The sequence below is a fragment of the Muscardinus avellanarius genome (genome assembly GCF_963383645.1).
Source record: "Muscardinus avellanarius genome assembly, chromosome: 3".
NCBI classification, from domain to species: Eukaryota; Metazoa; Chordata; class Mammalia; order Rodentia; family Gliridae; genus Muscardinus; species Muscardinus avellanarius.
In genome coordinates, this window is record NC_137788.1 from 34,289,554 (window position 1) to 34,433,732 (window position 144,179).

The 144,179-nt window shown below is 39.6% G+C and overlaps 1 protein-coding gene across 5 annotated transcripts; it reads right to left on the minus strand.

The window, feature by feature from the left end:
• Positions 1-6,643: 6,643 nt before the first annotated feature.
• On the minus strand, positions 6,644-100,884 carry SCMH1 (Scm polycomb group protein homolog 1; the record flags this gene model as incomplete). 5 transcript variants are annotated; one of them, XM_080690777.1, is made up of 13 exons in its annotated part: positions 6,644-6,847; positions 7,836-7,978; positions 11,525-11,590; positions 15,642-15,836; positions 23,967-24,158; positions 26,187-26,387; positions 37,932-38,058; positions 42,246-42,478; positions 72,612-72,855; positions 78,084-78,172; positions 89,140-89,374; positions 99,919-99,989; positions 100,809-100,884. In XM_080690777.1, the coding sequence occupies 13 exons, from the start codon at positions 100,882-100,884 to the stop codon at positions 6,722-6,724; spliced, it is 1,998 nt and encodes a 665-aa protein (XP_080546903.1). In that variant the 3' UTR covers positions 6,644-6,721. The 5 variants fall into 5 exon arrangements, with proteins under 5 accessions (XP_080546903.1, XP_080546904.1, XP_080546905.1 ...); XM_080690778.1 differs by lacking the exon at positions 11,525-11,590; XM_080690779.1 differs by lacking the exons at positions 99,919-99,989; positions 100,809-100,884 and having other exon boundaries at positions 89,136-89,244.
• Positions 100,885-144,179: the final 43,295 nt, after the last annotated feature.

Here is a 144,179-nt window from a genome sequence, read left to right on the forward strand (position 1 = left end):
ACTCTCAAAACTTCCAAATTCCAGCGTTGGTTGTAAGGCAGAGCCAGTCACCTTTGGGTTCTTCTGGGGGGGGGGAGTTGTGGCCTCCAGTGTGAGGACAGTGTGCCCATGTGGTCTACCCATGCCATGTCTTAGAGAGAAATCTTGGCGTTCCCCCAAGATGCCACTGAGAGTGCTGTGGACACCTGCTCAGGACTAATGGTCTGGATGATGGAGTTATGTGAAGAACACGTGGACCATCCGGCCAGTGGGCAGGAGCAGCCACAGATGGGGAGAGTGAAGAAGGTTCCAGAAAATGCTCAGTCCTTCCCTGACCAGCACTTAGTAGAGCCTCGGTGCTTCTGTTTTTTGCAGTGCTGGGGGTCAAGCCCAAGGCTTCGTGCATAATAGCCTGGCGCTTCCCTATCTGCTAAAGGATGTGGGGTTTTCCTCTGGATCTTCTCAGAAGTGAGTCAATGGCCTCTCGCTAGCACATGGTGGCGGCATGTGAAGTTGGTGTGGCCTCTATTTCCAGTCCTGATTTCCCTCCTGCGTGGGCCACTGCAGCGCTGGGGGTCCATGGGTGGCCGCATGTGCACTGCAGCAGGAGTGCATGGGGCCTGCCTGGGCCAGTCCCGCTGCTTTGCAGGACTTGGTCACTAGCAGGCCTGGCTTTCTCAAACAGTTTCACAAGTTGAGGGATTGTTTTTGTGTTTGTTCATTTTCAACCAGGACCTCAAAAGTCAGGGTAAGGTTAGAGCAAGTCCCTTCCCTTTCTGCATACTTGCTGTTTGATCACCTTTTTTGTTCTATTCTTCCATAAACCAGATATAAATGGAGTGTCAACTATTTTGAAGCACTGTTGCTTGTGGTAACAAGGCCCCCTCATTGTATGTCATCTGGATTTGGAGTCCCATGGTTGAGCCAGGGCTTCTGGAGTTCGGGGCCCCCAGGAGGCATGGCCCACACAGGGCCGCTGGAGGCTGTGCCCATCCCGTTGTCCAGAGATTCTGTCCCCCTGGTGCATGAGGCGTCTAAGCCACGGCGGCTACACTGCTCTCTCATGCCACATTCCCTCATTCCTGAATGCAGCAGCCAAGAACTGCCCCTCGTGACTATGGCCACGGCAAGTACTGGCCCCGCCGCTGGCCTGATCCTGCCTTTGTTGCCGTGCCCGTCTGACAGACTTCAAAGTGAAGGCCACACCTGGCCTCACCCTCAGGAGTCTGAACTGTTCCTTGGCTCTACGGCACAGGCCCCCTGGTGAGAGTGGCAGGCAGTGTGTACTGTACTGGGGCAAGTAAAATACTTGATTTCTCTAAGCTTTAGTTACACTTGTAAGATGGGAGAAATGTAGTAGTTATTCTATAAGGTCGTTGTGAGGTAATGAGATCATGTACACAACCCAGCACAATAAGCCCTCCAAATCCTGTTCATGAGTAAGTCACATACTCCTGGTGACAGGAGGGGAGGTGGGGATGCCGTCGTGCTCCACGAGGCCCAGCTTCACAGCTCGTGTTCTGCCCACACACACCGGCATTAGCTTCAGTACCTGGGACTCTTGGGTAGTAAGGATCACATTCAGATGTCTGGCTAGGGTTCAGCCAGGCCAGGAGTCTGTGTTAAATGGGGCTTTGGTAGCCTTGACCTTGACTGCTTCACCGTGACTGGTCAAGTGGGAAGGATATTACCAGTTGGTCATGCCACCAGAAACAGTCACTGGTGAGGGCTGCGAGGCCTACAGGAGTCCCATCCAAGGCCTGGTGGCCATGTGGAACCATCAAAAGCCCCGTGGTAAACAGGTAGGCCGGTGTGAGAACGTCAGCCTTGGGTCAGGGGACCCGGCTTCCACCCTGCTGTGGCACTTCTTGCCTGTGTGCCCTAAGCTGGCTTCCTCACCTCTAAAATGGGTGTTGTGAAGATGCAGTAAAAGAGTTCCAGGACTTCCGGGAAGATGGCGACCGAGAAAAGCGGGGCTTAAGAGCCCCGCTAACAACCAATCTCCATTACCACAAAACCAGCGCCTTTCATAGCCAGAAAACACCATCACCAGAAAAACAAAAAAAACCACCAGGCTCCAGAGAGAAAGCGGACTGAGAACAGAGCTCAGGGCCACAGAGGAGACACACGCGCCCGAGGACGCGGCAGCAGCGCCATACTGCCGGCGGCAGCGGCGAACTCAACGGACGGCTACAGCAAGCCGAGGTGAGCCACTGCGGAACAGCCAGGCGGGATTTCTCCACGCCGAGAGCGTCTAAAGCTCCCAGTGGCCGAGCTCAGCACACGCTGCAGGGATTCAGAGTGGAAATCAAAACCAGAGAAGAAAAAATACGCCAGCCTCACGGCCGAGGGCGTGGCAGAGGCGCCATATTGCCACCGGCGGCGGCAGCAGCAGTGAATTCACAGAGTCCAGTACAGCTACATCTGCGTACTCAAGAACAGTGAGTCAAATTGCAGGCCACAGAGGAGAAATCCCAGTACTTTACCTCCTGGGACTTGACCCAGTGAGGGAGTGGTGGTGGCAGAGATATCACACCATAGGAGAACGTGCAACCTGGCACCCCCCATAGTTTAAAGCAGCCTCTATCGACTCCCTGGGTCGGAGACTCTGTGATACAACCCAGTAAAGGAGTAGTGGGGTCTGAGATAATACAGACTCGAGATCCAGAGCACCTTAAGTGAAGTCATAGTGACCTAAGGGAAGAACCCAGAGAAGGCACAAACCTCCGAAATCATGGGAAAGAGGAATAACACTGGAGTAATGAATGCGCACAACCCCACAACATCAGAACCCAATAAAACAGAAAATCAGAGATCTCTAGAAGATCAAATCAGGAAAATAACTGTAGAAATAATAGAGGTGCTTCGAAAAGAACTCAGAGAGAGCCAAAAAGAGATAAAGGATGCAATTAATGAAGTAAAGGCCTCAATTCAAAGCACAAACAACCGATTAGACCACATGGAGAACAGAATCTCGCTCTTAGAAGATGAGCAATCCAAAAATGAATGCATAGTTTCTAATCTAGAAAAAAATATCCAACAGCAGGAATCTGACATGGAAGAAATATGGGCCCATCTGAAGAGAGCTAACCTAAGAATTATTGGAATAGAGGAGGGAAAAGAAAGTGAAACCAAAGGGATCAACAATCTCTTCAAGGAAGTAATAGCAGAAAATTTTCCAAATATAGAGCAAGAGGTTGATACACAGATCCAGGAAACTTATAGAACTCCCTTTAGACAGGATCGGAGAAGAGGATCCCCACGCCACATAATTGTCAAAATGACCAATGTGGAAGCCAAGCAGAGAATCTTAAAGGCAACAAAAACAAAGGGCCAAGTGACATTCAGAGGCAAACCAATTAGAATCACTCCAGACTTCCCAAACCAAGTCATGAGAGCCAGAAGGGCTTGGAGTAACATATTCCAAACTCTGAAAGAAAACAACTTCCAGCCAAAAATTTCCTATCCAGCAAAACTTTCTATCAAATTAGATGGAGAAATAAGAAGCTTCCATGACAAACAGAAACTGAAGGAATTTATGTCTTCAAAACCAGCGCTAGAGAAAATACTCAAAGAGATTAACTACAAAGAAGAAATAGGTAACACTCACCAGAACTAGAGAGACAAGATTTTCCATCCAACAGACAACTAAGATTGGTTATCTGTGGAGATTCATTATTTTTGTTAGTCTTTACCTATCTCTAAATTGTATTGTTTGCCTTTATTGTTGTTAATTTTTAGGATTTCTAGTTGGAATATTAATATACCTTCAGATATAGCATTTGGAAATATTTTATCCAGTTCTATTAGTAACTTTTAACTCTGTTTACATTGTCTTTGGATATACAATATTTTTTTTTATTTTTTAGGGAGTTTGTATATTCTTCTGTTGCCTGTGCCATTGAAATCATAACCAAGAAATCACTGCCAATTTCAATGTTGTGAGGTTTTATGACCCAGATTTTCTTCTAAAAGTTTATAGTCTTAAGATTTATATTTAGGTCTTTTATCTATTTTGAGTTAATACTTGTATGTGGGATTAGGTAAGGGTCCAATTTTATTCTTTTCCATGTAATTATTATTTTTCAACAATATTTAGTTAAAAGATTATTATTTCCACCACCAAATGTTCATGGAAACCTTGTCAAAAATAACTTGACAATATAGGGAAGAATTTAGCTCTGGGCTTGTATTTAACTCCAATGGTTTATATATCTGCCTTTAGAACAGTATTACACTGTTTCAATTATTGTAGCTTTATATGGTTTGAAATCAGAAAATATATATCTGCTAGCTTTGTTCTTTTTCAAGATTGTTTTGGGTATCTAGAATTCATATTCCATATTAGGATAGATTTTTTTCTGAAAAATAAATATATGAATATATGATGGTTTCACCTAAAAAAACAGAAAAAAATATGCTCTGGTAAGAAAGAAAGCAAAAAGAAATATTGAAATGTTATCTTTAAGTTATCAAAAGCTTGGTATCAGACAAATGAAACTGTTATGTGAGATTAACATTTTTAATTTTGGATAAATTGCTATAATACTAGATGTCAACCACTAAGCCAAGCATAGGAGGGAGGGATGGGGAGAGAATGGGGTGGGGATTGGGTGGGGGCTGACTGGGCGATGTGTGCATGTATGTCTACAAAAGTTTGTATCCCACTATGATGTATGAATACAGTGCACCAATAAAATAAAATTTAAAAAATAAATAAATAAATAAATAAATAAAGCTAAAAAAAAGATGCAGTAAAAATTCTAATTCATGTAGAACAGTTTGTGGGGCAGAGTGAAGTGATATGAAAGCGTTATTGTCACAATCAGTGTGTTATTCAGCTTTCTGTCATCACTGAGACAAAAACTCTGAGAAAACAGCTTAGAGAAGGGAAGATGTAGTTGGGCTCACAGAGTCAGAGGTTTCAGTTTATGGCCAGCTGGCTCCATCGCTCTGGGCCCAGATGAGGCAGAGCACCATAGTAGAAGGCGTGGCAGACAGGGCAAGGGCTGAGGCAAGATGGCATCCGAGGGCATGCCCACAGGCCTCCCTCCCTCCCACTAGTGCTACTTCCTGCAGCTTCTACCACTTCCCAATAGCCCATCAGCTTTAGTCGCTTGACAGACTAGTCCACTGATGAGGCCAGAGCCCAAGACCGCCCACTTCCCCAGACCGCCGCCTCTGAACACTGCTGCGCGGGGCCAGGCTTCAACACGAGTCTCTGGGGGCACTCCAGATCCAGCTGTAACGGTCAGGTCACATGTGCTGCACAGCTGCTCCCTGCTCCTTTTCCAGCTCCTGAGAATCCTCTGCCATTATAAACGGGGATATACAGCCGTAGGCTAGAGTCCTGGGCCCCTGGCCAGTGTGCTGGGTACCATGCAGGTCTGACCTGTACCTCTCCTCGCCCCATGAGGCTGAGCAGGAACCCAGCCCTAGTCTCCACGGAGTTGCTGACCCTCCTGGTGCTCCCCCCTGCCTGGTTGCACCAGAACAAAGCCCTTGGAGGATGGAGACGGGCTTCCCAGGCTGTCTTTCCAGGGGGCTGTGTGCCACTGGGCCCTAGGGGGCATGTTAGCCTGTTCTTCAGGATTGCTGAAATTAGAAGATCTCTGAAGAACCATTCCATCCAAGCTCCTCATTTTATATATGAGAAAATCAGGACCAAGAGAAGGGGGTGATCTGCTCATGGAATACAGTGATTTGGCTCTCAAGTGATTAAAAAGACACTGGAATCTGTATTGATTTTTATTTATAAACAAATTGACATAAAATAAGTCCAGACGATAGCAGGAACAACTGTGCTGCTGACCTGCTTACAAAGAAGCACGAGGGCAGTGGAGGGCATAGGACATTCCAGCCTGGAGACCCTTCCCTCCCCCAACTTAGGGCCTTTCTGGCCTAAAATTAGTAGGCCCAATCTTCTTCTGCAGCAATTCTGGTGAGGGCAAGGAGCTGTGGTAGGGACCATGTGGGAGAGCCCCCATTCCACTGACAGGGCTGGGGGCTACAAGGGGCCCAGTGAGGGAACAGAGGAAGAGATGACAGGACCTCTCCTCCTCACAGGGAGCACGTGAGTCTGTCCATTCCAAGCAGAAAGTGCCCAGGACAGTGTTCTCTGAAAAGGAGCCATGCCCATAGGGGTAGCCTCTCTGGGACCAGGGAAAGGTGGCCTCCCTCCTCCTGAAACTCAGTGTCTGGTGCAAAATAAGCATTACCCAGAGGTTTTGCCCAAGACCAGAGAATAAATTAGCAATAAGAAAAGATGACTTGTTTAAAAAAGGTAAAGGTCTGCACCATGAGTTTGGAGTCTGGGGATGTGGTGGGAAGGCAGCGGCCGTGCGGCAGTGAGATATTATACCAAGCCTGGCAGCTGGTGAGGGGGCTGCATGCCAGGGTCTCCTGAGGCCCTAGGGTTGGCCTCTTCCTCTGTCACTTGGAAGGTCTCAGTCTGAACTCCTGGTGAGAAGCCACTGGGCTTGAGAAATAAATAGAGGGGACCTCAGAGACACGGCAGGGCTGGGTGAAGAGCAGTGCCAGCCCTGGGCCCACACTCCCCTCCTCGGTCCTTCATGGAAGGACACACCATGGCAGGGAAGGGGTAGCAGTGGTGGTTCTACACAGCCTCTTGGAGTCCTGAGTGCCCAGAACCCACGAGGTGCCGGGAGCAGGCTGGCGGCCCTCCTTCCGAGGAGAATGCCCCATCTGCCTGGCCACTCAGTTGTCTCGCTGGGCCTCCTGCTCAGAACTTGCCCTGCTTCAGCCGGTCAATGTGGAAGGAGAGCTTGAGTGCGGGCCCCAGCTTCAGACCCATGTACTTCATCATCATATCACTGCGCAGCAGGAGCAGCGCCTTGCCGTCGATCTCCTGGTGGGCGGCAGGGCAGAGTGGGGAGGCACTGTCAGAGGCCTGTTTAGTCTGACCTAGGTTCTGGGTACAGGCCTCCAGGGGAGGCCAACCACATCAAGTGTGGTCACCTGCTGTGACACTGGCGCCTGCTGTCCTCCTTCCCGTCTCACGCATCCTTCCTCCCCAGCCAGGTAGGCCCTCACACAGGCTTGCACATGCGCCTCTCCCTGCTGTCTGAGAGGCAGTTTCCCTACCTCCAAGCCTCTGATACCCAGTTCAACTTCATCTCTTCCAGGAAGCCTTCCCAGCCGGTGTCCCTGTACCACCTGTTTATATTGACCCTGAGTTGCTATTCTGTGACTCATCGCCTCTCCTGAGCAGCAGTGAGACCTTCAGGCTGTTCTAGAGCCCTGCAAACCCACCCGATGTGAAAGACCTAAAGGCTCAGTGACAGGTGGCAGACCTGCTGAGAGCCAGGAGGAAGAGCCGCACCAAGCAGTAGCAGCTGTGGGATGCAGGTTTGAGCCCCTAATCAGGAGTACGGTCAGAGCAGGGATCAGGAGCAGTGCCTGGCCGTGAGCCAAGTGCTCACTGGAAGATGGTGAAGGCTCCAAGGAGCGAGTGGATGATGAGGGGCTGATGAGGTGGGGACTAAGGGCCGCTTGCTAGGGATTCCTTAATTTGGGCCAGGGCCCTGATTCTCATGCCCAGGCAGGTAGGAATGGGGAAGCAAGTACTCCTGGAAAGAGATGAGGTCTCCGTGCCTAGAACTGAAACCCAGGCCACAAACCAAGTAGGAATGTGGCTGAATCACCCTACATTGATAGAATAAGGTGAATGCAGTGCTCAGTGGTCTGTTTAAGACCCCAGATTCTCTTTGTAGGTTTTCATGGCATCTTCTGCATTCTGTTTCAAGGGATGGAGAACAAATACAGCCCTTAAGGGCCTACAGGCTGCAGCAACAAAACTCCTAGTGAATATGAGAGAGGTCAGGAGTAGCACCTACGTGTTTGCGAAAGAGGTCAGCGTGGGGTCCAAGCTGAGGATCAGCTTCCCGGACAAACTGCATCACATCCTCAACTGTCCACGAGGAGGGGTCCCGGCCACTGGATCGAGAGGCATCCCGACTCTCCAGGTATCGGTCTGACCCTGCAGGATAGGAGGCACCTACTGTAATGGGCAGGGACTGGCTGGAACATCCCCAGCACTCACCAGGCACAAACGGTGTGATGCTCTTGACAGCGCCTGAGCAAGGCCAGAGGCTGAGGGAGCCTAGGGAGCCAAGAGCTTTTATGCAGAGGGAAAGTCAAGTCTTTGCTCTATAGGTGTAGAGTCTGATGTCTGGAAATCCTTGAGGATTGGGGAGAAAAACAGGGGTAGGTAATACTCTAGGTGACCTCACTAAAGCCCAATATACTCAGATAGAAAACAGTTTTTATCTTGGCTTCCAGGAGTCTCAGTATTAATCTAGTGAATCTTGGCTCAAACATAGCTGCTATGGCCCTTGTGGGGTCTGGCATCTCTGCATTTTGACCATCCCCTGCCACAGAACCCTTCTGTGTCTTATCCCCTTTGCCAGGAATGTGCCTGCTTCTCTTCATTCTGTTCTTTACTTTGGGCAAGCTCTAACTTTGCTAAACAGAACTTGGCTTGGAGGACCAGCTCCTACATGAAACATTTTGTTTTAATAGCTCATTCTGTACATAGTTTTCTCATCCCACTGCCTAGTAATCTACTCTCTATAAAGCAGCCACAGGAACTTTTAAAAAGTAGCTTTTAAAAAAGTCGATCCCCTGGACCACACTGAAACTGATCAGCATGCTGACTGGGCGGAGGCAGCCTCATCTGTCCTTCTTCCTGTGGCCTCCTTTGTCTCGCACCGCACAGCTGTCTCCAGCCCCAGGCTCCAGAGCACTAGCTTTCTTTCTGTTTCTCGAGTGGGCTGTACTTTTGCCCTCTGACCTGTTTGGAATGCCCTGTCTGACTCAGCATTTATGTCTCATCTCAAGCACTGATTACTCAAAGAAGCCTTTCCCGACTTCCTAGCTAAAGGACTCAATTCCAGTCACTCTCAAATCAATTGCCTCATTTTTTCTTCCCATAGCACATATCACCACCCAGAATTATTTTACACATTCATTTATTTTATGCCTATTACCTGTCTCCTCTGTATGCTCTATCTTGTTGCTGCCCTGTCACCAACATAAAAACATGCTTGGTCTGCACACTGGCTGTCCAAGCGTGTCTGTTACATGAATGAATGCGGCAGTTACTTGTGCATTCTTGTCTCCCCCCCGACAATGGCTCTACTGCGGCAGGTACTGGCTTTGCTCATGTCTGCATCCTCAATATTGGAGATACCCTGCCATACAACTACTAAATGTAAGAGCTAAAATGTGCTTGTGAGAGTAGAAAGGCTGAATCTTTAACTATCTCCTGAAAAGGCTAAGAATCTCCTCCCATTTTCCTTCATTCTGGGTCCTGGTTCAAAAAGTCAAAGCACATTTAGCTCGGCTGGCCCAACCCCTCCTTTCTGAGGAAGAGATTCTAGCAAATTTTCTTTCAAGCTATGGTTGAGCATTGAACAGACCAGGGGACTAGAGTTACAGATATCTCAACAACTTTTAAGGAGTATAAGTTGGCAGAGTTAGAGGGGGCTCTGTGAGCTACTTACTTTTCCCTGCTCTTATATCCATTATGAAGCTGGATGCAATGTCCCATGCCTGTCTGTTATCCCAATACTTGGGAGGCTGAGACAAGAAGATCACAGGTTTGAGAGCTGCCTCAGCAACATAGTGAAACTCAACAACCTAGTGAGATCCTGTTTAAAAATAAGAAAATAAAATAAAATAAAAAGGGCTGGGGGTATAGCTCAGACATAGAATGTCCCTGGGTTCAATCCCCAGTCTGTCTCTGCCTGCCGGCCTATCTATCTATCTATCTATCTATCTATCTATCTATCTATCTATCTATCTATCTGTGTTCCTCTAAAATTCATATATTGAAATTCTACCTCCACCAAGGTGATAGTATAAGGAGGTAGGACTTTGGGTAGAATTTTCATGAGATTAATACTCTTTTTTTTTTTTTTGTACTAGGGATTGAACTCGGGGGCATCCTACCTCTAAGCTACACCCAGCCCAATTTTATTTTTTATTTTGAAAAAGGTCTAAGTTATTGAGTTTGGCCTCAAACCTGTGATCTTTCTATCTCAGCCTCTTAAGTATTGGAATTCCAGGCATGTGCTACCATGCCTAGCAAATTTGTCCTTTTTTAAAAAAAAATAAAAGAGGACTGAGAGCCATTCCTCTCCCTTAGGCTATGTGAGGTTATAGCAAAAAAGGCCTCTGTTAACCAGGAAGAGGGTCCTCATCAAACACTGGGTCTGCTGGCACTTTGATCTTATACTTCCAGCCTCTAGAACTAGGAGAAAGAAGTTTCTGTTGTTTATCAAAATGGGTTTACAGCATCTTGTTATAGCAGCCCAAATGGACTAAGATAATTCACATATACAATGCTGTTATTTATTTGCTTGTTGGTCAGCGTACTTCTGTGAGGTTATACACTCCATGTGAGCAGGTGGGAGTGAGCTGTAACTCTTGCAATGGTCAAGAGTGATGTCTCTAAGATGGTGACATATGAGCAAAGCCCTGCAGCAGAAGAGTGACTGGCATGTTCAAGGTAAGCAGGAAGGTCAGAGTGCTGGAGGGGAGGATGAGGGAGACAGTGGCATGGAATAATGTCTGTGTGTGCTGGAGAGGGACATTTAGGTATTAACAGACAATGGAGGGCTTTGTAAGCCACTGGAAACCACTGGCTTCTCTCAGTGACAGGTAGGTTTTGAGCATAGGAGTGGCACACACTAACTTATATTGAAAAGGATCACTCTCATGGCCTGTGTGGATGACAGACTTTAGATGGGGGAGGGGTAAAAGGATAGAAGCAAGAAAGAACAGTTGAAAAGGAAGCTAGCTATTTAATAATCCAGGGAAGAGAGAACAATGGCCTGCACCAAGTGATAGTGGAGAAAGTGGTCCACTATGTGAACGCTGTTATATAAATCATAAACAAGCCCCGCCACTGTCAGCGCATGTGACCTTTAAAACAGTCCTGGAAGGAAGGAGGTATCATCACCATCTTTAGAGAGGAGGTAACCGAGGCCCAGAGTAATGAAGAGACTTGCCCAAGACCACACAGCTAGGAAGGAGAAAAGTTAGTGCCCCTTCTCTAGCTTCTCCTATTCCTGTTTCTGCAGATAGCCTAGTTCAGCACCTCCCCCACCACCCTGCCATTGTGTGCAACTGGCAGCTGCCCTGCAAAGAAGGCTGATTGTCTCAGTGTGGGAATGACTGCAGCAGGTGAGGCACAGCCACAGGAGGATGTGCCAGATGAACACTCATGCCTAATCTCTCGGATTAATGAAATAAGTCAGGGGATGGACTCAACATCTAAATTCTTAGAGACACGTTATTCTAAGGCCAACAGAAGCCTCTAGCCTTATGAAGCTCTCAGGGTCAAAAGAAGTTCAGATTATAACCTGGCAGACAGACTCACAATGTGTTCCAAAGGAAGAGTGGAGTTCCTGGGAGAGCACAGTGCCATCTGAGGCCAGTGTAACTAGAGGTAGCCTATCACAAAGCTCCCCTAGCAGAAAAAGGCCCGGGGAAACAACAGTCATAGTGAAACTCCACATACCTGGGGAATGATTTAGTTTCCAAAATGATTCCACATCCCTTCTTTCTTTTGATCCTTTTAACACTCCTGTGGAAAGAGCAGGGTGGTATCAGCAGATCCAGTTTCCATGTGTGGAATGTTCTGCATACAGGACGACCTGAGAGGTGAGACAGCTTACCCAGGTTACAGGCAGGGAGGGGAGTGACACTAGAATCAGCTTTCAGCTCGACCTTACTTAAGGTCTCTTTCTAGCCCATTTTGCAACCTGGCCAGGGTGGTGGGAACACCACGGGTTTCTTCCTCATCTCACTTTTCACGAAAGCTCTCCCTCCTTCTCCTGAGGTCACCTGTCATTGCTCATCTTGCTGATGGAGTCTTTTTATTCCTTCGCATCTTACACATCCCTGGGGGGGGGGCAGACTGGGGTGTGGAGATGGCATCTTCCTGGCTTCCCACTGCTGCCTCTAGACCATCCTCTTATGAAAGCTCATGGTCGCCAGACCACATATGTACCCAACCATCTGCTCTTCCTGGTCACTGTTGTGTCTAGATCTCTGGGTTACTGCCCCTTATTAAACGAAGACTTTTTGGTACTTAGCTTGCCACTTACTGTTCTACCCCAATTCCTGCCATTATTCTTAGAGGCAATCCATTCAATCACCATGCCTCTAGCAACTTCTACCCTACTTTACTATGGATACCTACTGCCAAGGTGACTCAACTGCCTGTTTCTTGCCATCATTTTGAACAAGTGTACTTCAAAATTTTAAATATCTCATTTGCTGACCCCAAGCCAGCTTCTCCTTTTTCTAACTCTTGAGACTTATGCCCACTGCAGTCATCACTGCACACTTTTTCCCAACCCAAACCTCACAGCTCATGATCCTCACTGTCCAGGCCCCACGGATTTCCTCACATGTTCATCTGCTCCTTTCTACTCTTCTCAAATTGTCTTTTCTCATCTATATCTAGTTTGCTAAAAAACACAGAAAAAAACCATAGCTCTTGAAACTAGTTCTCCAAGCATACCTGGGTTCCTGATCTATCCCTCCCTCCCTCCCTCCCTCCCTTTCTTTCTTTCTTTCTTTCTTTCTTTCTTTCTTTCTTTCTTTCTTTCTTTCTTTCTTTCTTTCTTTCTTTCTTTCTTTCTTTTTGTGGTATTGAGGACTGAACCCAGGGTCATTGTACCTCCACGCTATGCCTCTAGCCCTTGTTATTTTTATTTTTGTTTTACTGGGATCTTGAACCCAGAGGCATTCTACCTCTGAGGTATACCTCCAGGCCTATTTTATTTTGAAACAGGGTCTAAGTTGTAGAGAGCCTCATTAAGTTACTGAGGCTGGACTCGAACCTGTGATTCTCCTTTCTTAGCCTCCCAAATACTGGGATCATAGGCGTCTATCACTATGCCCAGCTTTTGTTTTTTGTTTTCAAACAGGGTCTTGTTAGGTTATTGAGAGTCTCCCTAGTTTGGTGAGGCTGGTCTTGAACCTGTGATCCTCTTATCTCAGCTTCTCAAGTACTAGGATTACAGGTGTATGCCTGACCATCATGTTCTTCGTGAGCCACTTTCTCCTGTCTTCTTGATGACTGGTCCAATATTTCAACATTTCTAAGCTCTTTCTCTGTTCTCTGATGGACACAATCTTGCCTCCCACCCTGAGAAGGTATATTTCCTCTGGCCTAAGATGCATTCATCTATCTATTCCCTTGATCTTTCTTCCTTCCCACCAACCCCGGGCTTTCTTTTCTTTCCTATATTTTTAACTTCTTGAAAAGCTCAAGTTGTCTACTGTCAAACATGCTCAAGTGTTCCCACTCTAAAAGACCTTCTTTTATTCTACAGGCCCTCTCACTACCCTCTTTATTTATTCTTAAAATGCCCTTGATATATCCCCATCCACTACAATCTGCCTTTGTCACCCTCCCCCAGCACTGAGGCCACTCTTGCTGATTATGCCCAAATGCCCACAAACTGCTAGACCCAGCAGACATCTTCCAGGCCCTGTGTACTGCAGCACACTCAGCTGTGATCTCCTGAGGACACCTCTCCTGGCCAGTATACTACTAACTTCTCACTGACCTCGCTCTGAATGTTATTTTGCCTTCTTGGTGGGATCCTTTTTTTGTCTCCATCTCCTGAAATTTGTCGGTTCTCAGGACTCCATTTTTGGTCATCTCTTCTCCCATTCTCCTCATGCTTTCTGGGAAGGCATTCACTTCGCTGTTTCAACTATTATCTACATGTTGGTTATTCCTAAATACTTAACTTCAGCTCAGTATTGCTCTCACGAATCGGACCCGCACAGTGGATGCCTGATGGGCATCTCCTAGATGAACCCTGGGACCCTTCTTGGGAACGGCACCACTATCTACCCTGCCACCACATATAGATAAGTGTCTAAATCTGGGAGATACTGCCACTCCCTCCTTCTTCACAATCCTCAAATTCAGGCCTTAATCATTTCTTGTAAACTCTAAACTGGTCTTCCTAGTATTATCCCTCCTCAAATCCATGCTCAACTGAGCAGATAGTGGTCTATTCAAAACACAAACCTTTCGCCGGGCGTGGTGGCGCACGCTTGTAATCCCCGCGTTTGGGAGGCAGAGACAGGAGGATCGCGCAGGTTCGAAGCCAGCCGCGCGCGCTGGCTTAGGAGACCCTGTTTCCAAATAAAAAATGTAAAAATAGGTCTGGGAGTGTAGCCCGGAGGTAGAAGGGCTTCCAGGAACCCCAGTACCACCAAAAAAAAAACAAAAAACAAAAAACAACAACAACAACAACAAAAACACAAACCTTTTATGCCTTGCCTCTAATTAAAAGCCTCTGTTAGTCCCACATTGTCTTCAAGATCAACTAACTCGGTCGGGCATGGTAGTGAACGCTTGTAATCCCAGCATTCGGGAGGCTGAGACAGGAGGATTGCAGTTTGTGGCCAGCCTCAGCTACTTACTGAGGCTTTTTGCAACTCAGTGAGACCCTGTTTCAAAATAAAGAATAAAAAATCAGGCAGGGGGTGTAGCTTGGAGGCAGAATGGCCTTGGGTTCCATCCTCGATACTGTATACACACACACAAAAGAAGATCAACTAACTCTTTAGCATGGCACTTAAGGTTTTTAGTGATAAAAGCCCTGACCTTTCCAGGTTTTCTTGGTGATGTCCAGGTATTACACTTTATGTTTTAGCAATATAAACTATACATAGGCCTGGCATCATCTGTGTTACTTCCTATCCCTTTGCTGTTGCTCATGCTGTCCCCTCTTCCTGGAAACATCTCCCACCCTGCCTTGGACTTTCGTACAGTCTTAGACAAGGTGCCACTTTCTCAAGGAAGAATCCCTTACATGCCAAGTGTGATTCGGTGTCCCTTCTTGCAGTTTTCATAGTATCTACAGCATACCTCTGTCACTGCATTCAAAATTTTATAATTATTATTTTTTTGTGGTATTGGGATGTGAACCCAGGGGCATTCTACCTCTGAGCCACACCTCCAGCCTTGTTTTTAAAGTTAATTAATTAACTAATTAATTAATTTATAAACAGGGTCTTGCTAGGTTGCTAAAGCTGGTTTTGAACCTGTGATCCTACTGTCTCAGCCTCCCAAGTAGTGGGATTATAGATATGTGCCACCATGCCTGGCTTACAATTTCCTTATTAAGTATTTGTCTCCCCCACAAGACCTTAGGGATAAAACACAAACTTTTACATGTCCATGGTAAACACAGATGGTGTTCAGGTAAGTGGCTAATGAATGAAAAAATGAATCTTCTCCATTCCTTTTGGCTCTAGGTCTTTGGCTTTTAGTTTCTATTATTCTCAAATCAATCCTAGAGCTTCAGTTACCTCCCTGGAGCCTGATATAACCCCAGTCTGACCATCTTTTTTTTTTATTTTATTTGGAAAAAGGGTCTCACTAAGTTGCTGAGAGCCTCACTAAGTAGCTGAGGCTGGCTTTGAACCTGTGCGATCCTCCTGTCTCAGCCTCCCAAGCGTGGGGATTACAAGCGTGCGCCATCACGCCCAGAAGTCTGACCACCTTGCAGAGGTGACAGAACTAGGTTCTCCCTGGCTTCCCAGAGCACAGGAGGAAGGGCAGGAAGGAGGAAGCAGGAGGGCCAGAACTCTGGTCAGCTTACCTCTGGAGCACAGCCTGCGCACAGCTGAGGCAGTGCCCGGTGGGAGGCCACAGGAAGGAAGCAAGGGCCGGTACCCAGGAGCGCGAAGATTTTGGGAGGTGCTGACAAAATTGGTGGGATTCAAAGCAGAGTCCATGGAGTCTGGGTGTGTAACTAAGGACCGGGCCAGACTATTCCCCAGGACAAATTTTTCACCTAGAAAACAATAAAATCAGGGTTGGAGTGGGGTCAGCTTGGAAGGAATGCCAGAGTGCTGGATTCCAATTGCCTGCGGAGAGGAGCAAGAACCAGCAGGACAGGAGGCCCTGGCCATGGCTTTGGCTCTCAGTAGGATATGTATCCTGGGCCAAACTCAGTGCCACCTTCTGGACTTTGGTCTCCTCAGAGACTCTTCCTTTTAGACTTGATAGTCTTTGAGGTACTTTCTCATCTAAATGTCATAGGCTTTTTATGGATAAGGAGAACTTTGGGAAAACGGAGGTATTCCAGGATAGAAGAGATTTCCTTAGTGGGAAGGTGCCAGAGCAGGGAATAGGGGTGGTGGAGAGGGATGCTTTGGTTCAGATGAGGATCCTCTAGAGGCTGACACTTCTCAACTGGCAGGACATCTCAGAAATGCTTCTGAATGCCTGGTTAAAGGCCTGTCTGCAGAGGCCTACTCCTTCATCTGTTCCCTCCTTTTTTATTTATCCCATTCCACAAAACCATTCCAAGGAAGCAGTTTGTACACTGGGGAGAAACTGGGCATGACGACGCAGGGCAGGTTTAGAATGTGGTTCTGCCACTCAGCAGACTGCTTCTCTGAAAACCTCAGTCTCCTCACCAATACCACGCAAAGCTGGTGGGAAGCTCATCTGCCCCATGGGAAGCTTTCTGAGGGCATGAGGACAGAGGACATCAGAAGTGAATGGCTATGACGCTTCTGGAAAGAAATCTCTCCCTGATGTAGCTATACCCAACCCACGGCTGAACAACAGGCAGCGGCGCCTAGCCATGGCACTGCAGAACCTGAAGCTGACTTTCTCGTGCCCAGATCTACTCAGACCAAGCCAGTTCCTCAGCCCTGTCCGCAGCAAATCTGTGCGGGAGGGGATCTTGGTTACCAGACCATATCACTGTCCTGTGCATTCTCCTTAGGGATCAGGTGTTTAGATAATGCTTAGGATTCACTCAGGGCCTCTGATGAATACTAAATTCATTATCTGGCATACAAGAAGACCTCAGTGGCAGTAAGGTTTAGGATTTTAGGACTATTTTCCAATACCTAAAATTGCTCATTAATCATGAGCTCAAAGCCAAATCTAGCAATTATTCACTCTACAGGGAGGTTAACTCTGTTGATGCCCTTTCCTAGAAATAGTTTTGAAAGAGAAGTCTCTGAGACTTCAGGTTACCTAAATCATGTCCCAGTTTCTTTCTGCAGATGAAGTTTCTGATTCCTATTTTTCAGAAGGGGTTCTACTTTGAAACATGAATAGAAACCCAATCCACAAAGCAGGATACCTGGGTTCTAACACCTGCCTTCTGCTTTTCACTAGATATGTGATCCTAGGCAAGTAGCATGTCTTCTCTGAGTTTCCTTATATGTAAAACAGGGAAGGGAGAACATTTAATGAGAAAATGGAATATCAACATGTGAGGAATTTTTATTTCGCTATCACTCATAGTTAAAGCAGCAAACTTAAGCTCTCTACCATACTCTGAAAAAAACGGTTGTAGTTTCTGCATTTGTCAGCAGTTTCATCACCTTTCTAGCCCTTGTTTTACTCAGCTGGGGTTGGTGCCACCTTCCTCACAGAAGCTAAGAGATGTGATGAATAATCCTGATGACAGTGCCAGGGCTCACAAGATGCGATGCGCACCAGTGGGAGTCTCTTCCTCTCAGCAGTGCAAAGTACGTTAACCGCAATCTGGAATCTGAGTTGAGGGATCTGAAAATCTAGACTGATGGTAGCTGGACTAGGTAAGGTCATTAAGTTCTTTTCTTAAGAGATGTACTAGAAAAATAGAAGCCTCATGCCCAAAGCTCTAGGAGGTCTAGTTCTCTTAAGGGCTGTTGCAGGGCCCTGGCTGCCATCAGTAGGACAAAGTCTAGGTAGAAGACCACAACACTTTCCAACTGTGCTCATAGAGTTGGGGGAGGAATATGCACAAGGTTCTGGGTCTCATTCCAGCTTCTGCTGAAACAACTCTGGATTTACACACTAGAGGTTCATATAATTTTACCTTTGCAAAAAAAATGTTCTAAAATAACAAAAAATCTCACTGGCTTGGGAATCTGAAGTTGGGGCTAGGAGATGCGCTCTATTTTTGGCATGGTCATTTGTCAATAATCAATGTCTTTTTTTGGGACTTGGTTTGCTCATCTATAGGATGTAGACGAAAAATCTTCAACCATTTAGGGTCAGTGTAAGTTAGATTTATGGTTGATGTACTGGAGACACGACAGCAATCATCACTCAGGAGCAGCTGTTGAGAGCTCTGAGTGCAGCTGCTCTGCGAGGCATGGGGTACAGATGGCCCTTGTCCTGTGCAAGAAGCAGACTTTCTCAGAGTATCCCACTGCAAAGCTGACCTGCCCAGCTTGCATTCCCAATGGAGGATGGCCAGCATGATGCTGAGGGGCCTTCAGATCATGGCAAAAGTAGAGTCTGGAGAGCCTGGGGAAGAAGAGTTTGGAGAAAAGTCATAGGAGACAAATATTCTAGGGGTACCATGGGAAAGGAAAAGGGCTGGAGGCAGATTTGTTCTTCTGGAATGCAGAAAATAGAAAAGGGGGTAGTTGTTATAAAAAGTTATTTTCAATTAGAAAAAGGGGAACTTAGCCAGGCGTGGTGGAGCACGCTTGTAATCTCCGTGCTTGGGAGGCTGAGACAGGAGGATCAAAACCAGCCTCAGCTACTTAGTGAGGCTCTCAGCAATGTTATTGAGACCCTGTTTCCAAATAAAATATAAAATAGGTCTGGGAGTATAGCCCGGAGGTAGAAAGCCTCTGGGTTCAACCCCAAGTACCACCAAAAAAAAAAAAAAAAAAAAAAAAAAAGGGGGAACTTTAGTCATGAGAACTGCCCCAAAATAAAATTTCCCAAAACCCAAAGAGAGAAACCTGTCATTGAGAGTACTTAAGCAAAAGTCAGGTGACCACTCCATTACCTCCAGGGCAGGCTCAAGGATTCCATGCTCATACCCACGCTTGCCCTGCAGGATGAACCGAGTGAGCACAGAACTAGAACTGTGGACAGAGATCCTCACACCAGCACAACCCTTACGCATGCTGAAGGCACACCCATGTTAGAAGACAACCCTCTCTGAAGATGTCCTTTCTGTTAAATACTCACCATGTGACAGGGCGATGGATACTGAGAATGTTAAACAAACAAACAAAAAACTAAACTGCCCCTCTCCTCAGAAAATATTTAGTCTAGTGAGAAGAATGACAAAACTTAGGTAGATTAAAAGTTAAAAGCTATTGTAATTATTACAAAGGAAAGGAACAGGGTATTTAAATGAACAACAATGGAGGATCTCTTAAATAAAATGACTCTGGGAGGTCTTGACAACTTGATGTTTAAACTGCTCTGCAGCAGAGTCTGGCAACCTGGATAGTAGATGTGTGCCAGACAATTAACCACGACCATGTGTGTCCCTTGAAAACTGACAGTTCTATGAGGTGATGAGAGTTCCACAGGGTGAAGAGGAAACCCCACGCTACTTCACGGTTTTCATTCTATTTTCCCAGTATGTCTCTGTGAGTCTAGGAATGTGGGCAGGAGAACTACTTTATAACCAACACTAGAGATCCCGGTGGCAACTACAAAGAAAGGTGCGAGGAACTCATTGTTCTGGGACAAACAACCTCCCTCCTCTGGCAGAGAGGAACCTGGGAAACCTATACTGGGTGGATTTCAGTTATAGCTAAAATTAAGCCAGTGGGACCAGTAAATCAAACAGTATCTGTCTATCGTTCTCAGCTCTCAGGGGTCCAAAGGAGCCTCTCTCACTGTTTTCCACACCCCTCACCTTGACCCAGCATGTGTGTGGTTCTGCAGGGCCTCTGCCCTGACCCTGGCTATCCAGGAATGCACCCTCACTTCCTTCACCCCGTCCTTGCTTGTCATGAGTAGCTGGGCCAGAATACCTCTGCTCCATTCTCAGTCACACATGCCCACACAGTTCCCTTTCTCAGCGCTTTGGGCGCAGGATTTGAGTTTGTTTTATCTGTTTCCCCAGAGTCCATTATAGAATCTGACACAAAGTACTTAATGCTTTTTTTTAGGAGGCACTGCAGATTGAACTCAAGGGCATTCTACCTCTGAGCTCTACCCCCAGCCCTAATAATAATAATTTATTATTAATTTAATGATCAATTATTAGATTATTTATTAAATTATTTAATAATTAATAATAATAATAATAATAGTTGTTGTTGTTGTTGTTATTTTAAAATTTTGAAACAGAGTGTCCCTAAGTTGCTGAGGCTGGTCTTCAGCCTGTGATCCTCCTGTCTCAGCCTCCTAAGTAATGGGATTACAGATGCATGCCTGGCTGTGTTCTTGTTTTTGTCTGTAATCAGATGTTATGAGGTTGTGTTTCCCCCGCCCTCGGTACTGGGGATGAAACCCAGGGCTGTTCTACCTCTGAGTTACACCTCCAGACCTATTTTTTATTCTTTATTTTGAAATAGGGTCTCACTAAGTTGTGGAGAAGTTCACTAAATAGCTGAGGCTGGCTGTGACCTGTGATCTTCCTGTCTTGGCCTCCAGGTACTGGGATTACAAGCGTGCACTACCACGTCTGGCATGAGATGGTGTTTCAAACAAGTATTTGATAACCTAAACCAAAACAACTGGTCTTGTTCTTTCAAATGCCAATGTCTTATCATGGAAGCTAGAAAGAAACTAGAGAACTGGTCTCTATAAAGAAGATAGCAAAACAAAATCTTGTATTGGACTCTGGACTAGGAAAAATACAGCTATAAAGAACATTAATGGCCGGGCGAACGCTGGTAATCCCCACGCTTGGGAGGTGGAAACAGGAGGATCGCGCAGGTTTGAAGCCAGCCATGCTGGCTTAAGAGATCCTGTTTCCAAAAAAAAAAGTATAAAATAAGTCTGGGAGTATAGCCCGGAGGTAGAAGGGTTTCCAGAAACTCCAGTACCACCACCAAAAAAAAAAAAAAGATATAAATATATATATACATATTTGCAATTTTTCTGTAGGTTTTAGAGTTTTCAAAATAAAACAGTGAAAAAGTAACAGTCTGGACTTAGGCAAGGAAGTATAATGGGATAGGAACTGTCTTGAGCTTTTGGTGGCTATCTACCATATTAGACGTCATGGTCAAGCCAGGCATGGTGGTGCAAGCTTGTTATCTCAGGATTTGGGAGGCTGAGACTGGATCGCGGTTTGCAGACAGTCTCAGCTACTTATGCCCTCCACAACTTAGTGAGACCCTGTTTCAAAATAAAGAATAAAAAATAGGGCAGGGGGAATGCCCCCAGGTTCCATCCTCAGAGCCCCCAAAAAAAGAACTCATGGTCAGCCAAGTGTGGTGGCAAACGCTTGTAATACCAGCATCCCAGCATTTGGGAGGCTGAGATAGGAAGGATTGTGGTTCACAGACAGCTTCAGCTACTACTTAGTGAGGCTCTTTTCAACTCAGTGAGACTGTTTTAAAATAAAGAATACAAAGTAGGGCTGGGGTGTTGCTTGGAGGTAGAATACCCCTGGGTTCCATCCCCAATACTGAAGAAAAAAAAAAAAAAAAAAAAAAGAAGGAGGGAAGTGCATGGTCAGTTAAAGGGTAGGGTAGTATGGAGCCAAAAAGGAAGGAGCAGGCTCCTTTAAGCACTCAGACAACAGACGCAGTATCTACACATGTCAAACTAGTAGAAGTGTGTAGGGGGAAGCAAGAGACAGTTACAGAGCTCTTCAGCAGAGCATTGAGAAATGATCAGAAAAACACACAAACTGATAAAGGATCAGAAGAGAACAAAGGGTCGGCAAGACAGGCATGCATGCACGCAGGCATGCAGGCAGGCAAGACTATCTACCAAGTCCAGAGGAGTTGGGAGTCCAGGCAAGGCCCTGGCTTGTTGAGGCACCTTAAAATGCGCATTCAGGAACGCAGCTAGAGACAGGGTGGAAGCACACAACCTGCTGAATACCCACTGTGAGCAAATGAGCTTAGAGATTAGAGGATGGTGGTGAGAGTTGGCTCAATCTGCCTGAAAGCTGGGAAGTGAGATGGGGGGGCAATGGTGGAAAGTGATACCTGTGTTCTTTGTCTTTTTCTTAGCTGGTAGGGCAAGAAGGAAGAGTCTGGCTAAAGTTTGCTCTTCTTATCTGGTAGTTAAATCAGCGAGATGTAAACTGGAACAGAATTCCCAGGATAGGTCATGCCCCAGGCTCAAACCACCTTCATGACATAAATACATCCCAGCCAGTCTCTGAATGCAGCTGCTAGTATACTTTCCTCAGTTCCTTTGTTCCTTCCTTTCTCTCGCCTGCCTGCCTGCCTGCCTGCCTGCCTGCCTGCCTGCCTGCCTGCCTGCCTTCCTTCCTTCCTTCCTTCCTTCCTTCCTTCCTTCCTTCCTTCCTTCCTTCTTTTGGTGGTACTGGGGTTCCTGGAAACCCTTCTACCTCCGGGCTACACTCCCAGACCTATTTTATACTTTTTATTTGGAAACAGGGTCTCTTAAGCCAGCCGAGGCTGGCTTCGAACCTGCACGATCCTCCTGTCTCTGCCTCCCAAGTGCGGGGATTACGAGCATGCACCACCTTGCCCGGCTCGCTCTGTTTTCTTTTCTTTTTTTTTTTTGGTAGTACTTGGGATGGAACCCAAGGTATTTTACTACAGGACTATAACCCCAGCCTTTTAAAAATTTGAGACAGTGTCTCACTAAGTGGCCAAGGCTGGCTTTGAACTTGCAATCCTTTTGCCTCACCCCCTGAATAACCTTTTCTTGGTTCTTTGAGAAATATTTCTTTAGACTAGTATCTACATTCATGGAAATGCTACCTCCTTTCCTTTAGCTCTGTTTTTAAAATTTCATTACTTCATTACTGAGCTATGGCTCAGAGGTCCAAAACGCCAATATCTGGGGATATTTAACAACTTGCCTTTGTCTGTACCAATTTCAGCAATGTGCCATACAACATTCTGATGCAGGTAAGAAAACCTTTTCCTGTTCTCAGAGTCTGATGCTGAAAGAAAGCAATCTAGAGCAGGTTGGGTGAAAAGTTCCCTCTGACAAAAAGAACCAGGCAGGTGGCACAGATATGGCTGAGGTGCCAGATGATCCCCACAGGAGTATCTGGAAGTCAGGTATCTTTTGCTCTACCTCCAATCACATAAGCAATGCTCCTTTGAATGCACAAGTGTACATGGGGCAGAGAAGAAGGGGACAGGGCGAGGAGACACTTCTCCAGAAGTGGCACTTAAATAGGAAGTTATCCACCAAGACTACAATGAAAGACAATATGGAAGGCAGCCTAGGATCTAGACTTCTGCAGAAAAAGGTCCGAGGGGCACCTTTCAGATGCATGCTCTCCCGTGGGTAGACAGCACAGCATGGCACCTTGCCTCTGTCCCTTTGCTCAGGACACAGCCCAGTCTTTCCTCCCTCTCAACAGTACCCTACCTTGCTATGATTAAGTCGTGTTTCCTTCCCTCCTCGGTTCTGTGTCCTGCACTCCAGAATGCAGATGCAACTTCCATTTGCTCTTCAACCTCTCCCCGAAGTGCTTAGTCACTGACCCAGCCACGTGGCATCCGCTTTCCCATTGTGGGTCTGGTATGTTAACTAAAAAAGTTATTTTCCAATCTAGTTGGAAATAACAGAAACTTGAATTGACTTGCTAGACTGGCAGTGCTGGAAGAGTTAGGCCATGTGCCAAAGGAAAGAACAGACGGCCAATCACCAGGGAGCAAGTTTCTCAATCTCTAGCTTGAGACTAAACCTTCCTGCCGGCAAGAGGGCTATATTAGGCCTTTGCTGCCAGGTTCATACTAGGAGACCTGCTGTGACTTTACAGTGGTTCCATACACTGTTTGGAGCTCAGAAGGGAAATTATGAGCCAACCTTTACTAAGAATAAGGGTCCAGAAGAAACAAGGGTAATTCTAGAAACAGAAAATAAAATCCTGAAAACAGCAAAGGTAACAGGAAACCAAGAAGTCTCAGATGTGTCCCAGGTGAGGAACAGAAAAGCAGATCTCTGGAAGTAGGTGCCAGTCTAGCAGGTCTGAGGGCCAGCCCCGGGCCTTGCAGGTGCTGCTGCCAGCTCTGCCCACCCTCAGCCCAGGTCCCATCCCAACTCCTACCTGGTAGGTACCTGTCGTGGCTGTGGCTGTACTCTGTGGCAGTAAGTGATAAGTGAGTCTGAATAAAGGGCTGGTTGCCAAACAGATTGTCACTTCGAAGGTTGTGGCAGAGCTTCTCCAGGAATCGAAGGACGTAGGTGACGCTGTTGACTGCTGGGAGGTTGAGGGTATGCTGTTCCCGGTCAAACACGGCTGTGGAGTTAACAGAGCCACGCATGCACGTCAGCCAGGCAGAGCAGTGCTGTGCAGGCAGGAGCCCAGCTTCCTGCCTGTCTCAAGCTTACCTGGTTACACAAAGGCAATCAGTGCCCAAGTTGCCTCCCTCCCTCCCTTTCCCTCCCTCCCTTCAGGGCTTTGATTTTGCCTCCGACTCCAAAGGGCATGCAATACTGGGAGTGGCCAGGCCAGGTCTGCTGCACCCCCAGGGCTCTGGAATGATTTCACTCAACCTGTGAAAACAACTACGAACATAATTCTATCTGCTTCATCACTTGGCTGGGCCTCTTCCAGGAAATCTGTACATTTAGGGTGCTATTTTCATAAGAACGGCCCAAGAACAGAGAAGCTGGGCAGAAGAGGAGAATACAGCCATTGCCAGCAATGGTTTTGGTACATAATTTCCCATCTATATGAGGGCACTAGAATTTTGGCAATATTTGGAACTGTTTCATGCTTGGTTTTGTTCTACTCCTTATTTCTATTTAAAATATCAGCTTAGCTTTTGAAAAGCAAAAGGCCTGTATATATGTCTCTGAGGGTACTGAGGAAATAGGAAATTTGGAGATAGGTCACTCTCAGGAACCAGTTTGGGGGCAGAGGAAGAACCCTAGTAGGAGCAGAGGTGAGAGCAGATAAGAGGAAGTAAAGGCCAGTCCCTACAGGCTGCTGTAGAGAAGCAAAGGGGAGGCCACAGAGAGGCCTTCCAGCCTTCTGCAGTCATTCTTTTCCTATCTGCTCCCATCCTCCACGCAGCCAGTTCCTCCTGGTCTGAGTTCCTGCACACCTCACAGCTAGCTATTTAGGTTCTCTTTCTCACCTGTGCAGACCTGAGCCTGTCATCTTCTTTCCCTTTTCTAGTCAGTATCTGGCAGTAACTTCTGACATATGGTAAGAGCTCAATAAATGTTCATTAAAAGAATAGTCTGGTGATTTATGGTGTCTTCCACATCAGCTGGGTTTTCTAAAGCTGGTATGGTAACTCATTAGGGAGGGACAGGTGATAATGGGATGGCATTACAGTTAAGACTAAAAGGCTATAGGCTAAGCCTTCATAGGGTTGGTGGGTAAAAAATAGGATTTTGGATTTAGAAGAAAATAGAAGGGGAACAGCAGTAGAAAAAGTGAGATCAATATATACTGTGCTATGGAATCAAACTGTCACAGCAGGAAAGAAAGTGAACGATGCTTTCTTCTCTGTCCTGAGATTCAGCTCTCTTGTATAGGGCCTGGCTTAGGAGTCAAGGAAGGAGAGAGCTGGGTGTGGTTGCACAAACTTGTAATCCCAGTATTTAGGAGGCTGAGACACGAGGATCAAAAGTTTGATGTCAGCCTCAGCTACTTAGTGAGGCCCTCTGCAACTTAGTGAGACACTACTTCAAAATAAAGGAAAAAAAAAAAAAAAGACTGGGAGTGTAGCTTGAAGGTAGAATGCCCCTGGGTTCCATCCCCAGTACTGTAAAAAATAAAAATAAGGTAAAATAAAATAAAGGAAGGAGAGAGGTCAGGTGTTCCCTGTCCCCTAATGCCAGTGGAGCGGCCTGGCAGTCTAGAGAAGCTCTCTTGTTGCCACAACACATCCCCTCGCATTCCTCCTGGAATGCCTGCAAAGCTACACGCCCATATACTTTCTACATAAAGTAAGCAAGGAGAGAGGAGAGAGACCTATCCAGAGGCTCAGGCAGAGTCTGCTCTGGTATTCTTGGCAGAGGTATGCAGAAGGCTCAGAGGAGCCTGGGAACTGGAAATGAGGACTCTTTGAGGAACAGGATACTTTCAAATTTCTCCAGAGCCTATAGCTATGAAGTAGGAAGCTGGATGTCAGGAATCAGCCAGTTGGCCAGGAGTGGTGGCACATGCCTGTAATCCCAGGACTTGGGAGGGTCAGAGGTTCGAGGCCAGCCTTAGTAACTTAGAGAGACTCTGTTACAAAACAAAATTAAACAAAACATGAGTAGGCCCGCTCCTCTGGCCAGGAGGCCACACCCACTTAAGGGTGCTTACCTGAGATGACCTCACCACCATGGCCCTGCTTGAGGAAGCTGAAGACAGTCTTCTGGTGATAAGCACAATCAATGCAGGCCTGGACAGCCTGCTGAAGCACCACAGAGGCGCGGGCTGGCCCAAAATGGTCAGGAAGTTGCTGGACCTTCTTCTTATCTAAGTGGGGGCCTGTGCTGCCATTCTTGTTCAAGTAGATACAAACTATAGGAGACAAAGAATCCAAGAACTCTACTGAGTATCTGGCAGAGAAGTGAGAGGATGTGTTCTCTTGTATTTATTACATGCCAGGCTCTGGTCCCCATTAGGATTTCCAGCAGCTCAGCTGCCGAAACACTGCAGGGAATAGAAAGTGGAGGGTCAAGAAAAGTCAGTGCACCGTTGCCACCAGACTGAACCGCATGATCTGGGAATGCATCCTGCTGGGAGAACAGCCCAGACCCCAAACCAAGGCACAGAATTTGCACTGTATCTTCTGTGTGCTAAAAAGAAAATCTGAACAAGTTCCCAGGTTATGTACTTTCATTTTCTGGACTTGGTTGGCTCATATATTTTTGCACGCTCACCTTGTATGTGTAAGAAACTGTGGGGCCAGAGCGATAACAGCAAGTGTGCTGGTGTGGGTATTGGACTCAGAACTGTCACACCACTGATCACTTGCCTTGCTTTCTGTCCTAGTCTTTAGAGGTCCTTTGTTATCTTCTACAGCAACACTCTGGCCCAGAGAGAATAATACAAATAAAAAAAAAAGTAAAAAAATTAAAAGGGTTGGGCATGATGGTGCACGCTTGTAATACTAGCATTTGGGAGGCTGAGACAGGAGGATCAGGGTTTGTGGCCAGCCTTAGCTACAACTTAGTGAGGCCCTTTGCAACTCAATGAGACCTGTTTCAAAATAAAGAATAAAATATAGGGCTGGGTGTGTAGCTTGGAGGTAGAATGCCCCTGGGTTCCATCCCCAGTACCGCAAAATAAAATAAAAAGGGCCTATAAGGACCATCTATGTATTCATGTGTATCACGGTTACCCTGTCAAGACAGCTGGCCACTCTCCTGGTTGCTGTCCTGACATGGCCTTGTGTTGGGGAAGGGGCACAAGAGATAGAGAACATCCTAAACAGAATTTTTTCCTTGGGCTCTGAGGAGGACTCACAGCTGCCTTGTCAGCAATGGATCCTCTTTCCTGATATCCTTTCAGGTTCTCAATGAGTAGGGCTACTTTCTTTTTTTACACTAATCAAGAGGATAAGAGGGCAAAAGTCTACTTTTGTATTAAAGACAAAAAGGATCGCTCTGTATCTGTGGAGCTATGGGTGTACTGCTCTCTACCTTGGGTCTCAGGTTCACCATCTGTAAAGATGAGAGGACTGAGCTAGGTGCCCTCTGAGGAGTCTCCACCTTCCCTGATCTAATCTAAGGAGAAGCAATATGGAGAGAAAATGGAAAACAGAAGGCAGATGGGGAAAGGAGAGAAAAAAGAAAGGAAAAACTCATAAATGAGATGAATTGAATGTAGATATTTAACTCAATTCTTTCTGAAAGATCATTAAGATGAGACAAATAATGAGAGGAGACAACAACGACATTTTGGAAGCTGGAAAGCAGGCTGAAAAGTAGTAACAAGAACCTGGGGAGGTGAGGCAGAGGGACCACTTGAGCCTAGGGATCTGTGACCAGCCTGGGCTACACAGAGAGACTCCATCTCAGAAACAAAAACAAATGGAGGAGGCGGGGGTGGGGGGAGAAGGGGGTATATGGCTTAGCACACCCAAGAAAGCTGAATCCCTAAAGCAGGAATGGGGAATGATGAGAATCAAGCTATCTCACCTCCTAATTTTCAGAAGGCTTATGTGGTGGCAGAATATGTGCCTCTGGAGGTGGATATGGAGGTAGATCAAATAGAAGAATCAGTTGAGGTCTGTTAAGGAACAGGGAGGATTCCTATGTCTGGTAATATGATTCTTCTACTGAAACCACCTAAAGATTCAGAAACTCAGAATAAAAAGAGTAGTAAAATAACTAACAGCCGGGCGTGGTGGCGCAGGCTTATAATCCCTGCGCTTGGGAGGTGGAGACAGGAGGATCGTGTAGGTTCGAAGACAGCTGCACGCGCTGGCTTAGGAGACTCTTTCCAAATAAAAAAATGTAAAAATAGGTCTGGGAGCATAGCCCTGAGGTAGAAGGGCTTCCGGGAACCCCAGTACCACCACCACCAAAAAAAAAAAAAAAAAAAAAAAAGCCATCAACAAAGAAACAGATATACAAATTGTGGTATATTTTGTTTCATGGAATACCACTTGGCAGTAAATGAAGAATAAAAAAACTACATGGGTGCTTCTCAAAAACATCATTTGGAGGGAAAGAAACAAGATACAAGAGTAAATACAGTTTGATTTAGGGGCCAGGCGTGGTGGTGCACGCTTGTAATCCCAGCATTCAGGAGGCAGAGATTCAGGAGGATTGTGGTTCACAGACAGCCTCAGCTATGTAGCAAAGCCCTGTGCAACTCAGTGAGACCCTATTTATTTCAAAAATAAAAAGACTAGCTGGGCGTGGTGGTGCACGTTTGTAATCCCCACACTTGGGAGGCCGAGACAGGAGGATCCTGCAGGTTCGAAGCCAGCCTCTCTGGCTTAAGAGACCCTGTTTCCATATAAAATATAAAATACGTCTAGAAGTGTAGCCCGGAGGTAGGAGGGTTTCATCCCCAGTACCACCAAAATAAATAAATATATAAATAAAAATTTAAAAAATAAAAAATAAAAAGACTAAAAACTAGGGCTGAGGGTATAGCTCAGAGGTTCAATGCCCCTGGGTTTAATCCCCAGTACTGTAAAAAGAAAAAAAAAAAAAAAAAGAAAAGAAAAAAATTCACATTTTACCAATGTAAAACTTCCCTCAATTAAAATACACAGAAAGGAAAAATATAACTAGCCTGGTATTAATTTAAAAAATAAATCTGAAAGCCAGGCATGGTGGTACATGCTTGTAATCCCAACATTTGGGAGGCTGAGACAGGAGGATCACAGTTTGTGGATGGCCTCAGCTATTTAGTGAGGCCCTTTGCAACTCTGTGAGATCCTGTTTCAAAATAAAGAATAAAAAATAGGGCTGAGAGTTTAGCTAGGAAATAGAATAGCCCTGGGTTCCATTATCAGTACAGGGGGAAAAAAAATCGACATGAATTAAATGGTTAAATATAAAAGGAAAAACTATATAATCTTTAGAAGACTTATATGGTCCTAAAAAAAAATTAACCCCCCCTATTGATTTTTGTCACACCTGACCCACAGATTATGGTGGACTGACACTCTGCTTGTTTCTGGACCCATGGGATTAATAGACCAGAAGCTTGTACTTTCTGTTTCTGAGGACATTTAATCTTGAATCCCAACTACCACGTGTGAGGAAACAATGCACTCTACTGAGAAGTCCCTGTGGAGAAAAGCCAACAGCCAGAACCAGCAGTCGCCATGTGGGGAAGGTGGATCCTCCAGCCCCCAGCTGACCCATATGCAATAGAGACAAACTTCTCTACTCAGACCTTCCCTTGTTATTGTGGTGGTGGAAGGGATTAAACCCAGGGTTGTTCCACCTCCAAGCTATACCCCCAGCCCTATTTTACTTTTTAGTTGGAATTAGGGTCTCACTAAGTTGCTGAGACTGGCTTTGAACCTGTGATCCTCCTGTCTCCGCCTCCTGAGAACTGGGATGATAACAGGTATGCACCACCATGCCCGACTCTCTTGTTGTTTTAAGTCATGTAGTTTTATGGTGGTTTATTAAAAAGCAAATGATTATCAGAACAGATTCTGATAAAAGACATAAGATGCTACTGTGACAAAAAGAAGCACAAAAGGAGTGTCAGTGAAAACCCAAGGAGCAAGCGGAGTTTCAGGAAGTCTACAGGTTCTCCGGGAGGCTGCCAGTGAGCGTTTAAAGAAAGTGAGGAAAATCTTATTGGAGAATGGAGAAAAGGAGGTGACTGAAAGTTTGTTAAGACTGCTGCCTATTGTGACATGAAAACAGGAAATATACCCGATGAACTAAAAAAAATAGGTAAGGTTTCCAAATACAGTAATAAAATGCTACTTGGCTTCAGGCTGCTTCTGATAAAATGTAAGATGAGAGAGGAGCCACCCCAAAAGGTACACATTCATATCCAGAATTTATAGAGTTTACAAACACAATTGTTTATTTCCAGACTTTGCAGAAGGCAAACAACTGTAAATTAGAAAAGGGCCAAAGATCAACTCCAGAATAATAATGATAAAGTCCTGTGTCAGAAAGAGCTAAGAATATTTTTCTTATGACTCTTTCAGACCAAAAGTCTCTCTTTCTCTCTCTTTTTGGTGGTACTGGGGATGGAACCCAGGGGCCTTCTACCTCCGGGCTATACTCCCAGACCTATTTTATATTTTTTTATTTGGAAACAGGGTTTCTTAAGCCAGTGGAGGCTGGCTTCGAATCTGTGTGATCCTCCTGTCTCAGCCTCCCAAGCGCGGGAATTACAAGTGTGTGCTACTACGCCCGGCTGGACCAAAAGTCTCTTTAGGATTGTTAAGGATAAGCCTTGAGATTTTTCCCCTTAAATAACAGTATTTTTAAGAATCCTAAAGGCACGGGCCCATAGCTGCAGCTGCATGGGAGGCCCAAAGACAAGAAGGGTTTATCATAGAGGATGTGGCTTTTGTCTTAAGAAATGAACCAGGACAGTATGTAGAGAAATACCCCAAATTTATGAGAAAATTCTTCTGGCAGAGGCATTGCCAGGGTGGCCAGAAGGTTTAAGAGATGGTGCCTAATATCCTCTCATTCTCTGGACTTTATATACAAGAAAGCCATTTTGGTTTGCTCATTGCAAGGTTGATTCAGAAGACAAAACAAAGAGCCATGGAAAAAACATCTAGGGAGTAAGATTAGACTAATTAAGGAGGTGGCACCATGTGCCCAGCTGGATTCCAGGATTTCTATAGACCAGCAACTGTGCATGTCTTCCCTTTTTTCTCCCTTTTGAATGAGGAGAAGTTATTGTATGTCCATTGTTTCTGTTGGGTATGTGGTGAGCAGATGACCCGTTTCTTTAGTTCCCAGACATTCAGATGGAGAGGAGCTACACTCAAGGTGTACCCGGGAACTTCACTTCAGTGGTCTCAGTGCACCTGCACTTGATTTAAGATGATCAGATCCTGGACAATGTGCTTGATGCTATAGTAATAAAAGGGTGAGAATATTGTAAAGAATCTTGTGAGGAGGAGGATAAATTTTTCAAGTAGAAAAAAATGTAAATAATTTATGGTCATAAAGAGTAGACTGAAATGGCTTTAAAATATGGCCTGTAATTCTTTGATCCTCCTTCCATTGAGAGGGATGTCCATTTCTCTCTTGAATCTGGTGGACTAATATATAGAATCTATAGAATATGGGGGAAATGATACTATGCTAAGTTTGGGGCTCAGGCATTAAAAGAAAGAAGCCTCTACATTCTGTTTTTTGAGACACTTATTCTTGGAACCTGGAGAGGTCTGGGTAGAAAAGAACTGGGAGCCAGCTCTAGTTTTGCTGTTTATGTGGATGAGCCATCCTCAGCCCTAGTGGAGCCATCCCAGTTGATCCTACCATAGAGCCAGGATGAGCTGTCATAATTTTAATATAGAATATATTAATCTCTTATGTTATACTTTGTGCTTATTGTCTCATTTTGGAAATATTACCATATAGATATCCTCATAAGGATATTTTTGTATAATGTCATGTTTTGGTTTTCTGTTGCATTCATGAAATTAGAATTGGAAGCTTTTAAAAAAAATCAGAGAAGTATCAGCCACATAAGGAGCTTGGAAGTTAACACTCTATCCTAATAAGTAAAAGGCTAAACATACTGAACCCAACAATCTTTCTTAGATCAGAGAAGTGAGATCATAGGGCATATCACTGTCCCCCAATTTTGGAGAAACAGATGGTTGAGTACAAAGAGTCACAAACTACAGGAACAGAAACCCATGAGCAACAATCTCTGTGGAAACCAGTGCCAGGAAAGGAAAACCTTAACTACTCCAAAGAACATAGGAAGCCAGCGTTAATAAGTCTAAGAGTTAAAAATTCATGGACGGGCCCAGTCACAGAGTGCAGGTGACCACACACTGGTGAGTTTTACCTCCAGGAGCTCAGCTAAGTTTTCATAATATCAGAGAAAAATCGTCTCATCTTCCTGCAGGAGACAAGAAGAGGAACCATTTTGAAAAATATCAAAGCACTTCTGTTCTTCTTGAGAAAGTCTTCCTCAGGGGAAGCCATTTTGCCAGAATCTAAACTTGGAATTTTTCAGATCCTAATTGACCTGGAGGAAGAGAAGTACCAACTCTAGTCCACACTAGCCTCCTATGTAGAAGGGAAATACCCCACTCCAGGCTACTCTAGCCACCCTGTTTCACCTGAGCGTGAGAGGTGATTATTAAGTTCATAGCTTGGGGACACAATTTCACCAAATGATGGAGACCTAATTATAGAAGCACAGAAAAGACTCCTCTCTTCCATACCTTATCACAACACATCACAAAAGGCCTTGTTACCACAGCTCCTCTCATCTAATACATGTACGATTATCAAGAAAAAAATTTAATGTGTAATTATACTCAAAGACAAAAAACAAGTTGGAAGAAACAGAGTAGGTATTAGAAGCAGATTGAGATATGGCAGGAATGCTAGAATTAACAGACTGGGAATTTAAAACAACTGATGAATATGCTAAGGCTTCTAATGGATGAAGTAGAAATCATACGAGAAAAGACAGGCAATGTAAGAAGGGAGATGAAAATTACAAGAAAAAGAAATAAAAAAGGACACACACACTAGAGATCAAAAAACACTAACAGAGCCGGGTGTGGTGGCGCACCCTTGTAATCCCCACGCTTGGGAGGCGGAGACAGGAGGATTGTGCAGGTTTGAAGCCAGCCGCGCTGGCTTAAGAGATCCTGTTTCCAAATAAAAAATATAAAATAGGTCTGGGAGTGTAGCCTGGAGGTAGAAGGGCTTCCAGGAACCCCAGTACCCCCCCCCCAACCAACAAAAAAACACAAAACACTAACAGAAATAAAGAATGCCTTTGACCAGCTTATTAGTCCACTGGACATGGCTGAGGAAAGACCTACTGGGATGAGGATACCTCAATAGAAACCTCCAAAATTCAAAGCAGAGAAAAAGACTAAAAAACAAAAACATAAACAAAAAGTCCAACAGAAGTCCCAAGAACTGTGGGGCAACTATAGAAACACGTATAATGGAAGAAGAAAGAGAATAGAACTGAAGCAATAATGACTAAGAATTTCCTTAATTAATGTCAGACACCAAACCACAGACCAAGAAAGCTCAGAGCATACCAGGCAGGAAAACGAGCGCGCGTGCACAAACACACACCCAAAAAAGCTGCCGAGGCATATAATTTTCAAACTACAGAAAATCAAAGATAAAGAAAAAAATCATGAAAAAAGAAGGGAAAACACCTTACCCATATAGAAGTAAAGTAAGAATTACAACCAACACCTCAGGAACCACGCAGGCAAAGAGAGGAGAGTGAACTATTTAGTGTTGAGAGGAACAACCCACCAAACAAAATTCTGTACCCTGTGAAATTATCCTTCAAATGTGAGGAAGAAATAAAGACACAGAGGAAGAAATAAAAACACAGAGATTATAGCCAGTAGATATGTCTTTTCTTTAGCAAAAAGTAAAGTGATATAGGATAAAGCCTGGATTCTGAAGAAAGGAAGAGCTTGGGGTGTACCTCAGTGGTACAGCATTTGTCTGGCATGTGCAAGGCCCTAGGTTTGATCCCTAGTGCTAAAAAATTAAAAATAAAAAATAAATAAAATGAAAGAAAGGAAAGACGGAAGAGTATAGATGAAAAAACAAGTGAAGATAAAATAAAAACTTTTACTCTTATTTTAAATTGATCTATTAAAAGTTTATTCAAAATAATACTAAACAATATATTTGGCTGTGTACTTATGTGTATCTAGAGATATATGAATATGATTATGTATAAGTAATATAATTAGTAACAGTAATTCAAGGTATGAAAGAGAAATTAGGTTTATAAGTTACTCTTACTACCTGTGAAACCATATAGTGCTACTTGAAAGTGGACTTGAAATAGTTGTAAATATATATTGCAAACTCTGGGGTAACCACTAAAAAAAATAACTATTATGCTAAGAAATGAGAAAGAAATGAATCATATAAATTGCTCAACAAAAATTACAAAACGTAGAAAAAAGGTAGAAGAAAAATACAGGAACAAGGAAAAAGGCTATGGTAGGCACTGATCCATCTTTATCCATAATCACTTTAAATAGCAATGGTCTAAATACACCAATTAAATCAGAATCCTAGATTGGATTGAAAAACAAGATTTAAATGTCTGTAAAGAAACCCACTATAAGTATACACATATAGATTAAAAATCAAGGATAGAGAAAGACAGTATCATGTTAATGTTACTCAAAAGAACACAGGAGTGATTATATTAATTTTAAACAGAACTGATTTTGAGGCAAGCAACTTTTTCAGAGCAAGAAAAAGTATCAGGGGAGGAGAGGGGTATGACATAATGATAAGAAGTTCAGTTTTGCAAGAGGACATACCGATCCTCCATATGCACGTACCTGACAACAGCGCCAACATACATGAGGCAGACCCTTAAAGGGAGAAATAAGTGAGTCTACTATTGCAGCTGGAGATTTAGATACCCCTCCAGCAGAAATGGATACATCCAGAGCCCGGCATGTGGCGCACACTTGTAATCTCAGCTTTCGGGAGGCTGAGACAGAAGGATCATGGTTTGTGGACAGCCTCAGCTACTTAGTGAGGCCCTTTGCAACTCAATGAGACTCTGTTTCAAAATAAAGAATAAAAAATAGGACTGAGGGTATAGCTCAGAGGAAGAATGCTCCTGGGTTCCATCCCCAGTACCTAAAAAAAAAAAAAGGATACATCCTACATCCTGCAGGCTGAAGATGAGGAGAGGCATAAATGAACTCAACAGTACTATTAATCAACTGGCTGAAATCGACATCTGTCAACTACTTCATCCAATAGCACAGTACACATGCTTCTCACATCGAACATTCATTCATCAAGACAGACCACATTATGGGCCATAAAACACACCTGGAAAAATGTAAAAGAACAGATCATACAACATCCTTTTCTGAAGACACAAGAGAATTAAGCTAGAAATTAGTAATAGAAAGATAAGTGGAAAATCCCAAAATATGTGAAGATTAAACAACATACTTTTTTTTTTATTGTGGTACTGAGGATGGAACCCAGGGGCCTTCTACCTCTAGGCTATACTCCCAGACCTATTTTATATTTTATTTGGAAACAAGGTCTCTTAAGCCAGCTCAGGCTGGCTTCCAACCTGCACGATCCTCCTGTCTTGGCCTCCCAAGCGCGGAGGTTACAAGCGTGCGCCACCACGCCCGGCAAACAACATACTTCTAAATAACACATGGCTCTAGGGAATATCCTGAGAAATTAAAAAATTTATCCTAAAAATTAAAAAGTAATTTGAACTAAATGAAAATGAGAATAAAGCATCAATATTTGTGGAACACAACAGAAGCAGCACTTTGAGAGAAATGTACAACAATGTACACTGTGTATTGGAATGCAAACTGAGGCTCACACAGAAGTGAGGTCAAGGTTAGAGTGAGCCAAGGCCCAGTCAAGAGAGGTGACCCTGCACTCTGTAAAGGCAGCCTGGCACGAGGCCACACCGGCACACGTGGTAGATTTCTACTCATCCTGGGCCTTGAGATTATGGCCAAGGGAGAGATGCCAACCCAAGAAGAGATGCAAGAGAGATGGTTTTCATCACATTTCAGGATTACTGAAGCCGGGAATGATGGTGCATGCTTGTAATCCCCGTGCTTGGGAGGCAGAGACAGGAGGGTCACACAGGTTCGAAGCCAGCCATGCTGGTTTAAGAGACCCTGTTTCAAAAAAAAAAAAAAAAAAAAAAAAAAAATATATATATATATATATATATATATATATATATATATATATATATATATATATATAAAATAGGTCTGGGAGTGTAGCCCGGAGAAGGGTTTCCAGGAATCCCAGTACCAAAAAAAAAAAAAAAAAAAAAAGGAATAATGAGGGTCTTCTAGATATTACTGAAAAGACATCTTGACTACTAGGTAGTTTCTAAAATGACAGAAGCTAAATCAAGCAGCTATAAAAGTATCTAGGTGAGCATATTGTGAAGTTGGAAAATGTCCTTACTTTCTAATCCATGGAGTTCAGGGGAAAAGCTACTATTGATGAATCTGACACTCTATGACTTAAGAAAACCCAAATACTGGCTGGAGCTAGAATTCTGCAGATGACATATTTGGAGAAATCATGTGATAGGATGCTGATTAGAGTTGGACATACACATTTTGGCAGGTTATGCAATCTTTTACAGGTTATTTGGAAGGAAAACTATGGCTGGGCCTTCTATTCTAGCTCTAACATTTTAGGATTTGGGCAGAGACATACTCTACTCCTTCTAAGAGAAAGACCACCCTAACTTATATAGGGATCATTCTAATTGCTTAGATATTCCTGAAAAAGGTAAAGTATCCATAGAGTAACTGAGCAAAGTTTCACACATGTATCTTTTTTTTTCTTTTGGTACTAGGGATGGAACCCAGGGGCATTCAACCTCCGAGCTACACCGCCCCAGTCCTATTTTTTAAATTCTTTTTGTTTTTTGAAACAGGGTCTCACTGAGTTGCAAAGGGCTTTGCTAAGTAGCTGGGGCTATCTGCAAACCACGCTCCTCCAGTCTCAGTCTCCATAATGCTGGGATTACAAGCATGTGCCACCATGCCCGGCTCACACATGCATCTTAGTTTACACATAAAAATGAGTATTGCTCTTTATAGTTACCCACTGGGATGCTGTGTATTGATTTTAAAGGTAAAGTTCTTTTAGTTATATTCATAGACTATTCATATATAAGATGGGAGCGCATATGTATAACTCTTAGTTTATGAAACAGGATCTCTCTCTCTCTCTCTCTCTCTCTCTCTCTCTCTCTCTCTCTCTCTCTCTCTCTCCCCCTCCCTCCCTCCCTCCCTCCCTCCCTCCCTCTCCACGTTGATTACCCACCCCTTTTAGACACCAGATTTTGCCCTGAAAAACTGCTCTGAAATAATTTATTATCTGTTCTCCAAAATCAAGCTCACTCTCATTGTAATAAAGTTGAACCCCATCAATGATCATTTTCAAAGAAATAGAAGTTTCCTACAAATCTGAGTGGTGGCAGCATGACTGGAATGCTAGAATGCTGGAAGATGAAAAGATCACTAAGAAGGGAGCGTGCCTAACTATGGAGGATGAGTATTACTCTGAACAGGGCCAGGGAGCTCTGGTGCCTCCTGCTATCCCCCCTAAGTGGCCCCAGCTACCCAACAGTGAGTTAATAGAACACTTACCCAAGTTTCTTTGATTATTTGACAGAATGAAAGTTTCTTGGAGGCTATTTCAAATGCCAAAGATGAAATATTTAAAAAGATTCTACCTAAGTTTACAAGTAGATAGGGGATAGTTACTGGTATAAAACAAAGGCAGTGCAGATGCATGGGAAAGCCATCATGAAAACCCTCCTCAGAAATGGACATCTGCTCCTATTTTCTGATATTACTAAAGGTAAAGGGCCTGTGGCAGCTAGTCCCATTTCTGCTCTTACCTGTGGGGGCCTGCATGGCTGAGCTGGGGATGGTGGCACCATCTTGGGGAACAGTGCTGGTATCCGGCTCAGGGGTGCTGGTTGTTGGTGAGGTGGGTGGAGGGCTCAGCAAAGTCCGAGGTTTCCTCTGTCAAAATGGATGGGGAAAAGTTTGCTACCCATAAAAGGTAACTTGTCTTCTCATTCCTCTATTCCTAGCACTTAATTCACCCATAAAACAAAAATATATTTGCAGATGGTACTATATTTTATCTTTGTTTTTCACTCACTATCTGGCCCAAAGATATACATATCACAGATGCTTAGTAAACATTTTCTGAATCTATGTCCAAGATTTTGATCTTCAGAGCTAAAGCTTAATGTATTTTTTTGTGTGTGGGTTTGAGGATGAAACTCAGGGGCATTCGACCTCAAAGCTATACCCCCTGCCTTGTTTTTTATTCATTATTTTGAAACAGAGTCTCACTAAGTTACGGAGGGCCTCACTAAGTAGCTGAGGCTGTCTGCAAACCGTGATCCTCCGGTCTCAGCCTCCCGAATGCTGGGATTACAAGTGTGCGCCGCCACGCCCAGCAAGCTTAGTGTACTTTTATATCAGATTCAGCATTACACAAAATTCCAGATCCCTTATAAACTAGTCAGTTTAAAGCAAAAAATATACATATATATGCTATGGCATAAGTCTTCATTGACGTGACTTGTATTTCCCTTTTTCTTTTGATACTGGGAATTGAACCCAGGAGCATTCTATCTCTGAGCTACACCCCGAGCCCTTTAATTTTTAATTTTTAAAATAGGGTCTTGCTAAATTTCTAAGGCTGACCTTGAACCTGTGATTCTCCTATCTACTCTGTACTTTCTCCTTATAAAAATGGAAATGACCCTTCTAATTCTACAAACTTCTTTCCTTTCCTGCCTCCTCTTCAGGTTACTACCTGTCATTTCTTATACATTCCACTCTAGTAATCTCAAAATATATCACTTCTCTAAAAATCCTGTAATTGTACTCGGTCCATACCTTTCAATATTAAGCTGCCCCTTCTGCCTAAAAATGACCTTTCTTCTTTTGTTTTCATATTTCTGCTCATCTGGGAATCTTTCCTCTAATTACTGTATCTTTCATGGTATCTAATGATGTCATTATGTCTGTATACTGGTACCCCCATTAGCCTGGAGCTCCTTGAGCTCCTTGGCGTTTCATTTTGAGTACCATTCCTGGCATGACACATGGTATGTAATTATGTTTTTCATGAAGCATACAGTGTAGATCACCAATAATGAGGGAATAATAAAGAGAATTTGAGAGAAATCTATCTTGCTGTTCAAGAAGATCTCAGATGGTTCCAAGAAAGTTTTCTAAAATCCTTTTCATTGCAAGGGAAACACAAACATCATAGAGATCCAGAAGTTCCCTTTTAATAATTGTCCAATGTAGGGTCCACTGCTGTGAGTTATGTCTAAAGGTGCTAGCAGGCAAACGTAAGATGGCCTTGCCTGGGAAAGCCATCATGAAAACCCTCCTCAGAAATGGACATCTGCTCATATTTTCTGATATTACTAAAGGTAAAAATACAAATAAGTAATGCACCAGAAAAGAAGGAAAGTACTAGCTAAACCTTAATAAGTTGGTTACAGGATTTTGTGGGGTTCCTGAAGGAACAATCCTGGTGAGTTAGGTACCTGAATACTGTAGAAGAAAGCAGAAAGATGGAAGGTATGTTTCAAAATAACATTTGAACTGGCTTCAAAGCTTTTTTAAAAAAAATTTTGCTTAAAAAAGGAATATAAGGCTCATGGGTGAAATGGAAGGCATATACTTTAATAGGAGCAGGCAAAAGAATAGGAAGAGGCATAAAGGAGTCAAATATTATGACATAAAATACAGGATATTACACACTATAAAAATGATGGCTTTCAAGACGGATGGAAAGAAAGTGGACTTTGTCTACTATGTTCAAGACTTCTTAAGAAGCTGGGCGTGGTGGCACATGCTTGTAATCCCAGCATGTAGGAGGCTGAGACAGGAGGATTTGGGTTCGTGGCCAGCCTCAGCTAGTTAGTCAGGCCCTCTGCAACTCAGTGAGACCCTGTTTCAAAATAAATAATAAAAAGTGGGTCTAGGGGTATAGTTCAGAGGTAGATTGCCCCTGAGTTCCATCCCCAGTACTGCAAAACAAAACAATCCCCCCCCCCAAAAAAAAACAACAACAACAACAAAAAAAAAGACTTCTTAAGAGAGTAGAATAGAGGTAAGCATCATAGTTTTTGGGTCTTGAAGATTATTTTTCCCCAGTACTGGTGATTGAACCTAGAAATGTTCTACCACAGAGATATGTCCTAGCCCTTTATTTTTATTATGAGACAGATATCACCAAGTTGGTAAGGCTGACCTCAAACTGTGATCCTCCTGCCTCAGTCTCCTGAGTGGCTAGGATTATAGGCGTATGTCATCATGCCCAGCTTGAAGGATCTTAAATGCCACTTAATCCAACCATCTATCCAATATTTTGACCTTCTTCTCCCTGAAAACATCTCTCCTATAGAGTTACCTAGTCCTTTATAAAATATCTCTACTGCCAGGAGCTCATTATTTTCATTTTTGAGACAGAATTAACTATTTATTTTATTTTGAGACAAAGACCTTCTGTTTGAGTTTCTGCTTATTGATTCTGGTTTTGTCTTTAGAGTCTTCCAGATAGTTTTATCCCTCCTTTTCCTATTCTCAAGATGTGTCCATATTGTCATAAGCATGGCTTCTCTGGCTTTGACACTCTTAGGGTCTTCAGAAAAGAATGAGAGGAGTATAATAAAGATAAAAATGAATTAGGACCCAGGTTAGAAGTTAGTGGCTAATAGGTCAGGAACAGCATTATATGTTACACAGAAAGATTAGGAGGGGACATTAAAAATTCAAAGCCAGCTGGGAGTGGTGGCGCACGCTTGTAATCCCCACACTTGGAAGGCTGAGACAGGAGGATCGCACGGGTTCGAAGCCAGCCTCAGCTACTTAGTGAGGCTTTCAGCAACTTAGTGAGACCCTGTTTCCAAATAAAATATAAAAAAGGTCTGGGAGTATAGCCCGGAGGTAGAAAGCCTCTGAGTTTCACCCCCAGTACCAAAAAAAAAAAAAAAAAAAAAAAAAAAAAAAAAAAAGAATTCAAAGCCAGTAAATAAAAGACAACTGAATTTGGCAACATCATCACTAAAATCATCCATCCATCCACCCACCCATTTTGCATATAATGAATACTTCCCAAGAGATAGAAATACAAGGTACTGCAGGAGAAAAAGAAAAGATTAGATTATTGACCTTGAAGGAACTTCTGTTCTATAAGGATTAAAGTCAGCTAGAGTTACTAAACAAACAAAACAAAAAGACCAACAAACCAATCCTAGGTAGGAATATGAGATGAAATGTACTTCTCAGGGAGGATTGGGCATCATTTCCACATGTGAACTCAAGTATTCCAGCTTAGGAAGGAGATTCTGAAAAATTCCCTGGAAAGGAGTGAAGGAGGTGATGCTAAAAGGGGCCCCAGAGAAGCTGCTGAGGGACCCTCTTTTCACATCAGTGTTTTCCCTATGGAAGCTAGATACCCATGAAAACCTGGCACACTGCAGAGGTAGTAGTTTCAGTAACAGTGTTCAGAGGAGCTTGATTCAGGAAGCCCTTTCCAACTTGAGATGTAAGTATTATGTCCCTTAGGAAATGGAAAGAATAAATATGTGGTAGGGCAGCTGTGACCTTGAAATTGAAGATCTGGAACCAGTCAATGCAGCCTTTGCCATTTACTAGCTATGTGAAAATCATTTCACATGTATGTCAATTTACTACTAATAAAATAACATTGACATTACCTTCCAGGGTTTTGTGACGACCATACATATGTAATGGCATCTAATAGAGTGAGACACTAAACAAGTATTCAATTTTTTTCCCTAAAGAAGGGGTAGGGATAGCAAAAGAAATACATTTATAGAATCATTTTGTTCTTTCTGTTTACATGTTGGGCATCCACTCTGGAGAAGTTAACAAATGGCTGAGCCTTCTAGCTAAAGACATTAGAATAGGATACCCTCAAATGTGAGTAACTTTCAAAGTAAAAAATTGTTTTCCTATGTCCACCATCCTATCTAATATTACCAGCTCCCACCTAAGCAGACAACAAGAGATGACAATCTAGGCTATTCCTTTTAAAGTCATACATAGATGGAGAAAAAGGCTAGATAGCTCTTTTTGCAGATGAATGGATATGGATGAATATTCTTTTATAGCCTGTTATCCCTTTCTTGGAAACCCACATTTTTACCTACCTTACTGCCAGGTTTAGGACCCCTCTTCTTTGGAAATTTCAAAGGTTCAGCTGACTTGGATGGGGTAGAGATAGGATGGGGAATAAGGGTCTTGGGTGTTCGGCCCCGCTTCTTTCCTGGTTTACGTCCCCTCTGCCCTGGTTGTTGTTCCAAGACAGTTTTGGTGCTGCTGTGGTTGCTGGGCTTCTCAGTGTTCACATCAGATGCAGGGTAGGGATTCTTTGGAATCACAACTGCAAGAAAAAGACTCATTCTATCATGTCATTCCTGGTGTTCCCGTCCCTGACAGGAAAAAAAGGGTTTACCTCAGGAAGTTAGTTTCCTTGTATTTGACCTAAATGTTTAGAAAATCCCAAAAGAAAATTTAATTTAGATTGGATGGAATTGATTTTAAATTATTTCTAGCAGATGTAGAAAAAATATTAAAAACTTCTCGCCAAGGTATCTTAGAGAAGTATTGCGACCTAAGTCTAATTTGAAAAGCATGATCAGAACAATAGGTTCTGGGTTGGAACCACTCTTAGAAATCCACAATCTTCTCTTCCTGAGAATGAAGATGTTCGGCTCAGAAGAGAAAATGATGCCTTCTCCAGTTTATGCCATGGCTGAGATAAAGACTTCTGTTTAGAAACTAAGCCCTAAGAACTAAGTTGATATCAAGCTACCTGGAATTTTAGCATGATTAAGTAGTAGTGAAACACATGGAAATATAAATATGATAGCATGTCTCCCTACCTTAAAACCTTTGTTGCCAATTACCTTTAAGTCTAAATTCTTCATTCTAGTTTCCAAAGGCTTTTGTGCCTTTGCCCTGCCTTGCCCTGCAGTTCTATCTGATGTCATTTTTGGTTACCTACCCTCATGTTCTATCTCATAGCCCCATACACTGAGCTATCTATTGTTGTTGGTGAGATATGTATCAAGTCAGTTTTCAACACTCCATCCAGAGCTACCCCCTATTGAAGACATCTATGACCATGCCCCATTCAGTTAGTGCCCTCCCCTCCCAAGGATTCTGTTAGAATTTTTTTGTTAGAATTTTTCTTCATTTTATTCCAATCATTCATCTTCTTCTTATATTCAGATATTTTTTTGAGATAGAGGATATCTAATTCATTCCACAAGTAGTTATGGAGCACTTACTAAAGTTTATGCACTGTTCTAAGCCCTGGTGATGGACTAGTGAAAAAAAAATCATATAGTTTCTACTGTCATGAAGCTTACCTCCTAGTTGGATAGAAAACAAACAAAAAAAGCCCCAAACAAATATGCAGTGTAATGTCAAGTACTGATAAGTGCAGAGTGACGAGACTGAGGAGGCCTTTAATTTTTTTTTCATGTAGTAAAGGGTATCTTTATTGTTATTAGTGATAGAAAGTGGCAAAGGCCAGTGATGAGGGCTGCCATAACAAATACCAACTGAGTGGCTTAAACAACAGAAATATATTTTCTCATATTTCCAGAGGCTGGAAGTTCAAAATTGTGGTGTGGGCAGGTCTGGTTTGGAAAGTCCTCTTTGAGAAGACATTTAAGCTGGGCGTGGTGGCGCATGCTTGTAATCCCAGTGCTTAGGAGACTGAGACAGGAGGATGGCACAGGTTCAAAGCCAGCCCCAGGTACTTAGTGAGGCTCTCAACAACTTAGTGAGATCCTGTTTCCAAATAAAGTATAAAATAGGTCTGGGAGTATAGCCCGGAGGTAGAAAGACCCTTGTACCACAAAAAAAAAGAAAGGAAGACAGAGGAAGAAGAAGAAGAAGAAGAAGAAGGAGGAGGAGGAGGAGAAGGAGGAGGAGGAGGAGGAGGAGCAAGAAGAAGAAGAAGGAAGAAGAAGAAAGAAGAAGGAAGAAGAAGAAGAAGAAGAAGAAGAAGAAGAAGAAGAAGAAGAAGAAGAAGACGACGACGACGACGACGACATTTACCCAGAGCTCTGAAATGAGGCAAAGGCACAGCCTATAAAAATTTAAGGGAAAACATTCCAATTAAGAGAGTATAGATGGGTGTGGAGGCACACACCTGTAATCCCAATACTTTAGATCAAAGGTCAAAGCCAGCCTCAGCAACTTAGTGAGGTTTTTCTATTCAACCCCCCCAAAAAAAGGTCTGGGGGTGTAGTTTGGAGGTAGAATGCCACTGGGCCACTGGGTTCAATCCTCAGCAAAACACACACATAAACTTCTCCTCTGTGTGTGTGTGTGTGTGTGTGTGTGTGTGTGTGTGTGTGAGAGAGAGAGAGAGAGAGAGAGAGAGAGAGAGAGAGAGAGAGAGAGAGAGAGAGGAGAGAGCTGAGCGTGGTGGCTTATGCTTGTAATTCCAGTAGCTGGGAGGCTGAGTTAGGAGGATCACAGGTTCCTGGCCAGCCTCAGCAAATTAGTGAGGTCTGCTGCAACTTGTGAAATCCTGTTTCAAAATAATAGAATAATGCTGGGTGTGGTGGCGCACACTTGTAATCCCTGCTCTTGGGAGGTGGAGACAGGAGAAGCGTGCAGGTTCCCAGCCATGCTGGCTTAAGAGACCCTGTTTCCAAATAAAAATATAAAATAGTTCTGGGAGTATAGCTCGGAAGTAGAAGGGTTTTCAGGAACCCCAGTACCACAAGAAAGAAAGAAAGAAAGAAAGAAAGAAAGAAAGAAAGAAAGAAAGAAAGAAAGAAAATAATACAATAATAATGGGCTGTAGCTGTAGCTCAGAGGTAGAATTCCCCTGAGTTCAATCCCCAGTAGCACAAAGGGAAAAAAAAAAAAAAAAGATTCTGAAATGGGAACATCTTAAGTGTGTCTGAGGAATGAGAAAAGAGGCCAGTACAGCCGGAATTGAGACCAAGGATATTAGAGGGAATATTAAGTTAGAGGAGGAGCAGTAGTAAGACTGTATGATTCTACAGACTGAAAATGAACTGAACATATTCTATGTATAAAGGGAAGCCACTGAGCAGGGGAGTGACAAAATGTAACAAAATGACCACTCTACTTCTCTATGAGGGAGGTTCAAATAGAACTAAGGAGACCAGTTAATAAACTACACAGAGGACAGATAGAAGATGCTGAATATGTTCTCTACTACAGTGAAATTTTCATAGACATCTATAACAATTGTGTTGAGCCTTTCCATATAAAAAACAATGAGACACGAATCCGACTTCACACTAGATATAAAAATTCTTACATAAGCCAAAAACATCAGCTAGAAAAAAAAAGAGAGGAATATCTTCAAAACTTGAGTTAGGCAAAGACTTATTAAATAATACATAAAAGCACAAATTATAAAAGAATACATTAACATATAGCTTCATTAAAAGAAAAATTTCTGGCCTAGGGATATAGCCCAGTGGTAGAGCACTTGCCTAGCATGCACAAAACCCTTGGTATGATCCTTGGTATCACACACACACACGGAAAAATTTGTTCCTCAAAAGACAACATTAAGATAATCTACAAAGAAGCTGAGCGTAGTAGTGTACTCTTATAATCTTAGTACTTGGGAGGCTAAGATAGGAAGATCATAGGTTCCAAGCCAGCTTCAGCAATTTAGTGTGGCCTTTAGCAATATAGTGAGACTCTATTTCAAAATAAAAAATAAAATACGGCTAGGGGGTGTATATCAGAGGTAAGATGCCTCTGGTTCAATCCCAGTACCACAAGAAGAGTAAATAAATAAATAAATTTTTAAAAATCCAGAGAGATGAAACACAAATGTCAGAAAAATAATATCTACAGTCTATAAAAAGGGCTAAAATTATAATAATAAGGTTGACAATCTAATTTTATTTTATTTTTTACAGAACTGGGGGTTGAACACAGGGGCATTCTACCTCTGAACTGTGGCTCCAGCCCTATCTTTATCTTGAAACAGGGTCTCACTAAGTTGTAAAGGGCCTCACTAAGTAGCAGAGGCTGGCTGCAAACCTGTGATTCTCCTGTCTCAGCTTCGCAAGTACTGGGATTACAAGCATGTACCACTACACTCAGCTGACAACCTAATTTTGAAACTGGATAAGCCGGGCGTGGTGGTGCACGCTTGTAATCCCCGCGCTTGGGAGGCAGAGACAGGAGGATCTCGCAGATTCGAAGCCAGCCAGCTGGCATAAGAGACCCTGTTTCCAAAAATAAAATAGGTCTGGGAGTGTAGCCCAGAGGTAGAAGGGCTTCCAGGAACCCCAGTACCACCAAAAAAAAAAAACCAAAAAAACAACAACAACAACAACAACAACAAAAAAAAAACAAAAAACTGGATAAGACTTCAAAAGGCACTTCACACAAGGATGGATGCACAAATGGCCAAAAGGCATATGAAAATGTGAAACAACTAGAATTCGACATTGTTGGTGGGGATCTAAATCTCTCTGAAAAACTGCTTAGTTGTACATCCTATCAGCTAACAGTTCTAACACTTAGGCATACACCCAAGAAAGACAAGTGATATGACCACTAAAAAAACGCACTATAATATTTATCACAGCACTTTTCATAAAGAAGCAAACTGGAAACAACTTAATTGCCCAACAGAAAAATGGACTCTAAAAACACTGTATATAGCCAGGCATAGTGATACACACTTGTAATCCCAGTACTTGGGAGGCTGAGATAAGACGATCACAGGTTTACAGCCAGCTTCAGCTACTTAGTGAGGCCTTCCACAACTTAGCGAGACCCTCTTTCAAAGTAGAGAATAAAAAACAGGGAGGCAGAATGCCCCCTGTTCAATCCCTAATATATAAAAAAACCCCCAAACAAACAAACAAAAAATGTGGCATTCATACAGGGGAATACTAAGCAGAAACAAAAAATAAGTTCAGTTATGTGCAACAGCATTGCTAAATCTCAAAGAAAAAATGGTAGACAAAGGAAGCCAGAGTATCTATTATGATTACTTTTACATGGTGTTTGAAAACAGAAAAACTAACCCACAGAAATAGAATAGTAAGATATCTTTGAAAGGATTGGGTAGCTAGGGTTTTGATTAAGAGGAACCAAGCGCTGGAAATGAACTTAACAATATAAAAAAAAAAAAAAAACAGAAGAAAACTGAAAAGATAATGGTAAACTGGAATTTTAGAATGAGGCAGTGCTACTGAAATAGATGAGAAGAAGTTGGATTCAGGACACACTTAGAAGGAAGAGCTGATATAACTGAATGTCAGTGAATCAGGATACAGAAGTGTAAGATCATACTAAACAGATTCAGTGAAAATCCTATTTAATGAAAGTCAGGAGTCACTGATGGTCCACTGTTACTGGCTTGAGCAGCTGGTAGAATAATAATGCTATTTACTAGTTGGAAAACACTGAAGAAGGAAATCTAGAATTTGGTTTCTAAAAATGTTGCTTATGATAAACCTATTAGATCAAAATATGGAAATGCTAGCCAGTCAGTTTTATGTTTGATTCTAGAATTCAAGGGAGAGGCTAGGACTAGAGATAAAAATTTAAGAATCATCAGTATATAATATAACTGGTATGTAAAGCCATGAGATTGGATGTGATCTTGTAGGATGTGAATACGTGGTCAAGGGAGAAAATGACTGTTTCTGAGATACTATGATATTTAGAAACTGAGGAGTAGAAGAGGAGCCAGCAAAGGACACTAAAGCATGGCCTATGAATCCAGAAGAAAATGGGGAGTCTCAGAAGTCAAGAGAAAAATGTTCTAAGAAGGAGAGAAAGGGCTAGGTGTGGTGGCACATACTTATAATCCCAGTACGTGGGAGGCTGAGACAAGAGGGTTCCAGGTTCAAGCCCAATATCAGCAATTTAGTGAGACTCTCAGCAACTTAGCAAGACTCTGTCTTAAAATATAAAATAAGCCAGATATGGTGGCATAATCCTATAATCCCAGTAATTGGGATGCTGAGATAGGAGGGCTGCAGGTTCAAGGACAGCAAGTAGTGAAACTCTCATCAACCTAGCAGGACCCTATTTCAAAATAAAAATAAAACAGGGCTGGGGTGTAGCTTGGAGGTAAAATGTCTCTGGGTTCAATTCCCAGTACAAAAAAAAAAAAAAAAAAAGAAAGAAAAAAATTGGGGGTCTAATGCTTCTGGGTTCAAAAACCAAACCAAACCAAAACAACCAATAAAAACCCAAACCCCTCAAAACACAACAACCACCAAAAACAAAATAAACAAAAACAAAACAGCATCTCCAGCCAGTGATCAAAGTTAACATCACCCCAAATGGGACACAATGACATTATGTGTCTACTAATATGAGGACAATCAAGATACCATATACATGCTATTTCTGCCCCAAATCAGTACTCCTGAATCAGAGAAACCAAAATTGACATATGCTTGACAAAACAACTGGCCTGTCAATATCAAGAGAGAGAGAGAGAGAGAGAGAGAGAGAGAGAGAGAGAGAGAGAGAGAGAGAGAGAATGAGAATAGTAGAATAACTGACAAAATTTGCAAACTGACTATCTAGTAGGTAATATTTGATGCCAACTGTGGCCTGTTCGAAAGACTTCCTTGGAAGGCACTGCATGTATTATCTAAGCAGTGTGAAGATGGATATACCCTATGATTCAGCAATTCCAATCTGAGGTGTAAACTCCTGAGAAATTTTTGCCCAGGTACAATAGCACACGTGTAAAATAATGCTCAGACCAGTATTATTTGTAATAACTGAAAACTTGAAATAATCCAAATGTCCACTATTGATGATGAAATAAATTTAGGCTGTGGTGTAACACAGAGGTAGAACACATGCTTAGCATGAGTGAGGTCATGGGTTCAATCCGCAGGAAAGGAGGGCACACACACACAGTATTTAAAAAATGTTACAGCTAGGAGTTCTCAGAACTCAATAACATCACTGATTGTCCAGAGGCAGGCTGTGTGTGTGTGTGTGTGTGTGTGTGTGTGTGTGTGCACGCATGTGCACACACTTTGCTGGGGATTAAATCCAGGGGTATTCTACCTCTGAGCTATACTACCAATCCCATTTTTCATGCTTTATTTTTTAATTAATTAATTAATTAATTAATTATTGTGGGTTTGGAGATGGAACTCAGGGGTATTTGACCTCTGAGCTACACCCCCTGCCCTATTTCTTTTTTTTTTTTTTGAAACTGGGTCTCACTAGGTTGTGGAGGGCCTCACTAAGTAGCTGAGGCTGCCCGCGAATCGCAATCCTCCAGTCTCAGCCTCCCGAATGCTGAGATTACAAGCATGTGCTACCATGCCCGGCTTCAGGCTTTATTTTGAAACAGGGTCTCACCAAGTTGCAGAGGGCCTCACTAAGTAGCTGAGGCTGGCCACGAACCTGTGATCCTCCTGTCTCAGCCTCCCAAGTACTGGGATTAAAAGTGTATGCCAGTACTAGAGTGTAAAGTACTAGAAAACTTACACTAAACTTACACTAGAGTGTAAGTACTAGATTAAAAGTGTATTTCCAGTACTAGAGATGAAACCCAGGGGCATTCTACCTCTGAGCTACACCCCAGGCCTATTTTTTATTCTATATTTTGAAAGAGGGTCTCACCAAGTTGCAGAGGGCCTCACTAAGTAGCTGAGGCTGGCCACGAACCTGTGATCCTCATGTCTCAGCCTCCCAAGTACTGGAATTAAAAGCGTGTGCCACCACGCCTGACTCTAATTTACTTTTTTTTTTGCAGTATTGGGGATGAAACCCAGGGGTATTCTACCTCTGAGCTACACCCCCAGCCCTATTTTTTATTCTATATTTTGAAACAGGGTCTCACTGAATTGCAAAAGGCTTCACTAAGTAGTTGAGGCTGTCCGTGAACCTGGATCCTCCTGTCTGAGCCTCCCAAATGCTGGGATTACAAGCATGTGCCACCATGCCCAGCTTCTAATTTACTTTTGAGAAAAGTTTCCCTGGATACTCTGTGAAGAATGGATTCTAGAAATGCAAGAAAAAAACAGAGACATCAGGAGAAGTTTGTAGAAGCCCATATAAGAGATGATGGTGGTAAAATTAAAGTGATACACGAGGGTACAAAGAAGTGGATAAATACAAGGTATAGCAGAGCAGATATCCCTGCAAAATCAAATGAGCAGCAGGAGAGAAGGAACAATTCAGGATGAATTTTCAGTCATTTACCAAGATGAAGAAAACTAAGGAGAAGTAGATTTGGGAGATATCAGTTTGGGAATCAAGAATCTTTTGACTATTTTATGCTCGAAATGACTTTTAGATCTCTAGAGATGATCAACAAACATGAAGTTCACAGGAAGGCAACAAAAGAGATATAATTTTGGTAGTTATTAGCATATAGACAGTATATAAAGACATAAAATCACTTAGAGAATATGTAGAACAGAACTGAGCCCTGAAGCACTCTAACCACCAGAGCTGGGAGGTGGAGAGCGCCAGCCAAGGGCAAGAGAGGAAGCCAAGGCACTGACAAAGGTACTAAAGACGGGGAGTGTGAGGTCCCAGAAGTGAAGCAACAGTGGTGTTTCCTGGAGGAGGGAGTGATCAACTGTGCTGAAAATTTCTAAGAGGCTGTGCATGGGGAGCACAAAGAAGGCTTTGTTGAGAGGAAGGTGGATGTGTTCTTGGTAAGAGCAGCTTCACTGGACCAATGGGGATGAAGGGCAATTAGAGAAGGCTAAGGAGAGAATAGAATGGAAGACAGCAATAGAAATAGCGACTATAGGTCACTATTTTTAAGACACTTTTTCTTTTTTTGCAGTACTGGAAATAGAACCCAGGGGCATTCTACCTCCAAGCTACAATCTTAAGTACATTGTGTGCTTTAGAGAATTTCCTTCTTCCCCCCTCCCATCCCCTCATTTAGGTTGTCTTGTTTGCTCCTCTATAGGATTTCCTTTTTCATCTAACATTCCTCCTATGACCCATTTCTCCTTAGCTTTCACATATTAGAAAAAGCATCCGATTTATTATTTTTTGACTAACCTCGCTTAGCATGTCCTCCAGTTCCATCATTTCCCTGAAAATGATGTAATTGTGGTTTTTCTAATGGCTGAGTAAAATTCCATTGTGTACATATCCCAGTTTTGTAATCCATTCATCTGTTGATGGACATCTTGGTTGGTTCCATAGTTTGGCTATGGTGAATTTTGCAACTATGAACATAGATACACATGCATTAATTTGGTAGTTTGGTTTCCTTTCTTTTGTGTAGATACCAGAAGAGGTATTGCTGGATTGAATGGTAGAATTGTTCTTCTGAGGAGTCTCCATACTGTTTTCCAAAGTGGTTGCACTAATTTGCAATCCCACCAACAATGTTTTAGAGTTCCCACTCATCCGCATCCTTGCCAGCATTTGTTGTTTGTGTTTTGAATGATTGCCATTCTAGTTGGGGTTGGGTGAAATCTCAGGGTAGTTTTGATTTGCATCTCTCTGATTGCCAATGATGTTGAGCATGTGCTCATGCATTTATTGGCCATTTGAATTTCTTCTTTCGTGAAGTGTCTATTTAGTTCGCTTGCCCATTTTGTTATTGGATGCTTTGTTTTCTCAGTGTTGAGTGTCTTTGAGTTCTCTGTATATTCTAGATATTAGTCCTCTATTGGAGGTGTATGTTGCAAATATCCTCTCCTATTGTGTTGGCTCTCAATTGAGGTTTTTGACAGTTTCCTTTGCTGAACGGAAGCTCTTCAGTTTCATGCAATCCCATGTATTGATTGGCCTTTTAGTTTCTTGTGCCTTTGGGGTCTTGTTGAGAAAGTTTTTATTTGTGCCTATGTGTTGCACTGTTGGACCTATGCCCTCTACAGTGAGCCTCAAGGTGGTCTCTGTTCTAATTTCCAAATCTTTGATCCATCTTGAATTGACTCTTGTGCAGGGTGAGAAAGTGGAATTAATTTCCAATTTTCTGCATATGTTTAAGCAGTTTTGCCAACACCATTTGTTGAACAGGTTATCTTTTGGCCAGTGCAATTTTTTGGCCCCTTTGCCAAAAATCAATTGGCTGAAAGTGTGTGACTTGTTTCTGGGTCTTCTATTCTGCTCCATTGGTCTATGTATCTGTTTTTGTGCCAGTACCATGCTGTTTTTATTACAATGGCTTTGTAGTATAGTTTAAAGTCAGGTATTATTATTCCTCCTGCATGGTTGCTGAGAACTACTTTAGCTATTCTGGGTTTTCTGTTGTTCCAAATGAATTTAAGGACTGATTTTTCTATGTCTGTGAGGAAGAATCATGGTAATTCAATGTAAATTGTTAAATATGTAGATCACTTTTGGAAGTATGGCCATTTCAGTGATGTTTATTCTGCCTATCCATGAACATGGAAGATCTTTCCATCTTTAAGATCTTCAATTTCTTTTTCTGGTGTTTCATAATTTTCTTTGTAGAGGTTTTTACCTCCTTGGTTAAGTTTATTCCTAAGTATTTTATTTTTTGTGGGAAATCCTGAGTGGAAGTGTTTTCTGAATTTCTTTTTCAGTGGGCTTATGCTTGGTGCACAGAAAAGCTAATTTTTTGAGACTGATTTTGTATCCAGATACTTTGCTGAATTTGTTGATCAGTTCTATAAGCCTTTTGCTTGAGTTTGTTGGGTTTTCTATATATAGTATCATGTCATCTGCAAATAGTGAAAGTTTGAGTTCTTCTTTTCCTATTTGTACTCCTCTGATTTCCTTTTCTTGCCTTATTGCTCTGGCTAGAGTCTCTAATACTATATTGAAGAGAAGTGGTGATAATGGACATCCTTGTCTTGTTCCTGTTTTTAGGGGGAATTCTTGAAATTTTTCCCTATTTAATATGATGTTGGCAGTGGGCTTATTGTAGATTGCCTTTATGATGTTGAGATATGTTCCTTCTATTCTGATTCTCTGCAGTGCTTTTATCATAAATGGATGTTGAATTTTATCAAGTGCTTTTTCAGCATCTATTGAAATGGTCATGTGATTTTTTGTCTTTGATTCTGTTTATATGATGAATGACATGGATTGATTTTGTATGTTGAACCAGCCTTGCATCCGTGGGATGAACGCTACCTGGTCATGGTGCATGATTTTCTTTATGTGGTTTTGACTGCGTGTTGCTAGTATTTTGTTCAGTAGTTTTGCATCCAATTTCATCAGAGATATAGGCCTGTAGTTTTCCTTCCTTGAACTGTTTTTATTTGGTTTTGGTAGTAGTGTGATATTGGCTTCATAGAATGTATTTGGGAGAGTCCCGGTTTTTTCTATTTCACTAAATAGTTTGAGAAGTATTGATTGGGGTTGCTCTTCTATAAAGGTTTTATAGAATTCACTCGGAAAACCACCTGGTCCTGAACTTTTCTTTGATGGTAAGGTCTTTATTGCTGTTTCAATCTTTTTGATTGCTATTGGTTGGTTTAAATTTTCTATATCTTCTTGACTCAGTTTAGAAAGGTTGTATTTATCTATAAAATTGTCCATTTCCTCCAGATTTTCCATTTTGTTGGAGTATAGTTTTTCAAAGTAGTTTCTGATAATCCTCTGGATTTCTACACTGTCAGTAGTAATGTCTCCTTTTTCATCTCTCATCTTCATAATTTGGGTTGATTCTTTTTTTTAATCAGGTTGGCTAGTGGTTTATCTATCTTGTTAATTTTTTTGAGAAACCAGCTTTTGGTTTTGTTGATTTTCTGTATTTTTAAAAATTCTCTACTTCATTAATTTCTGCTCTGATTTTAATAATTTCCTGTCTTCTACTGGCTTTGGGGCTAGATTGTTCCTGTTTTTCAAGGGCTTTGAGTTATGTCATTAAGTTGTTTATTTGAAGATTTTCTGTTTTTCTTATGTGAGCACTCAGTGCTATAAATTTTCTTCTTAATACTGCCTTCAAAGTGTCCCAGAGGTTTTGATATGTTGGATCTCATTTTTGTTTGTTTCTAGAAATTTGATTTCACCTCTTATGTCTTCTATGACCCATTCTTCATTCAGAAGTGTGGTGTTCAGTCTCCACATATTTATGTGGTTTCTCTGGGTCTTCTTATAGTTGATATCTAGTTTCATTCCATCATGGTCTGAAATGACACCGGGAAGTATGTAACATTTTTTGAATTTGCTAGTGCTCATTTTGTGTCCCAGGATGTGATCTATTTTGGAGAAGGTTCCGTGAGCAGTTGTAAACTCTCCTGTAGTTGAGTGAAATATTCTATATGTGTCTAACAGGTCCATTTGTTAATGATGTTCTTTAGGTCTGAGACATCTTTAGTGACCTTTTGTCTGGAAGATCGGTCTAATGTGTGAGAGAAGTATTGAAGTCTCCCCAGTATTTATTGTACTGGGGTTTATATGTGACTTAATTTCACAAAGAATTTATTTATGAAAGTAGCTGCCCCCAAATTTGGGGCACAGATGTTGATTATTGTTATATCATCTTGCTGGATTGTTTCTTTTACCAGTAAAATATGACCTTTGTCTCTTCTAATAAGTTTGGGCTTAAAGTCTAACTTGTTTGATATCATAGCTGCTACTCCTGCTTGCCTTCGAGTTCTGTTAGCATAGATTACCTTGCTCCATCCCTTTACCTTAAGTTTGTTACTGGTTACTATCTTTACTTGTAAGTTGTGTTTCTTGCAAGCAGTAGATAGATGGATTCTGTTTTTTTAATCCATCTTGTCACTTTATGTCTTTTTTTTTTTTTTTTTTTTTTTTCTGGTGGTACTGGGGTTCCTGGCAACCCTTCTACCTCTGGCTACACTCCCAGACATATTTTTTATATTTTTTTAAAATTTGAAAACAGGGTCTCTTAAGTGAGGTTGGCTTAGAAACTGTGTGATCCTCCTGTCTCCCCCTTCCAAGCATGGGGATTACAAGAGTGTGCCACCACGCCTGGCTCACTGGCCTTTTATGTCTTTTTGTTGGGGAGTTAAGGCCATTTATATTCAGTGTAATTATTGAAAGATGATTTTTATTCCTAAAATGTTAAGATTTTATTTGTTTTAAATACTGTTTATTGTTTTTTGCTTAGTTGTCTGCTGTATGGAAATTCTTATTTCTCTGGTTCTGGCATGTATTGCCTATTTCTTCTTTGTAGTTAATCTCTTTGATTATTTTCTCTAGTGTTGGTTTTGAAGATATAAATTCCTTCAGTTTCTGTTTGTCATGGAAGCTTATTTCTCCATCTAATTTGAAAGATAGTTTTGCTGGGTAGAAAATTTTTGGCTGGAAGGTGTTTTCTTTCAGAGTTTGGAATGTTACTCCAGGCCCTTCTGGCTTTCATGACTTGGTTTGGGAAATCTGGCGTGATTTAATTGATTTGCCTCTGAATGTCACTTGGCCTTTTGTTTTTGTAGCCTTTAAGATTCATTCCTTGGCTTCTACATTGGTCATTTTGACTATTATGTGACGTGGAGAACCTTTTCTCTGATCTTGTCTAAAGGGAGTTCTATACGTTTCCTGAACCTGCGTATTGACCTCTTGCTCTATATTTGGAAAATTTTCTATTACTTCTTTGAAGAGATTATCAATCCCTTTGGTTTCAACTTCTTTTCCCTTGTCTATTCCGATTATTCTTAGGTTAGCTCTCTTAAAACAGGCCCATATTTTTTCAATGTCCAATTCTTGCTGTCGATTTTTTTTCTAAGTTATAAACTATGCATTCGTTTTTGGTGTGATCATCTTCTAGGAGCGAGATCCTATTCCTCATGTGGTCTAATCTATTGTTTACAGTTTGAAATTATGCCTTTAGTTCAATGATTGCATCTTTTATTTCTTTCAGACTCTAAATCTTTTCAAAAGTCCTGTATTATTCCTATAGTTACATTCCTGATTTGATCTTCTGGAGAACTATGCATTTCTGTGTTATCAGGTTCTAATATTGTGGGATTGTGGAAGCTCATTGCTCCATTGTTGTTCCTCCTTCCCATGATTTCTGAAGTTTGTGCTTTCTCTGGGTTCTTCTCAGGGTCACCATGACTTTAATGACTTCACTTATGGTGCTCTGGATTTTTGGGGTTTGTGGTAATCTCAGCTGCCAGTACTCCTTTACTGGGTTGTATCTCAAAGTCTCAGACCCAGGGAGTTAGTCAAGGCTGCGTGAGACTCTGGGGGCACCGGGCTGGGCGTTTTCCCACAGGGAGCTGTGACTATGTTGTGGTATCTGTGCCATCACTGCTCATTCACTGGGTTGAAGTGCAATATCTGCTAGTCACTGGGGGTACAGCACTGGGATTTCTCCTGTAGAGGCCACAATTTTACTTACGTTTTTGGTGAGTGCTGGTCTGGAGCTCTTCGGGGTTGGTGAACTCACCGCCGCTGCTGACAGTATGGTGCTGCAGACATGCCCTCAGCCGTGAGACTGGTGTATTTGTTTTCTGGTTATGACCTCCACTCTGAATCCCTGGAGGGCATGATGAACTTGGCTGCTGGAAGTTTTAGATGATCTTTGTGCTGAAAGAATTGCTGAGTTACAACTGACTGATCCGCAGCTGCTCACTTCAGCTCCTTGTTTACTTTTTCCTCTCTGGAGCCTGGTGCTGTGAGGCAAGATGGTGCCAGTGTGGCACCCACCACCACAAAGCAGGTCGGTTTCTTTTCTGCTCTCTGGATGTTCTTCTAGTCTTCTTTTTCTCTGTCCCTTGTATTTATAGTTTTTATTTCTCTACTGATAGTGTTTTCTGGCTATGTAAAGCACTGATTTTGTGGCAATAGAGATCGAGTGTTAGCAGAACTCGTCAACGCTGCTTTTCTCGGTCACCATCTTCCCGAAAGTCCATTCTTTCTCTTTCCATATGTAAAAAAATTGTCTTACTCTTTTCACTGCATGCTGCGGGTGGGCAGGCGGTGCTGGTGATGCGCTGTCCAGAGTAGCCAGCGGCCCTCTCTGTTGATTCTTTAATTAGTACTTTCAGTATACAATTCTTGTCTCTCCAACTGGCTTTATAATTTCATCAGTATATTCGTGTGTGTGTGTGTGTGTGTGTGTGTGCGCGTGCGCACGCACGCACACACACATTAGGAATACCACCACTCATTTCAAGGCTCACTGGGTCTGTACTAGCAAAGTAGTATCTGGAAGACATCACCTGGATTCCTTCCATATGCTTTAAGTGGTCTCTGAAATTTGTTGTTAAGACTTTGGTGGTTGTCATCTCTGACTTCTTTAGCTCTAACTCCGATACATCCCACCATCAAACAGAGAGGTATAAGGAAGAAAGAAACAGCAGATTACTAAGAACCCCAAGACAGTACTTTACATTAAAAACTTTACATTTACATAAAACTGAGGATATCTCAGTATCTCCAGAAAGAATATCGATTGCTTCCATCCTAAGACTTACACAAACTATTTAATATTAAAAAACTTCTTTAGCTCCCCCACAAATCATGCTATGTTGGAGATCTATCAATCTCTTTGTGCTTTGTCATTTAATTAGGTCATCTCAACTTCTTTCTCTTTCCCTCTCATCTTAATCCTCACTCCCTCTCTGTACTACTCCTATATTTTGATTTATGTCTCTTACCCCCCACTATCTTTTTGTCTTCTGTTACTTCTATTTATATTTTCCTTATTTTAACTCTACCTCCAAATCAATTTAATAAACTCTTTGTCATGTAATCTATACTATATCCCACTACAAGTTCTGCTGTAAAATTAGAATAGTACAAAATGTTAGTAACTGAATCTATAGTGTGTTTTGAAATTTTTATGGAGCAGACATAATACTCCTAACTATATATGAAAAAATATAGCACAAAAATAAGAACATTACAAATGCTACTTATGGATACTGGTGCAAAATTCTTAAAATATTATCAATCTAATTCTAAAATTATACTACAAATAATATTATTAAGTAAATTGAAAAAACTGGAATATGGATAATAGATTAAACTATCAAAGTTAAAAATTATTATCTGCAGAGAGCACATAATAGGGCAAATAGGACAAAATTTTAATAACTGGTGAATTTAAGTAGAAATTCTTTATACCATTCTTGCAACATTCTGTGAGTTTGAAATTATTCCCAAACAAAAAATTTAGAGCCTATACCATGTCCATGTTGAGTTTCCATCAGGAATGCAAAGATAATCTAATACTATGAAATCAATCCACAGACCCTATGGGCATATGGGATTGATTTCCATTTAGCCACAGGGTTAAGGAGACAAATTATATGATGACTCTATGAATATTGGACAAATCTCCAACAAAATTTAATACTTGAGAAAATAAGAATAGTTGGATACTTCCTTAACATAACAAATGAATACCTAAATTTTAAAGGCAACATTTTTTTTTAAAAAAGATTTATTTATCTATTTACTTATTTATTTTTGTGGTACTGGGGATTGAGCCCAGGGGCAGTCTACCTCTGAGCTACACCCTTAGCCTATTTTATTTTATTTTTTTATTTTATTATTTTTTTTGAAGGGGAGTAAAAGGTTTATTGGAAGCAGCAGGGAATAAGGAAGATGGCTGAACACCCCAAAGGGGCTGTCGGAACTCTGGAGTCCAGCTGCTGCCTTTAGGACATTACTTGGGAGTAGCCCAAGCCTAATGCCTTCAATTACAGGCGGCTTTCTTCCAGAGTCCACGCGATCTGCCAGAAAAGAGGAGCAGGTCACCCCTAGGGGCCCTGGTCAGCCTTGATGTCCAGCAGAGGCCTTCAGGTCACTACCCGAGAGTAGCCCGAGCCACATGCCCTCAATTGCACTCTGCCTTCTCTCAGGGCTAACACGACCTGTGAGAGAGAGAAAAGCTCCCCAACAGGGAGGGGTTCCCAGAGTGGGTAACCTTATTTTATTTCTAAATTTTGAAATAGAATGTCACTAAGTTGCTGAGGCTGGCTGCCAAGCTGCAATCCTCTAGCAGTCTCTGAAGAACTGAAATTACAAGGAGTGCCACCAAGCTAAATTGCTGAGGGCCTTGTTAAATTGCTGAGGCTGGTCTTGAATTTTTAATCCCCTTGTCTCAGGTTCCTAAATACTGGAATTAGAGGTGTGTACCACTATGTCCACTGAGAAGTTTTATGTATGAAAGTACAGTTTCAGCAAGTAACAGAAAGTAGCATAAGGCTTCCTGGATGACTGATAATTTGCAGATGGGCTTTAGCTCTCCAAATACTTTCTTGTTTAAACAACAGCTGGAAGGCTAGATGAATTAATGTTTCCTTTATGTTTCTTTCTTTCTCTCTCAAATATCGGAATAATCTTGATAAAGCTGTTTCAAATTAGATATAAAATATGCTGCATTCCTAAGAGAAGACTCTCTGCAAGTTTTTTTTTTCCCCTTCAGCTGTGATCTTAACTGAAACAGTTCATCTTGGACTTTAATCAAAGACTGCCTTTTCTTTACGATACCTAAAATCATCCTAGCAGCTTTAGGACAATAGGCCTTCAAAGTACTATCTGCATTCTCTTCCTTGGGGAATATGAGTTCCATAGTCAAACACCAGGTAAAGCTTATTTTTGATGATAGCATTCATATCAGAGTGGTAGAAAAGTGGCAAGCAAAAAAAAAAAAAAAAAAAAAAAAAAAAAGGTATACTTCTCTCTGGTTTGCAACAATTTCTACTGTAGTTAGGAAGGCTGTACTTGTAATTGGTATGTAATGCTGACCTCTTAGTTCCCTGGCTTTTTGTTTCCTGTACAAAACTAAGCAGGGAGTAGGGGAAAAAAAATAGCCATTTAGATGCTGTTTTTTTGTTTTGTTTTGCAGGACTGGGGATGGAACCCAGGGGCATTTGACCTCTGAACTACACCCCCTGCCCTATTTTTTATTCTTTATTTTGAAACAGGGCCTCACTAAGTTGCAGAGAACCTCACTAAGTAGCTGAGGCTGTCCGCGAACTGTGATCCTCTGGTCTCAGCCTCCCGAATGCTGGGATTACAAGCATGTGCTACCACGCCCAGCTAGATGCAGTTTTCTTACTGTCTTTATAAGAAGATTCTTGGTTGAACATGCAAAGTTTTTTTTTTCTTTTTTTTTTTCAGTACTGTGGATAGAACCAAGAGGCATTCTACCTCCAAGCTACACTCCTAGCTCTATATTTTTATTCTTTATTTTGAAACAGGGTCTCACTGAGTTGCAAAGGGCCTCACTAAGTAGCTGAGGCTGGCCATGAATCTGTGATCCTCCTGTCTCAGCCTCCCAAATGTTGGGATTATAAATGTGTGCCACCACGTCTGGCTCAAAGATGTATTTTTTTTTAATGAACATATTTGGCTTTATGCAGCCAGAATTCTTAAAAATATCCTATTTCTTTGACAGAGTCTTGCATTTCTGGGAATTTAACTTAAGGATCTGTTCCTTGGCATTAAAAATATGCTTAAATATGTTTAATATACATACTATTATTTAAAACCATAACATTTGGACCATGAAACCAAGAAAATACTTACGCAAACAATTGCATATCCTCTTTCAATCAACTATTATATAAACTTAAAAAATGATCATTATAAAGACTAATAAAAGAACAACATAGATGATATGTTAAGTGAATAACAGTGTATAGTAAATAGTGTAATTAATTTATATTGTAAAATTCATTGGAAAGAATTAAAACCAGTATAAAATATACAAAATGGTAACAGTGGCAAAGGAGGAGAGGAAGACAGGAGGCTGTCTTATATAAGTGATTATATATAAATAAATAGATTCTACCTTCTTATGCCTTAGTGTGTGTGTGTGTGTGTGTGTGTGTGTGTGTGTGTGTGTGGTGTTTTACTGGAGATTGAACCCAGGGGCATTCTGCCTCTGAATTACATCACCAGCTTTTTGTTTTTAAAAATCTGAAACAGAGTTTTGCTAAGTTGCTGAGGTTGGCTTTGAACCTGTGATCCTCCTGCCTCACCCTCACAAGTACTGGGATCACAGGTTTGTGACATCACACCTGGCTTTTGCCTTATTCTAATTACTAACTGGATAATTTACTCATCATGGTCTTAGAATATTAAGAGTTGGAAGGAACCTTATATAACCTTTCCTCCTTTTGTGGTGCTGGGGGATTGAACCCAGGGGCATTCTACATCAGAGCTAAACTCCCAGTCCAATTTTTTATTCTTTAATTTGAAACAGGGTCTCACTAAGTTGCAGAGGGCCTAAGTAGCTGAGGCTGGCCTAGAACCCAGATTCTCCTGTCTCAGCCTCTCAAATGCTGGGATTAGAAGCATGTGCCACCACATCTGGGTCTCCCCCCCACTGTGTGTGTGTGTGTGTGTGTGTGTGTGTGTGTGTGTGTGTGTGTGTGTGTTACTGGGGTTCCTGGAAACCCTTCTACCTCTGGGCTACACTCCCAGATCTATTTTTATATTTTTATTTGGAAACAGGGTCTCTTAAGCCAGCACGGCTGGCTTTGAACCTGCGCGATCCTCCTGTCTCCACCTCCCAAGCGTGGGGATTACAAGTGTGCACCACCACGCCCGGCTTACCCACCCGCTTTTTTAATAGATGGAGAAACTTAAGATGATAGGAACAGTATTTTCTTAAGATCTTTCGGGAAATTAATGGTAAAGCTGGAGCTTGAACTGTGGACATTTGAACATGATGTGTGATCATGAGGAAGGTAGTTCATTTCATTTGCACTGAAGTTTCTTCATTTATAAAATAGGTAATAGCATTACCTTGGGTTATTGTCAAGACTACATGAAATAACTTCTGGTGGGACCACTATGGAGCATAGTGAATACTCAATAAACATTAGCCTTTTTCTCTAGTGAATGTAACTCTAAGAACAGAGTAGAGTTGGGAGGAAAAAAAAAAAAGAGAGAGAAGCTGAGAATGGAACTTGGGGCAAAGCACTACCCTGACCCTGCTGCTTCTACTACCCTAACCTCTGCTCTGGTAGAAGACAGAGCCATTGAGAATCGTTCCCTGGGCTTAAGTGGGCTGACTTGAGACTGCAGAGTGCAGGCCAGTATCCTGCTTTCCTTCCCCCTTTTATCTATTTTTTTCTTTATTCCTCTCTGGGTGATTAGTATGAAACAACTCTAATGCATTCTCCTTCACAGAGTGACTTGGGCACTGTCTGGAGCCAGCTGTTTGGGGATGCACATACTAGCAGCAATTTCTAATTTTCAAGCCATTTCAGAGAAATGCCATTTTCTTCACGTTAGCTCCTAGTCATTCTTGGAAACTTTAGTCCTGCTTCAACTTCAGCAATGTGTAATAAATTTAGGTATAGAGAAAAATATAGCTAATCTAAAATACAGACAGATATATGGCAATTATTTTAGTGTCTGAAATAAAAGGTATATCTACAAATCAAGTTAACCAGTCAGAAGCTGGCTCTGAGAATTTGTATTATTCACTACAAATTCATCCAGACAGCTGGTCTTGATTTGCAACTCTGCTGACTGATTTCAAACTTTGTGTCCTGTTTTTTTTTTTATATATTTCCATGTTTAGATCTAGCATATTCTGTTTATAATATATTCTGTCTACCTCCAACTCAACATTTACTTTGTTTAGTTTGGCACCAAATCCATGGTTTCCCCAGCATTTGATCTTAGAAGAATGCTTCTAGTTCTAGAATTCTCTAGCACTGAAAGCTAGGGAATGTGGCTTAAAAAAATAACAGGCCTTTTTCAGAGAAAATTTCTCCTGAATGTTTCAAATTCCTTCCGTCCTTCCTGTCCAAACCCACTGTCACTACCTTAATTCAGATACTCGTCACTCCTGCATTAAACACTGAAACAGTGAGCTGATGCCTCCTTGCCCCTAGCTTACTTCCACTCGTCATTACGTCTCAGCTTAATCTATCAGGTCGTAAGGACCTGTCTAAAACAAGAATGAGTATACTATTCCTTTGGTTAAAACCCTTCCATGGCTGCTTCTTACTTCCTGAGAAAAGTCCCTTTGTACAGCCCTGCTATTCTCTTGCCTCCTCTGCTTTAAGTTTTTTGATATATACTCTGTGCTTCAGCTCTCTGAACTCTTCTTTTTCTTAGCTTTTGCCAAGTTTGTGCCTTTACAGTTTCTCTGAAATTGCCTCTCCATCTGGCTACCAACTTTGGGTAGGCATCCTTCAGTAAATGACACAAACCCTAAGAAATCTCCAATCTTCCTGCCTTTCATCTATTCAGTTTGTATATTATTAACTTGAGGCTTATATATCTGTATGTTTCTGAGTAACTGTTTAATATTTCACTATATTTGAAAAACTATTTCAACAAGCACCTGCTTTAAAAATGCACATGACCTAAACTTTTAACACTACACATGAACTAAGAATTGCCTTATTATTATACAAGCAACAATCATCATCTGACAGCTAATCCAAATAAAATGCATCGAAGTGACTTACTGGGCCTCAATTTCCTCATTTATAAAATAATAATATTGGTAGACAAAGAAGGCTGAGGTTGATTAATGGAGGAGCTACATCCGAATATGTGTAAACGTATGAATGCAGCCAGGTGTGGTGGCGCATGCTTGTAATCCCAGCATTCGGGAGCCTGAGACTGGAGGATCGCGGTTCACAGACAGCCTCAGCTACTCCATGAGGCGCTCTACAACTTAGTGAGAACCTGTTTCAAAATAAAGAATAAAAAATAGGGCAGGGGTTATAGCTCGAAGGTCAAATGCCCCTGGGTTCCATCCCCAGACCCCACCAAATAAAAGTATGAATGTAGCATGGTTAACCCGGACAACTCATGGTTGGGGGTGGGGGGTGAGAGGCGGGAGGGAGAGAGGGCACCAAGCACAGTCTGAATGTATGCCATTTTCAATATGATCCACATAAAAATAAAAAATAAATAAAAAATAGTATTGGGTTAGAAAATGACACTTTTTAAAAGGTTTATGATTATGCACTATTATTGTCACCAATTTATACATAAAGAAACTAAGGCTAAAGGAAGTTAAATAAATCTCTTAAGATCACAACCTGAGTATAATTCTAAAAAGGTCTTTCCATTTTGAAAGTTCTGTGAGAATTCTACAGATGAATACAGCAAATCTAAACAGGATACAGAAGGAAGTAAAATCAGCACCAACTCTTTCTACTTTATATTTATCTATAACTCATCTCTCCTAATAAAAGCTGTTATACATTGCACACTACCAATACACCAGAGAAGTAAAATAAGTATTTTGATTGAATTTACTAAATTTGCAACCTTATACATGACCCTAAAAACAAAGTGTAAGTCTATTGATGTTACTGGAAAAGGAAAGATTAAAAATTTCTTAATGTTACTATGAAAGATACACACACTTAAAAGTTTTTTTTTTGGATAGGGTTGGGGGCTAGTTCCTGCCAAATTAGTCAAGATGAGAACATTATTTTGACTTGTGCTAATATAATTCTGAAAATATGCACATAACAACTAAAGTATAGTAGTATATAATCACTAAAAAGTACAAGTAACTAGAGAAGCGTCATAAACTTCAATCCAAACAGGCTTCCAGGTGGTGCCAAGCAGAGACAGATTACTAGAAGCTATACCAGGAGGGGAGGAAGCAATGACAGATAAATGTGTGTGTTCAAAATACTCCTGGGGGAGAGGGGATCCTGCCCACTGCTCCTAGATGGCTCTTTCAATCCCATGTAATTGTATGAAAGGTAAAATTCCTAGGAATATCTGAACTGGCATGGATGGTTGTGCAATTGTGTGTACAGACAGCTCTATTCAACTATGAATGACTTCACCTGTGACAGCCAATTGCATTTCATTTTCTATGGCTAAACAGCTGGTAGTGACTAGCCTGGAAAGCTGACTTCTCTTGTCTAAACAGTTATTGGTGCTTTGAAGGCTGCCTCTCCCACTCCTGAGCCTTCCTATTCTACTCCCAACACATATTTCAAACTTGCTAACCACCAGATGCTGGTTTGAGGGCCCTAGAGTTTCTTGCAGGTCTCATTAATATATTTCCAAAGTCAGTGAAGGAAACAGTTCAGTTTGTGTGTATTAGTGTGTCTACATGACACAGGTGAATATGGGCAATGAAAAAGAAAAAAATCAATGGGGAAACCCAGTGGGTTTAGGCTTCCTACACTCGAATCTTATTTTCATTCATGGCAGTTTCTTGTTGACCTTGGCATCTTTGCTTAGCTTGGCTTGGTTCAGCTATGTGCTGCTAACTGGGTTGATGCCAAGGCTGCAACTCCATTCCTCTAACTCCAGCTTGCTTACTAAAGCGCGGCTGCCTCCTGCTCCTAGCTGGCTAACACTTGGTACACCACGTTAAGCCTCATCCTCCTGACTCTTCCCTATGCCTAAGAAGAGGACTTCTGCAACTACAAAGACATGTCACAAATTCCTGGGGTTTTGTGGGCTGATAAATCTGTAGAGAGTGGAAAAACAGCAGGATAACTAAAAGCACTCTTGATGGGGCCACATGCAGAATTCAAAAGCTTCATATAGTTGTCTAAGCTTATAGGTAAAAAGAACATCCCAGCAAGTGAAGGGTGGTATCCTTTCAGAATATAGTCTGCTAATCTGTTTGATCAAACCCAGGCTGCTTGAAGAGGTGTCAGGAAAGCACTGTAGCACAGAACCTGCTAGTTAGCTGCAGTGAAGTGAACATATTATATATTTCGTTGGCATAAGATGATGAATTTTAAAAGCATACCATCAAACTCCTACTTCTCATATATCATCCTCATAATCTCCATTTACTTTTGCTCTAAGAGTTTGCCAAGTTTCTCTCATCCTTTTGATATTACATGAATGCCTATACCTTGTTTTTCTTCTAGTTGGTCACTATTGAGACTCAGAAATTCTCATCTATAACTAATATTTTCTCAAAAAGTCCTATAGGGAATTTAATGGAAAACTTAGTAACAGAATTTATATTACTTGTTTCCAATATGAGTTTTCCTAAGAACCAACAATACATTTAAAATAGGGGATTTTATAAATCAATATGTATTGATGCTGTACCTTAGTGTTACAATAAAAACTTACCCCCAAAAAACTTATATGGGTTCTACATATTCCCAAGGAAACAGCAGGTGTGGTCAAATTATGAACTAAGTGATATACTACTATTTCCAGTAATTTGAGAGCTGCCAATTATTTCAAAATACATACCAAAGCTGCTATTGTTCTCAAGAATCTGGAACTGGTGAAGGTGGGGGAGATACGGACAGAGTAAGGGGCAGCTGAAAGTACCTGGAAGAGAGGCAAGGGAGATTCTTCTGTCCCTTGGGATATAGTCAGAATCAGTGGGAGAATCATATTTCCTGCTTCATAATGTAGTGCCATGCATCTCATTTCCCCATATTCCTATTTCTATTTGTTTACCATAGAATATATCCAAGAGAAGTGATGGTAGTATAAGCTCACTGCACAAATCTCATACATATATTCTTTCTGATCTGTATACTCATTTTTCTTTTCTTTTTTGTTGTACTGGGATTTGAACCCAGAGGAATTCTACCTCCAAGCTGCACCCCTAACTTTATTTTAATTTTTTAATTTTTATTTATTTTTTGCGGTACTGGGGATGGAACCCAGGGGCATTCTACCTCCGAGCTATTTTTTATTCTTTATTTTGAAACAGGGTTTCACTGAATTGCAAAGGGCCTCACTAAGTAGTACTGGGGATGGAACCCAGGGGCATTCTACCTCCGAGCTATTTTTTATTCTTTATTTTGAAACAGGGTTTCACTGAATTGCAAAGGGCCTCACTAAGTAGTAGCTGAGGCTGTCTTCGAACCACGATCCTCCTGTCTTAGCCTCCCAAATGCTGGGATTACAAGCGTGCGCCACCACGCCCGGCTTTAATTTTTATTTTGAAACAAGGTCTCACTAAGTTGCTAAGAGTCTTACTATTTGCTGAGGCTGTCCTTGAACCTATTCTCCTCCTGTCTCAACCTCCCAAGTATGGATTACAGGCATGGGCCATTACACCGTACTTCTGATTTTTCACTTTAGTCATTCAACCAATACCTTACCTGGAAGGTAAATACTCTTTATAACCTCCACTGAGGCTAGCATAGCTAAGATGAACTGCTCTACAACTGTTGGAAAGATGCATGAGGAAAGGCCAATGGCAGCAGATGTGATTAGATTATAAAGCCAGAGAGGGAATACAGACAGAGATTGTGTTTTGTGGAGGGAAGGAAAAAATGATATATTAGATAAGGGCAAGGCTAAGACAATGTGTTTGAGAGGGCAAAAGAGGGAAAATAGCCAAGAAACAATTTGCTTTATTGACCCTTATATCCAGATCTTTTCTGGTATGGCTAGTGAGCTCTTTCCTTCCTTCCTTCTTTCCTTCCTTCCTTCCTTCCTTCCTTCCTTTCCTTTCCTTTCCTTTCCTTTCCTTTCCTTTCCTTTCCGGGTTTGGGGATGGAACCCAGGGGCATTTGACCTCCAAGCTACACCCCCTGCCCTATTTTTTATTCTTTATTTTGAAACAGGGTCTCACTGAGTTGCAGAGAACCTCACTAAGTAGCTGAGGCTGTCTGCAAACCGCGATCCTCTGGTCTCAGTCTCCTGAACACTGGGATCACAAGTGTGCGCCACCACGCCCGGCTCTAGCGAACACTTTCTGAGGAGAAAAGAGAGGGCGTGTAGGCCACATGAAGATTCCTGTACAGTCCATGTCTTCCTGCTTCCTGTGACTTATTAGAAAAAGAAGCTGAGTGAAAGGGCAGGGGATGGTCCCACTGTAGAGGTGCATGGGTGTTTAGAGACTGAGAGGTAGGTACAGGTAGGGTCTAAATTCTAGACATGGCAGAAGGAGGAATTTTAGCTCTGACATCACACCACAGTGCCTCTTTTCTATTCCTACCAGGATCTGGAGTTCAGAATCTAGTATTTTGAGGCAGTGGAGAATGTAGGGAGTTTGGGGGTGGCATGTCTGGGGCAATGTGGCTCAAAGTGCACTGGCCCTGACAGCTGGCTCTGCTAAAATGTCTCCGTGATCTTGCCCTCTAGACTCCTATATCAGCAGATCCCAGTCACTTAATCCTGAACTTCAGTTTTCTCATAAATAAAATGTATCTGAAAATAATTATACCTAGCTCAGAGTTACCAGGAAGATAAAGTCAAATACTGTGTGAAAAGAACATGAAACGAATACTGGTATTTTTGCCTACTTACCATAAGCAAGAAACAGTCTCATTTTACTCTGAATTTTCAAACATTTGCACAGTAACAACCAGAAGGTAAAAAGAAAGGAGGAGATAGTATGATTAGAAAGGGAACAGGCGTATTACAGAGAACATCTTGTTTTGTGAAATGAATTGCATAATCGCATTCTTTCCACATGGTATCACTTGCTCCTCAGCCAGAACACTGAGATGGCTACCTCTGCTATTAGGGAAATCTCCACTGTAGGACCGCTGAGGTGTGAGGCTGGGGAAGAGAGGGTTATTGGAGGGAATGATCGAAAGATAAATGCTAAAATGATGACCAAAGGACCTGTGTGGAGGAAGGTCTCTGCCTTCTGAGCCTGGGCCTTCTGGCCACCTTCCATTAAAAAAAAGGAAGGTCTCCAGAGAGACACAGAAGAGAGCAGTTAGAAAACTCCTCTGGACGCATCAACCACATGTTGAGTCACTTCTTATCAGCACCGGGTGCAGTCAGAAAGGAATGCATGCCCAGCAATTCTTGGACACAAAGGCTCCCAGCTATTTTGACTTTGCAGAACTGCCCAACTTCTCTAGGAGATATCTTGGTTAACAGACATTAGTAGGCAAGAAAGTGAGGAAAAAATCAATCTTTACTTAATAAACCCCAAAGTACCAGAGCTTCTCCTCTTTTAGCCTCAAGTAAACAAAAACACGTCCATCACTAGTTACAGGACACTTCTCTTCTTGCTGCTTTCCAGAGCTCTTGGCTCACACAGTGTAGAGGGATGGCAATGAATTCCTTACACTGACTTCAAGGCATGAACTTCTTACAGCATGCAGAGGAGCGGCACTTTCCTGAGCCAAGAAGAGTCTCTCCTCACCTCAGGTTTCCTCTGCCTCAGCACTACTATCCTAATCCTAATCCAAGCCATCCTCATCCCCTCATCCACAATTATCACTATCAACCCATTCTCCGCAGAATGATTTTTTTTAGATAATAGCTTTATTGACACATAACCACATGTCATAAAATCCACACAATTCAGTGTTTTTTCATATGTTTATAGTCATACAAATATCACCCTAATTTAATTTTAAAACATTTTCATTATTCCCAAAAGAAAACTCATATCCATGATCAGTCACTTCCAATTACTGCCTCACTCCCCCAGCCCCTGGCAACCACTAGTCTACTTCTGTCTCTATGTATTTGCCAGTTGTGGACATTCATACAAATGCAATCATACAATGCACGGTCTTTTTCATTTAGCATGTCTTTGGAGTCAGCTATGCAGTATGCAATACTATTTGTAATCCATTCTTGTTACCAAATAATATTTTATTATATGGCTGTATCACATTTTATTCTCTCATTCATCAGCTGAGGCTGTTTCAACTTTTGGGCTATTATGAACAATGCTGCCAAGAACATTCATAATCTTTTAGTGGGGACATATATTTTTCTATTTTCTTAGGTATATATCAGTAAGTGGAACTGCCTGGTCCCATAGAAACTATGTTCAACATTTCGAGTTACTTTCAATCGTTTTTTTTTTTTTTTTTTTTTTTTTTTTTGCGGTACTGGGGTTTCTGGAAGCCCTTCTATCTTCCAGACCTATTTTATATTTTTATTTGGAAACAGGGTCTCTTAAGCCAGCAAGGCTGGCTCCGAACCAGCGTGATCCTCCTGTCTCCGCCTCCCAAGCGTGGGGATTACAAGCGTGCGCCACCACGCCCGGCCTTACTTTCAATCGTTTTTTAATGTGGTTGCAGTATTTTACTGCCTCACCAGAAATGTATGAGGGTTCTATTTTCTGTCTCCTCACTCACTAATCTTATTGTCTGGCTCCTGATTATACCCATACCCATGAGTGTAAAGTGTTATTTAACTGTGATTTTATTTTTTCTGAAGATTGAACCCAGAATTTGAACTATGCCTCCAGCCCTTATTATTTTTATTTTTAAACAGGGTCTCACTAAGTGGCTCAGGCTGGCCTTGAACCTGTGATCTTGTCTCAGACCCCCAAGTGCTGGGATTATAGGTGTGTGACACTGTGCTCAGCTGACTATGATTTTGATTTACATTTCCCTAATGATTAATTATGCTGAGCATCATTTCAAGTGCTTGTTGGGCAACTGTATAAATTCTCTGGACAAATATTTATCTGAATCCTTTGCCTAATTTTAAATTGGGTTATTTGTCTTTTTTATTGCTGAACTGTAAGTGTTCATCTATATTTTGGATACATATTCTAGAGATTTTAAAAAAGTAAATCAGATCTCACTACTCCCGTGCTTAGTACTCTCTAATGGTTCCCCAATTAATTTGGTCCCAAATTCTCATCCTGGTTCCAAAGCTCTGCATGTCGTAGTCCCTGCTTACTCTCCAGTATCAGCCTGTTCCACTCTCTCACTCGGGCTGAGCATCCTGGCAAGAGCAGTCTGCTTTTTGTCCTTGAAATATAGCAAGCTCATTTAGGCTTTAGGACCACAGTGTTAGCTGTTCCATCTGCACGCTTAGGGCTTGCTTTCCTTGGATGGCTCCTTCTTATCATTTATATATAGACTTTTCAGACAAATTTTCTAGAAAAGTAATTTTATTCAAAGAAGTCTTCCCTTCACAAAGTCTTATGGATGATGGATGTGTTCATTATTTTGATTGTAATAGTGGTTTCATGGTGAATATTTATACAAAACTTCCAAATCGTATACTTTAAATACATGTCATTTGTACTTCAATAGTTATTAAATAAAAACTTCCCTTAAACCACTAACTGCTTCACTATCTTATCAGATTTTGTTTCCTTAGGAATAATCTTATTTCTCTATAGATTACTGTGTGCGTGCGTGCATGTGTGTGTGTGTGTGTGTGTGTGTGAACCCAGGATGACCTTTTCCATGATAAGGATGTGCTCTTCCACTGTATATGTATATCCCCAGAACTGACCTTATTTCTTGACTTAAATAGTTTACGTCCTATCTTATCTCACTGGAAGTGCCACGAGGGCTGGAATATCATTCATCTTTGTCTCTACTATAACCTCAGCTTGCTTACAATCAGGTGCTCAGTAAATACTTGGCTAATTGAAGGAATAAACTTCAGGAGGTGTTTTGAAGAGCCTCTTACACCACAGGAAGGGGGACTTTCCTCAGATTTGCCAGAACATTTTAGACTTAAGAGAATGGGATTCTTACTGCTTTTCTTACTAAGAGCGACTTGCAAAATCTATCCTGGATGATCACCACTACTATCATCATCATCATCATCATCAGTATCATTTGTAATCCAGTTAATCTTGTCAATACTTTAATATTTTATACATATTTACCCATTATTAATGATTTTTTTTTGCGGTACTGGGGATAGAACCCAGGGACATACTACCTCTGAGCTACACCCCAGCCCTATTTTTTATTCTTTATTTTTGAAACAGGGCCTCACTAAGTTGCAAAGGGACTAAGTAGCTGAGGCTGCCCGCAAACTGAGATCCTTCTGTCTCAGGCTCCCAAATGCTGGGATTACAAGCGTGCGCCACAATGCCTGGCTCATTAGTGATTATTTTTATAATAATAGTATTATAATAGTGATAATACAGTATGTAATAATATAGTGTACTATCTAGTGCACTATAGTAATTATAACAAATATAGTATATAACTATAATACAGGCAGTAATACAGTAAGAATTTGACTATAATACCAGCAGTAATACAGTAAGAACTTGTTTTAGTACTGGCTATTTGGAAGGTGTAAACATTTTGCTCATGTAACCTCATTTATTTCTCATAATAACTTTATGAAGTAGAGAGGTAAATTAACTGCTCAAAGCCACACAACTGGTAAAGGTAGAGCTAAATCTCAAACCCATTAATTTCTTACTTTAAAAGCCCATGATTTTTCCATCTAGAGGTTGAATGGAGTCTAGATGAATCCATCTAGAGTATTTTTACAAAATGATGTCACTTTAGCTCATTACAAAGCTCCTAAGGCCTGACATTTGCCTTGATAAAGATACTACCCAAACTTTGAAATGGGTTAGGAATAGAAGATTTCATGTCTGCCTTTATTTGCCTTCCCTCCTTCCCCCCCTCCCCCAGTACTGGGGATGGAACCCAGGGACATTCTACCTCAGAGCTATACCCCCAGCCCAATTTTTTATTCTTTTTTATTTTGAAACAGGGTCTCACTAAGTTGCGTGGGGGGGGGGTGTTCTCTAAGTAGCTGAGGCTGGCCTCGAACCCGTGATCCTCCTGTCTCAGCCTCCAAAGTACTGGAATTACAAGAGTGTGCCACTACACCTAGCTTTATCCTCTTCTTTTTAAAATTGTTGATGATTATTCTCTGCAAGGCCTTTGTTCCTAAGCTGCTGGCCCTCCCACCTCCCTTGCCTCATAGAGAAGTCTGTTGGTATAGACAGGCTGACCATGATAGACTTGGGTGATATCCCTCATCATCTCAGTCCTGGTCTCAAGGGCCTTTACCTTTGGTGCCAGGTGGCTGCAGGTTGTCTCCGGTCAAGGAACACCAGCCCACAGGAAAGATGTCCCTGGAGTCGAAGCGGCACCAGTAGTCAAAGGCCCCTCGCCACCCATCAAAAGTGACGAGCACCTCTGAGCCCCGAACTTCCCCAATAGTGGCTGGGCAAATAAAATGAGGGTTCTTCCTGTCCACAGCTTCTAGCTTCATCCCCATTTTGAAGAAGTTGTGGGAAGGTGATGGTGGCTCCTAGATAAAAACAGAAATATATAGACCTAGACACAAAGAGAGGCTGGGTATGTCAACAGACTATTGTCTCACCTGGATGACTAAAAAGTGACTGCTATGCCAGATTTATCATGGAGATTTAGTCTTTTTATTTTTTAATAGATCTCAAAGGATACCGAAGTATTTGTGCCTTTCCCTGTCCCATTTTCCTTCTACCTACTACAAAGGTAACAGTTACCCATGCTTGATTTTATACTTCACTATATATACACATACCCATTTGCACTCTTTAAAATTTTATAGAAATGGAGCCAGGCGTGGTGGCGCACACTTGTCATCCCAGCATTTGGGAGGCTGAGACAGGAGGACTGTGGTTCAGGAGCAGCCTCAGCTCTTAGTGAGGCCCTTTGTAACTCAGTGAGACCCTGTTTCAAAATAAAGAAAAAAATAGGGCAGGGGGTGTGGCTCGGAGGTAGAGTGCCCCTGGGCTCCATCCAGGGCATTAGTACTGAGAAAACTAAAATATTATATAAATGGCATTTATTGTTCACATTATTCTACAATTTGCTTTGTTGTTCGACATTGTTTTTGAAATGAACCCATGTTGATAAATTTAGCTCCAGTCATTTTAACTATTAATAGTACTCTATTATTTGAATAAATCATAATCTACTCATTTTCTTTTTATGGACATTTAAGGCTGTTCCTAATAGTTTACACTTTCAAAAGAGTTTTAATGATCATTTATTTTTTCCATCTTGTGTTACTGAGAATTGATCTCAGGGACATTCTACTTCAGAGCTTTAGCTCCAGCCCTATTTTATTTTATTTATTTTGAAACAGCATCTCACTAAGTTGCTGAGGCTAGCTGAAATTTTTTTTAATGGTACTGGGGATTGAACCCAGGGGGATTCTACCTCCATGGCTTCCACCAGCCCTTTTAATTTTTTGTTTTGAAATAGAGTCTTGCTAGGTTGCTGAGAGTCTAGCTACATTTCTGAGGCTGTCCTCGAAACTAGGATCCTCCTGTCTCCTCCCAAATACTGGGATTGCAGGTGTGCATCACCAGACCTGACTTGAAATTTTTAAATTTTTAATTTTTGGGATGGGGTCTCACCATGATGCCTGGACACCAGTCTTAAACTGTGCCCAACCAATCCTTCAGCTTCTGCCTTCCAATTACCTAGGACTGCATGTGTGCGCCTCCATTCCCAGCTGAATTTATCACAACTATCTTACTCCCTACCTTCTTACTTTACTCTTTTTCCCCCTCCCTGATTCAGAATTTAAACATTCTACTTATAATCTTTTTGTAGATCTCATTAAGATTTTAGCTGCACAGTTGACATAACAGTCTAAAACTCATCTTTACTTCTAGTCTCAAACTATACAAGAACTTCAGAATATTTTAACTACTGTTATATAGATGTAGACAATTTAGTTCTACAGTGCTATACTGCCAATCAAAAACTTTTTTCATTATAATGTTAACCCACCTCTTTTCTTTTTTCAGTACTGGGGACTGAACCCAGGGGCATTCTACCTCTAAGCTACACCCTCAGCCCTAGTTTGTATTCTTTATTTTGAAACAGGGTCCCACTAAGTTGCAGAGGACCTCATTAAGTACTCGAGGCTGGCTGTGAACCTGTGATTCTCCTGTCTCAGCCTCCCAAGTACTGGGATTACAAGTGTGCGCCACCACACTCAGCTAATTTTCTTTCCTTTAATATGCTTGTATTGGTGCATTATAGTCTCACATCAGAGGGTAAATCATATGGACAGTAACACAGTTAGTAAGTATTGTCTCATTCTTATTTTATGGTTCAATTACCTTCTTTCTGAAATATATTCTTCAGTTGTTCATTTAGTGGCCATGTTAATATCTATTTGCATTGATTTGTTTGATAAGTCTGATTTTTACCTTCATTTTACAATAATAGTATAACTAGATATGGAATTCTAGATGGATGATTATTTTCTCTAAGTACTTTGAAAATACTAATCCATTATCTTCTGGCTTGTACTGCTGCTGTCAACAAACATATTGTCAGGTACATGATCTTTTTGAAGATATTCTGTTTAATTACTTGCTCAGATTTTCTGACTTTAGTTTCCTATAGTTATAAAATGATGTCATAAAGTATTTATTCTTTTGGGCTACTGGGTATTGAACCCAGGGCCATTCTACCTCTGAGCTACATCTCTAGCCATATTTTTTATTCTTTATTTTGAAACAAAGTCTCACTAAGTTGTTGAGAGTCTCACTAAATAGCTGAGGCTGGCTGTGGACCTGGGATCCTTCTGTCTCATCCTCCCAAGTACTGGGATTACAAGAGTGCACAAACACACCTGGCTTTCTTATTCTTTCTAATTAATCTTCCCTAGTTTTCTGTTCGGTATCTATCAAGCCTCTCCCAGAGTTTACATTATTAAAGGACATCATTATTCTACTTGTTTTTTGCCCTTAAAATTTCCATTTTCTGCCGGGCGTGGTGGCGCACGCTTGTAATCCCCGCGCTTGGGAGGCGGAGACAGGAGGATCGCGCAGGTTCGAAGCCAGCCGCGCGCGCTGGCTTAGGAGACCCTGTTTCCAAAAATGAAAATGTAAAAATAGGTCTGGGAGTGTAGCCCGGAGGTAGAAGGGCTTCCAGGAACCCCAGTACCACCAAAAAAAAAAAAAAAAAAAAAAAAAAATTTCCATTTTCTCTCGCTCTGTGCTGAAATCTAGGGAAATTCCTTATACATATATTTCAGTTAATTATTCAAGTGTATATGTTTAAGTCACATATATACTCATCTAATAATTTTAAATGCCTTGACATTTCTAGGACTTTCATTTCTAAATGTTCAATTTGATCATTTTCAAAACTTCCTTTTAAAAATTGTCTTATACTTTTCCATTTTTATTTATTCATTTAGTTCTCTAGTAGTTTTCAAGTACTTAAGTTATAACCTCTAGTTAATATTTCTATAATCTGAAAGTTCTTAGGGTTATGTTACTATGGATTGTGTCTACAAATTACCCATCATGGAAGATGTGTTTTGAAAGTTTTTGAAGGCTTTCCAATTTCAGTGGCACTTCATTGTTGAGATTTCTGAGACATCGAATCCTCTACAGATATTTTGGGTTTGCTTTGGTTAGGCAAGCCAGAAATACATCCATAATCTTTGGGGTTCCTAGACAACACAGGGAGTGTATGAGAACCCCAGACTATAAGGGGAAGACTTTAATCAGAAAAGACTCCATTCCCATCTCTGCCCAGAGCCTAGCTGAGACTTCATCAATGGGATCATATTTTTTTTCAAATAGAAAAAAACTTTTATTTGAAAGTTAAGAATTTTGGTCTTAGATCTGTTCTATAACTCATTTTTTTAAAATTTATTTTTATTGGTGCATTGTAATCATATATCACAATGGAATACAAGACTTGAGAGGATATACAAGCACACATCATCCAATTAGCCCTCATTCAGCCCCCATCCCATTCCCTCCCCCTCCCTCGATCCCATGCTTGTTTGGTGATTAACTTTGATACATTTGTTTATGTACCTCCTGAGTTTTAAAGAGGCTCCATCCTCCCCTACTCCATACCCTCTGATTGGTCACCTTAATTGCTTCGCTATAGGGCCCTTTCTATAACTCGACCTCTTCCTGTTGCCCCTTTCCTCCTAGTTATTGCTGATTAGGGGAAGCATCTGGTTTTTCTTTTTGGCAATATTTCTCTGTGCATGCCATGTTGCAAGTACTGATTCCACCCTTGACGGCCCCAGTAGTGGCCTGGCTACCTGGTGGACTGATCCAGACCTTGCTGGCTCAAGCAGCGGCCTTGCCTCATGGGAGGCCCCGATTCTGGCCTCGCTGGCCCCCACACCGGCCTAACCCCTTAGCTGGCCCCGATCCTGGCCTCGGTGGCCCCAGCACCAGCCTTGCCTCACAGCAGGCTCTGATCCAATGGGATCATTTTTTCACAAAGAGGTAAACACATGAAGAATGTGATCTGATTTTTCTGTGGCATATTAAGGTCCATTTCCCTGGTTTGTATGGACCTAAGGCCTCATCTTTTATCTTCTTTCAAATATAAAAAGACAAGATTCTTGGAAAGTAAGATTAGCAAAGCCCCTTTAGGTAGCTAGAGGTTCAGGACATATATTTAACATTCTTGTTTTTCTTTCTTAATTTTTGGCCTGTGAAGATTTTTCTTATTTTATGGTAAACTCAGCAAAGCACTGAAAAGAATTTTTGTGCTGGGCATAGTGGTGCACACCAGCGATCCTAGTATTTAAACCTAGGGTGAGACAGAAAGATCACAGGTTTGAGGACAGCCTCAGCAAGTAGTAAGACTCTTGTCACTCTAGCAAGACCCTGTTTCAAAAATAAAATAAGGCTGGAGGTATATCCTGGAGGTAGAATGCCCCTGGGTTCAATCCCCAGTACCACAAACAAACAATATTTGTTAGGTCTCCCATTGCCTGTCAACATTTTGAGATATTTTGTAGTAAAAGTTTTCAGGTTGCCCAATAAACTGTTAATTTGGAGAACAGAATGCCCTCAGGGTTTAGGTTTAACTGGTAGCATAGGCTATCCTAATTCAACCCCTTTTACAGTAATACTCACCCCATTAGAGAATTCAACTAACAGCAGACTGCCTTTCCCTCTGAGAAATAAGAAAGAACAAATACAGGTTTTGGATTCCTGTTTCACCACTTACTACCATATAGTCTTGAGCAAGTTTCTTATTCAAAACTCTGTCTCTTTAACTATTAACATAGAACTAGTAAAAGTTATTAAATGAGAATATATATTATCCCCATAAATATTATAGGCCCTCAAAAAACAGTCTCTTTTTTCTCTGTTAAGAACATAGACTTTACAGAACTCTGCAAGAATTTCTTTAGATTCCTTTATGTTTGTATTAAATTTTACAGTTCTACTAACAAGCTCATTTTAACTTTTTAACAATCCTTTAAGGTAGACAGAGTTCTGCTTTATAGATAAGGTCACAAGGGATCTTAATAGCTGAGCTTATTGACAGCTGGGACTAAAAAACCAGGAATCCTACCTTAGTATAGTCTACTGTATTTCTCTGAGGATAACTGACACTTCAGAGGTACTAAAACATCCTACTGAACTAGTTTTTAAGAGAGTATATCCTTAGGTCATAAATATAACACAGATGCCAGAGGCTTGGTAATTGAAGAAATATTTGACCATAGCAGCTTGGAGTTGGAGGTATCCGAGGCCAGCATACCTTATGGAAAATCCTGACTGGAGCCATCTCTGCTCCATTCAGCGTCTTCAAAAGGAACATGGGCCAAGAGGAAGCATTCAGCCGAAATCCTGCAGCAAACAGGAGAGAGCAGATTAAAACAATGTTCTAGCCGGGCGTGGTGGCGCACGCTTGTAATTCCTGTGCTTGGGAGGCGGAGACAGGAGGATCGTGCAGGTTTGAAGCCAGCCTTGCTGGCTTCAGAGACCTTGTTTAAAAAAAAAAAAAAAAATATATATATATATATATATATATATATATATATATATATATATATATATATATATATATATATATATATATATTAGGTCTGGGAGTGCAGCCCAGAGGTAGAAGGGTTTCCAAGAACCCCAGTACCACAAAAAACAAAACAAAACAAAAAACCCCCAAAAAACAATGTTCTGAAAGGGCATGGTGCTACTCCTGTCACAACTCACACTGGTCCCCAAAGAGTCATAGGCTGTTGGGACAGGATTTAGAAGTTAAATAGAAGAAATACCTATAGACAGGGAAAATAAGGCACAACAAAGGGAATATAACTTGTCTAAAATAATGTCTAATTTTCTTTCTCAAAGCAAAGTAGTGGGACAGGGACTCCAAACCAAATTTTCTGACTCCAAGACAAATATTATACAGTATATATAATGACTAGAACACTTTCCCTGAAAATTAAAAAGAGATGGGAGGTAGGATTAACAAATACTTAGAAATGATCTAGACAGTAGACTGTAAAAGGAGAACTAATGGTCTCTTAAGAGGAAACCTAGCTTGGTTTGGTGGCGCATGCTTGTAATCCCAGCATTTGGGAGGCTGAGAAAGAAGATTGCGGTTCGTGGACAGCCTCAGCTACTACTTAGTGAGGGCTTTGCAACTCAGTGTGACCCTGTTTTAAAATAAAGAATAAAAAATAAGGCCGGGGGTGTAGCTCAGAGGTAGGATGCCCCCGAGTTCCATTCCCAGTACCATTTTTTTTTTTTAAAGAGGAAACCTAATATGCCAAACATTAAGCTTATTTAGTAAATCACTTTGGTTAATCTCTCTATAAACTATCTTTTCCTCACACAGATACATGTACATATACACACACAACCACCAAGTCCAAAATACTTTTTATATTACTTGTTTACATAAGCAAGGAAGGATCATGGGAAGATGGAGTTGGAAGGAATAATTCTACCTCCAGACCTTTATTTTCTAAAAGAATAACAAGAAGCCTTACTCTACATAAGATAAATTGTCCATTTTTATCCACCAAGCAAAAGTTAATGAGAATATACCATTTAATTAATGGATTATAAAATTTAAGATTATTGTTGTTAGAGCTTCTAATTGGAGCTTCAAGTGTCTCTTTCTATTTGGCTACAACTCTCCATCCGGAGAAACCAAAATGTAATTGTGTGTGTGTGTGTGTGTGTGTGTGTGTGTGTGTGTATGTGTGTGTCTCACTGGGGATTGAACCCAGAGGCATTCTACCTCTTAGCTACAGCCCCAGCCCTATTTTATTTTTATTTAGAAACAGGGTCTTGCTAGGTTAATGAGTCTCACTACTTGCTGAGGCTGGCTTCCAACCTGTGATCTGCCTGTCTCAGCATCCCAGGTACTAAGATTACAAGTGTGTGCCATCACACCTGGCTTTGTAATGCTTTTTGATAGCCTCCCAATCACTTCAGCCTTCTCATTTCATTAAAAAGAACAGACAGGCTGCAGCAAAGATGCAGAGCTGGAAATAACATTCGTGTCTGCTATTCTTGAATAGTTTACTGTTTGCTAAGTCCAGTGTCAATCATTTTGCACAATTTAACATAATCCTTAAGACAGTACTAGATAGATATTATTTTCATTTTGTAGAGGAGGAGATGCAAATTTAAACTCCTTAAGACTAGACAAGTGTGGTGGCACACGCTTATAATCCCCGCGCTTGGGAGGCTGAGAAAGGAGGATCACGCAGGTTCGAAACCAGCCTTAGCTGGCTTAAGAGACCCTGTTTCCAAATAAAATATAAAATAGGTCTGAGAGTGTAGCCTGGAGGTAGAAAGCCCCTGGGTTCTATCCCCAGTACCACCAAAAACAAAACAAAACAAAAAAACTCCTTAAGACTGAGAAATGACATAAACAAGATTGAAATCCAAGCATTCTGAGTCCTTAGTCCATACTCTTACTCACTACATTAATTTGCCAATATATATCTAGGTAAAATAACAAAAATAAGAATCAGCTTTTGGGATTAAGTATTAATAACCAAATCTACACACTTGCAGCTAAGTGATTTGTGACAAAGGGGCCCAAAACATATGCTGGAAAAAAGATAGCCTATACAGTGTTGGCCAAACTGGTTAACCATATGCAGAAAAATGGAAATAAACCTCACTTTCTTATCCTGCACAAGAGTTCGTACAAACTTACCAAGCCAATCACTGTGCTCAGCATAGGAAGAAGGGGAGTGGAGATGGAATAGGGTGCGAGCTGGGGAGAGATCCAAGAATGCTGTGTGCCTCTTTCACTGTGAACTTCATCAAGATGTATGATTATAATGCACAATAAAATAAAAAAATCCTTCTCACCTACCTTTAAATTCATAAGGGCCTTTTTTTCTTATGTATCTCTGTGCATAAGTTATTCTTATATTGTTATTGAGCATAAAGAGTCATTTTCTTTTATTTAAATAGCACTGTAAGACAAATATGGTGGTACACACTTGTTAATATCAGTACTTGGGAGGTTGGGACAGGAGACTCAAAGGTTCAAGGTCAGCCTTAGCAACAGAGTGCGACTCTCAGCAACCTAGTGAGGTCCCGATTCAAAACAAAAAGAATTAAAAGGGCTGGAGTGTAGCTCAGAGAGAGAATGCTCCTGGGTTCAACCCCCAGTACCAAAATAAAATAAAATAAAATAAAATGCACAGGGGACTTTCTTTTAATCTCTACCATTAGAAATTATGTGATCTTAAATAATTATTTAATCGTTGCTATTGTATAGCAGAGATAGCAGATAACCACCCCAATATTCCCTTTTACTTTCTTTTAATTATAGAACCCTTGAGTCCTAGCTGAGCAGAGGACTCTCAGAACTAAGACTCCACTTTTCAGCTTCCCTTGCAGCTAGCTATGCCTATAGTACTAATTCTGGACCAATGACATGTAAAGGAAAGTGTTTTGATGCTGTTTCTAGGAAACTTCCTTTAAAAACATAGTATGAACTGCTTTTTTATTTTCTTTTTTATTGGTACATATTAACTATACAAGATGGTGGATTTTATTGTGGCATACTTGTACATACATATAATTTCATTCTCCAATACCTGCCCTTGCTTTCCAGGGTCTCCTGGCCCCTTCTCTTCTCTTTCTGCTTCTCGGCTGCCATGAGCTGTGTGGCAAAAAGCCAACACATCACTCTTGTGATGTACTTTTGTCTGTTTTGCTATTCTGAATAAAATAATGGCATTTATCCACAGAATTTACTAATATGCCAGAAACACTTTTATTTTCAGTTCTAAAGTGCTATCACACACTCAAAAAATACAGAAGAAAATAACCCAGACAACAATTATTTTATACAAGTTTTATAAAAGCTATGATTTCTCAAAAATAAAATAGTGAACTTAAAAAATAAAAAGTATGAAAAGTAAAAAGAAAATGTAAACCTAGAAAAAAGTATCAAAAACAGTATATGTAATAAACGTCTGTGTATACCTTTCAACTAGATAAACAACTACTAAATTTTTGTCGCACTGATTTCCATCTATATTCATATATTTATTAGCTGGAATTCTGTAAAAAATTCTCTCTCCAACTTTAAATTTTCTTCATGCATCATCTGAATCCCAAGGATACTGGATACTATTATTATCGACTTTTATTATTCTTTTATAAAATTCTTTTTTCTTTTGTGGCACAGGGGATTGAATCCAGAGGCATTCTACCTTGAAGCTACATCTTGCATCTCACATACGTAGACAGATGCTTTATAATTTGTACTGATTTATAACTACTAAATTTCATTGTGATTTGTGCTACCTTGAAGCATTATAATGTGTTTTTTTCTTGTTAAAAGTGTCTTGCCTGAATTTTTCTTGTCTAATATCAGAATTGCAACCTCTCCAATTATATTGTTTATAATCACTTATAATCCTTTCCAACACACTTCATATATGTATCCTACATACAAAATATAGTTGGATTGTACTTTGAATGCCAAGTTGAAAATTTCTTTTATTAATAGGTGAGTTAAATCCATTTACATTTACTGATTTACACACTTGGCCTAAGCTCTGTCACATTATATCTTATTTCCTATATTTTCTGAAATGAGTTCCTCTCTTTATGTGGTCTATTTCTTGGTCTTTTTGTTCTTTTGGCATTTAGGAGTTCTGGATCTTTTAGATGATTCTTTTATTTTTTATTTTATATTTTATTTTATTTTTTAGGTTCTGGGGGATTGAACCCGGGCTATTCTACCTCTGAGCTACACCCTCAGCCCTATTCTTTATTCTTTATTTTGAAACAGGGTCTCGCTGAGTTGCAAAGGACCTCACTAAGTAGCTGAGGCTGTCCATGAGCTGTGATCCTCCTGTCTCAGCCTCCCACATGTTGGGATATCAAGTGTGTGCCACCATGCCTGGCTAAGCAGTTTCTTTCATACTTATATATTTTATAATGTCCTTAGTTCCCCTTTTCCTTATTTAGGATTCTACTATTTGGTTTATGAGTGTTAAGTGATCTCTTTTGGTCCCATCTGAAGACATTATGGGATGAAAAGGATTTGCTTCTTGGTTCCAGTGTTTACTCCAAAGGATCCTATAGCATGCCTATCCTCTCTGATGCTGGTTTCCTGTGCATGGCAGCCAGTAGCATCCAGTACTTGAGTAGATATAAAATCATTGTTCCCATTTTCTTCCTGAAAATACTGCTTCACTTTCTCCTACTCTGTATTTTGCTCTTGAGAAATCTGATGCAAACCTGCTTTTCTTTCCTTTGAAAAAGACTTGGCTTTTCTGCTAAAAGCATAGAGAAATTTTTCTTAAATTTAATAGTTTTACTATAATATGTCTTAGAGTTAGCCAAACTGAATCAATTTTCCCAAGAATGAAGTAGGCCTTTTAATTATAGGCTCTGGTCTTTATTTTGAAAAGGTTTCTTATTTAAAGTGTTAATTATGTTTGTTTTATTTATCGACTTCATGGGTTTCTGTACTCCTTGCATATACACATATACATATATACATGCTGGATCTTTGACTATGTTCTGTATCTGACAGTTTCTTTCTAATACTTTCTAACCTTTTCTAATATTGATTTGTATTTTCTCAGCTATATCTTATTCTCTAAGGGTTCCTTATTATATTTTCAGTTGAATCTACTGTCCTTTTGGTCATTGTGGAGTTAAGTTTTCAAATAGGATGGTTTTGTTTCTTCAAGTATTTTCTTGAGTTTTGGGTAAATTATTTCAAATCTTTTTGTCTATTGTGCACTTCTAGCCTGATTTTCACAGTTTTAAAATTTCAAGATATTTTTTCCTATCCACCAGCACTGTTAGCTTAAGTTGTATTGTTCTACAATATTTCTCTCTGATTAGTCATTGGTTTTGGCAGTAGAATTTTCAGTAGTTTAAATTGTTTTATCTTCATCTGTTTTTCTTCACATAGAGGCTTTTTTTTTATGAAATGTGGATTTCCTGATCATTTTTAAGTTTCTTCTATTTTCCTGGACTAGCAAAACAAGCGATTTTGTTTTGGCAAGAAATTTAGGTTGTGAATTGTCAGAGTAAAGTGTAGTTCCTTTAACAGATGGGCCTCATTGGGGTGAGATGAGAAGCTTATACTGTCTTGTGATTTTATGATTCTTTTTGGTTATCCACGATGTTAATTATACTATTTGCTCTTTTCTTCCCCTTCAATAGTAAGTCTCCATCTCCCAAAAATATTTTTTTTCCAAGACTGCTATCTCTAGTTCTTAACACTAACAACTCAGACTCTCCCTCTGCTTCTCCATGCGTATCTAATCCACTAGGTTTAGCTCTGTTCTCAACATTTCCCATCCTGGACCGGACTATCTTTTTCTAGGGAGGATTTTAGATGTGTTAGTCCTAGACTGAATTCTCCCTTTTTTATAGTTTCCACTTCTGATATGGGTCAGGTACTGACTCGGTTGGTTTCAGATCTTCAAATCCCTACTAACCTGTAACTGAAACATGTGGTATTCTTAACCCTAGGTTATATTTAGACATGAGTTAAGGACAGTTTAATTTGCTTTTCCTTTTACTTTGTAGGTTTCTAGAGAATTTTGGGAAAGATTTTGATTTAGATGGTCATAATATTATCCTTGGGAACGTACTGCCTCTCAAGATGCATCTAAATAGTGATTCATAGCCGGGCATGGTGGCGCATACTTGTAATCCCAGCATTCAGGAGGCTGAGACCAGAGGATCGCAGTTCGTTGACAGCCTCAGCTACTTAGCAAGGCTCTTCGCGACTCAGTGAAACCCTATTTCAAAAAATTAAAAGATTACGGGCATGGTGGCGCACGCTTGTAATCCCCGCGCTTGGGAGGCAGAGACAGGAGGTTCGAAGCCAGCTGTGCGCGCTGGCTTAGGAGACCCTGTTTCCAAATATAAATGTAAAAATAGGTCTGGGAGTGTAGCCCGGAGGTCGAAGGGCTTCCAGAAACCCCAGTACCACCAAAAATAAAATAAAATAAATAAATAAAAAAATTAAAAGATTATAAAAAGTAGGGCTGGGAGGGTGTAGCTTGGAGGTACAATGTCCCTGGATTCCATCCCCAGTACTGCAAAATAAATAAATAAACAAATAAACAAACAAAATAGTGATTCATAAAGTTGCATGAGAATAATATACTTTTACAGTGAAGTCATAAAAAGAAATAAGGGATATCTCTATATATCACTGTGAAGTCATCTATAAGATGCATCAATAAATGATCATTGTAATCCCAGCATTCAGGAGGGTGAGACAGGAGGATTGTGGTTTATGGACAGCCTCAGCTACTACTTAGTGAGACCTTTTGCAACTCTACGAGACCCTGTTTCAAAATAAAAAATAAAAATAGGCCTGGGGGTATAGCTTAGAGCTAGAATGCCCCTGGGTTCCATCGCACCCCTAAAAAAAAAAAGAAAGAAAAAACAAGGCTCAGAAAAATATGTAAAGTACACTATCATGTATATAAGTATTTATAGGCATATATATGCATATAAACATATAAGTATCAATATATACATCTATATGTATATACACACATATATTTGCCTATACACTTTAGTCTCACATCATAAACAGTTCCCAGTGATAGTGACATAGTGCACCCAGCATTTGGCGAGCTCTTCCTCAGCTCCCTTGCCCCATGCAGGACACTGAGGTTCACCGGTATTCTAACATATGTACATAATGTCAATGGAACTAATTCCTTCATTAACAACCCCCCCAAGACCACCTCCCTCACTCTACTGGAGTTTCCAGCATTTGGGAAGCTGAGACAGGAGGACTGTGGCTTGCTGACAGTCTCAGCTACTTAGTGAGGTCCTTTGCAACTCAGCGAGACCCTGTTTCAAAATAAAGAATAAAAAATAGGGCTAGGAGTGTAATTTGGAGGTAGAATACCTCTGGGTTCAATCCCTAGCACCACACACACAAAAAATTAATAAAACTTAAAGGCAATCTACAATAGGCCCACAGCCAACATCATATTAAATGGGAAAATACTGTGAGAATTCCCCCTAAAAACAGGAACAAGACAAAGATGTCCATTATCATCACTTCTTTTCAATATAGTACTTGAGACTCTAGCCAGAGCAATAAGTCAAGAAAAGGATATCAAAGGAATACAAATAGGAAAAGAAGAACTCAAATTTTTACTATTTGCAGATGACATGATACTAAGAAGACCCAACAAACTCAACCAAAAGGCTTACAGAACTGATCAGCATGGTGTCTGGATACAAAAATCAATCTTAAGAAATTGGAAGTTTTTCTGTACACCAACCATAAATCCACTGAGAAAGAAATCCAGAAAACACTTCCACTCAGGATATCCCACACACACACACACACAAAAATACTTAGGAATAAACCAAAAAGGTAAAAGACCCCTATAAAGAAAATTATAAAACATCGAGAAAATAAATCAAAGAAGAACTTAGAAGATGGAAAGATCTTACATGTTCATGGATAGGCAGAATAAATATCAAAATGGCCATACTTCCTAAAGTGATCTACAAATTCAAACAATACCCATTAAAAAACCAAGGTTATTCTCAAAGACAGAAAAACCAGTCCTTAAATTCATTTGGAATAACAACCCAAAATAGCCAAAGTCATTCTCAGCAACAAAAACTATGCAGGATGAATCATAATTCCTGACTTTAAACTATACTATAAAGCCACAGTAATAAAAACAGCACAGTATTGGCACAAAAACAGACACATAGACCAATGAAGCAAAACAGAAGACTCAGAAACAAATCTGTACACTTATAGCCAATTGAATTTTGACAAAGGGTCAAAAAAATACACTGGGAAAAAAAAGACAGCCTACTTAACAAATGGTGTTGGCAAAACTGGTTAACCATATGCAGAAAAAATGGAAATAAACCCCACTTTCTCACCCTGCACAAGAGTCAATTCAAGATGGATCAAAGACTTGGAAATTAGACCAGACCTTGAAGTTCCTTGAAGAGGGCATATGTCCAACACTGCAACACATAAGCACAGATAAAAACTTTCTCAACAAGACCCCAAAGGCACAAATAAACTAAAGGGTGGATCAATACACGGGATTGCATTAAACTGAAGAGCTTCTGTACAGCAAAGGAAACTATCAAGAACCTCAATTGAGAGTCAACAGATTGGGAAAAGATTTTTGCCACCTACTCCTCTGATAGAGGACTAATATCTAGAATATACAGAGAACTCAAAAAACCAGTACTAAGAAAACAAATAACCCAATCAAAAAATGGGCAAGGGAACTAAATAGACACCTCACGAACAAAGAAATTCAAATGGCCAATAAATGCGTAAAAAAATGCTCAATATCATTAGCAATCAGAGAGATGCAAATAAAAACTACCCTGAGATTTCACCTAACTCCTACTAGAATGGCAATCATTCAAAACACAAACAACAACAGATGCTGGTGAGGATGTGGAGAAGTGGGAACTCTAATACATTGTTGGTGGGACTGCAAATTAGTGCAACCACTTTGGAAAACAGTATGGAGGATCCTCAGAAGAATGGGAATGAACTAACTATATGTTCCAGTAATACCACTTCTGGGTATCTACCCTAAAGAACAGAAACCAAACTACCAAACTAATGTGTGCATATTTATGTTCATAGATGCACAATTCACAATTGCCAAACTATAGAACTAGCCAAGACCATTAACAGATGAATGGATTACAAAACTATGGGATATGTACACAATGGAATTTTACTCAGCCATAAAGAAAAACACAATTACATCATTTACAGGGTGGAACTGGAGGACATTATGCTAAGTGAGATTAGTCATTCACAAAAATTAAGAAATTGGATGCTCTCCCTAATATGTGAAAGTTAGGGAGAAAATGGGTCATAGGAGGAACTCTAGACAAAGAAGGAGATACTACAGAGGAGAAAATCAGGGGACCTAACTAAGGGGATGGCAGTGGTTAAGAGGGATTCTCTAATGTTCATGATGTACATTAACAAACATATCAAAGTCAATCACTAAGCCAAACATGAGAAGGAGGGAGGGGGAGAGAATGGGGCGGGAATTGGGGAAGGGCTAAATGAGTGATGTGTGCATGTATGCCTCTACCATCTTACATTAAGATATATGACTACAAGGCACCAATAAAAAGTTAAAATAAGCTGGACGTGGTGGCGCATGCTTGTAATCCCCGCGCTTGGGAGGCAGAGACAGGAGGATCGTGCAGGTTCGAAGCCAGCCTCGCTGGCTTAAGAGACCCTGTTTCCAAATAAAATATAAAATAGGTCTGGTAGTGTAGCCCGGAGGTAGAAGGGTTCCATCCCCAGTACCACCAAAAAACAAAAACAAAAACAAGTTTAAAATAAAATAAACAAGAACATATGTTGATAATTATCAATAATGAAAAATACATGAAAATTCATTGTATTATTTCTTTACTTTTGCATATATTTGAAACTTCATATTACAATTAAATATTTAATGGGAAAAATGTTACATAAGTACCTGGGAAGTTCTTTCAAATGATACATATCCCCTAACCTCAATTAATCTCAGTCTCCTGGAGGCAACAAAGCACAAAGCCCATAACCCATCCCTCTTTTCCTCATTTAGACTTGCTGCAATAATGATTGATATTAACTTAAATGGGGGTGATTCAGGTATACTGAAGAAAAAAAGTGAAATTTTATCTGAAAGAGAAAAATGTTGTGGGGTTATAAATTTAAGCAAAATAATGAATTTTCTTAATATGGATTAAAAGTAAGGAAATTTCAAGTACCATGTGAAAATTTAAGGGAGAGGAGATAAAGGACTCTTAATAACATCACACTTTACTTTCTACTGGGAGATTTTTCTTTTATCACCTGTCATTTTTACAGCATTTGATGAAAGTTTTATGTTTCGTGTATATTTAGCTTTTTTTTCTTCTTATGTGTGTGTGTGGGGGGGGGCTTGGGGATTGAAATGTGGGGATAGAAATGTCAAGATTTTACAGCTCACTTAATTTTGGCGGGGCTGTTTTGTATGTGTGTATGTGGTACTGGGGATTGAACTCAGAGGCATTCTATCTCCAAGCTACACTCCCAGGGTTTTTTGTTTTATCATTTATTTTGCTGGATTGCTGTGAGGCTCATTAAGTTGCTGCGGCTGATCTCGAACCTGCGATCTTTCTGTCTCAATCTCCAAAGTACTGGGATTACAAGTGTGCACCACCAACTGGCTGGAGCTTTTCATGGGATCACATGAAAAAGAGATAAGCAGAGGATCCTGGACCTTCCCATCATAGAATGTGTAACTTTTGGAACCTGCCTGGCCAGGGAGTGCCTGGGTCTAGTTACTCACCCAGAGGGGGCTGCAGCATCCCCCCATTCTTCTCACAGTTCCCAACAGGCTGTATTTCAGCTGAGTCAACCAGCCGCCAAAAGTCATTCTTGTTGTCACTGCCATCAAGGCGCAGGCGGAGGCGGGCACCTGTCAGTCCAACTACTGTGGCAATACAGGTGGAGGTGGTGTTCCTGGGGTCCTGTGCTTCCAATTTCATGCTGATCTTGAACTCGTTGCTTGGAGGTGTGTAGGACTGAGGAGAACAAGCCATGGGGATTAGGCAGACTAAGAGTAAACTGTATTTACAATAGGGATGTTAAGAGACATACCCTGAAAATGCATGCTTTGGACTCAAATTGGTTATAGCTGGGCCAGGGACAACCAGTCTGAATGACTCCTTAACACTCAGGAAAGGTTTCAAATGAAAGAACCCCTATAAGATAAGATGAAGGGAAAAATGGCTTTCCTATGAAGCATCAAATACTGATTTATAACAGTTTAGAAAAAGGATAAGAGTATTTAATGTACTCCAATTACTAAAATGCCTTCTCATCCTATCTTCTTCAACTCTCCACCCTTCCAAGCATAACATTTTCTTTTCAGGATCACTATATCCCATTAAAGTACCATAACCTTAATGTCTTTTCATGGAACACTCAGTATCTTTGTCTGTATATTTACCACACAGGCTACTTTTGGGAATTAATTTCTTTTCTTATTTTAGCATTAACTTATAAGCCAACTCATATAATTGACATATAATGAACTATGTCTTGACATATATATATATATACCTATGATACCATATATATGTATATATGTGTGCGTGTATATATCGTCTATGCCCGTGAAGGCATCAAAATGATGATAATGCACAAGAAAGTCACCTCAAGTTCTCACATGCTCCTTTGTTATCCCTTTTTCTGCCCCCCCTCACAAACCTCCATGCCCAGGAAACAAGTGTGTGTGTGGTACTGGGGATGGGATCCAGGGGCATTCTACCTCCGAGCTATATCCCTAGCCCTATTTTTTTTTTTTTTAATCCTTTGAAACAGGGTCTCACTAAGTTGTGGAGAACCTAAGTAGCTGAGGCTGGCTGTAAGCCTGTGATCCTCCTGTCAGCCTCCCAAGTATTTGGATTACAAGTATGCACCACCATACTCAGCTCACTGCTCTACTTTCTATTACTATAGATTGGTTCATATCTTCTAGTCTAACATAGAATTTTATTGAATGCACTCTTTTTGGGGGTCTAGTTTCTTTTACCTAGTATAAATAAATATATATATGTTTTTTTTTTCTTTTTGTGGTACTGGGGATTGGACCCAAGCACAATCCTACAGCCCAATTTTGTTTTTTAATTTTTTAAATTTTTTATTTTTGGTGGTACTGGGATTCCTGGAAACCCTTCTACCTCCGGGCTACACTCCCAGACCATAATAAATAAATATATATATATATATGTATATATATATACATATATACATATATATGTATATATATATATATTTTTAAAGCCAGTGAGGCTGGCTTCGAACTAGCACGATCCTCCTGTCTCCGCCTCCCAAGTGCAGGGATTACAAGCGTGCGCCACCACGCCTGGCTTGTTTTCTTAATTTTGATGCAGGGTCTTACAAAGTTGTAGAGGTCCTGGCTAAGCTGCTGAGTTTGGCTGTGAACCTGCCATCCTCCTGTCTCAGTCTCCCAAGCACTAGGATTACAGGCTTGTGCCACCACACCTGGAGTAACTATTCTGATATTCACCAATACTGGTGAATGTATCAGTACAGGTTGAATACCCCTAATATGAAAATTCAAAAAGCTATAAAATCTGAAACTCAAAAAAGCACTGACATAATGACACAAATGGAAAATTCCACACTTGGTCCCAGGTGATATGTTGCAGTCAAAACCCAGGTGCCCTAAAATTATTATATAAAATTACTATCAGGTTATATGTCTAAGGCATACATGAAACAAATTTCTAATTTAGATTTGGGTCATATCCCTAAGATACCTCATTACATAGCAATTAAATATTCCAAACTCTGGAAAAATCAGAAATCTAAAACATTTCTGGTCCCCAAATTTTGATTAAGGAATACTAAACTTGATGGTCATTTGGGTTGTTTCAAGTTTGGGGCTACTATAAATAAAGTTGCTATGAACATTTATGTTTAACTCTTTATATGAAAATAGTTGTCCATCAGTGGAGGACTAATTACAGGATGCCCCTCAAGCATCAAAATTTACAGATGCTCAAGTCCCATATATAAAATAATGTAATACTTGTATAACCAATGTACATTCTGCCATGCACTTTAAATCATCTCTAGATTACTTATAACACCAAATATGACATAAATGAAAAATTTTTACACATTCAGTAGAGAGACAAGTCCTTCCAAAAATCTTTAATCTGTGGTTGTTTTAATACACAGATGAGAAACCCCAGATGGAAGACCACCGGACTTTCTTTTCTCTTGCATAAATATATGAGTACAATGGGTGGATCATATGGTAGATATGTTTAAATCACACGCCAGAAAATGAATTCTTCTAAAGTATATAATTCAATGACTTTTAGTATAGTCATAAAGTTGTGCAAACCTATCTACTTTTGTAACATTTTCATCCTCTTCCAAAAGAAATACCATATTTACTAGGAGTTACTTCTCCATTCCCTCCCAGCCCAGTCCCTGCAAGTTTTTTCTTTTTTCTTTTTTGTGGTACTGACTGGGGATTGAACGCAGAGACGTTCTACCTTTGAGCTATATCCCCATCCCCATTGTATATTATTTTGAAACAGGGTCTAAGTTGCCGAGGGCCTAAGTTGCTGAGGCTGGCTTTGAACCTGCAGGCCTCTTGTCTCAGCCTCCCAAGTACTGGGATTACAGGATATTTCATATAGATGGAATTATATAACATGTGGCCAATATGTGAATGTTCACTTAGTATAATGTTTTCAAAGTTCAGCATAGCATGTACCAGTATTTGACTCCTTTTCACTGCTAAATAATATTGCATTGCATGAATATACAACACTTGCTTATTTATCAGTTAGTGGGTACTTGGATTGTTTCCTTTTTTGCTATTATGAATAATAATGTGATGAACATTTATGTTTTTGTGTGGACATATCTTCCATTCTCTTGTGTATATACTTTTGAGTAAAATTGTTGAGTCATGTGGTAACTATGTTTAACATAATAAGAGTAACCTCCTAAGTTTTCTAAGAAATTAGAAGTTTATAATTAGAATTTTATAATCTTGCCACCAATGTATGAATGAAAGTTCTAATTCCTTCACATTCTCATCAATGCTTGCTGTTCCCTTTTTTAGTCATCTAGTAAATGTAAAGTGGTACATCATTAAAATTTTGATTTCCATTTCTCTAAAGATAATGATGTTGAATTTATGTTCCTCTTATTGGTTATTTGTACATATATGGAGAGATATGCATTTAAATTCTTTGCCCATTTAAAATTACTTTCTTAATTGCTAAGTTGTAAGAGTTTTTTATATATCTGGGATACAAATCCCCTATGATATATATGATTTGTAGATATTTTCTCTCATTGTGATTTACCTTTCCATTTTCTTGATGGTGCCCTTTGGAACACTGAAGCTTTGATTTTGGTGAAGTTCAGTTTATCTATTTTCTCTTTTGCTTTTTGTGCTTTTAGTACCATATCTAATAAATTATTACTTAAGCCAAGGTCATGAAGATTTACTCCTACATTTTCTAAGGGTTTTATAGTTTTTGCATTTACATTTATATTTATGATCCACTTGGAGTCCATTTTTTATATGGCATAGAGGTAGAGTTATTTTCATCCTTTTGCATGTAGATTTCCAGCTGTGCTTGCAACTGCTGTTGAAAATCCCATAGAACTGTCTTGGCACCCTTATTAAGAATCAAATGAACAGAAACCAATGGCTTCATTTCTGGACTCTTAAGTCTAAGACACCAATTTATAAATCTATCTTAATTCCAGAATAACATGTCATGGGTACTACAGATTTGTGGTAAGTTTTTAAATCAGAAAATATGAGTCTTCTACCTTTGTGCTCTCTTTTCCAAATTTTTTTGGCTATTCTAGGTCTTCTGTATTTCTATATAAATCTTAGGATCAACTTGTCAATTTCTGGAAAAAAAGTATCTGGAATTTTCTAGAGATTGCATTGACTCTATAGATCAGTTTAGAGAGTACTGCTGTAAACTATGTGATTCACATCTTTTTTTCTGGTCTATGGCCTATATTTTCACTTCTCTCTTTTTTTTTTTTTTGGTGGTAGAACCCAGGGGCTTTTCTACCTCTGGGCTATACTCCCAGACCTATTTTATATTTTATTTAGAAACAGGGTCTCACTAAGTTGCTGAGAGCCTAAGTAGCTGAGGCTGGCTTTGAACCTGTGCGATCCTCCTGTCTCAGCCTCCCAAGAACGGAGATTACAAGCATGTGTCACGACGCCTGGCTCACTTTTCTTATTTTTTGAAGAAAGCTCTTAATTTTTACAAAGTCTGCTGCATGATTAAAAAAAATATAGATTATGATTTTAGGAAGGTACTTTCCAAAGCTTTCTTTACATAAATTTTGCATATTTATTTATTTATTCTCCCCTTCCCGTGGTTTGGCTGTTATTGAACATGAAAGTTTCTCTTATATCTTCTATTGGATTATTTAAAACTACTGAGTAAAATTCTGGCTTTAGTGCTGAGGCATTTTTTTAAAGTTAAGAATAGATTACTCAATTCCCAGTTTATTTAGTGCTTTTTTTTTTTTTTTTTTTTTTTTTTTTTTGCTCAATAGAGTGGTGAAGAGACAGAAGGACAGCCCTAGCAAATAGTGAGACTCATGAACCTAGCAAGACCTTATTTCAAAATTAAAAACATAAAATAAGGCTGGGGGTATAGCTCACGCCCAGGTAGAATGCCCCTGGGTTCAATCCCTAGTAAACACACACACACACACACACACACACACACACACACACACACACACACACACACACACGATGTATTTCTGCCAGACTATTTTCCAAAGGTGAACCAGTTTGCATTTTAACTAGCAGTGTATGATAGTTATATTTTCCTCACATCCTAGGAACTATTATATATGATCAGTAATTTATAGCAGAGCCTTTAAAATATAGTGATATTACGTTAATCACTTTAAATTTTTATTTCCCTAATGAAAAATGGTGGTAAACATCTCTGCTCATGTGCTTATTTGTCCTCCATATATTTTCACCGGTGTTTGTTCTAATTTTCCTATCCCCTTCGTTTCTTTTTCTATCCTGTTTGCTTTGGTAATGCAATACTGAATACAAGTGGTAAGAGTAGAAATTCTTATCATGTTCCTGATCTTAAGGGGAAACATTTAGTCTTTATCATTAAGTTGGATATTATTTGATTGTTCATATAAGTCCTTTAGGATTTAGGAAATTCCCTATTTTCAGTTTTCTGAGAGCTTATATTAATAATGGCCATCTGAGTTTGCTAAATATTTTTCTGCATCTTTTGAGAAGATGTTTTTTTCTTTAGTGTGTTCATATGGCATATTTTATGGATTGGTTTTTGAAATTAAAACCAATCTTGCACACCTTGTATTAACCCCTAGTCATGATGAGTTATTATTTTATGTATCATTAGATTTAGATGTAATATATTATTTATATTTCCTAAAGTTTTAAAATTTTTGCATGTGTTTTCATGTGGGATGTTGCTCTGTAGTTTTCTTACGGTATCTTTGCCTGTAATATATTCCTATTTTGGCAATAGGAATGTTTACCTCATAGATTTGTAGATATCCCTTCCTCTTAAATCTTTGGGGAGAGCCTATGTAAAATTTACTATACTTCTTTCTTCAAATATTTGAAATAATTCACTGGCGAAGTCATTGAGATCTGGTATTTTGTTTGTGGGAATGCTATTAAGTACAAATTCAATTCCTCTAACAGAAATAGCACTCATGCAGATGTTCTAGACTGAGCTCTGGCAATTTGTGTCATCAATGGAAGTTATCCATTTCACCCTAGATGTCAAATTTAAAGGTAATAATTCTTTTAATATCTACAGACTAGTGGTATTGCTTCTATCATTTCAGATACTGGTTATTTGTATCTTCTGTATATTTGTATTTTTTTAATTTTTAATCACTCTGGCCAGATTCATCAATGTTATTAATCTTTGCAAAGAAAAAAACAGCTTTTGATTTCAATGATTTTCCTCTATTATTTTTCTGTCTTTTGTTCATTGATTGTGCTCTAGTCTTTATTGTTTCCTACCCTCTGCTTGCTTCAGATCTAACTTGTTCTGTCCCCAACCCTAGATTTCTGAAGTAGATGAGGCTGTTAATTGAAACATTTTCTTTTCTAATATGTCTTTGGTACTATAAAATTTCTCCTAAATACTGATTTTGCAGCTTCTCAAAAATTCTGAAATGCTGTTATTTACATTCATTTTAAATATCTTTTCTTTTTCTTTTTTTCGGTACTGGGGATTGAACTCAGGAATGTTCTACTTCCGGGCTAAACCCCCAGCTCTTTTTTTTTTATGTTGAAAAAAGAGTCTCTCCAAGTTCCTGAGGTTGGTCTTAAACCTGCAATTCCCCTGTCTTAGCCTTCCAAGTACTGGGATTATAGGTATGCACTACCATGTCCAGCTCATTTGAAAATGATTTCTAATGTCCCTTTCTCTTTTTCTCAACATGTATGAGGTATTCAGCAATGTGTGACTTTGTTTCAAAATATTTGGAGACTTCCCATGCAATTTTGGGCTACTGGCTTTAAGCTCATTATAATCAGAGAACATGCTCTGTACTGCTTAAATTTCTTTTAAGTTTCTTAAGCTTTATTTTATAGCTCCGAATACAGCCTATTTTACGTGTGGGTGTGTGTGTTTGTGATGGGGGGGTACTAAAGACTGGACCCAGGAGCATTCTGCCTCTGAGCTACAACCCCAGCCCTTTTTTATTTATTTATTTTTTATTTTGAAACAAGGTCTAAGTTGCAGAGGGCTTTGCTAAGCTGCTGAGCCCTTTTTTATTTATTTATTTTTTATTTTGAAACAAGGTCTAAGTTGCAGAGGGCTTTGCTAAGCTGCTGAGCCTGTACATGAACCCGAAATCCTCATGTCTCGGCCTCCTAATTACTAGGATTACAGGAGTATGCTACCATGGCCTTAGCCTATCTTGATAAATGCTCTGCATGCACTCAAAAAACATATGTTCTGTTGATGTCCAATACTATTTTATATGTATCAATTGGGCCAAGCTAGTTGACAGTATTATTCAAGTCTGCTATATGCTTCCTTATTTTATGTCAACTTGGTCTTTTATTATAGAAAGAGCATTAAAAGTCTGACTACACACAAATTTTGATTTATTTATTCCTCCTTACATTTCATCAGTTTTTTTCTTCATGTCTGACCCTTTCATCATTATGAATTACCTTCTTTGTCTTGGTATTCTTTGCTCTGAAATATACTTTGATATTAGTACAGTAATTTTAGATGAATTATAGCTAATGTCATTGTATCATCTTCCATCTTTTCACTTTAACCTATTTTACTTTTGTCTTTATATTTAAAGTGTAATTTCTGGTAGGCAGTATAAACTGGGTCTTGTTTTTATCCAATGTGTCAATCTCAGCCTTTTAATTAGGTTATTTAGATCATTTATATTTAATTTGATTACTGATATGGTTGGGTTTAAATACACTAGTTTGTTATTTGTTTTGCATTATTCTAGCATTTCTTCTAGGGTTTACAGTAAACATTTTTGTTCAGTTTATCCTTGAATAATATTATACTATTTTATATATAAGAATCTTACAATGGTATACTTAGATATATCTTCTCCTGCCTTTATGCTATTTTTACATTTTACACATATGTACAATTCCACAAAATACATTATTTATATAGTCAATTAAATTTTATAAAGACTTAAATAAGGACATCTTATGTGTTTATTTTTGTTTTTACAATTTCCAGTGGCCTTCATACCTTTGTATAGATGTTATTCCATCTGGTTATCATTTCCTTCTGTTTGATGGATCGTCTACTTTGCTCTTAGTGTGAGTCTGCTAGTGATCAATTCCTTTAGCTTTTGTGTATCTGAAAATATCTTTATTTACTTTTCATTTTTGAAAGATATTTTTGTGAGGCACAGTATTCTTTTTTTTTTTTTTTTTGGTGGTACTGGGGTTCCTGGAAGCCCTTCTACCTCCGGGCTACACTCCCAGACCTATTTTTGCATTTTTTTTTGGAAACAGGGTCTCCTAAGCCAGCGCGCGGGGCTAGCTTCGAACCTGCGCGATCCTCCTGTTTCTGCCTCCCAAGCGTGGGGATTACAAGCGTGCGCCACCACGCCCGGCAATGAGGCACAGTATTCTATGTTGACAGTTTTTTTTCTTTCAGTACTTTGAAGATGTTGCTCAACTTTGTTCTTGCATTGTTTCTGACAATACAGTATAATTCATAGTTATCCTATATGTAAAGTATTGTTTTCTCTGTTTTTAAGGTTTTCTCTATCAGTGGTTCTGTATAATTTAATTATGATATGTCTTAGTGTAGTTTTCTTTTTTTTTTTTGTGGTGGTGGGGATTGAACCTAGGGGCATTCTACCCCTGAGCCCCCAGCCCTATTTATTTTTTATTTTTTATTCTTTATTCTTTATTTTGATTTTGTAGTTTTCTTCTTGTTTCTTATGTTTGGGATTCATTGAGCTTTTTAAACCTAGGGCCTTAGAGTTTTCCTCACTTTTTTGGAAAAACTTAAGCCATTATTTCTTCAGCTACTTTCTTTTTTCCTCCTCTTCTCTCCTTTGAGGACACTCACTGCACATCTAGTTTACAGGTACTCTTCATTTTTTCTCAACTATCAGTTTTTTTTTGCATTTCAGTTTGGATTATTTCTATTGTTATGTCTTTGAGTTTACCCATCTTTTCTTCTGCCATTAATACCATCCAGTGTATTTTTTCATTTAACATAAAGAAATCAATTGTCTTTTTTTGTTTATTTACTTTTCCAGTACTTGGGATTGAACCCAGGGGCATTCTATCTCTGAGCTATACCCTCAGCCCTATTTTTCTTCCCTATATTTTATTTTTTATTTTGAATCAGGATCTCACTAAGTCGCTGAGGATGACTGGTGAACCTGTGATTGTTCTGCCTCTATCTTCCAAGTACTGGGATTACAAGCATGCACCACCGCACCTGACTCATGTCTTTTTAATATCTTCTATTTCTCTCCTTACCTTTCAAACATATCAAACAAAATAATTGGTTTAATATGTTTATCTTCTATTATATGATTTGTGTAGGTCCTGACTTGGTTTTAATCATCTGATTCTCCTCTTTACTGACTGCACATTCTTTGAATACATAGTAGTCTTTGACTGGATGCTAAGCATTGTGAATTGTATCCATTTGTCAGTATGTTTTTGCATTCCTATACATTTTCTTGTGCTTTGTTCTCTGATGCAGTTACATGGGTTTTATTATTTTGAGTCTTAATTTCATGATTTGCTAGGCAGAACTGGAACAGTGCTCAAGCTACAAGACTACAAGGTCTTGTAATTAGCTACAAATACAAATAGTGACCAAATACTCAATGAGTGAGGAGGTTCCCAGTTGAGCTGGTGGGATCAGGAATTATTCCCAGTCTTGTCTCGTTCTTTGGGGGGGGTCCTTTGGTCTTAGGTAGTTTCCTCATATAAATGCACTGGACAGTAGTACTTTCCTGAACACCTGAAGAGGACCCTCTGAAGATCTTTGTGGTTTTCTTTCTGTGCAGTTCTTTCTTCTCTGGTACTTTGTTCTGAAAATTCTAGCCATGTTTGTGTCCCTGGACTCTTAGTTCCATCTGCTTGAATTAGGGAGTCGGCTGGATCAACCTGGGTTCACTTTTCTCAGGTAATGATCAAGAAATTCTCTTAAAGATTAAAGAGGAATATAACGCAGGCATGAACTTGTTTGTTTCCCCTTTCTCAGAGATCACTGTTTAGTTGCCTGATCTTTAGTGACTTGAAAACTATTTACTATATGACTTAAAAAGATGCTTCAGGTTAAAAAAAAGATTTAATCCTATTATTTCAAATGAGAAGAAGTCTTGGACTTTGTATTTTTATTTAGAAAATAAAACAAAGTGAAATATTAAGAGGAAATAGTCATTAAGTGCTGAAGGCAGAGAGATGTAAACAATTTCCTGATGTTAAGCTTTGTTTAGCAGCAGTATGCTCCTTCTTTTACCAGCCTTATCACATAATTAGCCCCACCTATGCATTGTCCAGAGCACTTAATACTATGTAGGATGCTCTGGATGACCTCTGATTAGCTTCTAAATGTTTCCCAGTGGGACTCAGTGTCAAAATATTTAGAGAAAGGTAAGACTGTGGCAGGGTTGTTGAGTAAAGAGAAAGGAACACTGCTCCACTTTCAAAAACTGTCTAAGGTGTATAAGTCTCTTTCATATCTTGTTGAATAAGAACTATAGTAAAAAAAATTAGCAATTATTTTCAGTAACAAAGAATATTCTTAAGGAGGCAAAGAAGGAGGAAAGGGTGTTACCTGGGATGAAATTGGGAAGAATATCTGCTGCTAAACTCATAGTGACCAAATTTTACTTCCTGGGTATATTCCTCCCATACAAATTTACTCTGGGGCCCTTAGGTGAGAAGCCCAAGGGCTCTAGGGCTCTCACCTCATATTTTGATTGTTTAGGAATGAGGAAAAAAAAAACCACAGAAGTTCTTGTCTCCCACCTACTAACAATGTTGAGAATCAATTACCTGCTTGAAGCAATGGACAGGCGCTGGGACTGAACATGTTTCTTTTAGGTATTTGTCCCAGGTAAAATGACCTGTAAAGGAAATAGAAATCTCTATCACAGTCAACTTCCTAAAAAAGGCTTTTGGGATGTAATCTACACTAAACAATAAGCCATTTGCAGATTGTTTTTGAGCATAAAGAAACTTGTATGTTTTTTTTCTCTTTGGGCTCCGAAGAGTATTAGGGGGAAGAATCTAAGTGATTTGAGTAGATCTTTTTGTTTTTAAAATCATGGTCTCAAGATGACCTAAAGTATTCTTCATGTTAGTTCCTAAATGATCCAAAATGTCAGAGTAAGATACTGGTATCTTAAAGAAGTGTCCAGGAAGCTTATGAAAAACAGAAGAGGCAGAAAATAACTGGGCAATTTTTTTTGAACAACCGGACTCCTAGAGAAACCCCTTATTGCTGTTTAAAGTGACAGCTTTTAATGCCAGATATGGTTGGATTCTACCACCTCAACTTAGGAAGAACATGAGGGAGAGGATCTGTGGGGAGGAGGAGCCAGAGGAATGAGATTACACTTGATCCCTCACTCTTTAGCTGTGCTTTCTCTCACCAGTCCCCACCTGCTCCCATCCCAGCCTCAGCTGCACTGCTTTGAGATACAAAGATACAACAATCAAGAAAAAAAGTAGAACCTGAGAAACATTTCTGATGACAGTAAACAGGAACAAGTATTTCAAAGTTTAAAGAATACTGTACTAGAGAACAATCTTTAAGGTGACATCATGCTGTGGTCAGGAAAACATGTTGAAAGACAGGTTATAAAATATAGATCTCAGTGGACCACAAAAGATTACTAAGTTCTTTAAAGGTTAAACCGATTACCAGTCCCCCTAATACCCACCTAGAGGTGACCCCATGATGGAGCAGGGAAGGTCCCAGAGACTCTCACAAGCTAAAACACTGTAGCAGAACAGCATTTCTTGAAGTTTCCTCTGTGGTGGAGCAGCACAGGGCCCCTCTGGGCCATGCAAAAAGCACTAGATGCTGGGAATAAAAATGAGTCACTGAATGACGAAATCTAAATCACTCCAAAGACGATGCCAAGACTTCACACCCCATTGACTTTAGAGTTTGTTTTTAAACCAGTCCCTTCCCCACCATCCTTAACCAAGTCAAATAGATGTGGCCAGAAATACAGTCAGTTCTGAAACATTTCATGAATTAGCCAATGATTAATCATCATGACCACAGAGTCCATAGGATAAATGAGATGGATATTTCCTGGAGTCAAAATTTAAAGAGGGTATCAGAATTTAATATAGAATTTGTTCTTAGCTGAGGAGGCCCTAAATAAGGTTGAATACATTTCATAACTGCTTGCTGTTAAAAAGATAAAACATTACAAATCATTATTCTATTCTTAAAAATGAAAGACTAAATTAAACATCAAAACTTGGGTTTTACTGGATTGAGATTCTTTTTTTTTTTTTTTTTTTTGGTGGTACTGGGGTTCCTGGAAGCCCTTCTACTTCTGGGCTACACTCCCAGACCTATTTTTACATTTTTATTTGGAAACAGGGTCTCCTAAGCCAGCGCGCGCAGCTGGCTTCGAACCTGCGCGATCCTCCTGTCTCAGCCTCCCAAGCGCGGGGATTACAAGCGTGCGCCACCACGCCCGGCTGGATTGAGATTCTTAAACTCTAACATCGAGCGCAACCTGTCCAGTAGAACTTTCTGTGCTGATATAAATGTTCTATATCTGTGCTGTTCGATAAGGTATTTACTAGCCACATGTAACTACTGAACATCTGAAACGTGACCAGTGTAAGGGAGTAAGTTTTAAATTTTATTTAATTTTAAATAATTTAAATTGAAAAACCTACATATGGTTAATATATTAGGTAGCACAGGTCTAGAGTTTTGGTCAGTTCTGGGTAATTGCTTGTATTACCTTGAGGTTTGACCTGAAGAAGCCAAGAGACTTTGGTTTTAAGAATTACTACAGCATCAGTGGTATGACAATAATTAGAGTACTAATTACAGTTCTCTATTACCACGGTAATCTCATATCAACCACGGTAATCAATTCCTGAGCCGTAGGTACACAAGCCAGAACCTCTGACCTTACACCATTTAGAAAACACCCAATTACAAACTGAATGAAAGAGAATCTCTCTACATACCAGACCTAGATTGGTATTTTTCTTACACTGGATTGCTTGGGTTCTCTAAGGCTTAGTCTCTTATTACCAGGTAAATTGCAAAATAAGATAATTTTTATTAAGGCAATTAGGATAGTTAAACACATATTATCATGCCCATCAGGTAGTCATATGTCATGTCTTCCATATCTGCAAGCGATAAAATAATCACAAAAGAAATGACAGGCAGCGAGATATAGGTCAGGAGATGGCAAAGAGCAAGATAATAAAATTTGTAACTACTAAACTGCAATTTTGGTGGGATAGCAGCCAGAGATAATATATAAACAATGAGCATGATTGTGTTTTATTAAAGCTTTACTGACCAAAACAGGCAGAAGGCTAGATTTTGTCCTCAATTGCTTGCTAAACCATGGTCTAAATTACTGATTTCAAAACTATGCTCCGAGTTTTTGTCATTTCTTTAAAGTCAGGATTCTACCTTCATAAGTACACGCTTGTAATTCCAGTACTTAGGAGGCTGAGATAGGAGGATCGCAAGTTCAAGGCCAGCTTCAGCTACTTAGTGAGAACCTCCGCAACTTAGTGAGACCCTGTTTCAAAATAAAGAATAAAAAATAGGGCTGAGGGTGTAGCTTAGAGGTAGAAGGCCCCCTGGTTTTTATCCCCAGTAAAATACACACACACACTTCTCACTCAGTACGCTTTAAATATGGCCTGAAAATATGTATTTTCAAAGGCTTCTTAGATAATTCTGATTAAAACTTTTGTCTAGGAACTATTGGTGTAGTTGAAAGAATATGATAGTGGATGTCAGAAGAATGTTGGGAAAGTCTTGTTTCTATAGCTAACTATCTTGGGTAAATTACTTAATCCTTCTAAGCCTCAGTTTCCTCGGCTAAAGCACAAACATACTATTTCATAAGATTGTACATAAGCACATTCTTCACTTAATAAATAAACCCCTTTCAAGAGTAGAGCATTATATTAAATGTTGGGGGGACACGATAAATACAGTTCCTAAATTCATGGAGTTTTCAATCTAGAGATAAACACACCAGTAATTAAAAATAAAAATTATTTTTAAATTGAGATAAATTTAAGTTAATGAGGCAGTACAGAGAGCCCTGAGAACACAGCACAGGGAAATTTGCCCATACTTGGGGCCAGGGATTACTGTGAAGATTAACATTGTTAAGTAGTACAGATAAAATATTTTTATAATTTGAGTGTTTTAAATTATTCAAACATTATAATCTAAAACATTCAAACATTATAATTTGAGTGTTTTCAATGATTTATTCAATAGGTGTTTCCTGAACTTCCTCCATGGGCATGCAGTACAGCAGAGGTCCCTGTCCTCATGGAATGACATTGTAGTAGATGAGGAGACACAGCACACAAATGAATAAATAAGGTACAGCTACTAAGGGTGAGCATTTGGAGGGAATGGAATGAGGTGATGTGACAGACTGGGAGAGAGCTTAGTGAAGTTATAGGCACATACTCTATAAAAGAAATATCTGAGCTGTGGCCTTACAGGTGAGAAAAAGCCATCCATTTCATTTATATCATTATATAATACTTATGAAAGTGTTTTATAAATTCTTTTTTTTTGTGGGTCTTACAATGACATTTATTATTTGGCAGACAGGATCTCTTCCCTGAAGGGAGTTAAAAATTATATTAAAAGGCCCATAAAATATAAAGCACAAAAGAGTTCACCTAGTTGAATGTCTGAATCTTCTTTTCCAGTATTTATTAATTCAATAAATATTTGTTGAATATTATATTTCTATTATATGCCAAGCCCAGTTCCTAGTATGATGATATATAGCAAAGAACAAAAGAGCTCAGTCTCAGTCCACCTGGAGTTTACATTCTAACAGATGAGGGCAAATAATAAAGAGAGAAGCAAATATCTCTTTATGTGTTTGTTGGCTACTGATGCTGGCTACTACTTTGGCCGCATTCCTCTCTAAGAGTTCTATTTGCAATGGGGAGTCACCAAGTGCTTTGTGCATGCATGTCACTGTCAACATAGCTTACTATGATGTGAGACTATTATGCATCAGTAAAAGCACGTTATAAACCAGGTGAGTGGCGCATGCTTGTAATCCCAGGACTTGGGAGTCTAAATGGGAGGACTGCAGTTTGTGGCCAGCCTCAGCTACTTATCGAGGCCCTCTGCAGCTCAGTGAGACCCTGTTTCAAAGTAAAGAATAAACAAGAGGGCTGGGGGTGTACCTTGGAGGTAGGGTGCCCCTGGGTTCCATCCTTTAATCCTTTAGATTACAAATCCTATTCCAGGATTACTGTGTAAACAGTATTCCATGGCTCATATGTACCATAACTTATATAACTTAACAAAATCCTAAATACTATTGTTGATCACTTAAGTATTTCTAATTTTTATGACTATCTTTGTACATATAACTTTAAATATTTTTAATACTTTTAAGATTATTTGCTTAGGACAAATTCCAGAGTGGGATTAATGGACAAAGTGTACATATTTTAGATTTTGATAAAACATATATTGTCAAAATATCCTCTAAGAAGATATTACCAATTTCTAATTCTATCAAAAGTATATGAGAGTGTGTTTTAATAATCTTTGTAGTTTTGATAAGTCTTAGTAAAAAGAAAAATGTTTTGGTAGAGTACTGGGTATTAAATTCAGGGGCATTATACCTCTGAGCTGCATCAACAGAATCATTTTACTTTATTTTAATTTTGAAACAGGGTCTCATTAAACTGGGTCAAAGCTAAACCACAAACTTGTGATCCTCCTGTCTCTGCCTCCAAAGTACTGGGATTACAGGTATGTACCACTATACCTGGCTTATTTGAAGTTCTTTGATTACTAACAAAATTGAAGATTTTTTAGGCTGTATTTAGTTTGTATTTTATTTTTGCCACTTTTCTCTTGAGGTAAGCTTTGATTTTCCACAGAGTCTAAAAAGTATTTGTAAATTACCAATGTTAGTGCTCTGTCCACATTACTGAAGATATCTATCTCAGTCTGCCCTTAAGTTTCTCAGTCTTTTTATGAATTCTTGGTTATTATACCATGCTTTCCCCACTTTGATATGAGAAAAATATCAACCCACATTTTCTTTTAGAAATTCTCTGGCTTCATTTTAATATATAAATGTCTGATCTACTTGAAATTTACTTTGTGAAACATGAGATAAGGATCTAGCTTTCCCTCTTCACCTTCATTCAGTAAGTGTGTACTGACATAATTTATAGAATCAACCATCTTCTCACTGATTTGAAATGTCACCTTGATCTTATATTAACTTCTTATATATCCTTAAATTTAATTCTTGACTCTATTATATCCCCCTCATTTGTCTGTCTATTCTATCACCAGAAACATTCTGTTCCACATAGTTTTATAATCAATTTAATTATGTGTAAGAGCAAGTACTTTTCATAAATTACACCTTTAGTGATATGTTTTCTCGGTACTTTTCAGATGACTTATAAATTGTAGCATTTCTAGCACTAATTATATCCAGTTATTCCCAAATGTCTAAAGCTAGTTGGGTGTGGTGGCACACACTTGTAATCCCAGTACTTGGGAGGCTGTGACAGGAGGATGACAGGTTCATTGACAGCCTCAGCTACTTAGTGAGACCCTCTGCAAATTAGAGAGGCCTTGTTTCCAAATAAAGAATAAAAAATAGGGCTGGGGGTGTAGCTCAGAGGTAGACTGGCCCAGGGTTCCATCCCCAGTACCACAAAAATAAAAAAGTAAACAAAATAAAAATAAAAGAAATAAAATGTCCAAACCTAACTTAGAAGATACATAGTAGTTCTCAAAACATCACCCAGAGACCTTTAAAATCAATAGCTTGATATTTTTAATGGATCATCTAAAAATAAAACAGCAAGTAACAGGAACTGGGTTATATTGTTAGTGTCACTTTAAATATACCATACGACTGCCTCCGAGCTAAAAGTAAACAACTCATCCTGGATGAAAACGGAGGTTTCAAGTAGAAACTCGCCTCCTAATATCAATGAAACGCTTCCATTGGCCTACATTTCTACCAACTGATTTTTGGTTTCAAAAATGTGTGTGTAGAAGAGCCAAAGTTATTTAATATGTACAGTCTTTCATCAAATGCATTAAGGTTGAAAAAGGTTGTATAAGAAAGATAGTTTCAACTATGATATTGCCTCAATAACATTCCCATGTAGTTTCCTCTAATAAAAGGATAAAAAAGTCACTTGGAGTATGTCTATCCAATAGAAATAAAGCATCGAGAGTAAGTTTACTGTTCTTGCAGGCAACAAAAAAGAAAGGCTTAAGTAGGAAGATAAAATCAGAGGTTTCTGGAAGGTCCAGGCAGGTATCCTGAAATGAGAAAGGTCTACTACAATACTCAAACATGAAAAGAAACAAGGGTGTGAGGTGATAGTGGCTTGACTTAGGAAGGTGGCCAGTGGCAGGAGTAAGGCAGCCCCTGAAGCTGCTTCTAAGGACCAGAAGCCAATGGATCAAGAACAGGTTAAACACATTCCATATGGCTCTAAAAGTGAGGATATGGCAAAGAAACACATTTTGGCCCAATAAATATATATCTGCTATAAAGTGGTTTAGAGGAGGCTGTAAATTCCCAACAGCTTATAGAGTTCAACACATGACATTTTATAAGCAATTCAAAATGTCAAATCTTGAAATGCAGGGCCATGGTATTTTCCAAAACTGCAATTCTATAAATCTACAACGTCTTGTTTTGATCTGATATTTAGGGTTGCTCTCTGTGCTCAAGGGAAAAAACAAAATATGCAGCTTTAATTTACAGAGAACATGCCTGTGCTACCAACTCTCTCAAGGGGAAAACTATACTTTTAAATTTTAACATACCTGGCTAACTAACAGATATACTTTGTGTAAATTGAGTATCCAAGTTTCACAACTCCTTGTCAACAAATAGGTTTACATGCTTAAAGCTGTCATCAAACTATAATTGTTTTTATTCATATTAGCAACAAAACCCCAAACAGCAGCAGGTATCACAGAGTCTTTCATTTGTCTGACATCACATGCCAGACTAGTTCAGTATTTCCCATGCCAGACTAGTTCAGTATTTCTCATGTTCATTACAGTGAACAAAGTAGATTTTGTGCTCCCTACAAAGACAAGGAAATGGGCTCAGAAAGGTTAAGTAAGTTGCCTGAAGTTATAAAACTGAGGAGAGTGAAATAGGAATTTGAATCAAGTCTGTCAGACTCCTATGTCTATATTTTCTATTATACACTGGCACTTTAGAAAACTTGAGGAGAGTTTTAAGGGGCAATAAAAATAACTATCATTTGTTTACCAAGTGTCAGGTACCTTTAACTGCACTTTTTCATTTCATTCATTTATTCAGCTCATATTCATAATGCTTTATTTCAAAAAATGTCAGAAAAATTTACTTAAAGTCTGGGAATAGCTGCTGAATAGAATGAAAACTGAATAGCCCTCCACAGTTGACAAGTGTAAGAAAGTTTTTATATCCGTTAACTCATGCAGTCTTCTTCACAATCCTCTGAAGTGAGCAGAATGGGGTTATTATGCCCATTTTACAAAGGAGAACACTACGGATCAGAGTTACAAAGTACGTGGCAGAGCTGGCTCTCAACTCAAGAGTTCTGACTCCTGGTCTAGTGTTCTACTGCTTCACGCTCCCTTCCGTGTCAGTGAGCAACAGGAAGTACTATTTTATAAAAAGAAAATGAAAAGGAAGCAAACAGACGATGGCAATAACAGAGTTAAACACATGAAGTGCAGTAACAACATATTCAAAATATGTAAACAAACACTGATAAAGGCATGAGGACACCAACATTTATGTATTACACAGAAGGATTTTAAAGGACCCTAAGTCATTAAGATTGATGTGTACATAGAATTCTAAGAGCTGATTGAGAAATACTAATAGTTTTTTCCCCTCAAATCCTAATCCTGAGATATACTATACAGGGATGAAAAACAAATGCAATATCAGCCTAACTTGTTACTTGATAACATTTTAATATTTCAGCTTTGATTTACTTCATACATTTAGAAAATATTTGGGTTTAATCTCAGTTCTCTTTATCTTATGAGTTATTTCTTTTGAGCAAATCCCATGAAACTATGATTTATAGACAATGGAGATGTTTGTTTTGTTTTAGTTTAGGATTCAGAGAATTAGAAAGTTACTTCCAGTTTGATTAATTTCTTTTCCTCCCTGTGCTCTACACAATTAGCCATCCCCTTCCTTTCTGAAAGCTTGATCTGTGGCCTCCTGATAAGCAGGAGGGAAATGGCAGCTGAGATAAATTACATGGGTTGATTAGGCAGACCAGCATAGGGCTCACTGGCTTATGGAGACAGAGACACATGGAATTATTTTCCTGGTTGATTGAAACGAGTTACAATATAATCCCTGATCTAGTAATTTCCCTTACTTAACAAAAACAAGAAAAATATCCTACCGAGCTCCAGGATGTCAGCAGTTTCTGTGAAAGAAGAAAACATTATAGCATAGACCTTCGTGACAAGCATACCAAAATGACAGAAATTCTGGTGAAATTCTAGGATAAAATAAGGAATTTGAAAGTTTAGTTATCTTATTTTGAAAGATACTGAGTTCATTATTAGTTATGGCAGTACGCTACCAAATATGGCAGGATCCCACCTAATTTTCCCTTCCACAGGAAATTATAGAAATCTCAAGGGCCAAGCAACTGTGCCTAAAGCTATAAAGCTAATTTGGAATTATTCATACAGAATCTAGGATTCTTGTTTTTCAGCTCAAAATACACTGCTTTTGACAGACACCTTGATAACGACAATATTTGCTTTTGTTTTAGTCAGTGAGTTATTCCTAAACTCATACCTCTAAGAACACGGTTTTATCAAAAGAAATGTCAAAATGTTTGCAGCTGGGCATGTCGGCACAGACCTATAATCCCAGACTTGGGAGGCTGAGACTGGAGGATTACAAAGTTCATGGATAGCAACAGCAAGTGAGTTAGACCCTGTTTCAAAATTAAAAAATAAAATAGAGCTAGAGGTGTAGCTCAGAGGTAGAATGCCCCTGGGTTCAATTGCCAGTACCAAAAAACATTTTTTCTATACTAGTTTTTTTCTTACCTTGATATTGAGATGCAGACTCTGATAGGTGACCATATTTGTGTTTTTTTAACATCATTTCAGTCTACTGCTGTGGGAAGAGAAAGTAGCCATGTGAAAGAAAACATAAGCTTCAATACCTCTGCAATTTGGTAGTATCCATTTATAGTTTTTAAAATCCATTTCTAAGATTCTATTCTAGAAAGTAATATGAATACAGAAAAGAATATTTTTTTTAATATTTTTTTCATATTTATTTTTAATTGGTGCACTGTATTCATACATCATAGTGGGATACATACGTTTGTAGACATACATGCACACATTGCCCAGTCAGCCCCCACCCGATCCCCACCCCGTTCTCTCCCTATCTCCCCCTCCTATGCTTGGCTTAGTAGTTGACATCTAGTATTATAGCAATTTATCCAAAATTAAAAATGATAATCTCACATAACAGTTTCATTTGTCTGATACCAAGCTTTTGATGACTTAAAGATAACATTTCAATATTTCTTTTTGCTTTCTTTCTTACCAGAGAATCTATTTTTTTCTATTTTTTAGGTGAAACTATCATATATTTATATATTTATTTTTCAGAAAAAAAAAATCTATCCTAATATGGAATATGGACTCTAGGTACCCACATCGATCTTGAAAAAGGACAAAGCTAGAAGATATATATTTTCTGATTTCAAACCATATAAAGCTACAATAATTGAAACAGTGTAGTACTATTCTAAAGGCAGATATATAAACCATTGGAGTTAAATAAAAGCCTAGACCTAAATTCTTCCCTATCTTGTCGTTATTTTTGACAAGGTTTCCACGAACATTTGGTGGTAGAAATAATAATCTTTTAACTAAATATTGTTGAAAAATAATAATTACATGGAAAAGAATAAAATTGGACCCTTACCTAATCCCATATACAAATATTAACTCAAAATAGATAAAAGACCTAAATATAAATCTTAAGACTATAAACTTTTAGGAGAAAATCTGGGTCATAAAACCTCACAACATTGAAATTGGCAGTGATTTCTTGGTTATGATTTCAATGGCACAGGCAACAGAAGAGTATACAAACTCCCTAAAAAATAAAAAACATATTGTATATCCAAAGACAATGTAAACAGAGTTAACAGTTACTAATAGAATGGGATAAAATATTTCCAAATGCTATATCTGAAGGTATATTAATATTCCAACTAGAAATCCTAAAAATTAACAACAATAAAGGCAAACAATACACTTTAGAGATAGGTAACAGACTAACATAAATAATGAATCTCCACAGATAACCAATCTTAGTTGTCTGTTGGATGGAAAATCTTGTCTCTCTAGTTCTGATGTGTGTTACCTATTTCTTCTTTGTAGTTAATCTCTTTGAGTATTTTCTCTAGTGCTGGTTTTGAAGACATAAATTCCTTCAGTTTCTGTTTGTCATGGAAGCTTCTTATTTCTCCATCTAATTTGATAGAAAGTTTTGCTGGGTAGGAAATTTTTGGCTGGAAGTTGTTTTCTTTCAAAATTGGGAATATCTTACTCCAAGCCCTTCTGGCTCTCATAACTTGGTTTGGGAAGTCTGGAGTGATTCTAATTGGTTTGCCTCTGAATGTCACTTGGCCCTTTGCTTTTGTTGCCTTTAAGATTCTCTGCTTGGCTTCCACATTGGTCATTTTGACAATTATGTGGCGTGGGGATCCTCTTCTCCGATCCTGTCTAAAGGGAGTTCTATAAGTTTCCTGGACCTGCGTATCGACCTCTTGGTCTATGTCTGGAAAATTTTCTGCTATTACTTCCTTGAAGAGATTGTTGATCCCTTTGGTTTCACCTTCTTTTCCCTCCTCTATTCCAATTATTCTTAGGTTAGCTCTCTTAAAATGGGCCCATATTTCTTCAATATCAGATTCCTGCTGTCGGATATGTTTTTTTAGGTTAGAAACTATGCGTTCATTTTTGGAATGATCATCTTCTAAGAGCGAGATTCTGTTCTCCATGTGGTCTAATCGGTTGTTTGTGCTTTGAATTGAGGCCTTTACTTCATTAATTGCATCCTTTATCTCTTTTTGGCTCTCTCTGAGTTCTTTTCGAAGCACCTCTATTATTTCTACAGTTATTTTCCTGATTTGATCTTCTAGAAATCTCTGATTTTCTGTTTTATCGGGTTCTGATGTTGTGGGGTTGTGGGCATTCATTGCTCCAGTATTATTCCTCTTTCCCATGATTTCGGAAGTTTGTGCCTTCCCTGGGTTCTTCCCTTGGGTCACTATGACTTCACTTAAGGTGCTCTGGATCTCGAGTCAGTAGTATCTCAGACCCCACTACTCCTTTACTGGGTTGTATCACAGAGTCTCCGACCCAGAGAGTCGATAGAGGCTGCTTTAGACTGTGGGGGGTGCCAGGTTGCACGTTCTCCTATGGTGTGATATCACCGCCACCGCCCCTCTCCCACTGGGTCAAGTCCCAGTGAGTACAGTACTGGGATTTCTCCGCTGTGGCCCGCAATTTGACTCACTGTTCTTGAGTACGCAGATGTAGCTGTAGTGAATTCTCTGCTGCTGCCGCCTGTGGCAATATGGCGCCGCTGCTACGCCCTCGGCTGTTGGGCTGGCGTTTTTTTTTTTTTTTTCTTGGTTTTGATTTCCACTCTGAATCCCTGCAGCGTGTGCTGAGCTCAGACACTGGGAGCTTTAGATGTCCTCTGCGCCGAGAAATCCTGCCTGGCTGTTCCGCAGCATCTCCCCTCGGCTTGCTGTGGCCGTCCCGTGAATTCGCCGGCAGTATGGCGCTGCTGCCGCGTCTGCTGCGTCCTCAGGCGTGAGGATCTCCTCTGTGGCTCTGTTCTCAGTCCGCTTTCTCTCTGGAGCCTGGTGATTTTTTTTTGTTTCTCTGGTGATGTTGTTTTCTGGCTTTGAAAGGCGCTGATTTTGTGGTAATGGATATTTGTTGTTAGCGGGGCTCTTAAGCCCCGCTTTTCTCGGTCGCCATCTTTGCGGAAGTCCTCCAGAAAAGAATATTTTATTTGGAAAGCCTTAGCAGCATTTATAGAAACAGAAAGAGAAGAAGTAACACCTAAATGTTCAAAACAGAGGACTGATCCAGATTCAGCTGTATCATAATCATTTGAAAAGTATTTTTATAGCTGCTAAATTTTTACAAAGGCAAAATAATAAATGAGAAAATGTTTACATTATGCTATTATTAGTTAAAACACGGGAACAAAATTTATGAGCTGGGTGTGGTGGCACAGGCCTGAAACCACAGTACTTGGGAGGCTGAGACAGGAGGACCAGAGGTTCAAGGACAGCCAGCAACTTAGTGATACTTTGTTTAAAAATAAAAAATAAAATAGGGCCAGGGGTGTAGCTCAGAGGTAGAAAGCCACTGAGTTTAATCCCAAGTACTCCCCCCTAACCACAAATACATAAAAAACTAAAAACTTTATGTTGAAGTCCCCACTCTCCAGTACCTTGGAGTGTGACAGTATTTGGAGATAAGGGTGTGTGTGTGGGTGTGTGTGTGTGTTACTGAGGACTGAACACAGAGACATTCTACCTCCAAGCTATACTCCCTTTCCCCCTTTTTATTTATTGGTTTGAAAGAGTCTCACTCGATTGCTGGAGAGTCTTGCTAAGTTGCTGAGGCTGGTCTAGAACCTGCAATCCTCCTGCCTCAGCCTCCCAAGTACTAGAATTACAGGTGTGTACCACCATGCTTGGCCAGAGGTGAGGTTTTTAAGGAGGTAATTAAGTTAAAATGAGGGCATTTGGGTGGGTCCTAATTCAGTACGACTAGCATCCTTACAAGAGGAAATCTGGACATGGAGCCAGAAAAAACAAGATATAAAGACACAGGTGAGTTGATTAGTCTGGACTTCACAATGAAGGTAAAAAAGAATATGTCTGAGCCGGGCGTGGTGGCGCACGCTTGTAATCCCCACGCTTGGGAGGCAGAGACAGGAGGATCGCGCAGGTTCGAAGCCAGCCCCGCCCGCTGGCTTAGGAAACCCTGTTTCCAAATTAAAAAAAAAAAAATAAATAGGTCTGGGAGTGTAGTCCGGAGGTAGAAGGGCTTCCAGGAACCCCAGTACCACTAAAAAAAAAAAAAAAAAAAAAAAAGAATATGTCTGGAATACAGGTGTTTCATTAGTGTGTCTCTTAATATTACCATGCACTATTACTAAAGCCAAAACAAAACAAAAAAAGTACAACAACTCAATCCAGGCAAGGCCATGATTAGCTCAGACACTACAAGAATGAAGGTTTGTGTCACGTATGAGGAAAGGAACCATGCCAGATGAGGTTCTTCATGAAGACAAGAGAATATAGAATTGGTAGCAGTAGTTATAAATACTAGCTATAATCTTGTGACCAGTTACAAAAAGGAGGACTATAATTATCATGAACATTTCTTTCTTATTTTTGTTGTATAAATATTTATGTGTATATATATATCTGTATATATATGTGCAAATATCTTTTTTCCTTTCCATATTCATTTATATATAATGTAATGGCTTTTATCAGTATTTAAGTATTTAAATTAAAAAAATCAGAGGAGTAAACATCACTCAAGGATTTTACCTCCACTTCAGGTGAAGGAATTCATATGTTTTGGTTGTATGCAGAATACATGTATGCATTAAGTAGAATTGTGACCTTGCTGTCATCTTCACTTAAAGATTAAGGAGCTCAAGGAGATGCATATGGGTGCCAAGTTGACAAAGCTTGGACTTGTGATTGTTAAATTTTGTGTGTGTGTGTGTGGTACTAGGGTTTGAACCCGGGGACTTTCTACCTCTAGGTATACCCCCAGCCCTATTTTTTTATTCTTATTTTGAGACAGATTTCCCTAAGTTTATGAGAGTCTCACTTCTTGCTGAGGTTGTCCTCGAACCTATGATCGTCATGTCTCAGCCTTATAGTAACTGGGATTATAGGAGTGTACCACCACACCATGCATGAGAGTTAATTTTATGTATCACCTTGACTAGGCTAAGGAATGCCCAGATCTGGTAAACATTTCTACGTGTGTGTGATTCTGGAAGAAACTGACATTTGAACCAGGAGACTAAGGAAAGATCACTTTCGCCAATGTGGGCCAACCCACTGGAGGGCCCAAATACAACATGGAGGTAGAGGAAGGCAAACTCTCTCTTGCCTCGTGGGAGTTGGAAATTAGAGTGCTTTTTCTTGAGTCTTTGGCTTTAGAACTTAATCAATCCCCTCTCCTTTCCCTAAAAATTTTTAGGCTTGTGGCCTTTGAGTGAGAATTACTTTTCTCTGTTCTCAGGTTTTTGGACTCAGACTAACTTACACCACCAGCTTACAGGCAGTGTATCATGAAACTTTTCACTCTCCATAATTCTGAGTGAATTCCTACAATTTTCCAATAAATCAGTAAATCTTCCATTGTTTCTGTTTTACCATAAAACCCTGACTAATACAGAGTCAGAACGAGCATTTTGAAACATAAACAGATAATGTCATTTCTATGCTTAAGGATTTCCAGGAACTTCTGCTGAGTTCAGAGTGCTTTTGAGCCATTCAGCACCTGGCCCTGGCCACTTTTCTGACCAGTCTGAAGGGTTTCTAGTAGCTTCCACTGAGTTCAAGGTGCTTTACAGGCCATTCAGGCCCTGGCCCTGCCACTTCTCTGGCCTTGTCTGCCGCCTTTCTCTTTCCACTGCACTGCAGCCACGCCTGCCAGTGTTCCTAAGTGCATGCTTTCTTTCTTGGTTTGATGTTCCTGTCTTTCTAGTCTCCTGCCAGGTCTGTTCCCTTCTAGATCATTAATAAACATTAGAAACTAAATCAGGCTAAAAATTACAAACAGACAAAAGATATTAGGAAGTCATAATTTATTATTAAATTTTATAATTATATTATAAATAGGAAGGGTATGTTCTTAAAATTTAAATATACTATGTATTCCATTTATATATAATTTTTTGTGGTTTTTTTGGTTTTTTTTCTGGGGATTTGTTTTTTTGTCTTGGAGGTGCTGGGGTTCCTGGAAACCCTCCTACCTCTGGGCTACACTCCCAGACCTATTTTTATATATTTTTTTTTTATTTGGAAATAGGGTTTTTCTTAAGCCAGCAAGGCTGGTTTCAAACCTGTGCGATCTTTCTGTCTCCGCCTCCCAAGTGCGGGGATTACAAGCATGCACCACCACGCCCGGGGTTATATATAAGTTTTTAGCACTAAATTATTTAAGTAAAGAATTGCCAGTGTATACAAAACTAATTCAAGAAAGCCTTGATTAATAGAAACTCATCTATAAGATCATCAGTAAAACAATATTCAAAAGTTTAACCACTGCAATTTAGGAAAAAAAAAAAGATACTCCAGTAAAGAGAAGAACAAAAGCCAGACTCAATGGTGAAGCAAAATAAACAAACTAATAAACTTAACTGGGCAAAAAGGCAAAAAGTAAAGTTCAGTTCAAGACAATGAAAAAAGAACTTCTGAGAAGAAATATTTTGAACTCCTAGCAGAAACTAGTAGAACCTACAGAGCAGTACCCAAAGAAGAAAAGGAAACAGCACTGCATTGCAAAATGTGTAATTTTTAAAGTACTGCCTTATCATAAATTACTCAGCGGATCTCGTATTGACTCCTAGATAGAGAATATAACATCTGACAGAATTTTGCATGTAAATAAAGGAAATAGACATCTATAATTTTTCAAAGCATTCTAAGAAAAATGACCATGTTTCAGAATTTATTATGTAAGGCACTTCATAATAATTAGTTTTACACCTCTCACCCAAACAGTATCTTTCTTTTCTGGTAGTCTCTTTTGTAGTTAAAAATAAATCAGAAACTAGGAGTCCTCCTGAATTCTCAGCTCTCCTTTGTCAGTTCTACCTCTAAAATGACCAGCAATTCTCTTCTAACTCCTCTGCTCCTGTTCTAAGTTTAGGATTTCATTATTTCTTATCTTGACCAATGAAAACAGTTAATTCTTGTGTCTAATCGTAACCTTTTCCAATATTATTTTCTAAAATGCATATTAGATAAAACATATCACTACCCTGTTTAAGTCTTCAAGGATCATGCCCTAAACTATGAAATATATACAAGCATACCAGACTCCCCCATACTTCTTGACCTTTCCTACTTCTCTCTTAAGAGATTTCTATTTATTTCTCAAGGTCCAAGACAAATACTACTTTGTAATAGCTTTTTGGTAACATTCCTAGCTCAATCTCCAAACTTTAAGCCTGTCACAGAGTACCAGAGCTAAATACTACCAAGTCAGTAAGTATTCTTGGGATTTGGCATACAGAGAGCACTCAAAGAAATATGTCTTTTGGCCGGGCGTGGTGGCGCACGCTTTTAATCCCCGCGCTTGGGAGGCAGAGACAGGAGGATGGCGCAGGTTCAAAGCCAGCTGCGTGCGCTGGCTTAGGAGATCCTGTTTCCAAATAAAAATGTAAAAATAGGTCTGGGAGTGTAGCCCGGAGGTAGAAGGGCTTCCAGGAACCCCAGTACCACCAAAAAAAAAAAAAAAAAGAAAAAAAGAAATATGTCTTTTGCCAAATTCAGAAAAAGTTTTGCAATGAGAACAAAAGTTACATGTGTGAAAGTCAATATTTCAAAGTATGTGCTCATCTAAACAATTGTAACATAGATAATAATACTATGGTTAGAAAGCAGACATTCATGTTAAAAAAGAATAACTGAAAACAGATCATCTAAAACTACAGATAAGATAAAAGCAATTTACATTTAGTTTTACCTTATTTTTCAACTATAAATTATGACTATTTAGATCATGTTTTACTGAGGCTAATATTAAAAATAATCTTGCAGCTGACTGTAGTGGCACACGTCTGTAATCCAATACTTGAGAGATTAAGACAGGAGGGTAGCAGGTTTGAGGTTAGCCTCAGCAATTTAGTAAGTCCCTGTTTCAAAGTAAAATAAATAAAAAGGTACAGGGATGTATGTAGCTCAGAGGTAGAATGTCCCTGGTTTCAATTCCTGGTACTAAAAAACAAAACAACAACAACAAAAATTTAAGCCAGGAATGGTGGCACATGCTTGTAATCCCAGTACTTGGGAGGCTGAGACAGGAGGATCTCACAGATTCGAAGCCAGCCTCTGCTACATAACGAGGCTCTCAGCAACTTAGTGAGACCCTGTTTCCAAATAAAGTATAAAATAGATCAGGGAATCATAGCCCGGAGGTAGAAAGCCCCTGGTTTCCACCCCCAGTACCACACACACAAAAAAAAAGAAGAGGGAATCTGGGGTTCAAAAAGTTTAACAGTGCCAGAGAAGGGCCAAGAAGCTATAACAGTTATGTTTGCTCTGCTGGGTTTTGGTCTTACTTTAGGAATGCTTATTCTGTGTGCCACACCATTGAATTTTGGAGGTATGTAGCTTTCTTTTTTATTTTTACAGGGGCTCACAGCTAAGAGTTTGCCTTGAGTCTCAGATAAGACTTGGAGTTGGATTTTTAAGCAAAGATGGAGCTGTTAAGACCCTGGTGACTATTGGAGAAAGACTGAATGCAGATGGAAATGAGGACTCTAGTAGGAATTGGAGCAGAGACCAATGGTGTTATACTGTGTACATTTTGTTCCTGCTCTGTGACTGTGTGGGGCTGAGTTAAAAAGTGATAGGCCAGCCGGGCATGGTGGCGCATGCTTGTAATCCCAGCTTTCGGGAGGCTGAGACCAGAGGATCGCGGTTCACGGACAGCCTCAGCTACTACTTAGTGAGGCCCTTTGCAACTTAGTGAGACCCAGTTTCAAAATAAAGAATAGCCGGGCGTGGTGGCGCACGCTTGTAATCCCCGCGCTTGGGAGGCAGAGACAGGAGGATCGCGCAGGTTCGAAGCCAGCCGCGCGCGTGCTGGTTTAGGAGACCCTGTTTCCAAATAAAAATGTAAAAATAGGTCTGGGAGTGTAGTCCGGAGATAGAAGGGCTTCCAGGAACCCCAGTACCACCAAAATAAATAAATAAATAAAGAAAGAAAGAATAAAAAATAGGGCAGGGGTGTAGCTCGGAGGTCGAATGCCCCTGGGTTCCATCCCCAGACCCGCCCCCCCCCCCCCAAGAAAAAGTGATAGGCCAGCTGGGCATGGAGGCACACTCTTGTAACCCCGGCATTTGGGAGGCTGAGACAGAAGGATCACAGCTCGAGGACAGCCTCAGCTACTTAGTGAGGCCCTTTGAAAAGTCTAAAACCCTGTTTCAAAATAAAGAATAAAAAATAGGCTGGGTGTCACTCGGAGGTAGAATGCCCCTGGGTTCCATCCCCAGTACAGCAAAAAAAAAAAAAAAAAAAAAAGTAATAGGCCAATCTGATCTGGTGGAGACAAGTTCAAGGCAGCACAGCACCCAGACTGTAGCATGAGTATTCCTTGGCTGCTTTGGAGCTAGGGGCAGAATGTTTAGATCTACAGTTTAGATCCGGATTGGCCCTGAAAGGTCAGGAGATGACGGAGCCTTTAGCAAGAGTCCTGGTGGGAGGAGGTAGGTCACAGGTCATGCCCCTGGAGGGCACACTGGGACCAGGCCCTGTCTCTTGCTCATTTGCTCTTGCTCTCACCCTCTCTTTTTTGCTTCTCAGACACTAGAAGCAACTTTGCTTAACCACAGACTCCATATACTCTTTAAAATCATCATGTTTCAAAGTCTTGCCATGGGCCCCAAGTGATGGGGCCTAATGACAATGGACTGAAAGGTAAAATAAATCTTTCCTCCTTTTAAGCTGATTTTCTAAGGTATTTTTGCCACGGTGCAAAGCTGACCAATAAAATTTCTTAATCTCTCTTGCCTCTAAAATAGCATAAGAGAATACTTACCACTAGGCTGCATAGTCAATGGGCTAAAAACTGGTTAAGGAGTTGAGCAGTTTGGGATTTATTCTTGAATCCACCACTATCTTTTTTTGACCTCTGACAAGTCAGTTTCTCTGTATGTTAATTTCTCCATCTGAAAGTAGGGAAGGAAGAGGAAGGAGAATAATTGTTACCTGTACTGAGACCTTAAAGTACTAAAAAAAACTGGGCTGTAGTGTATAAAAAGCAGTGCATTATGATATATATTTTTTGCTATTAAAATACCTCAAAGTTGAAAGTTATTTTACAGCAAGCATTATGAATGTAACTTAAACCTAGATATTCACAGAAATAAATATAGATATTGTCTACATTTGGTCCCATGCAAAGTATGAATATAAACATAATTTCTAACTGACCAGGTTATGCCAGAAAACCCCAAAATGAAAAAACCCATTGGCAAGGTATTATGGATGAAATGTATTCTCTTCTTCCCCATTCATATGTTGAAGCCCTAACCTCCAATTTGATTATATTTGAAGATAGGGTTTGTAAGGATATAATTAAGGTTAAATGAAGCTATAAAGGGTGAGACCCTAATGTGATAGGGCAAATGAGACATGAGAGAGAGAGAGAGAGAGAGAGAGAGAGAGAGAGAGAGAGATCTACCTCACACAGAGAAAAAGACCTGTGAGGATATAGAGAGAAGATGCCATCTGTACACCAAGGTCCTACAGAAAACAATCCTGCTGGCACCTTAATCTTGAACTTCTAGCCTCTATAACTATGAGAACATAAATTTCTGCTGCTTAAGCCTCTTAGTCTGTAATATATTGTTATGATAGCCCAAACACATGGTCACAGGACAAAGAAGACTAGAAATTCTGAGAGTACCTCAGAGTTTAAGAAAATAGTTTCCTTTAACACACACACACACACACACACACACACACACACACACACCACACACACACACACACACACACACACACACTGAAGCACACTGAATTTGAAATTTAAACTTTTATTCTGGTGTGAATCTCAACCATATTTTCTCTTAAAAACGATTTTTCCTTTAAGACTTTGGGCAACTAATAGCACTGAACCCCTCAATGCTACTTGATTCACAGGGTGAAAGAAAAAATGGCTTTAAAAGTGAATAAAAACAAGTATCATAAAGGAAAAATACAGCTTAGTACCTTTCTCACAGGGAAGACTCAAATCCTAGAATAGTAGAATGTACTTAGGATAAAAACCATACAACCTTCTGCTGTTAGTTTACCCTTGAAAGGTTAAGGATAAACTATTTACAATCTGAGTAACTACTCTATGAAATATGTTAGAACTACTTCTACTTTGCCTTTTCTTCATTTGACTTCCTTTAACTTGGCTGAGACCTTTACAAATTATGGCAAATCAGTCTTCTTGGAGGAAGAGAAAGTGCCTATATTAAAAAATTATGATACTAAGAAATTGTAATAAAAAAGTAACCTCAGTTCTCAAAATGAATCTTCAGAGCCCTCAAGTATTAAGAGAGTAGTCTCTGTAACAACTCAAGAGTATATACATGATCTTTGATTTCTGAGAAAAGAATACAAGCACATAAACTACTGATATCTAAAGCAATGCTATTCTATGAAGAGAAAACTATTCTAGATCCGTGTTGGCTAATGGGTAGCTACTAGCCACACCTGGCTATTCAGCAGTTGAAATATGGCTGGTGGAATGACTGAAGAGTTGTAATTTTTATTGTATTAAATTTTCATTAAACCTAAATCTAAATAAACATGTATGGCTAGTAGTAACTGTATTGAACATTATAGATCTAAAAAAATGTAAAGATTCCAGCATTTCTCAAAGTGTTTGAAAGAAAGATAACATGTAGAGAAAAATTGAAAAGTGTAGGGCGTGGTGGCACACGCTTGTAATCCCCGCACTTGGGAGGCGGAGACAGGAGGATCGCGCAGGTTCGAAGCCAGCCGTGTTGGCTTAAGAGACCCTGTTTCCAAATTAAAAAAATATATAAAATAGCTCTGGAGTGTAGCCCTAAGGTAGAAGGGCTTCCAGGAACCCCAGTACCACCAAAAAAAAAAAAAAAAAAGAGAGAGAGAGAGAGAGAGAGAGACCCTGTTTCCAAATAAAAATATAAAATAGGTCTGGGAGTGTAGCTCGGAGGAAAAAAAAGAAAAACAGAAAAGCTATGAAAGCATTCTCTTAAAACAAGCATAACTTGCAACCTTTTGAACCAAGGAAAAGTAGAAAGTATTATAGAAAGTAATATAATGATATATTGAGAAAAATTAGTTGTAAATTATCACTTATCTATTAAGAACTATTTTTATATACTTACCATCTTTAAGTGCTTATCATGTGCCAGATAGTAAACTAAGTATTCAATGACACCATCTTGTTGAATTTTTACCACATAGTGTGGTATTAGAGGAAATGATACCCAGAAAGGTTGAAAAACTTTCTAAAAGTCAGTATTTGCCAGGTGTGGTGGCACGTTTATAATCCCAGCATTTGTGAGGCTGAGACAGGAGAATCGCGTTTCGAGGACAGCCTCAGCTACTACTTAGGGAGGCCCTTTGCAACTCAGCGAGACCCTGTTTCAAAATAAAGAATAAAATATAGGGCTGGGGGTGTAGCTTGGAGGTAGAATGCCCCTGGGTTTTATTTCCAGTATCGCATAGTTAAAAAAAGTCAGGATTTGAACCTAAATTATTTTATTACCTACTCAGCCTCCCATCTCTGTGTCTCCCTGCTCCCCACCCTAAAACTCGTGAAAAGAAATTCTTCTACCACAAAATAGCCCCGCTTGGGGAGAACCATAAAAATGTATGAAAGCAGATATTCTACTCATTTTCCTAGAGTAAAAACTGAAATGTTGATGTTTATTAGCTTGATCTGGACACTGAATAAAATTAGGCATAGTGGGATTTCAAAATGTAGGCCTCTATCTGAAATTGATCATGATGTATGATTATAATGCACCAATAAAAAGCTTAAAATTGAATAAACAGTAAAGTTAGAGTTAATGTAGGATATCCATAGGTATCATATTTTAAATAGTCATAAAGCTTGAGAAGTATAAAAGTAATAATGCAGGTTTGCATGCACATACAATAGGGTGGGGAGAGAAAGAAGAGAATAGGGAGAGATGTTTTCCTTAGAAATGAAAACTGGAAAACAAAAGAAAGACATATCAAATATACTTCTGAAGACGCATTAAGAAAAGACAGAACTCTTTCAGGGTTAGATAAGCTCCAATCCTATGCCAATATGGACAGAACACAAAATGAAAGGGCTGAAAACAGAACATCTGCTCACTGTGGTCACGAAGGAGAGGCTATGGGGAGGGAGGAACAGACGGGACCGGTCTGATATCCTCCACCGATCAGTGCGCCTCTCTCTCTCTCATTAGCAAGAATTCCTAGTGCCTCTAGAGCCATTTAAAAGACCACCCACATAATTTACCTATCTTTTGACTTTGGCTCCCTCTTATATTCAACATTATACTTTATAATAGTACTTCTGATTTTAGCTCATATAAAAAATATAATATGGCACTGATGTCCAAAACTTCTGAGGCTTTATAAAATGCTGTGAAACTAAACCTGTCCCTCCTAAGGTTGTTGCAGGTTTAGGACCACTAAGCACCATAAAAGAAAAAAATATTCCTATTCCTATAAGGTACCAGAGAGTCTATGATTCTTGTTCAAATTTAAGCATGCGCGCGTGTGCGCACACACATATACATACAGACACCAGCAGCCAAAAGAAACCCCTAAAACCTGTTTAAGTTCCTGTATGTACTATAAACCAGGTATCTTATTTCTTTCCACTTTTGTGAAAACTTTTTTATTATGAAAATTTCTTTGCTAAACCAGAAATCTTAAAGATGCTTAAAGGATTAATGGGGTCTTCCATAAAGTGGGGAAAAGGATACCCTAATATTAAACCTATAGATGCTTGGCTTATAGAAAGCTGTGTCAAACATGTAAAAAAAATATAGCTAGCAGTGGCATTTAATCTTTAAAATAAGCAAATTATTAGTACTAATTAATAAGGTCACAGCAGCCAATATGTTAAATTGTGTTTTATGTTTTAGGCTTTGTGCTGCATAACCAAATAGGTCAGCTACCTGGCTTCCAGTTTAAAATGCTAATCGGTGGATGGTCCAAGGTGAAAATATATCTAGACTACTGTACAGCGCACTAACATGTTAATGTCGGTTTTTCATGTAGATGTCCATCGCAATTGCAATCACATCAAAAAGCAGACAAATGGCTTTATTTACTAAATAACCTGTTTGAATGTCAAATCAGCAGTTCTGATGGTTGCCTTAACACAATGGATACAACAAAAAACTTCAGGCACATAGGAAATGTTCCTGGGGCCGTGTCTTTCAGTGATGATAGCTTCCAACTTGACTGTACAGAACCCAACTCAGTAACTAAGACCAGTTTCTCTGTCTCCTTTAGGTCAATTAAGATGAGACTTCTGCCCTGGGAAGGCAAGACCTTCACCCCTTGTCAGTGTTGAAGAAGCCACAGAAGATGGACTTTCGCACTTCAGCAATCCTTGTGTTAGAGTTTGAGGTCTAGGGGGTGGTAAGTTAGGAGAAATAAAATATTAAGTAGAAAGGAGACAAACTGGAAAGGATAGGAAAAATATAATTTTAAAATCTAGGAACGTCATAATCTTTAACATCACCTTATAGGGTCTGCTTTTTCTTAGGCAAAAGCCCTTATTAGGCCACACTTCTAATCACAATGGCCTATCCTCACATCTAAACTTCCTGGGATGATTGGCAAACAAAGGGTTCCCAAAGGGAGTCTCGCCTTTTGTGGAGGCCAGGCATCCCCCAGCATCCCCCAATGAAATGGCAGGAACCTGAGGATTTTACAAAGAGACGGTCACTCCATCCTTGCTATGTATCCCTTGCCACCCCCTCTCAGGGTCCTCATTAAAACGACTGTAAAGACCTCAAGTACTCTCTCCCTCTTTAGATGGCCCATCTCCCTTGAATGTGTGCCCCTCACTTTACTAAATAAACCTCTACCTTTAAAAATAAATAAATAAAAAATAATTTCTAGTACCTCTCGGCTGATTCTCTCTCCAGCTCTCATTTACTTTTACTTCATTTGGAGATAAGTGTGATGAGATATATTCCCTAGGGATGATCTGCCAGAAGGGGGGAGGGGAAGCAAAGTAGACAATCCTTTTCTCAAAGACAGCAATAAATCCTGTCTCCTCCATGTAGCAGATGTGAACAAAGAAGATAAAGCAAATTTCCCCTTGGCTGTTGTCCCTCCCCCTACTTCCTTTGTAGCAATTACACATTTCTGTGTGTGCATACAGAAAGAATCCAAGAGAACATCAATATTTTCTTTAACAAGCAAAGCAGCAAGCAATGAACAGCTAATGAAATTACAGAGAGGACTTAACTCCCTTTGTCCTACAGGCAAGCCTAGATAGACTTTACATGTAATGTTTATCCTTTCCAGGGGTTTATATAGGTGCAGGCGCGATCCAGAGCATAGGAGAAGCTGATGCTTCTAGTTCATGTAAGTTTTATGGTCCCAAAAGTGCCACATCATACTTCTAGACAGACAGACATAGACTTGATACCATAAACCAAGTAAGGGTACATACATCACCATTATTCTAGTTAGTATCTAGTTAGTATTTTGTTTTTTGCTTCCCCCCCCCTTTGAGATGGCATCTTGGTATATTGCCCAGGTTGGCCTAGAACTCTCAATCCTCCTGGCTCCATCTCCTAAGCAGCTGGTATTACAGGCTTGTGCCACTACACCTGGGCTAGTTATAGTTAGTATTTTGAATAAACAAGATAACAATTCTGGATCCTATACTATCTACCAGTTAGAACACATCAGAGGTAGAGTTTTATGTTCAGGTAAAGTCCTATACTCTGAGTGAGATACATGCACATAATCTCTGTTTTTTTTTTTTTTTTAATTGGTGCTTTGTAATCATGCATCTTGAAGTTCAGGGTGATAGAGGCATGCATGAGCATATCAGCATGCCTCAAGAGCACTTATTGAGCCCTCTCCCCATTCCTGCCCTATTCCCCCTCTCTCCTCTCCTTCTAGTGCTCAGCACAGTGATTGGCTTGGATAAGTTTATGTATAAACATCATGCCCACTGAGATGTTTCTCTCTTCCCCCCTTCCATCTCCCTCAATTAGGTCCCCTTCTTCATTCAACTAAAGTTTCTCCTCCTTTCTTTAGGGTCCCTACTATGTCCTAATTTCCCCCTAGCTTCAGAAAAACTTCTGACTTTTCACTTTTTGTGACTGACGATTCTCACTTAGCATAGTGTTCTCCAGTTCCATCCATTTCCCTGCAAATGAAATAATTTTATTCTTCTTTATGGCTGAGTAAAATTCCATTGTGTACATATCCCATAGTTTTGTAATCCATTCATCTATTGATGGACATCTTGGTTGATTCCATAGCTTGGCAGTTGTGAATTATGCAGCTATAAACACAGATATGCGTGCATTACTCTGGTAGTTTGGTTTCCATTCTTTTGGGTAGATACCCAGGAGTGGTGTAGCTGGGTCATTTGGTAGGTTCATTCTCATTCTTCTGAGGATCGATCCTCCAGACTGTTTTCTGAAGTGGTTGCACTAATTTGCCATCCCACCAACAGTAACAGTTCCTACTTTTCCATATCCTCGCCAGACTTTGTTTTTAATAATTGCTATTCTAATTGAGGTTAGGTGAAATCTCAATGTAGTTTTGATTTGCATCTCTCTGATTGCTAATGATGCTGAACATTTTTTTCATACGTTTATTTGCCATTTGTATTTCTTTTGTGAAGTGTCTATTTAGTTCATTTGCCAGTTTTTTGATTGGGCTATTTGTGGGTTTTTTTGGCAGTGAGTTTCTTGAGTTCTCTATATATTCTAAATATTAGTCCTTTATCAGAGTTGTGGCTGGGAAAAATCTCCAATTCTGTCATCATCTCTCTCTGGAGACTCCTGATAGTTTCCTTTGTTGCACAGAAGCTCTTCGATTTAAAGCAATACCATGTATTAATCCTCATTTTAATTTCTTGTGCCTTTGGGATCTTGTTGAGGAAGTTTTTACCCATGCCTAATGTTGGTCCTATGCCCTCTTCAAGTACTTGCAAGGTATCTGGTCTAAAATCCAGGTCTTTGATCCATCTTGAATTGATTCTTGTGCAGAGAGAGAAAGTAGGGTTTATTTCTATTTTTCTGCATATGGACAACCAGTTTTGCGAACACTATTTGTTGAAAAGGCTTTTTTCTAGTGTGTGGTCTCTTTATCAAAAATCATTTGGCTATAAGTATTTGGATTTGTTTATTTTTTCACAATCAGAACACTGCTATTTATTTATGATTGATTCTACTATAGGAAATATACTATATAAACTTCACTGTTGATGGTTAATCATTGACAACTTGACTAGATTATGAAATCTAACAAATTGGTAAAGCACAGTTGGTATCAGTTATTGAGGGTATCATAAGAAATGATTGGTATATACACCAGTAAACTGAGTGGAAAAGGTCAAACCTTAACAAGGATGGCATACAGAGGAACTTGATGCTGTCTATGATTACCAGGGGTTATTTCCAGATACTCTAGCAAATGAAAATATTTATCAATCTACTATTTTTGAAAGTTGAAAAAAAATTCTAAAAGAACATATACAAAAGCCTTGTTTGGAGGATATAAATATCAAGAGGGTAGAAATATAAAAACCTGTTCAAATACTTAGAGCATTTTGCTCCATTCACCTGTGTGTCTTTCTGTTCATGCCACACTGAATTACTACAGCTTTGTAGCATTTTTTGAAGTCAGGTAGTATAATGCCTCCTGCTCTGTTCTTTTATTCAAGATTGCTTTGGCTACTCAAGTGTTTTTTTTGTTTTGTTTTGTTGTGATTCTATACAAATTTTAAGATTGTTTGTTCTAGTCTGTGAAAACTGTCATATATATTTTGATAGGAGTTGATCTCACTTGTGGTACTACAGACATTTTAACAATATTGATTCTTCTATCCCACAAATAGGGGATGTTTTCCCATTTTTTGTGCCAGCCAGCCTGCCTCCTTCCCTCCATCTCTCTCCCCTCTCCCCTTCTCTTCCCTTCCCCCCCTCTTCTTAGTCCTGGGGATTGAACCTAGGAGCATTCTACCTCCAGGCTGTACCCCCAGCCCTATTCTTTATTTTTTATTTTGAAACAGGTCTCGTTAAATTGCTGAGAGTCTTGCTAAGTTGCTGAGGCTCGCTTCTAGCCTCTGAGACTCCTGTTTCAGCCTCCTGGGTAGTAGGATTACAAGTGTGCACCACTACATTTAGCTCAGGTTCAACTTTCATCCGTGCTTTAGAGTTTCCATTGTAAAGCTCTCTCACCTCCTTAGTTAATACTTAGCTTTAATTTTTTTCCTTAATATTTAGCTTTTAGAACACATTTCTAAAATACCTTTCTCAGTGGGGTGTGGTGGTACATGCCTGTAATCCTAGTGCTTGGGAGATTGGGATAGGAGGATCAGAGTTTCAGGCCAACCTCGGTGACAAAGAGAGGTCCTCGGCAACTTAGACCATTTCAAAATAAAGAATAAAAAATAGAGCTGGGCATGTATCTTGGAGGTAGAATACACCTCAGTTCAACCCCAAGTACTGAGAAAAAAATCTACTTTAATTCTGCCTCACTGTGAGTCTGAGTTCACTGGATTAGGGTTAGTGACAGAATTTATTTCAGAGAATAATTTTATATGGCAGTATTAGTTCAGAGAACTCAACAAATTTATTTCATCAAAATGAATAGATGTCTAACCTTGCAAAACCAGAGCAATGACTCATCACCTTTTCCCCATTCTGACACAGCCTGAAGAATAGAAAAATACTCCTAGTTACAAGTGTGTACCACCACTCCCTGTTTACGTGTATTTTATAACAAATGCACACACAATTTTAAAAGGCATGGTAAATAGTTACAGGAAAAAAAAAAGGAAAAAGGAAAAAAAAGGTCTGGGTGACAGGTGTGTTGGCATATGCCTGCAGTCCCAGTCCTTGGGAGGCTGAGACAGGAAGATCACAGGTTCAAGGACAGCCTCAGAAACTTACCAAAACTCACCAACCTAGTAAGACCACGTTTCAAAATAAAAAATAGTACAGGGCCAGGGGGATAGCTTGGAGGTAGAGTGTCTCTGGGTTCAACCTCCAGTACCAAAAAAATAAAGGGCTAGGGAACAAGACATGGGAGCCACCATTAAGCAGTGACGACTGAGAGAGCAGACCCAGCTATGGGTGACAGGGCAAGTTAATGACCTTATGCTGGCAGCATTAAGTCAAATTATATACCTATGTCTGCTTTTAGGAAATACATTCATACCATCCGAACACACTTTATTTGAAAATATAAAGGAAAAGGAGAGGGAGAGAGGCATGGAGTGAGGACGAGAATGGAGGAAAGAGAAAAGAAGAATAGAAAAATGAAAAAGAAAGCAAGGAAGGAGAGAAAAAAGTTGCAAGTGTAAGACATGCTTTGGGTGACTCAGTGCTTTGCTATAGTGGGAAATAATGGAGATGATGGAGAAAAGAAAAATACTATTTTGCAAAGATCAAACACTGGATTTATTAAAAATTTTAGATTTTATAGTCATACAGTTACAGCTACATAAGCATCCTTATTTTTCATATAAGGAGAAAAACTCCTTAAAACCAGTATTATTACTAACTCTTTAAAACACAAGTCTTGCTGGGCGTGGTGGCGCACACTTATAATCCCCGCACTTGGGAGGCTGAGACAGGAGGATGGCGCAGGTTTGAAGCTAGCCTCGCTGGCTTAAGAGACCCTGTTTCCAAATAAAATATAAAGAATAGGTCTGGGAATGTAGCCCAGAGGTAGAAGGGTTCCATCCCCAGTACCACCAAAAACAAAACAAAACAAAACAAAAACCATAAAGCAAAAGAAAGTATACCAAAACATATCACAGTGCTAAAGGGGAAAACAGCATTATGCTAAGGAACGCTGCAGAAATAATGCTTGGAAAATCCAGACAACTGAAATACAGAAGGCTTCTTCTGATGTGGTTATTAGAGTCCTAACAACCAAGATAGTAGGTTTTTCATTTCTGGGATTAGGTAACTCAAGTTCTCAAAAAAGGTCCTGGGAAAGTAAACCAAACAGACAGTGAAGTGAGAATGGGTACCTAACTGGCAAAATGTCATATGACTCAGCTACTTTTTTTTTTGTTTGTTTTGTTTTGTTTTGTTTTGTTTGCAGTACCGGGGATGGAACCCAAGGGCATTCTACTTTCCAGCTACACCCCCAGGCCTATTTTTTATTCTTTATTTTGAAACAGGGTCTCACTGAGTTGCAAAGGGCCTCACTAAGTGGCTGAGGCTGGCTGCAAACCGCGATCCTCCTGTCTCAGTCTCCCAAATGCTGGGATTATAAGCATGCACTCAGCTACTTTCTAAAGGGCATTTTTATTAAGATGAACAATCACTGATTTATGATGATAGAAGAGCAGAGAAAAATAAAGAAGGTCCTGACCCATAGCAAATCTAGTCCAAATCAAACAATTTAGACCTTAATATTATAAAATCTTTTATTAAATTATTGGAAGACGAAAATGGTAAGTCTTTATAGGGTAAAATCATGGAAGATTTTGAAATGGACAAAAGAGATTACTGCATATTCAAGCACAGGAATCTGGAGCCTTTCAGGATTATTTGATCCTACAGGGATGTGTTACTTAATCTTTGACTAGGCTATTTCACAACTTTGTAAAGATAAACATGAAACTGTTGAAAATTAAGAGTAATGCAAATAATTTTATTCATTGAAATGCAAACTGTCCATGAGGTGCAATTGATTATTGCCCTATGGATGCTGAGTTTTATATCCATTTGATAAATAATTTCAATATTTCCCAATTATAAATATATGGTACTTTGAATTTTCTTCTGAATTGTCTTTGTACCATCTTTCTGTTTCCTACACTAATTAATAGTTAAAATTTTCTTCATCTTATGTTTTTATGACAGCTGTATTTATTGTTTCCTAAAAAAAAAAATTTAACATCTCCAACAAGACTAATTTCATTTGGGTCAGGGACTGTATCTTTCAATGTGTCATAGTAAAAATAAAACTAATCCTTGTTTGGTGGCAAATACTGTCTATGACACTGGCTAATTTCCAGCACTTTCTTTAATTCTCAGTAGTTCACATATCAGATCTGATTAATTCCTGCCTAGGTCAGTTTCAAGGATTTGTTGTAACAATCAGAGGGCAATACGCTGAAAGCATCTGGTTGATCTGAAAGGCTCCCTGGCCCACCATCTACAATGTCATCAAAGTGGTTTTCCCTTAACACCCAAGGAATCATTTTTGTTTTCCTACTCAGAACCTTCAGCTGACTCCTCTTGCCTACAGTACATTTGATTCCTTAGGATGGTGTACAGAATATATTTGGATGATCCAACCCTTGCTTACCCTCTAGCCTCACCTCTGGTCTCCTCTCCTCAACCTTAGTACCACAGAAAGACTCAACTACTTAGTCCCATACATTGCATAGGTGAATTTTTTCAATCCAGATGCCCTCTTTTTGTCCTCTCGGGGCTCCCACTTGGTAAGCCTTTATGCAATCCTTAAAACCTAATTCAGATAGTGCCTCTTCTGAGAAAACACGTGCATATTCTCAGATATACTCATTCCTCTCATAAAGCGCATATACACTTACATCTGTATATGTCAGATTTCCATCACTATTATGAAATACCTGAGATAATTAACTTACAAGGAGACAAGGTTTATTTTGGTTCACAGTTTTGGAGGTTCCAATCCATGACTGGGCAGACTCACTGCTTTGAGCCTCTGGTGGGTGTGCCAGATGGCAACGATGAGAAGAGGATGACAAAGCAAATGCTCAACTATCATCGGGGGGAGGAAGAAAGGGCCAGGTTCCCACACCCCCTTCAAGGATATGCCCCACCTCCTACACATTCCCACCACCTCCTAATCGTACCACCCTGAGGGCCAAGTCTTTAACACATGGACCTATGGGGACACTTACTAATCCCAGGAACTTTGTTTCACTACATTGTATTATACCTTATTTGTTTTTATGTCTGATTCTACTACTGGATTATGAGCCCTGAAGACTGAGGTTACTTCGTGTTTATATCTCCTATACCTAATATGTGGTGGGTGCTAAATACTAAGTAACTGAAACAAATCACACGGAATTGTTTTACCTCCATTTCCCTATAACAACTCACATAATAGTAAGCATTAACTAGCATTAGTCAAGAAATACTTAATTTCCATTTACTGTCACCCCCCCACCCCCCGGTTTGGTGTGGTACTAAGGATTGAACTCAGGAGCATTCTACCTCTGAACTACATCCCCAGCCCTTTTTTATTTTTCTTTTGAAACAGGGCCTCACTAGGTTGATGAGAGTCTCACTGCTTGCTGAAGCTGGCCACGAACCTGCGATCCTCCTGTCTCAGCCTCCCAAGTACTGTGATTATAAGTGAGCACCACCACACCCCTCTTTACTGTCATCTTTTGTCATTATATTATTTAACTCTAGTTCAGGTAAAAGTGGGGAAAGCATGTAATGCTAAAGCAAATGTAAAGTAATTGATAATCAAAGAGCCAAGTTAACCTGCTACTTTTTTTTAAAAAAATAACTTAATTCTCACCATAAACCTAATAATATAGTTAATAATGATATAGATGAATAAGCTGAAGTACAAATAATTTAACTTGTCTGAAATTAAGGAGCTGATAATAAATAGCACAAGTTTTGAAGGTTTACCTGTACTTTCATATCCGCTACTTCATTTGGCCTTCACAATCCTGTAAGGAATATAAGACAGATGTTAGTAATCCCTGCATTACAAAAGAAAACAAGCCTGAGGCAGCTGAATTACTTCTAAATATCACACAGCTGGAAAATGCGGGGTCCACAATTAGAGTGTCCTGTTATATGACTCCAGAATGGATACTTTTTCCTTAGGCCAAACAATTTTTGGTGGTAAGAGATCACTTAAAGCTCACCCATAAAACTACAAAAACAGACAATTTCAATAAAAACAAGACAAAAGTTCTATTTAAAGAATCAGATTCCAAAATTTTCAACCAAACCAATTTTAGGGCTAGTCTAGTTTTAATTTCCTTGTCTAGGTACCTCATATCCACACAGAGCTTCAAAGCAGGTCCACACAGAATGTGTGGGCGAAAGCTAATTTCTTGTGTTTTCTAAGACATGTATTTCAAACTCTTAGCATGTATGTTATATTCAATATCTAGAGATAAATCCTCTAGTGAAAAAAATCATAAAGCTTGGGTAAGGCAATATCTGAGTTTTTTGCCAGATATTGATGACTTTAATTTATTCAATCAATATTCACTGAGTACTCTAGACACCAGACCCTGAGCTAGGCATATATAAATGGAGAGGACTTTAATCATATTGAGATGTGAAGACAGATAAGCAAACACATTACATAAAAGAATATAATGTATAGTTATTATAGGTATATTGAAAGTAGAGATGATGTCTAAAAGAATAGAAAAACTTTTCACAAAAGAACTGACTTTTGTATCAGAACTTTTTTCTTTTTTCTGTGCTTTTATTGGTACATTATAGTCTCACCTCATAATGTAAATTATGTTGACAATGACATACATGCACATGACACTTGGCGCCCCCCACTGCCTCTTCATTTCCCTCCCTCCCAAAACAGAGTACCCAGGCTGATGTTGGTATATATTCGCATGTATAAACATAGTCGATGGTAGAACTTTTTTGTTTGTTTGTTTGGTAGTACTGGAGACTGAAATGAGGGCACATTATACCTCTGTACTACACCACCTCCAACACCTTTTTTTTTCTTTTTCTTTCTTTTTTTTTTTTAAACAGTCTTCCTAGGTTGCCAAGGGTCTCACTAAGTTGCTGATGCTGGTCTCAAACCTACAATCCTCCTGTCTAGGCCTCCCAAGTACTGAGATTACAAGTGTGTGCCACCACGCCTGGCTATGAAGGATCTTAAATACTACTCTAAAGAGCCAGGAATATATCCTGAACACTAGAAATTTTCAAACTATTTTACTGAAAGAATCATTGTGTGTGTGTGTGTTTTTGCGCACGTGCGCTAGGCGTTGAACCTGGGGGCATTTACCTTTGAGTTCACCCTAAACCTAATTTTATTCTTTTATTTGGAAACAGGGTCTCACTAAGTTGAGGAGGGCCTCACTAAGTTGCTGAGGCTAGCCATGAACTTGTGATCCTCCATCTCAGCTTCCCAAGTACTGAAATTACAAGTACATACCACCATGCTCAGCATCAAAGAACCATCTAAAAGCAAATTGTGGCTGGGCTGGGTGGTACACACTTATAATCCCAGTACTTTGGAGGCTGAGACAGGAGGATCGCAGGTTCATGGACAACCTCACCAACTTAATGAGGATCTCAACAACTTAGTGAGACCTGTTTCCAAATAAAAAATAAAATAGGTCTGTGGATATAGCCCAGAGGTAGAAGGCCTCTGGGTTCCATCTCCAGTACCCCCCACCCCCACCCACACAAGCAAACTGTTAGGCAAAATACAACAAAAACTACAGCGCTAACCTGGTAAAAGGCTAGCAAGGAGGCAGTCCACTCAGTCATCCTGACTCCCCCTCCTGGTGTTCTGCAGACTAAAAATAGTGCTACAACTCAATGTATGGTCTTCATTTGATCACTTATTTTACAATAAGAATAGAAGCACTTAGAAATTTCTGTTGTAATATAACAGAATAGCTTTATATCATTAAATCTAATAAAAATTTTAGCTTACAAGTGTGTGCTACCACGCCCAGCTATGAAGAATCTTAAATGCCACTCTAAAGAGCCAGGAATATATCCTGAACACTAGAAGTTTTCAAACTGTTTTACTGAAAGAATCGTGTGTGTGTGTGTGTGTGTGTGTGTGTGTGTGTGTGTGTGTATTTGTGTGTGTACTAGGGGTTGAACCTGGGGGCATTTATCTCTGAGTTCACCCTCAACCTTATTTTATTCCTATATAAATTTAAAATTTTCACCTTCCTAATAATTCATTTATAGCGTTTGCAAAATTATTAATCTGAGATGAAGAGAAAATAAAACTGGTCCTTTATTACATATCATTTAAGGAGCATTATCCTAGATGTTTTACAATTGACTATATAATTTAGAAAGTTAGAAAAAATATTCTAGTGGCTACTTAGGGAGGAAGGCCAACCAACAAATATAAAGCATAAAAAACATGAAAAAAATAGAAAATTTCAGATGATATATGCATAACCTTGAAAATATGACATATCTAACAAATACTGAATGAGGACTTTTAAGTTTATAGAAAAAAATATCACTCCAAGCTGAAGGAGCCAAGTAAGGTTACAAAGTAGACATAGACTTTGAAATAAAAAGATGTTAAGCCATCCATTTTCAGACTTGAATTCATTTAGTCAACAAATTTTAGTATTATTTGCTAATATTATTTGTTATATATGTAATATTATTTACTGAAACACCTACATACATACTAATTGCTCTGCTTGGGATGTAATATTGAACCTAAAACATGGTCCCTACTATCATGACATATATTAATTGAGAAAAAAACACAAATAGATGGTTTCATTTAAAACTATAGTAAGTATTGTACTGAAAAGAAGTGGTGATAATGGACATCCTTGTCTTGTTCCTGTTTTCAGGGGAAATTCTCATTTTTTCCCCATTTAATATGATGTAGCATACACTTGTAAGCTAAAATTTTTATTAGATTTAATGATATAAAGCTATTCTGCTATATTACAACAGAAATCTAAGTGCTTCTATGTTGGCTGTGGGCCTGTTGTAGATTGCCTTTATGATGTTGATGTATGTTGCTTCTATTCCAATTCTCTGCAGTGCTTTTTAGCATATATGGATTTTGGATTTTGTTAAATGCTTTTTCAGCATCTATTGAAATATCGTATGATTTTTGTCTTTGGTTCTGTTTATGTGATGAGTTACATGGATTGATTTTTGTATGGTGAACAAGCCTTGCAATCCTTGGATGAACCCTACTTGGTCACGGTGTATGATTTTGATGTGGTTTTGAATGCCTGTTGCTAGTATTTTGTTTTAGCAGTAGCCAAAGCAATAAGGCAAGAAAAGGAAATCAAAGGAGTACAAATAGGAAAAGAAGAACGAAAACTTTCACTACTTGCAGATGACATAATACTTTAGACAAAGAAGAAGATACCATAGATGAGCAAATAAGGCTAGGGGATGGGAGGGTGAAGAAGGAAATTCTCTAATGTACAGTATGTACATTAACAAACATCAAGTCCATCACTAAGCCAAATATTAAGAAAGAAGCAGGGGGAGGGAATGGGCAGGAATTGGATAAGGGCTTATTGGGTGATGTGTGCATGTATGCCTCCTCTGCTTGTATTCCATTAAGATGTATGACTACAATGCACCAATAAAAAATTTAAAAAACAAAAATAAAAAATAAAACCATAGTAAGTACTACAAAGAAAATTCACACAATACTGTAAAATCATACAATAAAGAAATGAAATAGATTCTGTGATATTAAATAAGAACTCCTTAAAGAAGTTATACCTTAGCTATAATAGTCTGTTTTCCATTGCTACAACAAAATAGCTGACCCTGGTAAGTATGAAGAAAAGAAGCTTATTTAGCTCACAGCTCTAGAGGTTTACAGGCATGTACTAGCATTAGCTTAGTTCTGGTAAAGGTCTCATGGTGGCTGGCATCGCCATGGTAGGACTTTGTATAAGGAGAGAGCATATGGCAAAACACCCAGAGAATGGCTGGGTCCTAGGAGACCTTCCAAGGTCATGCCCCCATTGACCTAATGACCTGTCACTCTGCTCCCCACCTCTTAAAGGCCCCACTACCTATTATCACACTGGGACCAACCTTCCAACACATGAACTTCTGGAGAACACACTTAAGCCATATTCAAACCAGCATTCTAGGCAGAGGACATAGATGTGAGGACAGGTGGGGGTACAACATAAATGGCTCAAAGAACAGAAAGGCAGTATGGTTGATATACAGAAAGCAAGTGTCTGGTGTTGAAAAGAACTTTGGGCTGAGATGTTCTGAAAATGTCTTGTCTGTGAGTCCAAGGAAGGTAGTATTAATTCTTCCCAAAGCCTGGATTGGAGCCTTGCTACATCAAAAACTTTCCAGGGCTAAAACTGGAATGAGCAAAGGCAGGAAGGGAAGACCTACAACTGTGGATAAGGCTGAGACTTCATAGTTTCCTACCAAATACTTCAGTTATATATTTCTTGCCTGATAAAGATGAGGTACAACCTAGAAGCAAAATATTAATATCTCCTCAGGCCCTATTTCATATTCAGTAACCCCCCCAAAAACCCTTTTTTGTTTCAATCCATTTGGTTTGGGATTCTGAGCTTTGCATCCAAAAAGTATTAATACACTTTCAGTACTTTAAAATGAGAACACTGCTTTATCTCAAAAGAATTACCAGAGGCAATACCATAAACCTACTGAAACAGAGTCTCCAGGTCGGGTATATATTATTTCTTATTAAGTGTTCTAGATGATCTACATGATCAAGAAAACTGGAGAAATACTAGCTTAGGCTAAACCTTAAGTTCAACATAAGTCTGGTTGTCTCCTCCCAAATTTTACAAATTAGTCTGTTCTTTCCCAGGAACACAGAAGGATATTTTAACAATATTCATTTAGAACATTCTATGAGGCCAACAATATACCAGATACTATGAAAGTATATAGCAAGCACACAAATCCCCATGCTTGGGAGGTGGAGACAGGAGGATCGTGCTGGTTCAGAGCCAGCCTCGCTGGCTTAAGAGACCCTGTTTCCAAATTAAAATATAAAATAGGTCTGGGAGTGTAGCCCGGAGGTAGAAGGGCTTCCAGGAACCCCAGTACCACCAAAAAAAAAAGCATTAATTTGTGCAATTAATATGTGTTAATTATAATTTTTAAATTATGGTATTGTCTGTCATAGCACAGTATATGGATACTAGATATTAATAACTTACTAGATATTAATAACTATTTGTTGAATGAACAAATAAAAATCTGAACAAACACAAACAAATCAGACAATGTTTCTAAACTAACATATATTCCCTTCATTTGGAATTATGACCCTCTATGCCTGTTAGATATGATAAATTTTTATTCTCTCAAATTCATTTATTTTTGAAGAAGTAAATTTAATATGGTTTAGAGACTTTTTGCTGTCCCTTGAGACACAGCAGGGTACCATAAGATTGGAAGGTGGAAATTCTAAATCATCTAATGATTTAGAATCATGGTTGTTTTTTTTTTTTTGTTGTTGTTGTTGTTGTTGTTGTTTTTGAGGTTCTGGGGATTGAACCCAGGGACATTCTACCTCCGAGCCTTACCCCCAGCCCTATTCTTTATTTGGAAACAGGGTCTCACTAAGTTGCAAAGGGCCTTACTAAGTAGCTGAGGCTGTCTGAGAACCATAAGCCTCCTGTCTCAGCCTCCCAAATGCTGGCATTACAAGCTTTTTTCACCATGCCTGGCCATCTTATGTTTTCTATTATACTAAACAGGACAAAATGGCTAAAAGAGTCATATTTCCATCATGTTTGAATGATCCACAGGAAAAATCTAAACATGCGTGTAAAGCAATTATAACAAGAAAACACTAGGGAATGTGCCATTAATAAGCCAATGAGCAACAGACATAACGATTAAAGTGACTATACATTATATACATTAATTTTAAAAGTAAACAAGTATAATATTTATAGTAAACATAAAGGGGAAAATTAATTTAAGGAAATTAATTCTTGATGACTTGTAGGAGAACCAGCAAGAGGTTCAACAGCAAAGGGTTTTAAGGAGCTCAAAGGAGGCCATGAGTCAGTCTAAAAAAAGGAGAAAAATCTGTGGTAAGAAAAACTATTCTTAAGGAGTTGTTCTGACACTTACTATTTGCATTTGGGTACATCATTTGCTCCATCTGTACCTCAGTTTCTTATCAGAAAATAAGGTTTATAATGACCTGACATCCTATCAACAGGATTATTATACATTTCAAGTTAAACAGAAAAATGCAAATGACAATATCCTTCAATAACCAGCAACTATAATTATCTATCCTTATCTACTTTCCATCTTTCTACTTTGAACTACATCATCTCTGCAATTCCTTGGCAGAATGGGATATTAATGTCTCTGAAATGGATATTGTATTAGTTTGCTTGAGCTGCTGTAACAAATACCACAGACTGGGCAGTTTAAGCAACACATTTATTTCCTCACAGTTCATTAAGCTCTACGTTCATGATCAAGATATCAGCAGGGTTAATTTATTTTGAGGCCTCTCTCATTGGCTTCTTGATGGCTGAATTTTCCCTCTATCTTCACATGGTCTTTCCTCTGTGTCTGTATCATAATCTCTTCTTCTTCTTTTTTTTGGGAGGAAGGGGTGGATTAAACCCAGGGCCATTCTATTTGTAAGCTAGACTCCCACCCCCCAGCCCTATTTTATTTTATTTTGAAACAGGGTCTCGCTTAGTTGCTGAGGCTGGCTTTGAACCTGTGATCCTCCTGTCTTTACATTTTTGTCTCCCTCAATAGGCTACAAATGACTGAACAGAACTTAGTATTTCCTATTTTTCTGACTTCTAAGTGTCTAGTATGTGCTCAGTAGTAGTGCATAGCATATGCTCAATAGAGTGCTCCAATAACCTGTTGATAAATGAATCCATAATATTTTCTACCAAAAAGCAATTAGAACTGACCTGTCCCATGAAAATTTACCTAAAGAGTGTTTCTAATATTCTAAGAATTTTATAGAAAGGACAGGTTTCACTCATTCCTAAAGCAGATCTGTTCCCAAATTCCATACTTTCTATCTCAGCCTCTATTCTCAAATTATCTATGTTGAGTTTTCCTCAGGCAATGAATTTGAAGACATACACAGCCACCCAGAAATCAGTGACTTTTTCTGCCACCTCTGAGTTTCTAGTGTTTATGCAGTTATGTAGCATCGAACTTGATATTGTTTAAGAGTTAGTTAAGTGAATCTCTTACCTTTGCCTGCTAGGTTGTGAGCTTCCTAATAAAAGAGAATACCTCTTATTCCTTTCTGAATAACCACCTGAGGCTATAAATGAGTACTCTAAATGAACTTTTGAATTTCTCTAAACAGGCGAAACCTCTCAAGAAGAGAAATTTTCTTCAATATAAAGGTGAGTAGAAAAATCAAAAGGATTGAGTACCATCCACCTCTTCTCTCTTCCTTTTTCTCCCACCCCCCTTCTTTTTAGTACTGGGGATGGAACCCTGGGGCGTTCTAATCTCTGAGCTACAGCCTGAGACTTATTTCATTTTTTATTTTGAAACTGGGTCTTGCTAAGTTGCTGAGGCTACTTCAAACCTGCCAATGCTCCTGTCTCGGCCTCCCAAATACTGAGATTACAGGTGTACATCACTACACCTGACTTTGACTTTTTCTTTTAAGCAAGAAGCTGGGCCATGCGATGAGAGTGAAAGGAGAAGTAAGGTGGTTAAAAGCCTGAAAATAATATAGGTTTGACATAAGACATCACAGAAAATAGTACAAAGAAATGGCTAGGTAGTGAAAACCCAATGGAAACAGGTTCCATTATTAGAAAAGAAAAGTTGTTTTGTATAGGCAAGAAGCATTTTGTTTCATGATACTGAGGGTTGAAAACAGGAACTCTACCACTAAGCTACACCCTCAGACCTTTGCATTTTATTTTCATTTTGAAACCGTCTCACTAAATTACAGAAGATAGCCTTAAATCTGCGGATTTTCTGTCTCAGCCTCCCAAGTACTGGGACCACCACTGCCACTGTGCCCAGATAAGAGAGGCTAATTTGAGTCAAGAGGGTTTGGGGCCTAGCCCAAACAGGAACAGGAAAATGGAGCAAGGCAATTGAGAATAACAGCAAGAGAGTGAATGAAACAGTGGTAGACTAAGAAAATTACACTCCATAGGAAAGGAAATAAATATAGGGTTTTTGTTGTTTTGTTTTGTTTTGTTTTGCGGGTCTGGGGATGGAACCCAGGGACATTCAACCTCCAAGCTACACCCCCCTGCCTTATTTTTTATTCTTTATTTTGGAACAGGGTCTCACTAAGTTACAGAGGGCCTCACTAAGTAGCTGCAGCTGCCGGCAAATCGAGATCCTCCAGTCTCAGTCTCTCGAATGCTGGGATTACAAGCGTGTGCCACCATGCCCAGTTGGAAGGGGAAATTTTGAATAGAGACACATGTCTTCATACATTCAGAGATGGACTAGCTCTGAGTAAAATAAGGTCCATGGCATGACTGTGGGAGTTGATTAGCTAAAGAAATAATTAGTTCATCATCTTGATATTCAATCGAAGAAGTCAACACATTAAGGAAAAAAAAATCCATGTGAACACTGAAGTCACTCAGGATAAGGGCAGTAACTGAGGTGGGAAGAGAAATACGTATGGCACATGCTTGTAATCCCAGCATTAGAGAGGCTGAGACATGAGGATAGCAGTGAGGACAGCCTCAGCTACTTAGACCCTGTTTCAAAATTAAAGAATAAAAAATAAGGCTGGGGGTGTAGCTTGGAGGTAGAATACCCCTGGGTTCCATCCCCAGGAACACACACACACACACACACACACACACACAAAAGACCTATATATCAGAAGATAAGAGTGGTATAACCCTTATGCCAGAGAGCATGGGGGTTTTAAGAAGGAAAAGGTATGGTCTTGAAATAGTGGTAAGTAAAAAATTAGTTATCCTCAAACCTCTCAGGATGGGAGAGGTCTAAGAGAATGAGCCGCATCTGTTTTAAAGGGCTTAAATCAAGTAATATGTTCCCTGGGACTTATGAGTGAGCATGGCTTTTATTTAAGGCCAGGCACACAAAAACCACCAGTAAAATGGTTAACAGCATAGAAAACAGGAGTTTGGGAAAATACATGGAAAAGTTTAAGAAAGAGCAAACAAGAAGTGTTGGGAAAGATGAAGAAGCCACATCAGTATAAGAAAAACAGTGTAAAAGGCAGTCCATGTCTTAAAAGGCTGGGACTAAGATAACTGGTAATAAGACTTGCTGGGTTTATCTAGCCATAAAGTTATCAAAATAATCGGTTCTAAAAGATCCAGGATGATTAGAGCTAGCACTAAGGCCTTGGCAAAAGTATCTTGAGAATCAAAGTGATCTGCTTAGGCATATACTGTAATTTTTAGTGACACTGAGGAACCCAGGCTTCTTTTCAAATGTAAATAAGTACGGTAGAGTGAAAAAAATTGAAATCAGCACATTTTGGTCACTTTTGACTACCAGTTCCCTAATTACACTATGCCTACTGGCTAAACAAGATTATTGCAAAGATTGAAATATAGCTTCAAAAATGCTAATAGTTATTCTCATAGCCTAAAATTGGCTTACATGGAACCTTATTTTCAATTGTGGAATTTCTGTGGAATTTTTTTTAAAGAGAAGGATGCTGAAGCTCATAAAGCTAAATAATTTGCTTATAGTCATAAGGCTAGTAGATGTGAAAATTTAAATCTGAACTCAAAAGCCTTAGCTCTTTCCACTATACTCTGCCCAGAGACCATGGGTATATCCTCACAAAATTATCTGTTTCCCGTCCATCCACTAATCATCAGAGAAAAACCCTTTGTCATTACATGTTAGCAGAAAGGATTTTATATGGGGTATTTGCCCTCCTACTTTTCAAGATTAAGTACAAACTCTTCAAAGCAAAGAGAATAATTAATATGAGTCCTGAATAAAGATGAAGAGATCAGAACCCTGCTTGCATGAAGGAGAAGTCAAAAACCATTACTTTTCCACTGATGTTCCCCTCCTTTGAGGTTTGTACCATCTGGCTATCTCACTTTCCACCCCACCTCATCTGTCATCTACCACCCTCCTGATTAGTCCCTATTTTTACTGCACCTGAGTCAACAATCCTCCTCTCTCCTCATCCCACAATCCTAAATCACTTTGCTATCCACACATATGATGCATTCAGTACATGCCAGCTTCATGGCTCATCATACGAAGCTTCACTGACCTTCATTTCTGCTGTTTCAACGACCAACATGGAGACCTGCCCATCACTAGAATAGCTCGATATCAAACCACTTAACTCCGTATTAATAATAAAAATATTCCACTTTGTAACCACAATCGCCAACTTCTGCTACTTTTGCTCATTGAGTTGTCAAGAAATCACAAAACCTTCAACTCCAAAACCCATTGTCTACTGTTTCCTGTTTCAGTTAACATTACCACCATCCCCTGGTCACCCAAGCCCCAAATCTGAGTATCACACTAGACTCCTCATTCTCTTAAGTATTCATTCAATCAATCACAAAACCTGATTTTCTCAAATTCATTCTTTTCATCTTTATGAGCACTTTTTAAAAAATGTTAGTCAACTATACCTGATTCTTTAAAAATAACTTTCAGTGGCTAAAAAAAATCACCCATTGAATTAATTTCAAGATACTCATGTATACAAGATCCACCATGACATGACTTCTGCCTGTATTCTCAGCTTCACAATCTTTACTGTTACATTCTTATCAGTATCAAAACACTGTAGTTCTTTGTGCAGGCCATTTCTTTTCTCACAATTCTCTTGTGCATGCTGTTTAATACTTGAAGCACACCTTCTACTCACTTTACCTAGCTTACTCCTATTTACCATTTAACATTTGAGTCAGGTATTGCTTCTTTCCAAAGCTTTCCCTCAACTCCTAGTCTAATCTCAAAGCCCTCACTTTTGGGCAACCACAGCCTCATATGCACAGCTTTTACCTTATATTCTAAGATGACCTATTTAAGCATAATTTGCCAGCTCCTCAAGGACTGAAAATATCCCTCCTTCGCCTTTGTAAATGCAATCAAGCACAGTACATAACATAGTACCTCACACGTAGTATGTCCCTAGGTGTAAAGCTTAGAACCTGCTTGGTTTTAATTTTCAGTTAAATGTTCACATCAGTGCGTTCACACAGTTCTGTGTCCCCCTACCTTTAACTCCAAGTCTTTGGAAGGTTCAGAGCCTTTTCTGGTTTTGTACAGTTCTGCCCAGAATAGTGCTATACAAAATTTTACCCAGCTTACACAAAGCAAGTTGTGCAACTTACATTTGCACAAACATACTAGAAATGAAAACCTGACATACATATGCTATAAACTTCAAAAATGCTGACCAATTTAAAACGAAGACAAAAGAACAAAGATAAAGAACTAATTCTGATTGCTGGTGTGTGCTCGCTAAGTTACAAAAACAATGAAACCGCTTAGAATTTGAACAGGGTCCCAGACATAAGAGTTTAGCATTTTATCTACAAGGCCATCACAACTTTGCTGGACTTCAGAAACTACTAATCTGCAGGGTTGCTTAGGCAGGGGTTTAGGAAATTGGTAAAAGATCCTGTTTGAAAACTTAACATCATGTATGACCAAAGCTAAGTGATTTTAAAAAAATTAAGTAAAAAATAATTCTGTTAAATGAGTACCAAAAAGCGTGTTTTTTTTTTTTTTTTTTTTTTTTCCTCCATCGTAATTTGGGGCCTTCTGCTGGCAGTCAGAAACAGCAAAGAGTTCAATGTAATAAAGCGTTCTCCTCTCCAACCAAATATTAGATTGCAGTTTGGCACCATACTAGTTCTCAATCCTTTTCAGAGAAAAAATAATATGCTCTTCTATTTGCGTGGTACAGTAGACTTTAAAACTTTTTGATATACATTAGTTCATCTGATAAAGCACTTAAATTTTTTTTTAAAAGGAAGGTAAAACCTAAAATTTTCAAAACAAAACAAAAACAGGATCTCAGTTCCTGAGAACAAACTACTAGATGGCTATTTTTTTTTTCTTTTTTCAAATTCTAAACACAGAACAGAAATGGGGAAGAGAGAATACTTTTTATTACAGTGGGTCAATTTTGGGGGCCAAGAAGCTTCCTGAAGAAACTTAGAAGGTCTTGCCTCCTTGTTCACATTCAGATCTTCTTTAAAAGAACATGGGCAAACTAGAGCGCATCGGAGACCATGAAGTATGAGAAAGTGAAGGGAAGAGAGGCCTCAGGGGAAGTAATTATTATCTTCAGATATCTTAACAGC